The sequence below is a fragment of the Acinonyx jubatus genome, chromosome C2 (genome assembly GCF_027475565.1).
Source record: "Acinonyx jubatus isolate Ajub_Pintada_27869175 chromosome C2, VMU_Ajub_asm_v1.0, whole genome shotgun sequence".
NCBI classification, from domain to species: Eukaryota; Metazoa; Chordata; class Mammalia; order Carnivora; family Felidae; genus Acinonyx; species Acinonyx jubatus.
Window position 1 is genome coordinate 109,525,857 of NC_069384.1, and position 121,896 is coordinate 109,647,752.

The 121,896-nt window shown below is 37.8% G+C and overlaps 2 long non-coding RNA genes across 2 annotated transcripts; one reads left to right on the forward strand and one right to left on the reverse strand.

Moving 5' to 3' along the window:
• The first annotated feature begins 36,846 nt into the window (after positions 1-36,846).
• On the forward strand, positions 36,847-60,593 carry LOC128315268 (uncharacterized). The gene is made up of 3 exons (XR_008297923.1): positions 36,847-37,449; positions 46,587-46,729; positions 60,543-60,593. It is a non-coding gene; the product is annotated as an uncharacterized LOC128315268 (long non-coding RNA).
• Positions 60,594-71,452: 10,859 nt separating this feature from the next.
• LOC128315269 (uncharacterized) lies at positions 71,453-121,087 on the reverse strand. The gene is made up of 4 exons (XR_008297924.1): positions 120,716-121,087; positions 75,667-75,864; positions 73,235-73,403; positions 71,453-72,648 (listed from the first exon to the last, which is right to left on the reverse strand). It is a non-coding gene; the product is annotated as an uncharacterized LOC128315269 (long non-coding RNA).
• Positions 121,088-121,896: the final 809 nt, after the last annotated feature.

Genomic DNA, 121,896 nt, shown 5'->3' on the forward strand with positions numbered 1-121,896 from the left:
ATAAAAACTGAGCAAAAAGAAAATAATTTATATTTTATAACTTGCATCTTAAATGTAAAAAAGAAACAAAAGTTATAAAATATTCTTTCTAGCACATTTCAATAACTTTGTTAAATTGTAATAATGCAGATGTCTTTGTTATCATGCAATCTCAGGAAATTATATGTGAGACAGAAAAAATAGTAAAGAACTTTTCAGTGCTGCCTGCAATCACAGGAAAGCTAGAGCTCGGGTACAACTGAAATAAAATGGTTTGCTCCGTTTTAACTATGTTACAGCTTTATGTCTGCTAAAATTCACCAGTGATGTCACAGGACAAACACAGGCTGGTCCAGCCCTGAGGCTCTATTTCTGAACTGTGATTGGGCCTGGAGGTCTCTCTTGGTTCCTTCCCTTATCAGTCTAGGGAACCAAATGAATTTTTCAAGCATTTATTAGCTACAGTTTGGTGCCCCCCAGGACTGTGCAATGGGAACTGCTAAAAAGGAAGTCAAAGCAATGTAAGTCACAACCGCAAGAAGCTTACAGGCAAGGCAAAGACCCCAGGTGCGGAACTAGAAACTTGGCTTCTTGTAACTTCCTTGTAATTGAGGTTTGGGGGAAGCCTCCAAAAAATTTGGTGGGTACTCATTTTGAGGTACACAGCTGTTCCTTATCAAAGAGGCAGAATATACTGTGCCCCCATTTACAGCATACTCCCATTGAAGGTACTAATAGAGAGCTAGGTCATAAGAAGATTGTGAAATCCTGGACTGACACCCATGGTCTAACAAGAGGAGAGCAAACCTTGTCATTCCCAAAGCTTTTTTAACAAAACATTTTTTTGCATGTGTCGAAAGAGTCCAAACTTTTCTTCAGAAAACAAAAAATCTAGAGGTCTTCAAAATAAATTGACTATATTTCAGTTGGGCCTGAGGAAGTATTCATTTTAAGACTTTAAGAACAGGCGAGCTTGTTAGAGTTGTTTCCACCCAAACTTCCCAGTGGGAAAATAAAATCGAATCAAGAGCTCCTTATAAACAGGCATTTAACTTTATATAAATGTTTTAAAGGAAGTCTATGACCTAAACTAAATTTTTAGCCCAGACATTTCAATAACTTGTTAAAAAAATTTTCCATCGTTCAACAGCACATCATTTCTTGACACTGAACCCTTGAAAGAATGCTATGTTGGCTGGGTGATCTTATTGTTTTTATACAAACACATGAATATTCTACTTGTGTATGATCTATACATGAGATTTATATAATAAACAGTACATTGATATGATAAATATTTTATCTACAAAAGAAATATATTTGTATATTACATAAGCATATATATTTATAACATAAATATAAGTTTTAGAAAGTTCCACAGAGACTGAAGCTCAACACTCAGAAGGTTGAAGTGACTTGGTGAGGCTTTTTTGATTCAAATTTTTTAGATTCTCTTTTGGAATTGAACACACCATCTCCTAACTAGTGGGTAATTTCAGCTGGAATCTTGTCTACTGTATTTCTAAGATTAGAAAGAAAGCTGTCTCATTCACAGGAATTCAATGATTGAAGACCATACCAAATAAATACTGTGAAAATAGAAATGGTATTCTGGTTCAGGAAGTAAGAAGATAGTAAGTTCTTTGACTAAATACAGAGTAATGGAGCTTCACCTACCATGCTGGTGGTTTGTTACTCTGAACTAGGGTGTGACCAGATAGTCTTGCTAACGAAAAGTCAATATTTGACCAACATTTTGGCTCAATGCCCTGGTAAATTAGCGTGAGTCGCACTTCAGGGAAGGAACATGGCAGAAGACAGGCTGCTGATAACGTTTCCTCCAGCTCCTTTTCTTTATCCACTTCCAGCGTCACTCTATACCACTCCTTAATTATCCATTTTAGGCTCACCAACTACATGCCCTTTATTTCCTCTGGACATGTTTTCTAGCCATTGATTTTCAAATAGGGCAACTGATTATAATAGTCAAGAAGCTAATCCATTTAATGTAAAAACCCTGGCTGAAACTGGAAACAATCAACAGCAAAGGAAGAAAGCTGATGAACTGAGTAATTACTCATATCCTGTGGTTAAAAAGTTACACACAGCTCTTGGAAATGACAGCATCGTATCAATACATATTACAACATCATGGTGTGTTGTGAGGGAGTCAAGGTGCATAGTAAATTGATCTTCTCAGATTGGTGTGGACAAATGAGATATAATACACATCCTATCTCCCATTGGGTTTGATTAAAACTACCCATATTATTTATACTCAAAGTCTGTGGTCTTTTCTGGGCATTTCTTTAACTGCTTTTCATGTTTCCTGGGCTGAAGTAAAGTACATTAAACACTAAGGCCATGTTGCCTAGAGAAAAGAATCTGAGCCAGATTCCTGTAGTTTTGACTTTGCAACTAACTAACTCGGGCAAGTTAAAATCCCTCAGTATCTCATTTTATCAGTCAAATGAGGATAATAGTGCCTACCCTGCCCACTGCCTCACAGGGTGATGATGAAAACCAAGAGAGATAAGAGATACCAAAAGATTTTGAAGTTAAAAGTGCTGTGTAAATGCAAGTGATTATTATGAAAAAAAAAAAAAAAGCTGTGGTAGGTAACTCAGCTGGAAAAACCGTAGGCTGGTAAGGCTGTAAGGAACCTGAGAAATTGAGTCCAGCCCCCTAATTCTGCAAATGGAAAACTTTGACCCAAAGAGTAGTGAAATACACAGATAATTTCCATTATTTTTTATTTTACTTTAATATTTACTTGTTTTTGAGAGAGAGCAAGCAGGGGAGGGGCAGAGAGAGGGGGACAGAGGATCCAAAGCAGGCTCTGTTCTGACAGGCTGACAGCAGCAAGCCGGATGTGTGGCTGGAACTCACGAACCATGAGATCATGACCTGAGCTGAAGTTCAATGCTCAACCGACTGAGCCATCCAGGTGTCCCTCCATAATTTTATGTAATAAAAATAATAATTAGGGCTTACTCTGGACCAGCCAGTGTGCTAAATGCTTTACATACATTATTTCATTTCATCTTTTCCATTTCCCCATTAGTGAGGTACATGATTAGTAACTGGTAGGTCCGTGATTCCAAGTTTTTGCTGCCAAAAGCAATGCTCTTAACCAGCTTGCCATAGTGTCATAGCTGTGAGCTTTTTCTTCCCGGTGGCTAATAAGCATGATAAAGGAACTTCTCTCAAGAAGCTGTTCAGCCAATAGACAGAAAGCTAGCAGTGCCCATGTATGGTAAATTACACATATAGGACAAGGGATATATTCTATTAATTAAGCATTGGTTATCCTTCCTTTTGGTATTCTAAAACTACTGCGTAGGTATCATTAACAGATGCTGTAGCACACAAGCCACACTAGTTTACTTAGTTACAATCTATAAGTCTCTTAACATAAAACATAAGCAACTGAAAATGGTAAGCTTTCATAAGAGTTTTCTATGCTTTGCCATTTGCCGAGGTAGTGGCCAACATCCCACACCAAATAGGTCAAACCTCTGTAACCAATAGGATATTGCAGAAATAATGGAGTGTTCAATGTGTATGGAAATTTCAAATTCAATGTATATGGAAATTTCCAGTTCCAATATTGGCCTCTTTTCAGAACTATAATGGACCAGTTATCCCTTTTGTGCCTCCAGTTTTCCCCCTTTTCCAAGGGGAGTGTTCTTTGTTCTACCATTGTTTGCTAGGTATGGGAGGGAGGGGGCAGATAACTTGTTTCAGGGCCTTCAGATCGTGGACTTTAACTTTCGACATTAGATCATGAAAGTCATTGTAGTTTCCGCTTTGCTTCCTATTGGTTTACTTGCTCAGAGGGAAGCCAGCAGTCATGTCAGGAAGACACTTCATCTACTCTCTGTGGAGGTCCATATGGGGAGGCACTAAGGCTTCCCACCAACCATAAGCCTTTAATTTGCCAGCAGCCATCTTTGAGAAGGATACTGTAGGTACAGGCAAACCTTCAGATGACCACAGCCTCAGCCAACATTTTATTACAACCTTATGACAAACACTGAGCCAGAACCATCCAGTTAAGCAATTCCTGAATTCCTGACTCTATATGAGATAACAACTTTTTACTGTTGTTTTAAGCAGCTGAGTTTTGGAGGTTACAGAGAAATAGGTCAGAATATTCAAACATGCTTACCTCAACCATTTAACTCATCTTAGAGATTATTTTTCAGCCGTAATTTTAGGACTGAGGAAGTTAAAAGGGCAGGTTGAAATATTCATTTCAAGTGTAGTTGTGTGTGTGTGTGTGTGTGTGTGTGTGTGTGTGTGTACGTGTGTATGTAAACTACTATAAATCATTATGGGCCCAGATGCCCTTAGGTTTGCCTTTTTTAAAAAATATATATGAAATTTATTGTCAAATTGCTTTTCCATACAACACCCAGTGCTCATCCCAAAAGATGCCCTCTTCAATACCCATCACCCACCCTTCCCTCCCTCCCACCCCCCATCAGCCCTCAGTTTGTTCTCAGTTTTTAAAAGTCCCTTATACTTTGAGGTTTGCCTTTATTTTATTGTTACCAATTTTTTCTGAGGTGGCCTTGAGGATGACCAGTTACCTAACTATAAAAACTCACCAATGGTAATTGTAACAAATAGGACCATAACAGTGATGAGATTAAAAGTAATTTCTGTAACTAAATTCATTCAGAGGTTTCTGAACAAAAATTACCTCTTTTTACTCTTCTTGATAGAGGTGATTAAGGGAATGTCATCTTCCCTCAGAATTTTTAGAGGCAAAATTAAATGTGTTAAGGTATAGCCAGCCAATAATTAAAATGTAGCATGGGCTTTTTCTCTCAGGGCTTGCCTCTCTCCCATCCCTTAATTTTATAAAACTTTGGAGCATTATCCTCTCCCTAGAAATCACAAATTTAAAAAATCTCTTGTTTTTGTTTTTTGCTATTCCTTTTTTAAAAGGCCTTATTGTCTCTGTGAACAAGATTCTAAAATCTTTTAGAGAAGATTGTTGACATTGGCATGGCAGGATTCATTTTGTTTTGGGTTAGAAGATCACTCAATTCATAAAATATGCTCAACACATTTCTGAAACTGTAAATTCCCCCAATCCATGTGGAAAAAAAGGAACAAGGCCTATGAATCAAAATAAGAGGTGATGAGAATTGTTTTAAACAACCAGAAATACTTAAAGGGGATTTATGATGATTTTTTTTCTCAGACATTTCAAAAAATTTCCCATAGGTGATAACTTTTTTCCTAGCTTATGCCTAATTTACTTTCTATATTAAAAAAAAATAAACAGAAAAGCAAAAAGAAAACAACAACTCATTGGGCTCTTTTAAGCCCCAAACCTTTTGATTTACACACAGCCTAGATTCTCCTAATACTCCTAGCTCAGAAAGCAGAGTTAGAGTCCTGAAGGTTTTGCTCTGTGGTTCAGCTTCAGCTTTGTCCTTTTTAAAGAAAGGGCAAATGACCGCCCTTACTGAGAAAAGAGAATAGCTTTTCTGTTGCTGAAGAGTGAGTGTGGACAACAAAAAGGTGGGTAGAAGAGGCTAAGAAATGCAGGCTATGATACTGTACAGAATAAATATCTAATTTGTCCCCAAATGGGAGTTGAACAAAAAAAGAAAATTGATTTCACTTTAACAGATATTACTTTACTATCGGTTAATAAATTTCTATCCAAACATAACATAGACTTTCCGTCAAATATTATTTATTGGTACTAAGTAAGAACTGACTATTGAGTCAGAATAATATGTCCCTGTAATACACTTGTGTCTGATTTTCATCAAAGCCTAAAGTTTTTTTGTTAAATTTTGGCCATGATACATCATGACTCACACGTGTGCACACACACACACTCACACACACTCACACACACACACACACACACACACACACACAAAGCCTTAGGCAAAACACTAAGCTGTTACTGAGCTGTATTTTATTTTTAACTTTTCTCATCCCTGGGAATAACACAAAATGGACCTCTTTTGGAAATGTGATAAGGATATAGCTGGTGCATTTTTCTTCTGCAATATTCAAAATAGATTTCCTGCATCAGCAGTGACAGTGTTCTCCACACCAAGCAAGTATATATATATAAAGGGCACTGGCCCTACCTGTATAGCTAGATGAATTGTACATAGGATTCCACCTATGCAACTACCACCCTGAAGATAATAAGAAGCTCCCTCAGCTCCTTTCCTGTCAGCAACTAGCCACCTTCACCCCCAGGTAATAACTATTCTTGCTATAATCACCAAAGATTGGGTTTCTGTGGTGATTTTTTAAGATACAATAAATATTAACACCTCATAAATAATGTATTTGTTGTTTCATGGCTTATATTATTGGAAGAGATCACTATAAAGCTTCTGAAGAAACATTTACTGTAACATCTCCTTGTAGGATGCTGCTTCCTTGTCATTCTGAGGTTACAGGGAGAGCAATGGAAACTATTCAAAGTTCATACTTGTCTGTGGGGAGAAATGAAAATGCACATTTTGTATGGCGTACAAGAAACTTTACCCTTGTCCTGTAGGTGATACTTGGACCTTGTAAGTAGGTAGAATCTTGTTGTTCAAGGTCATGATGAGTAAAAGTAGAGCCACACTGCACATTACCAAGTGGTTGTGCATTTCTTTTTAACAACAACAAGAAATCTAAAACCCAGACATGCACACTTTCCAGAGAAACAGACAGAGACAGAGAGAGACCAACATTTTTCAAAAAATCTAAACACTATTAAGAATTTTTTGTTGTTTTGAAATCACTTCACATAGCTTACCCTTTATATATTGAGGTTGATTAACCCTGCGTGCGTTATGTTCAGAGTGAACTTTGGCTGATACTTGCTTGGTTGAGAGAACACTGTCATTGCTGATGCAGGAAATCTATTTTGAATATTGCAGAAGAAAAATGCACCAGCTATATCCTTATCACATTTCCAAAAGAGGTCCATTTTGTGTTATTCCTAGGGAAGAGAAAAGTTAAAAATAAAATACCCAGTAAAAGCATAGTGTTTCACCTAAGCCTTTGTAAATAGCCTGCAATTTAGAGACAGTGAATTAAGAATTCCATGTTGAATTAGAAGTTAAAAATAGATGCAGTAGTGAGAAATGTATTTAAGGCCCTGCCTACACTGCAGTAAAAATTGTGTTTGCAAAAATTAGGATGATTCTTGCTAGCATGCTGTTAACACAATTTCTCTGGCCAGGGAAGATAAAAATATAAGAGATTTTTTTGGTATATTATTTAAAAACCTTATCGATTTTCTTACTGTTGTAAATGCTAATGCATGTATTTTTCTTTTATCATGCACTTATCTTTTTGTCTGTTTTATAATGAATTAGATTGAAGGGAGTATGAATTAGTGACATTTAAAATACATGTGATATTTCATAGAGTGTGGCCTTATATCAATAGGTTCGAGTTCAATTCTCATGATCAGTTTTACATGTAGAGTCCTGAAGTGCAACTCCAGTGAAATCATAAATAGAGGCGTGTTGAAATTATGATACCATTGTCCAGAAAGAACGTGGCATGATCCTTCTGCTCATACACACACATATAAGCAGGTATAAACTTTGTAATATATTATCAAATAATAAAGGAGACTACTTCTATAAGAACACATAACTGAGAATTATATACCCCCTAATATCCTATTTCATAAGAGTAAACAGTGCTCACAAATTAAAGCATGACAGTGTTTTGCCAATAGATCTCAGAAAACTATCACTTGCCTGAATAGATGTAGTTAATATCTCAATATATTCTAGAGTGGGAAATTCCTTGACACCATTGAAAGAAGTTTAAGTAAACACATTTATAATTTTTGTCCCCTAAATTTCAGGAAGGATCTTTTAGTCTTTATTAGCTCCAAGGGCAATCTCTTGATAATTAATTCACAGCATAAGGTTTTTCTACATTAACAACCCTATCTTCTAAACTTACCATTTATATATTTTATTGGATGGGTCCCCCACCTCTCATCCCCCAAACTGTGAGATGCTCATCGTCCAGTCATTTGAAAAGTTGTTGTTTTGTTCTGTTTTGTTTTCACACTGATTCTTTCTTCCCACTTAGGTGGGCCAGGCACATTTTGTGGTCTCCCTCTTTCCTATCTCCCACCTTTCAGAGCTCAGTTAACTCCACTTTAGCTGGTGTTTGCTATGTACACAACATCCTCTTTAATTGCATTCCTCTCTCAGCTTTATTCCAGCTCTTTCTCTTTTACCTCAGGAAAAAACCTCTTACCATGTTTTTCTCTCTCAGATTCTCCCCTTCCCTTTGTAATATCAAAGACTATGTTCATCATGGACAGTAAACCCCACACTCTTACAGGGGAAAGTCATGAGTTTTAAAGTAAGAGTAAATATGACTAAGAACTATTCCTTTGCCCTCTCAAGCTCTTGAAAGTATTCACAAGTTCCCAACAACCATTTTATAAATCTCTACCTAATTCCAAATCTATTAATAAAGCCAGCTTTTAATAATAAACCATATTAAGTGGTATTATTTTCTGTTTTATTTCATACTTCATTACCATTATAGAAATAGTGCTTCTTTATTTTTCACTGTAAGTAAATAGCTCCATATATATACTATATATATTAATATTATATCATATAATATATTATATATTGTATTATATCATATATTATATATTATATAATATTATCATATAATATTATAGTATTATATATTTAATATATATTTATATTATATAATAATATTATATATAATATATATTATACAACATATATAATATATATTATAGAACATATATAATATAATATTATATAATATAATATATATTTATTATATATTATATTATATGCTATTATATATTATTGTAATATTATTATATAATATTATATTATATATTATTGTAATATTATTATATATTAATATAATGTTATATATTATAATATATAATATCATATTTATATATTATATATAATATGTATTATATTATTATATATTAATATAATATATATTACAATATATAATATTATATTGGTATATATTATATATTATATATTGTATATATAATATATAATATATGCTATATATTATATAATATATTATATATAATATATAATTATTATATATAATATATATTTATATACATTGTATTATATATAATATATAATATTATATATGTAATATATATAGTATATATGTATATACATTATATATATTATATACATAATATAAATATATATATATATACACACTTTTTTTTGAGAGAGAGAGAGAGAGAGTGCACACAGGTGCACGAGTGGGGGAGGGGCAGAAGGTGAGGAAAAGATAGAATCTTAGGCAGCCTCCATGCCCAGTGGGGAGCCCAGATGACAGGCTCCATCTCATGACCTTGAGATCATGACCTTGAAATCAAGACTCAGGCACTCAACAGACTGAGCCACCCAGGTTCCCCATATTATGGTTTAAGAAGGCATTCGTGGGCTGGCCTTGACTCTTACTATGCATTCATTTCTAATCTTTTACCTGGAAGTGTACAATGGCATACAACTTAGCTGTTCTGCCTATACCTGTCTTTGCTTTTCCTGCTATTTTTTTTTTACCCAGCAGTCAAAGTGATTATTTAAAAGTGTCAACAGAATCTGCTGCTCCCATGACCTCAAACTTCCAAAGGTATCGTATTTTGAATAAAATCCAAAGGCTTCATAAAATATATAGCCCATCAGATGCCAAATAATGTGGCCCTGTATTACTGCTCCAATCTTATGCCTTTCCATTCTCCTTTCTCACCACACTTACAACAAACGGAACTATTTGCTATTCTTCCAAAAACACCAATTTTGTTCACTTTCTCTAGAAGTCTGCCTCCAGATTTCCTATAGATTGCTCATATGTCACTTGAGACTGGCTAAAATTTCAGGTAATTCTTGAATAGCCAGGTAGTGAAGGACTGGATGATGTGATAGGGGCCTGATCAAAGAAAGAAAAATCTGGAAATAACACATAGATAGCTCCAAGACAGAGTTTGTCTCACTGTCTAAGAGAAATCATGTGAGAGAGTGCAGACAGGGAAACTGTCTTGGGAATGGCCTACAGTTAAGAGACTTGGGAGACAGTGAAGGAAAGAAGGAAGCAGGAAGTAGGAAGTAAAAGAATCCAAAATTGCTATGTCATTGAATATCTATGATGTGGGAATTGGAAAAAAAAAAACAAGGAAGAAGAATAGTAGATAATAAGTCAAGTATAACAAAGTTTAGGAAGTGTGGAGATCAAGGAAAAAGCTATTGAATTTACTGATTTATTGCATTGTTTGAGTTTGGAAAGTATCTTTTGTACTTAAAATATTTGTCTTAACTAGTGAATTTTTTGGCAACTTTTTGAAATGTTCTGTATATTTTTGGAGCAAACTTTCTATATGCCTAACACTAATCTTATTTTGAGGATGCTTATTTGTTTTTGATCATATGCACAGTAGTAAGAAAGTCTGTCCACAATCCCATTGTCCCTTGAAGGTTTTATGAAATTGTTGCTTGTAAAAGATAGGAGCCAAGATATGTAAAGGATTTGGGGTTATCAACAGATAGTCACAGAATAAGACTCAAATCAGAAAGAAAATATAGTTGTTTATTTTAAGTTCAAAATATCTTGTATGTGTTGGTTGACAAGTCTATAGAGCTAGGATAAAGTCATCTAAAACATTACCACAAAACCCCTCCTGGGATGTCGTAGACTAAATCAGCACACCTATTAGTAAAAGAATCATTTTTTATCTGCTGTATTATGGAAGTCCTATACTCAAGCAAAGTTATAATTATATGTAATTAACTTTTCCATTTTCAACTAATTAAATTTAAAAAAGACCTGAAAACCCATCATCCCTGTGTAACAGAGTGTACTGAAGCTTGAATGTTTGAACATTTCATCAAAAAAAGCATATCAATTTTGGCTTCTTCTTATCCCTCTTGTTAACAAAAATACTCCACTGGCTCTAGAATAGAAATGCCATGCTTTGAAATTAGCTGGTGTTAGGCTGAGTATAAATTTGCTGTCATACTTTTGACATGCATTTTTAAATTCAGATCTCAAAAGAACTAAGACGGTGTAATTTGTAAATTGAAAACAACATAATTAATACAAAACTATTCAAAGAATCAAAACAAAACAGAAGATAAATCCTCTGTATAATAACATCTAAACAAAGACACGTGAAGAGATATCACATCCTTACTAGTTGACAAATGTACTCTCGTGCGTATACTCATTTAATTTACTCATTCTTATGTCTACTAAGAACCAGATTGCCTATCAAATGTTACTAATGTTAGAATTTTAGACAACAAATTCTGTGTTACAGATAGGGAAACATGAGAATACCTTATATTTTAACATGATACAACCCCAAATATATAGAAAGAGCATGACTTTCCCATCAAGATGGACTTTATTTACAAAATATAAATTAAAGTTAATCATGAAAGAATACCTAATATTGTAGAAGGGAAGAATTATTGTTGCAGAAAAGGACTTTTTGATATGGAAATATTCTAAGTGAAAAAGTCTACAAATATAATAAAGAATGATATTTTGTGTGTATGGATGCAAAAAAGGGCATATGTTTATTAAAGAATGAAATGATGCATACCAAAACGCAATATATTGGGATTGCAGATTAATTTTTTTCTTATTTGCATTTTATGAATATTATGCAATGTACCTGTATTACTCTGGCATTCATTTTATAATCTTTTATGAAACTATGTGCCTGGCACTGTGTAAGACAGTGTATTGAAAAGTAAACCCAACAGACACAATCCCTGCCTATATAGTGTTGATATTTACAGCATATGGTTTATTTTAGAATTCTTACTTCCTACTGATTAAGAGCATAGACTTCAGAGACCAATTTCTTGTATTCAAATCCCAGCTTTGCCACTTACTTGGTAGTGACTTCGGACAAGTTTTAACCCATTCCATGCTTCAGAGACCTCATAAGTAATAGAGGAATAATAATACTGATGTGACAGAATGTGTTGAGAAATAAGTGAGTTGATACCTGCAAAGCACTTAAATCAGTGCTAGCATCTGGTAAACCTTTTGCAAGTGTAAGCTGTTATTATTATTACTATTACTATTATTACTATTAATTGTACTCTTAAATCTCTGATAATACACAGATGAAGAGTTTCATTGCTCCTTTATTTAAAAGGAGAAAGATGCGCAGGCAAAATCAAAGCATTCATTCTACAAAATCTATAAAGTACAATGGAATATAAGGTGTGGTAGTTTTATTGAGAAAAGAGAACTTTAACCTAATCCAAACCTTATTATGAGGAGTGTGTTAAAGTTTTACTGTTAATCATTGCAGATACGTTATTGCATTGATGTTTCCATTTCTGGTTTACACCATAGTCAGCACAAATCTGGCCTATCGGGAAAATAAGGAAAAATTTTCCTGCCCATATTCAATAGGGGAGGAATAATTTTACTTAATGGACTTTATATGAAAAGTCCATTGAACAAATGGACAAAATGTGAGGAAGTTACAAAATGTGAGGAAGAAAGGATGCTTTGAAGATATAATGTAATTATTATTTTAAAAATAGGTATAAATTCTGTGTCCCTATTATCAGGTTTAATTGATTACTGTGCTTACCATACTCTCTGATATGCAGTTTAGAGCCGTGAAAATTGCCTGTTACTTTTTTCAAATTGCTTCTTGGAGTTTTCAAATTTTATCCCAGTGGGAATAAACAGGGTTGGTGGAATGGTATGAAGGATGGGATAATAACCCTAGTGAGTATTTTGCCTTTAAGTTCAAAATAGCACATTTTATTTTTTGAATTAAAAAAAAAAGAAAAGGGGGAAAAAGAGGACAATATCTCAGTCATGTGTTTGCAAATGAAAACTAACCTGAAAAACTGAGCCTGAGGGTTACGTACTATTTCTTATGGTTATTTATTATTCAATCATTTATCATTAACTACCTATGCTAGAGTGTACATGAGAGTATTATCCAGTGCTTTGTTCGGCCACTCCTTTTTTTTTTTTTTTAATGTTTATTCATTTTTGATAGACACAGAGAGAAACAGGACCTGAGGGGGGAGGAGCAGAGAGGGAGGGAGACACAGAATCCAAAGCAGGCTTCAGGCTCTGAGCTGTCAGCCCAGAGCCCGATGTGGGGCTTGAACTCACAAACCGTGAGATCATGACCTGAGCTGAAGTCAAATGCTTAACCTACTGAGCCACCCAGGTGCCCCTTGTTCAGCCATTCTTATTGGGAACTTCTTTTTGTGCAAGCAGTGTACTAAAGCTAGCTTCTCTGTCAACAAAGATCAATACAGTCTAGCTCCTGCCCTCAAGAAGTTTACAGTCTAGAAGCAAAGCAGACATGTAAAGAAGTCATTCCTGTTCAGTACATAATTACCAGAGAAGAGTTTAAAAGAAGCCATGCATTTCTTCCTGGCAATGAATATGTGAGAGATATTCATGGCACCATTTGTTATCATAAAACTTCTGGAGAACCTCCACATTTCTATGCATATTAGCACTGGTTTCTATAATGCATGTGTGATCCAGACAAGTAATCAAGGTCTAACACCAGGATTGAATGGGAGGATCATATAATGGGGTCTGTAGAAAGACAGTTATTCCTAGGCAGGGCATTTGTTTGGTAAAACATATAGTACCGGTACTCATATCTTCATGTGCTGTGCTCATTTCTTGATGGATTTTTACAGCCTTCTCCCCTACTTCCACTGTCCTCTGTGTGACCCCCTCCTACCACAGGGTGTAAAACTTACTCTTACTGCAAATGAATCAGTCAAAACAGAAACATTAATTTTTTTAAGCAAAACTGTATCAATAAAGATGTAAAGTTGTTGGAACTTCAAAACAGGGTATAAGACCTCTACAAAAAGAGACCGTTGTGAATAGGGTAATGATCTCTCTTTAAGCCAGTATATGGGGCACAAACTTCCTAATTACGTCATTGATCAAAGTTTTATCCCACTAAAAATATGATAAACATAGTCTTTCATTGTTCACAGTCTAATCACCTCTTCTATACTTAAAAACTGAGTGTTAGCTTTGTGATAAACTATTTCGTATAAACTGACACATGTACAAATTATCTTTTATCCAAATTATCTTATTCAAAAAATCCCACCAGAATATGTAAAAGAACAGTCTATGATAATTTTATTTTGAGCGTAACGTCAATTCTCATTCTTGATTTAAAGAGAAGTAAGAGAGTCAATACTTTTGATCTGTATTTTGATGTCAACTTGGCCATTTCTCCCACTTTATGCAAGTTTAAAGATTAAATACTTTTTAATTAGCAAAATCACAAGCAAAATGAATACAGAGCAACAAATGGACCACCCAGAGTTAAGCAAAAATGTCTCACAAATTTCTTCACATGGAAGGAATAAGAAATTGTTAGGAGTTCAATATGTAAATATAAATACAAAAAGAGAATGAGTGCTTCTGTTCAAGGATTCTGCTTTATGGTTTTATTACATGAAATGTGAGTTTAAAGAGTTTTTAAATGTTTCTAGTAATTCTAGAGTGAAGACTGCCCAGAAAGAAACTGGAATAAAATCCTTTAATTATATAATGGAAGGAATAAATATCTATTAATCTTTCCCCAAATGACTGTATTACCTATCTTTCTCCATCATCCCCCCACACACTTCCCACTCATAAAGCTGATAATTCCTGGTTGTATGGGCACAAATAGTGGGATCTAGGTAGAACAGTCACATTGAAGAAAATGTTCAAGTCACTATGGTCAGATCAGTCCTGAGAAACATTAGGATATTTGTTATGCATGAGGATGTTTTTCCATAGTATTTTTAATAGAACATGATTGTTTTTGACATTTGCTCCTGTTGTGATGGTAAGTTTTATGTGTCAGCTTGGTTGGGCCAAGGAACCCAGATATGTGGTCAAACATTCTAGATGTTTCTGTGAGGGTGTTTTTGAATGAAATTAACTTTTAAATTGATGGGCTTCAAGTAGAGCTTTTTGCCCTCCATAATCTAGATAGGTCCCATTCAATCAGTTGGAGGCCTAAATACAACAAAAAACTGACCTTCCTTGCTCAAAAGGGACTTCTGCCTATAGATGATCTTCCAACCTGAGCTACCACACTGGCTCTTCCCTTGTTTTCCAGCCTCATGGCCCACCCTCCAGATGGTGGACTCGCCAGCCTCCATAATCATGTTAGCCACTTTCTTAAAATAAAATCTCTCTCTGTATACGTATACATCCTATTGTACATATCCTCATCTGTTTCTCTGGAGAATCTTAATACCGTTGTCTAGATAAAATTCTGATATTGAATGCTGGAAAATGAGAGACTTGACGTATATAGTGGCACCAGAGTGAGACAATGTCAGAAATTCCTTTAAAACGTATCAGAGAAGTGGGTGAACAAATTACTGTTTGGTCAATCCCCTTTTAGTATGGAGTATAGTTAGTGCAGAGGCTGGGAAACTCAAACACCTTCAGGTGGCATGACCAGCATGGAGCAGGTAGAAGGTCCCCACTTAAGATAATAGTGTGTCCTGTGGTGTGTGGTAAGCATCTACTGGATCTAGTCTCGTTTCCCTTTTCTTCCTCTTCCTTCTCATTTTTGTTCTTCATAAGTTAATACTGTACTAGTCAAATATACAAAAAAGACATTTGGAGACCACATTAGGTTATTAAATTTTTGACTCCAAATAAATTTGAACTTGAAATGTCAAAGGAGCTGGATCTCACAGATATTGACATAAGACTGATACAGGACAGGGGTGCCTGGGTGGCTCAGTCGGTTAAGCGTCCAACTTTGGCTCAGGTCATGATCTCACGGTCTGTGAGTTTGAGCCCCGCGATGGGCTCTGTGCTGACAGCTCAAAGCCTGGAGCCTGCTTTGGATTCTGTGTCTCCCTCTCCCTCTGACCTCCCCCGTTCATGCTCTGTCTCTCTCTGTCTCAAAAATAAACGTTAAAAAAAAAAAAAAAAGACTGATACAGGACAATATAAGGGCATACTTTGTGAAGAAGTAGCAAATCTAATAAACTGCAGGGAAAATAGCATTGTAGATGGGTCTGTGAGGGCAGAGGCATTAGAAAGACCAGAAAGAATGAGGGGGAGACACAAAAAAAGTTACACAGAAGGGATATTAGAACTCCAGTGCTTGAATTGGAAGGTTCTATAAATCCAAATCCTCCAAAAGCTAGTGACTTTCCAAAGTTCACAGCCAGCTCTGTGTAAGGATATTAGGAAATAGGAGAGTCAACAAGGACAGATGCAGAGTTTAGTTTGCTCTAAGGAAAAAATTAGGTAAAAGTTCAGCCCTATTAAACTATAAGTCCCCTGAGAGCTTATGTATGTACAAGTAACAGCTTTATCGCAGTGCCTTGTACAAAGTAGATGCTTGATAAACACCAGTTGTTTAAAATAGAGCTTAATAATAAATAAGTAGTCAGCTTGCTTGCAAAGGCCTTGTCAGTCTAAGAGTAGAGGAAGGGAACTTCCTGGAAGACACAGGGATAGCTTTGGGGCAGTGAGCCCTGAGGCATATGACTGCACATGGCTCCAGGCCAGGACTTGTCTCAAAAATATCCCTCCTTTAGCACTCTGAGCTTTTTGTTTTTTTTTATTTTTATACAACATTCCAAATTGCCCCACCCGGAGCCTCCACTTTGTTAGGGCACCCCCCCCCCACTTAAAAATCAATCCACATTTTTAGGGGTAATGTGACATGAGTCAGATGAAGATAAAGAGATTGAAATTAGGTAGCTATCTCTTACACATTAGCTGAAATCTTTATTTGTAGAGATGGGGGATTTTTGGTTAATTTGGGAGTAGTAAATATTTTAAGAGGAGAGACAACAGGATGTCACAGTAAATTGGGAGAACGATCAATAAAGGGGGGGTTGGGCAGAGGGATTGCAAGTACAGATGTCTCATGACTCATTATGGTAATCTAAGATCTTGTCATTCAAAGTATGGTTTGAGGACCCCACTCTGGCATCACCCAGAAGCTTGTTAGAAAAGCCGAATCTCAGGCTCCACCCTGGGCCTCCTAAAGCAGAGGGTGTGTTTTAACAAAACCCTCAGGTGCTTTTATGCTCATTAAAGTTGGAGAACCCCTGCTCTAAAAAACTGTTTTTTATTATTTCCAAATATTACCTAAGGGAGTCTCTGTGACTAGGAAAGTCAGGATTTGCTTCTAATCTTCTTTCTGTTCCAAATGACTTCCTTCCAGAAGCCAGGACTCATGCCTGTGCTTTTACTAATGTATTTGAATTACCTTGTGGGTTAGGTAGGTTTTGAAACTGGCCTAAGAGTGACACTAAGGCATGCAATATAGCACCCCTAGGGAAATGTGTTCTGATTTGGATACTACAGTAGGCTATCAGAACATGACTCCTTTATACACTTGAGTTGCCTTTGTCACCCACAGGAAAGTCATATTAGTTCAGGGACAAAACTAAATTTTCATGCACCAGTTCATAAATAGCAGAAGTAGCAACATTAAAATTTCCATATTCAGATGTCTGTGACAGTGAGACAAAATCAAATATCTAAACAAAAAAAAAAAATCCCTCAATAGCATAAATTTATGTATGATATGTATCATAAATCATGCTAAAAAACTTAAAAATCTCCATTGAATGAAGAAATAAAAGAAAGAAAACAACAACCAAGGAGTGAGGAGGTAAGATTTTTTTTCTAGATGGCTCCTGTCTTAGAGACAGAGCGAAATCTTATCTATCCCTAATATCCAGAAATGTGCATGGAACAAAGAAAAGTCTCATTAGTTGTGAATGAATTAATAAATGAGTAAACCAATACCTAGTACAAAGCCATATTCAAGTAGATTCTGGGGCGCCTGGATGGCTCAGTGGGTTAAGCGTCTGACTCTTGATTTCTGCTCAGGTCATGATCTCATGGTTTGTGAGTTTGAACCCTGCATAGGGCTCTCTACTGTCAGCACCGAAGGCTTAGGATCCTCTGTTTCCCTCCCTCTCTGCCCCTCCCCTGTTTGCACTCCATCTCTCTAAATAAATAAATAAAAATAAATATTTTAAAAAATAAAGTAGATTCTAAGAAAATGTTTGTGAAATCAACAAAAATGTACAAGAGCACACTAAATCAAAAGAATTTTCCAGTAAAGAGAAGAAGGTGAGTCAGGGTGACTAGCACATATATACTAAATCAGAATGGCATGTTTTATGCCAGGAGGATAGAAAGTGGAAAAATAAGATTTTTTTTTAAACTGCACATTTTTGTTTAGATGTAATGAAATAGTCTCTCAGCAATGGAGGCAAAATTTGTAAAGGATTACCAAATGCATTAATTTTCTTTGCAGATAATCTCTCTTGTGGAGTGCTGCCATCCATGTTCATTGTCAAATTTTTAACATCTAAAAATATAGAAGAATAAAAACCAACTTGCTGATTAATGTGCATTTTGAATATTTTGTTCTAAGTTGTATCTTCCAATATGTAAGTGTGGAATTAAATAATTATAACAAAGTTAACCCAGGAGTTCTAGATCCTAACCTAGTCTTTTTAAGACTTCTAGCACATTAGTCTCCCATGGCAAATCAATTAAATACCTGAAATGTGAAAATTTTCATAAGCCTTTACCTTTAATCCAATTCAGATCAACTCAGAAATTTGACAAGCTAGTCAGTTTTATGAATGGAGTGAAAACTTAATAGACTTCACTGTCACCAGTAGCCAAGGACGAGGCTGCTCTTCATGTTGATTTTTCCCAAAACTGAATTCAGGATTGGAGTTTGCCTCTCACTGGTCTGTGTACAGTAAGCATTTCTTTCCAAACAGGAATCCAGCACCTAAATCATTCTGGTGTTTACCCTCAACAGGAGCACAGTTGATCACAAGGGCTATATCTCCAAGAAACTAAGCACTTGAATCTATGTACTCGGACTGTCTTTTGAGTAGAAGTAGTCATCGCTTTTGTTTATTGGTCGTTATTTTTGTCTTAAAACTACCTCTGTTAAGAAGTGCCCCTCTTAAGCCTAATGCACTGCAATTGTGTGAACATTGTCCAGAGTCCATGTTCACACTAAGCACACTTTATTTTTTTATTATTATTTTTTTGTTTATTTATTCTTGAGGGAAAGAGAGAGAGAGACAGAGTGTGAGTGGGGGAGGGGCAGAGAGAGAGGGAGCCACAGAATCTGAAGCAGACTCCAGGCTCTGAGCTGTCAGCGCAGAGCCTGACTCGGGTCTCGAACTCACAAACCGCGAGATCATGACCTGAGCTGAAGTTGGACACTTAACCGACTAAGCCACCCAGGCTGCCCCTCACACTAAGCACACTTTAAATATGCAAAGTGTCCTTTCTGCCACTGAAGGCCTTTTACCTTTCCAGAATAGATTGCCATACATTTGTGTCTACATCAATACCCTGACTAAAAGATGTTGGCTGAGTGCCCACTGTGAGGTGGTCACTTTGGGACCTGGGATATAGCCATGAACAAGACAGGCTAGGTCCTGGCTCTCAGGGAACACACCTTCTAGAGGGGCTAGAGTGGGCAGAAAAGAGACACAAGAAAACCCAAGCAAATAAACTCTTCAGCAAAACCAAAACAAAACACAAATAAGGAAATACTAGTTAAAGAGAAGTGCTATGATAACAATAAAATAGACTGATATATGGTACCAGGTGGGTAACTTTAGACTGTGTCCTCAGAAGAGGTTCATCTCAGGAGATTACATTTAAACTGAAATGCAGAGAAGATGTCAGGCAGGCAAGCCTCTGGGGAAAGGAAGTTCCAGGCAGAGGGAGAATATCTAATGAAAAAGCCTTACAATGAAGGGAGAGAAGCTGGTCTTGCTTACGAAAGAGAAGGAAGTGGGTGTGGAAGACAGTGATTGGAAAATGAGGTCTGCGGGGTAGGCAGGAGTGAGATCACAGGGGGCTTTACAGACAAGGTAAAGGACCTGAATTTTTTTTTTTTTTTTTCTAATTGAAAATAGGAAATCTTTGCTCTAGTTTAAATACAGGAATGATATGATCAGATTTAGGACTTAAAAAGATGACCCCGCTATTCTGTGAAGGATGGACTGTAGAAGGGCAAGGTTGTCCAGACAGGAGACAATAGGGCTTTGGACAGGGTGGTGGGAGTAGACAGGGGGTGACGTGGGTGTATTTTAAAAAAGGATTTGGAGGTAGAGGCAATAGAGGCCTCTACAAAATGCAAAGATTTTGTAGCTTTTCACAAGAGTATGTTGTTCTATTCCTAATACCACGATTAATATTATTAGAATTCTGTTGACATTTGTGGACCAGGCTGGTTCATAGCATCAATGCCTTCATAGAAAAGTCTATGTAGACTTCTAAGTTTCCTTCCCCTTATACCTCTGGGCAATGAGAAACCTCATAACTCACCACCTTTTTGAGCAGTTTGGGATAATTTTACAAAAATGCATTATTTACTGTTTACCTCTGAGCTCTTTGAGAGCAGGGACTGTGAAAAGTTTATTTATCACCTAGGCTCAGCACAGAATGCACTATAGATGCCTCATAAATACATATGCAGTAAATGAATAAATGCTGACGTATTAAATTTCATTCAAAATTTCATTTCATTTCTACTTACATAAACTTTACATGGGCTCCTTAAAATGTATCCCATTTGCTGTTCTGTCACTCAGGTAAGATTCCTTTTTTTTTTTTTTTTCCCAGGAGAATTCATGTTTATGTCTACTTTGGGATTGTTTGATAATGCAGTATTTTATTTTTAAAATATTGAATTAAATTGATGTCCAATATATGGATAACTGTGTTTATAGTTTCTATCTCGTTGCTAGAGCTGCCATAACAAATACTACAAACTGAGTGGCCCAAACAACAGAAATTTATTTCCTCACACTTCTGGAGGCTGGAAGTTGAAGATCGGTGTCGGCAGGTTGGGTTTCCACTGAGGCCTCTCTTTTTGGCTTGTGGGTGGCCACATTCTCACTGTGTCCTCACACGGCCTTTCCTCTGTGTGCACGTATGGCCCTGGTATCTCTCTGTGGGTCCAGATTTCCTCTTTGTTTAAGGACACCAATCAGATTGGATTAGGGTCCACCCCAAAGGCCTCACTTTAATCTAATCACCTCTTTAAAGGCCCTATCTCTAAACTCAGTCACCTTCTGGGGTCCTGGGGTTAAAGCTTCTACACAATTTGGGAGGAACACAACCTAACCTATATTTCTTTGTTACAAATGCTAATTCATTAACAGTAAGAAACTAGACACATTTTTCAGTAATGACTATATGCCTGTCATTAGAATACACACGTGTGTGCCTACACATATGTGTGTGCACTAGCCCCATAAGGTAAATAGTATTATTTACTAATGAAGAATCTGAGGCCCAGAGAAAACAAATTGGTAAAGATCCCAGAGAGATAATATGGGGGCTGGGATTTAAACCCAGATCTTCGTGATTCCAAGGCCTGTTTTTTTAACAACTGTAGAGTGCTGCCATCCCTAATAGAATGATTGGGAATGTATCCAATAAAATAGTGCATGTAAAGTACTTGGCACATGGCCTGACACATAATGACTGGACGAATGTCAGGTTACTGCCCCTAACACTACAGGCTTAAAGCACAATAGCATTTAAGTCGCCTCTTTCTGGCTCTCCTAGCTTTTCTGGAATGCGAATTTGGAATACACTTTTTTAAAAAGACTGGCCATAATGGTTATTTCTCTCGACTCAGTGTCAAAGCCTGTTCGCTATTTCAGTAGATGCCTCTGTGTACATAGGAATTCATAGGAGCTAGATAATGAAAATGCTTTTAAATATAAAAATAGTTTTCACAATTCTAATGCTTAGCAACTGGCATTAAAAAGGGAAAGAAAAGCACAGTAACATTCCTTTTCCTTTAAAGACCATTCTGTTTATAAAACCATCTCTAGCTGTGAGTGCTTTAAATCAGCAGGAATTAAGGCAAAATATAATAAACTCCAAGTTTAACACATAAGTAAATTAACTATTCCAGCCCCTACCATGCATATATACACCAATTTATAGAGGTAAAGGTTGATGGTAAAATGAAATGTATATGCTGAAAAGAAAATCAACTCAGAACTAGAAAACACCCAACAGCTTTAGAAATGCAAAGAGAATTCGAAACAGAATTTCTCCTTTTGTGATTTCACTGGTTACTGCTTTCCCTGCGATCTCAAAATGCCTAATAATAATAATAATCAAGGCTTGTTTATGAAATCTGTAATCTATTTTAAAATGTTCCAGCATAGATGCTATAATAGCATATATGTGTCCATTGGTTTCAGCTTTAACCCGAAGGGCAGTCAGTTGCCTTCATAGAGATTCCAGAGACAGGAGGCAAGCAATTTATCAGAAAATGCCACTTTTCAGAGCGAACTGGTACAAGTGCTTTAGCTATCTGCATCTCAACACCTGAGACTTGGCTAATTAGCATACTAAATGTCAGAAGTGGTTTTTATCTGGGAAATTCATGGTTTATTTATAGGTATCATGAATGTTAGAAATGGGCCATCATTGGTGATGTTAAAGGTATTTATGGATCGCTGAGGAATTTTAGAAACACTTTTCTACTTTTGTATGAATCTGGTGAATCCCCAAAATTGTTCCAGAATGAAGGGGCCCAAGGCTGGACTCCTAGATGATCTTGTGTCCATTCAGGGTTCTGCAGTTTACTGGCTGTCCCTAGCTAGGACAGAATCCTGCCCGTGCGTTTTTGGTATTGTTTTTGTTTTTTATCTATCCAGAGTAAACTTCCAAGCCGAATACCTAAAGAATTCCGCTGGCACATCCTCAAGCTTTAGAAGCTGCTAGTTATTAAGTATTTGTTAAATGATTGTCTACATGTATGGTAAAACTGGGTCTGAGATTTATTTTTCATTATAACGTGGTAGCCAGTTTGTTGGGGACTTTCCCACTCAAAGTCTTTTGGGGTCAAATAGAATTCAAGATATATATGGGTATAATCCAAATGGCTTGGGTCACTCAGAGCAGCATGTTAGGTGGTACTTTTTATTTCATTAAAAAAAAAAGTTTACTTTGGTGTTATTTATTTTTGAGAGAGAGAGAGAGACAGAGCACAAACAAGGGAGTGGGGTCAGAGAGAGAGGGGGACATAGAATCTGAAGTAGGCTCTGTGAGCACAGAGCCTGATGTGGGGTTCAAACCCATGAACTGCTAGATCATGACCTGAGCCAAAATCAGACACTTAACTGACTGAGTCACCCAGGCGCCCCTTTTTATTTGATTTTAATCTTTAATTTTCTCTGGGAATGTTGAGATGACTCATAAAAAATAAACTATATTAATCTTATTAAGTATGTGATTCTAAATAGACCCTTAATGATACTAAACATGAAACCACTTGAATGAATATTTTCCTTATTTCTTAGTTTTCAATTAACATTCTTTTACATCTTTCCAGATAACAGGGAAAAAAACAACAAAAAGTTGCTTTGAGAATTTAGATATTATACACCAAGAAAAGCTTTGTCCTCAAGGCAAAGAATTCAGAGAGAAAAAAGCAGGAACTAGTGCTTTAACCTTAGTTAAATTTCATAAACCATTTTGTCCTGGATTTGGCAGAACACAAAATGCTTTTGCCAAAATTTTCCCTCATTATTTAAAGCCACATGTTCTACGAAGGGAATTTAATGCATATGTTACAAATGTTTTTATAAATATGTTTTACTAGTAGAGATTACTAAGCTAAGGTAACCATGCCTAAACATTAGCCCATTATAACACAAGCCATGGGATTGTTTTAATTAATCAATCCCTTTCCTAAAGTATGATGGAATGGAGTTTACATACAGAGGAAATGGGTTTTAGTTGAACCATGAGGAACTGAGGTTGCATATACTTATCACCAGTGAGATTTATTAAGCCTTACAATATATAGAAGGCTTAGGAATGTAGATTCACTAGACAAAAATTCAGAGTTGGAAGGGGATTTTGGCAACTTGCAACCTCATTTGGCCTCAGTTTCTGCTTCTGTAAAATTTAAGAGTTGCTGTATGCTGTTGAATCCCAACCTATTGATATTAAGAACCACCTTTATTATTCACTCGCTCGCCATGGGCCCTATATTTTGAAAATTTTGCTAACCAAGTTGTATCTAATGACTAATAAATCCTTTCTCAGATTTTTATTAATGAAACATATTAATCACTGGTTCTGATCAGTAGAAGATATCCAGGATTACCACACTGGGTGGGTATACTGTTGGCCAAAGGCAAAGAAATTTGATACTTTAGTTAACCTGTGCAGGTTGACTGTGGTAAAATTTATTGTTTCCATCAGACATTTTAAAACATAGGCAGTGCTGATTATACAAGGATAATTGATTCCAGAAAAAGGCCATTTACAGTGAGTTCATGTAAATCAGAGGTCATTCTGCCTTGAAATTTGAAGTTTATAATTATGAAAATGAGTTTATTTATTTCAGTTATACTTGTAGTTAAGGGTATATGTGTACTTGCATACATCAAAGAATAATAGAGTGACAAGAATGTTTTATTTTGATGTTCCGACAAGCCTTCACCTCACATTTAATTTTGAAGTTTGCAAGAAGGGTCATTTTGAATGGGGGAGGGGTGGTGTGAGGCATAGTGGGTGCAAAATAATCAAGGCCCAAAGACTTCCTTAATCCTTTGGTCCTTAATCAAATTGTATATATATAATCAAATATATATATATATATATACATATATTTTTTTTTAAGGTGTTCATTATGAGTGATGTTTTCCATGTTACATCTACTTTCTTTCTTTTGCAAATTTGTAACCTTGTACCCCTTCCAGGGGTCTCTGGAGGAACTCCTATAAGGGAAATATCTCATTGTCATCTATTGAAAAGCATCATTCACCTGGCTGGCCCAGGAACCCTAGATTGGGGATCAATCGATCTTTATTGTAGTCCTCTGGTCTCTGATATTCTACACATTTGGTTATACATTCTTTTTTCCTGATGTGGAAATTGAGAGGCTGAGGGGTTATTATTTGCTATAGGTCACATGGCTACCAGTGGCCAAAGCAGGTCTAGAATCTGGGCTCCTGACTTTTTTTTTTTTTGGACACTTAAACATAATAGTTGTGGTTGCAAGTGTTTGTGATTTTATTAATTCAAATCATGCCTTGTCTTTAAACTCTAAGATATTATAATTTAGTTAACTAGAAATGCTTAATGTCAAGAACACTAACTATCTCTTCTTCAAGAAACCTCATGGGTTGTAAAAGAATATCTCTAAAAAATACATTATATTATGTTAATTTTAATCTTTTAATCACATTTTTCTTGTCTGGAGATCAAAATTAAGCTACAATTTCAGACATTGGCACTCCAGCACAGCATATTTGATACAACTCAGCCAAGGGAATTTCATTTGTTAAAATGTTTTGAAGAGATAGTGTCATGTGGTCTAAGTGGTAACAACACCCTACATGCTGAACCTTCAAGATGGGTACCTGGAGTGGGAGGGAAGGAGTCAGTCTTCAGGCTCCCACAGTGGAACCAGGGGAAAAGGGATGAGTTTGAGTATTAAAATCTGGGGTGAAATTCAGTATTATTGGTCTTCAACCTTTTAAAACTTACCCAGAGTTTGGATTCACCTTAAATTAAATTATGGAACATTTCCTGTATAAGTTGATTGATGTGACATGTTTTTTTCATGGATATCTTCAATGGAAACTCCCAAATAGCAAACACATTATTATTTTTACTAATCTTCCCCTCTGAGGAACTATATTTATTTATTTATTTTTAGAGAGGAAGAGAGAACGTGTGGTAGGGAGAGAGGCGGAGAGAGAGAGAGAGAGAGGGAGAGAGAGAGAGAGAAAGAGAGAATCTTAAGCAGGTTCCCCACACTCAGTGTGGAGCCCAACACGGGACTTGATCCCATGACCCTGGGATCATGATCTGAGCCTAAATCAAGAGTCAGATGCTCAATCAATTGAGACACCCAGGTGCCCCACAGCTTTTTTTTTTTTTTAACAGGAAAATGGAAGAACAAAACCTTATTCTGCCATAAGTCATATCTGAATAATATCACAGGAGAGTTGTATACATGTTCTAATTAGCCTTGGTCAAGTTTTGATAACCTCACTTGAAGAGTATTAGGATTTTTTTCTTTCCTTTTGTTTCCCTAAATTCATGGAGAGCTTAGCTTTCCACTAGCCATTAATCCATCTATCTATCATATGATAAATGGAAGTGGAGCCCTTCTTGATTTACAGTGGTGGAATGGGTAGTCAGGAAGAGTCAGGAGATTTAAAAATATTTGAGTTACTTCTTGCTTCATGGTGAGACTGTTTAAATTTAGAATATACCTATAGTGTAATTGTTGAATATCTGTGGAAATTCAGAAAGGTTTTAAAATTTAAAAATATCACTAATAGGTACACTAAGAGCTTCAACCTTTCCAGGTCACAGTAGAAAAGAGAGTGGTTAGGTGCCTGGATTTGAAACTGGACAGGCTGGGCCCCATCACTCACCAGCTGGGTGACCTGAGGCAAGCTTCTTAACCTCGGTGGGCCTCAGTTTCTCTCTTTTTAGGATGGGGATGATAATAGTACTTACTTCATTGGGTTGTTGAGAGGATATAAATGAGCTAACATATATGGAGCTCTTAGAACCATGTAAACATGGCATATGTTAACTTCCATAGTAGTGTTCATGATACTGTTACCATTTTCTCCGCCTAAATCCCTGATAGACACATAGATGAATAACTTCACAGATGCTATTTTAGAATTACACTAAGAAATAACTAATAGTATGTAAAGGATCAAGGCTAATCTGTAGCTTTGTATCTGCAGAAACTGGTGTCAAAAAAAAAAAAAAAAAAAAAAAAGAAGAAGAAAAGACATGACCAGACTTTTCATGTGAGAAATATAAACACCAAATGTGAAAAAGGATTTGGTGAGATTGGTGGAGAAAAGTTCAGAGTTGATTAGTGGTTAAGAAATGAGTGTCACAGTAATTTGGGAGATTTCATAAAATGCAACCACTTTCTTGATAGTCTAATGGGAAAGAGCAGTGGTTCTCAAAGCTGGGTCTCCAGTCCAGCAGCATCAGCATCACTGGGAACTAGTTCGGAATGCATTTTCTTAGGCCCGACCCCAAACCTAGTGAATCAGAAACTCTGGGGAGTGGGCCCAGCAATCTATCTTTTTAGAGAGAGCACACTGAAGTCAGTGAGCACTGGAATAGAGAGATCACATAAAGATTGAAAAACCGCCTCTTGTGATTCTCATTCTGACATATATTTGCATCAACTGTCCTAAGTCAAGAACCACTGCATGGATGGAAATCACCTGTAAATTAAAGAAAAAGAAAATTCATTTTGAAAAGAAATTTTATCAGTGAGGCAAGAGGGTTTTAAAATTATTTATGTACTTATTTATGTATGGACAAAAGGCCCTTATTGTACTAATAAATTAAATCTGAATTCAAAGGCACCCAGTTCTGCCTTAGAAGAGACCAAAGTGGTTGAAAAATCTCTGAAGGGTTTTTGTCTCTATAGTTCTACTTTCTGAGCTGAATTGGATATGTTTGCCTAACTACCAGCCTGCAAGGTCCATAGCAGTTTCCATGTCTTAGACATCTCTCTCTATATATTTTTAAAGTATTTATTTTTGAGAGAGAGAGAGAGACGAAGATGGGGAGGGGTAGAGAGAGAGGGAGACACAGTATCTGAAGTAGGCTCCAGGCTCTGAGCTGTTAACGCAGAGCCTGATGCAGGGCTTGAACTCATGAACCGTGAGATCATGACCTGAGCCAAAGTTGGACGCTTAACTGACTAAGCCACCCAGGCACCCCAGACATCTCTATACTTTTGATGCTGACCTAATGTAAGCACTGATAAATGTTTCTCAAAATAACTAATCAATTAATTGAACCAGATGCCTGTTACTTAAGGAAGAATAGTGGCTGAATTAATAAAGAGATGGCAGAAATGGCATTTTAATTTTCATGTACAATTTAAAAAGCAATTGTATAAAGCTACAAAAGGAATTATGTTTTTTTTAGCAGGCACATTGTTTTAAAATAGGTGAAGAAATTAAAGTGTCTGATTAAAGCAATATTATCAGATTTTTGTTTTTAAAGTGACAGTTGAAATTGACTACTTTCCAAGTATAAATATCATAATTCTTAGCAGAACTTGTTGATATTTCCATGATGTGACATAGCAAATCACATGGAAAAAATATGTATGTATATATATTTTACCTTCAATCTGCTGGTAAGACAAATTGAAAATGTTTTCTATAATTAAAAGGAAATTTTGTGTTTTTATTGATAGGTGGAACTATAATTGTAAAGGCTAGGTGAAAGAACAGTGAGGAAAAAATAAGTTTAGATTCAGTTGAGTCACTGGGCAAGAATCTGGGAGATATGCTGAGCTCACAGCCTTCCAGGGAAAAGACTGGTGCGCGCATGTGCATGCGTGGGTTCTCAGCCGTGCGCACAGCCGATGGCCAGATGGTGACAGTTTGGGGAGAGGCAGGGCTGTCAGCACTCAGAACGTTCAGGTTGCATACAGATGTTCTATGTGGGCTGTGACAGAGGGAAGCCTTGCCTGAACAAAGATAGACCCTTGGTTAAATAATTGTTTAGGAGCAAGCAATTCAACCTAAATTATGGAGAAAATAGAAAAAATGTTTTCTAATATTTAATGTATTAGTAGCTATAATATACAGGAAACCACATCTGAGATCTTTGAGGTCATAATTCTTGAATTTGAGTCAATGAAATAAGGAAGATGTTGCTTTTAGTCAGCTGACTGGAATGTAGCAGAGTGCCTGGGGAATCTTACAGGTTAAAACACAACAAAACAAAACACCGGATCTATATACTGTATTCCCAGCTTCACTGGATTCCAGCCTATAAGTTTGCCAATAGGCTTTTCATGCACCAGCTAATGATATAATCACTCTGAGGAACGAGTACACTTGGTGCCATGGCAGTTTCCAGAGTCCAGAGAATCCTGTTTGGTGCTACATGGTTAACTTTGCCCTTGTCCTTAAACCTTGCTCTTGGCACAGAGGCTAAAACATCTATTACCAAGTTGAAGTGTGCTGAAGAAAAGAAGGGAGCTGAGTGAGAGAAAGAGGGCGATGAGAGCAAATGGCAGGGTACTGGTAATTGAATCATAAAAAAATAAAGCTAGAAGGAACCACTGGCTGGAAGGAAATTCCAGGAAAATCTCTGTTAAGTTGGCTTGTCTTGGCTCTTTGGAATGATTTTCCCTTTAGATAGTTAAATGAGTAGGAACTCTGTGGGCCTAAAATGGTCGTGAATTCCATCATGATGTGTATGTGTGGATGTCAATTCTAGCCAAATTACATTGCAGAATAAGGTCTATGCTATCAAGACTATGTTGAGCACCCTGACTACAGCCACCAAACTTCAAAACAGAGGGTGACTTTCAGTCTTCTTTTGAGGTAGACTCAGAGATCTGGTCTTTGTAATTCTGCAGCCGTTGACAACATGGCTTCATTCATTGGACCAATCTTGAAAGTGCTATGTCCCTTCAGAGGGCTGTGAGATGGTGAGATTGTGGGACATGCCCTTTAGCTAGCAATACCCCCTTTCCTCCCTGTCATGCCTGAGGATGGTGATTGGAAAATGTGGTTGCCTGAAAGTATGTCCACGTTCTCCTTGTTTTTGGACACAACCTACATGTAAACAACATTATATAGACCTGTAATTTTGTTGACTCTTGGCCATCAATGAAACAGAAACTTGGGGGGGCTGCTCTAGTTGAGAAAGCTGAGGCCAAGCAGCTGTCTCATGACAGACTTCAGGAGGCAAAGCAAAGGCTTCTGATTGTAGTGTTTTCTAAGGCTAGGCATTTCCAAGACTTTGGAGTTTGGAGGGTGTTGGGATTTGACTTTGGCTCGCCACTACTTTTGGCCCAAAACAGGTGTATAACCAGCTTTCAGTATGTTCATGCTTGGAGGCAAGAGTAGAACCATTCCTACCTAATGTACGGAGAGACAGAGTGTAAAGGAAAGAAATGAACATGCTCTTTATCCAAGGAAGGGGAAGGACTGCTAAGTAAACAAGCAGGACACTACAGATGTTAGCTGATTTCCTCCAACAGAGTTTTGGATTTAAAAGTCTTTAAAAATTACACTTTTTGGGGGCCCCTGGGTGGCTCCGTCGGTTTAGCATCCAGCTTCAGCTCAAGTCATGATCTCAAAGTTCATGAGTTCAAGCCCCACGTAAGGCTCTGTGCTGACAGCTCAGAGCCTAGAGCCTGCTTCAGATTCTGTATCTCCCTCTCTCTCTGTCCCTCCCCCACTCGCGCTCTGTCTCTCTCTCAAAAATAAACATTAAAAAAGGTTTGTTTTTAATTACACTTTTTCTTTCATATGCTTAAACTTTTTAAAACCCTTTCCCATATATATTCTCATTTTAACCTTACTGTTAGCACTCTGAAGAGGCTGTATATATCACTGATTAAGATCACAGATGCTGTGGCCAGTGTTCAAAACTTGTCAAGCTGTATGATCTTTGGTGAATTATTTAGCCTATTGGTACCACAATTTTCTCATCTGTAAAATAAGGATTATATTAGCAAGCTCTTCATGGGTTGGTTGTGCAGGCTGTATAAATTAATACATGTAAAACACATAAGGTACCTAACTCATACTAAACCATCAGTAAGTGTGAGCTCTTATGAAGAAACTGGGGCCCTGAGAAGTGAAATGGTTTAGAGGCTAAATTCCACCAAAATCTCAAGGTCACAAGACCAGGAAGTGGTGGTGTCAGGACTTGAATGCTAGTTTAATCATATCAGCTCTAGCATTACATTTCAACAATAGAACACAGTATGAAAATTTAAATGCACACGAGAGAGAGAGAGAAGGGAGAGGCCCAATGCATTTATAGAAAACCATAATGTATGTCATTGTCTTATAATTATGTGTGAACATTTTGTCTGTGATTCTGAGCTTTTGAGGAGATAGGAACTCTGTCATTTTCTTTCATTTTACTGGAACCAAGTACATAAAGTGCCTACCTGTATGTATAGATGTTATAGAACAAAAGAATGGAAGAATGAATGAATGAATGAATGAACATACATGATTAGCTAGTAAAGTAACACTCTGTGTCATAAATTGAAGCAAATTGTTTGGAGAGATTGGTGTAATAACAAACCCCAAACCATGTCACCAGGAAAGCACTTGATGCAAGAAATGTCTACCATCAACACAGCCTCAAGTGGTGTTCTAAGAGCACTTAGTCTTAGAAAATGATAATGAAGGGGACTAAAATGATCAGGTGCCTTAAAACATTGGGCTTCAGTGTTTCTTCAGCATAGCACCCCCACCCACCTCATAGCTGTAAAGACTCAGATTTCTTTTTCTCAGCTAAGATTTTCCTTTTAGTCTGAAGTCTTCAGTGGGAGGATGAAGGGCTGTAACACTATTCTTTAGTGGTCATCTAGCTCTGCAGCCTGTTTTCGGTCTCCTTGGTCACTCAGATCCCTGTTGCAGCCTGCTAACACACAATGAAGGCTTCTATGATCTGTCCTCTCACTGCCCCCCCCTCAAATGAAACCATTATTTCCTATCTTTCCATGGCTGGCTACTTGGTGAGCAAATAACTAGCAGCAAATAATGATCTGAATTCTGTAAATGAACAATCTAAAAATAAAAGTCTAGGGGCACCTGGGTGGCTCAGTCGGCTGAGCGTCTGACTTCAGCTCAGGTCATGATCTTACAGTTTGTGAGTTCAAGCCCCACCTCGGCTTCCTGCTGTCAGCACAGCGCCCACTTCAGATCCTCTGTTTCCCTCTCTCTCTGCCTCTCCCTCGCTTGCCCTCTCTCAAAATAAAAATTTTAAAAATAAAAAAAAATAAATAAAAATACATAAAAGTCTATAAGCACCTTCTGGAATTCCCTAAGCCATCCATCCTTTATTTCAACTTTTTGTTGAAATTATACCCTATCCTAAATGGCATTTCATTATCAGAGCGATAGATGGCATGGAGCCCTGCCGCATCCCACTTGTTAAGATGTATGTTACTTTACTATGATTTGTGGATCTGCCTGATTTCTCCCAATTTTACTTTTCCAAATTAAGTTCATTAGTTCTCCCTATAAAACCATGATAACTAAATTTCTGCAGCAATCTGCTTCAGAGACACATAGTAAATTTCCCCGCCACTCTCTGCTTCTTTCCCAAATCCTCAGGGGCTTAATTTTTGCCCCCTGCTTCAGTGTTTAACAATTGAGAAAGTCAGATTTTAAGTTATTGTCAGGATCTTCATTTTCACTCCCATATTTAAGTAGTTTAGTCTATAGGATACATTTGCAAGATTTATAGTGATGAGCATGTGAGTGAACTTCTTAAGGCTAAATGTAAAAACTTGGGTCAAAATATGCCACCAACAGTCTGGAGTTATTTATTTATCATAGGTACGAGAAGCTATTCATTATAGGTACAGCTATTTATTATAGGACAACTCCAGCATGGACCTACTGAAGATCTTCGGATTTCCTCTGGTTTACAATAATTCCAAAAATCAACCTGCTTTTTTTTTCATTGTAAATATTATTTAGGAGGGTGCATGAATTAGTTTGATGGCAAGAACTCAGGATAAAGAGTTGGGAGATATAACTTTAATTTCTCGTCTTATTGTTGACTCATATTTTGGCTTAAGGCAACAAGGTCATCACGATTTGTACAGAGAAGGTAGATGTTTACAAAATGTAATTTGGGAGGGTACTAGTTCTGTTTTCATACAAGTGCCAAAGTGCCTGTTCTATTTTGAAAGGTCAATTTACTTGTGTTGTCTTTCTTTCTCTTTTAAAAAGAGAAAGGAAGTAATGCATTAAGACCCTGATAACATGCTATGATTTACTATACAATATATTCTATTGCTGGGCTTTTAGCCATATACATCCAGGGGAGGGAGTGTTAGGGTTAGGTGTCTAAGAGGGCAAAAGGGGAAAAAAGATTGTTTTACAACATTAAGGGCAAATCACCTTTTTCAGTTTCTTAAACTATAAAACAGAGAAGAGCCCTGAATCTATATAGTCATTTGAAGATTTGTCTGCTAATGGTTGATCATGTATTTAGAAATGAATGGGAGACATAGAGAACATCTGACATTCGCAGTGACTCTTGACCTTTCATGCCTGATAGTGAAGAGAGCTGTTAGTGCCGTCAGGAAGCACACACACGAGCACACACACGCACACAGGCACACACATGCACACACCTAATGCTGTTATATAATACCTTTCATAGCGAGCCATTTAAACTACCAGGTAATCATGGCAGTTAAAATAACATATTTTTTTAAAAGACCAGAAGTCGTGTCTCCTCCTTAGATTTATAGTTTTGATAAAATGCTATTTTGTTTTTTAGTCCTTCCAGTACAACTTGTGGAAGCTAATGATAGGCTGCAGTTTTGAATCCATTTAGTTTTCTTTCCTCTGAATAATCCTATTTGACAGGCTCCCCTCTGCCCCTTTTTCTTGTCATTAAGAATAGCCTCAGTGTGGTCTGAGTAAAAAGTAGATTAATTGTATAGCTGTAGGAACATGACTGCTGTGTTCTGAGAGGTAATTTCGGAAAGGGATCTGTCTTTAGCAGGAGTAAGTACACCTAAAACACGTCTGAGCTATAAGGTAAGAGTCATCCATTTGTATCATATTAGTGGAATATTACATGCCATGACTTCGTTTGTAGTTTGAAATACAGACAGATATTGTTCAAACCTTTTGGTCAGGATCTCAGTCTTCCTAGAATTCTGTTTTGCCTTATCTTTTGGAAAGCGACAAGAGCAGTAAATACTTATCATCTTGATAAGTTGTCATTCTTTTAATGTTTGTTTGTTTATTTATTTATTTAATTCAAGCAGGGGAGGGGCAGAGAGAGAGAGAGAGAGAGAGAGAATTTTAACCAGGCTTAGCGCTGTCAGCACAGAGCTGGACCCTGGGCTCGATCTCATGAACCGTGAGATCATGACCTGAGCCAAAATCAAGAATCTGATGCTTAACCAACTGAGCCACCCAGGCACCGCCCCAAAATTGCCATTTTTAATGCAGTTTTTAATTTGGAATTGGCAAATATTTTAACACCTTACACAATTATGGTGTATTCCTTCCCAAAAGTTATCCAAAAAGACCATTTCTCATAGGAAATATATGTTTTTTCCATTTCAAAAGAAAATTTAAAAGAACAATTTTGAGATGAATTCGTTGATTACAACGGGTGTATGTATTTTCACTATTTTCTCCACAAAGCTCCATTTGGGTTTATCTAACATTTCAGAGGGTTTGGAAGAGGCATGTGTTACTCCTGGTGAAAAAAAGCTATTATGGCATCTAGACGTTAAGTGGCTTGCCAAGATCACTAAGTCAAGCAGCGGGACTGAGGCTAAAATGAGAGGTTTCCTGCCTTCCAGATGGAAACAGAATGAGATGAAACCTATATATCAGGTGTTTCTACACAGGAGGAGGGGAGAGACAATCCTTCAAGAGCAAGGGCCTCACCCTCTTTCCACAAGGCAGCTGAAGTTTGACGTTCTTATTTGAGCCCAAGAAGGCAGGGAAAATTGCACTTTAAACAATAAGACTGCCTGTGAGAGAATAGCCTGGGATTTACGTCTTGAACAGGTGTTGCCCTCAGCAGCTTCTACCACCACTTCAGCATTGTCTGCAAAAGAGGAACTATCTCCAGGTGGAGGAACTTGAGACCTGTTGCTTTCCTCCCTCTTCCTTGAGGGTTGAATACTACTAGCACACCGGAACATGTCACCAACTTTTTTTTTTTTTTGAGGGGGTGGGTGGGTAGTGGTACTTTAGGGTGCAACAGAGTTTAACACAAATGTACAGAGTCAGTTTTCCCAAGGAAGCCCTGGAGGGGGGTGGAGGGAGTGGTCCCAGTGATTTGAAAAGTGCTTACAGCTTGCCTGGCCCTCACTTACCCCCCCCCCCCCCTGAGTCCCTGAGTCGGGAGGGAGCCATCACTCTGAAACCAGTAGTAAGAGACCACCCAGGGCAAGTGGTTGTTCAACAACTGAAAGAGAATAGAGAAGGATGAGGAGGGAGGGAGGTGCTGAAAGGGTCAAACAACAGAATCCCAGTGCTTGTGTAGCTGATCCCATCCCCCCCCCCTTGCTGAAATTGCGTATCTACCTAGAAGGGCAATGACTAGATTCCTTTTGACCACACCTGGTTTCCAAAGATTAGAAAGGTAATTCAGGAGATAGGAAGTGTCTCTCTAAGGTTTGCTGGAAAATTCGATTCTGGTTAAGCAGCTTTCATTCAGTAGCTTCCTGTTGCCCATGCTGTAAGAGATTGGAGGAGGAAGCTACCGGGAGAAAGTGTAAAGCCTTTAACTCCATTTATAAAGCCCATCCCCCTCCTTACTTAGGTATTTCTCTAATTAACTCTGTCACCCTCAGTCATCCTTCCTTGCACGCTCAGACACACTCACCGCTCCAAATTATTTGCAGTTTCCCAAACCTACTACGCTCCCTTACTTACACCCCCCCCTTCCTGGGGGTTATCTTCCCCAATCTGTCCTTGTTGGCCTGCAAATATCAACAAGTTTATCTTTCAAGATTTAGCTCAAGCTTCACCTCCTCTGCAAAGCTGAAGCTGGTCCCCACCACACCAATAAGACTAACCATTTTACTTTTACACCCCCATGTAGCTCAATTGATTATGCCTATTTCTTTACAAGTCCATCTTCCCTGGCTAGCTTGAGAGTGCCCCTGGGGTGGAGCCTAAGTCTTATCTTTCAGTCTCTTGAAACAACACTAGTGTCCCAGTACGTAAATATGTTTGTTGAATGAGTGGTGGTCAATATTCTCTGCTGTGTTCTGTCTTCCTAGAGAGAATAATTCATAGTTGCAGATTTTTAAGGAGTGGAGAATTTGGCAGAATGGCATGGAAGGATTGTGGAAACTCCCAAGTCCAACTCTGATTTTCAGGCAAGTTTTTGTCAGGGTGGAACAAATTCACTGCGCGAGAAACACTCTGCTGATTATAATGAACTACATTTAAGTCAAGTCCTAGCTGTTTGGACTTGTTAGCTGAGTACTAACTGTTTGGAAGCAATTTATTCTTTCTTTTTCTCCCTCTTTTTTTTTTTTTTTTTTTATAATTCAGGGAAGTTTTAAGACAATATTGATGCCCGGATCCTACACTGTATATTCTGGTTAAATTGGCCTGGAGTAGGGCCTGGATTTGGGATTTTTAAGTTTACCAGGTGATTCTAATGTACAAACAGGCTTGAGAACCACTACTTTAAGAGAACTTATCCAGGACTAGGGCTTACATAGCCTATGCATATTGACAATTACCAACTTTTTAGGTCCAACTTAAACCTAATGGATATCTTCACCTCTACATGTCCAAAAGCAAACACTTTCATGCATTAAAATAAATGGCATCTCCATTCTTCCAATGGCTCACACCAAAATCCTTGCAGCTGAGAAGATGAAAGAGTAAATTGAATGGTGGGGGAGGAAGCCAGATACATTTTAATGAGGACGAGGAAATCGCTGATGTAGTAGAATAAGGTAAATGCCGTAAGAATTATACAAAGACCTAAAAGTGTTCAAAGAATGAGAATTGTTCACGTGAGATAAGAGTCAGCAAAGACTTCAAGGAAGAGGTGATGTTTGAGGTTAGTTCTTAAGAACTAATAGCATCCCTACAGCCAGTAGGACTGAGGAAAACATTCCAGATAGAAAAACTATCTTGGCAACAGCACAGAACTGTGACAGGACCAGGAATGTTCACCAGTCCAGCACTGTAGGCTCATGGTAACATGGTAACATAGGCTATGTGTGTCCCAGGGGTCGGAAACAAATCTAGAAAGTCTGGTCTTTGTAGTTAGACAGGCCTGAGTTTGGACACTGGTGCTACGCCTCAATCACTGTCCAATTTAGGGTGAGTTACCTGACCACTCTCAGCCTCAGTTTACCCATTTCTAAACTTGATCTAATCATGCATTTCCTGGGATTGTTTTGAGATTATCTGTTCTGTAATAGTTGTTTAATAAATGGTAGGTATTATTATTTTGCAGAGATCTTGAATAACAGGATAAAAAGTTTGTGTGTTTTTTGTTTTTTGGGTTTTTTTAGTGAGCTAAAGGAAGATTTGCAAAAGGTAACTACAATTGGAACAATCTGCCAGCCATATAAAGTTGGGAGAGAATGGGGAGAGGGAAGAAGCAGGAGAGGTTAGGAAGCTGTTTTGTAGTTAGTTGGGCAATCTGCAAACCTCAGGGTGATGCTACTTCATGGTCAGTTAATGATTTCAAAGTTTTATCTTTGAGTGTTCAGAATATACAGATCTTGTTTATTTTATTCCCATTGGGTTTTTCTACCAGCAGGTAAAAGGAAAATCAGCTGGAACTTCAATCAACCAATGTTACCATAAACAAAAGAAGAACTTACATATTTGGGGTTAATATGTGAAGGTAAGCATCTTTGAAAGATTTGGATGTACCAGGCTAAAACTAACAACTTGAATTTAATATTTTACAGAGAGTATATGTTCCAATAATTCTTAACTTCCTTGCGTTCCAAACAATACAGCTGAGTCATTACAGTGTTCTAAGAACTTCTATGTAAACACTTTTCTATCAGTTAATTTAAAAAGTCAGTAGGGCAGGGCTCATTTAGAATCAGACAATTTGCCACTGACTTGCCCCATTGGACCTTGGGCAAGTCATGTGATTTCCCTGAATAACAGACTCCACATCTGTCATTTTGGAAAGGTAATTTATTTCCTGCCTCGTTCTCAGTGTTGTTGGAAGGATGAAATGAAGTAAGTGATATATGAATGCTTATGTTTTATAAGCCACAAGTGCAAAGAATTATTATTAAGACAAATCTGCATCCATTTCAATTAGACACAATCATCGTAAACTTCATTTGAAATGTTCCCGCTTTGTTTTCTTCCCTGTCCTTTGAAGATCTGCTTAGTTTGTCTTTAGGTTGGTGAACATTTTTACTTCCCTATGTTGACCACAGTTAATGTCACATTTTTGGTGAAATGTCCAAAGTATAATTTCAAACTAAGTAGCCATTTCATCCTTTTGAATTTGTGTTGTCTGTCCTCCCCTGTGTTTTGGGATAAGTATGGGAGGGTTTGGTTTCAGACTTTGGTTATTTCGCTAAGGGCAATTTTGGAAGAGGAGAGGTTATTTTTCAGTCATTTAATAAAATAACTTCTTGTACGGCAAAATCTCTCTCATTAGGGGCTATGCTGTAGACTCCAGGGATGATTTAAGAGGCTGAGTCAGCATCTTTATCTTGTGATGCATTGGAAGATGTGTTAGTTCCCCTCGGGAGAAAGAAGGGAAATTGAAAATGAAATCTTATTGCCCCCTTTTTGGTTAATTTCCTGTTTTTGCCAACAAAATGAAGCAGTTACTTCTGAAATATAGACACACAGATGAGAAAATGTGCGTAATTACTTAATAAGAGGGGAGACTTGCATAATTAAATGGAAATTCAATGCATTTTAAGGAAAGAGAAAGCATTCCAACTAAGTTTCTGGCAGATAATAATGAGGGAGAAAAATTAAAAACATTTGAGGCTCTGAAGTCACACTTCTGTTGATACATATGGCGTTAATGGATTTTGAGCTCCTCTGCCTCCTGGTAAGCAGATGGTTTGATACTTGTTCTAAAACTAGAGGTTACATGGCTTGGTGGAAAAAAGCAATGACCTTTCAGCTCAAGTTTAGTTTTGGACCTAATGATTTGTGGATTTAACTGAGCCAAAGGATGAAGACAACAAACTTTTCAAACACATATTCTCATGTTTAGTACTCTTTGAGATACCTAAACACAGACTGGGCTTGGTAAATAAGTCACACACAGTTGATCCTCTCCTCCTGGGTGAAGCTAAGTTTTGTAACAGTTACTTTTCTTATCTTATCCTGGGCAAAAGGTTAAATCAGGGAATTGTTATCTCTCCTGGGATTACCTGCTCAAGTGTGTAAGATGCAAACAATAATAAGACCCTAAAAATATACACTGGTTCCTTGATAGGTTAACTAGAAAGGAATATTCCTGTAAGTAATTATGCTGCCATGGAAGTATAGTAATAGGCTTCCCCCTTGCCTCCCACCACGCACACATATTTTATTAGAACATTACTGGGCTTATTCCAAATCCTAACTAACTTAATTTAAAACTGTATGTTCTATACAGTGATCACATATATACATATATATATATATTTAAGTTAACTAACATCGGACCATCAGCTCATACGTTTTATGAATGGAAACAGCACTTCTCATTGATAAGCATAGCATGCTTGTAATAGAAGCTTAAACAACATTGACCCTCTGGGAAACAAATGTAGCCATTTTACTACTTTCCAGAAGTAGCCTGTTTAGAAAAGATCTAAGAAAATTACATATCTCTGCATTCAAGACTGGTGGCTGGAAGCTGAAATGTACATGGAAGACCAGAAAAGAAGGAGGAGCTGATCCTTTCCTTTTGGTCTGGCAGTGGCGCTAGGAGCCAACTAAGGGGACAGGATGCCCTAGATAGAGCCTAGAGAATTACGTCAGGAAACACATTCTCACTCGGGCTCCCTGGGTGCCCCAGGTGACTCTTTCAACACCAAACACAATAACTAAGAGACAACTCCATCTAAAGAAGGAGCTCTCACCTTCTTTACTGTTTGGTGTTTACAGAACACCCTGGAGAAAATATATAATACCCTAATTGATTGAATAAAATTATTTGAGTCAAGAGAAGATCGGATAGATAAAATGTATTATGAGGGAAACAGCATGTGCAGTAAGTGTAATTCATTTTTTTGTGTGTGTGAACAATAGTTCTCTAAGTGTACATAAGAAAGACTACAACGAGGCATTCAAACAAACAAACAATAAGGAGGAGGGAATACAGACGATTTTCATTTTCTTTTGAATTAATATGCATTTTCAAACAATCATACATTACTTTTAGAATAAGAAAAAAGTTCTTAAAAATGACTTATGGGAAGAAAACTTCAAGTTATGAAAGCATGGGACAATAATTATTACTTAGACTAGTAAATAAATCTCTAGATTTAAGGGAATAGAAAGCAATTAAAATGTAGACATAAAGAACACAGTATTTATATTTCCTTTCATACCCTGGAGCAATACATATTTGACAAATGAAATATTTAGCTAGGTTAGGCTGTATATATTCAAAGAATCCTGTAATATAGAATGATTAACTGAAGAGTATTGCACTAAACAAAAAACCCAATTCATATGCATATCATTGTATATAAGAATAAGTTAGTTTTGAAAAATAAAAACTGGTCCTTATCTCTCTGAAATAACTCAGAACTTGAACTGAGAAGTATTGTCATTAATAGCTAGAATATGCTGAGACCAAAAACCCTCAGAAACCACAAGGATGAAAGAAAATTGTAATGTGCAGTGATGGAGAGGATATTGGGAAACAGGCTCTCACACATGTTACTGTTGGAAATATATTTTTACCACACTAAAGGGCTGCCTGGCAGTACTCTTCAAAAATCTTAACATTGTGATATCTTTACAACCAGCATTTCTGTTTCTAGGAACTTATCCCACAGATTGTATAAGAATATGAACAAGCCAATAGGGATGCTGATAACAACCTTGTCTATGACAGTGAGGAGTTAGAATTAGCTTAAATGTCTCATAGATGACTTTTTTTTTTTTTTTTTGCTTTCATCCTTGGTCAAGTCATAGTAAGCCATCCGATAGTATACCATACAGCCATTAATAAGAGTTGGTGCACGATTGTATCTAATAAACACAATGCTAGACAAAATAAGCCAGATGCAAAAGAGCATATATATCATTTATATCTAGCTCAAATGAGGCAAAAATAACTACTGCTTAACTTTTACAGTGCGTTATGACTGCAGGTGAGCGCAGGAGTTCTATCAATGCTGGTTTCTTGGTCTCAGACTGATACATAAGGATGTTCACTTCGTGAATGTTCATCAAACCTCATGATTGTTTAATTTTATGCATGTCTTTCAGTCTTATCGGAAGAAAGTTCATAAGAAGTACTAATCACATAGAAAGAAGTTCAGCTTATAGGACTGATATAAAAAATATTAGAAAAATCCTTTTCTGTCGTAAAGGATTTTATAGACAAATAAATGGATGGATGTTTACCAGGTAGCATTGGTGGATATCTCTGAGTGATGGGTTTAAGAGATGATTTTAATTTCAATGTTTTAAGTTTTAATATATTCTTAAATTGTTAAATTACATGCCTATTTTGTACAAGAGAAAAGTCATAAAAATATCATTATAAAAACCAGGAAAGTATGTGTAAGTTTGTTGAAACAGAGAACAGAATTAACAAAAATATGTGGATAGTAGGACCTAGAGAAAGAGTTGCTATAGATCAGTTACAATTTAGTAACCTGGCATTTTACAAAGCCTTTATTCAGAAAGAGAATACTTTCATTCTGAAAACACATAACATGTAGCTTCAAACTGAAGGTAGGATATTAAAATTCTAACACAAGTATATAATAACTAACTCTGCCCCACTAATTTGTTAGGTGATACAAAGCAGTCTGGACTTCAGTTGTCCTCTCTGTAAAACGGGTTTAATGATACCTTGTCTGCATCCTCCCAAGGGTATTTTCAGAATAAGTGATATAAAGATATATCAAGAGCTTTGAACTTTTCAGAGATGTTGGTTCAAGGCATTATTACAAGGGGAGTTTATGAAAAAATATGGGGTTTGATGCACTTGAAAACTTTGTGAACTGTGTGAAACTATATATTAGAAAGATCTTAGGATAACACCATATTGAGACTTCTTTTTTTTTTTTTAACATTTATTTATTTATGAGAGACAGAGAGAGACAGAGCATGAGCAGGGGAGGGGCAGACAGAGAGGAAGACACAGAATCTGAAGCAGGCGCCAGGCTCTGAGCTGTCAGCACAGAGTCTGGCACAGGGCTTGAACCCACGAGCCATGTGATCATGACCTGAGCCAAAGTCAGGTCACTTAATGGACTGAGCCACCCAGGCACCCCACCATATTGAGGCTTCTGTACAAGAACATTTTTATAAAGAAAAAAAATGAACATAAATTAACCTATTTTCAGGTTGAGAAAAGTAGAGCCCTTTTACAGATCCAAATTATTTAAAAAATTGGATGATAACACTAATTCTATGATTCTTGTAATCAACTGACTGTTTCCTACTAGACAGAGATAAAGACGAATCCTTTACCCCAGAAACACATTTGCCTCAGTTCCTGTTGGAATCTTATACATCTCTTTACTGCCTGTTGTCTTTAATTTCAGACGCATGGTCTTCTAGGATTGATTAGATAAATACTAAAGAGCTGACAAATAAAATAGTCTGAAGCCTAGAAACTTCCCTCTCTACCCTGACTCCTAACCCACCTCCATTCGATGGTCTTTATTTCATTACCTAAGGGGCTTGGTGTTGATATGCACTTAATATTTTACAATGAAATCTCTTTTGAGCTGCCACTTTTATTTAGCAAATAGTGTCTCTATTGTTTGCCCATATCCACTTTGTGCAGAGGGCAAAGCCATGTCTATGGCATTCATTCAATCTAGTGGCTCATTGAAATGGATTTCGTCAAATGGTTGTAATAACCCCAGCAAATATATCTCTGCAGCATTCTCTAGAGTAGTGACTCCAAAGTGTGGTCCTTGGACCAGCGGCAGCCGCATCTGGGAACTTGGTAGAAATGGAAGTTATTGGGCCCCGCTTCAGACCTACTGAGTCATAACCTTGAGAGGTGCTGTCCAGCAATCTGTACTTTAACAAACTCTCCAAGGTAATTTTGATGCATGAAAAGTTTGAGAACAGCTGCCCTACAGGAATTATAGGTGCCTATAATTATATATAATCATATAATTATAATAGAGGCGCCTAGAGGCAAAGTATGCTCCCTCCAGGGATGTGATGAAAATTACCAGTATACACCGGCTTACTTTGAAAACAACATTGAAATTTCAAGATAGCTTTTTATCATAAAAACACATGGTAGTACCAGCAGACTCACTTTGCAGCCGTTTGACCATTTTTCAGCTCACCACTATGGTAGATCAGAGCTATTCCCAATTTACAGACAAAATAAAATCAGGGCAGGGAAAAGACTCTTAGAAGTTTGGCACAGCTTAGCATCCTCTGAGTTTTTCTGTGAATTGCAAGAGATGGCTGTTACATCGCCTTTTCAAACCCTTCTCCATGGCAAAACAGAGACTGAAAGCCTGAATACTGGCCTTATTTCCACCAGTAAGTCATCCTGGTCTTTGAAGTGTGATTCAAATATATGAAATTCCTGAAGAATGGAAGATCTGTACTACGAAATTGTCTGTCCCCCGTTCAGTGTCTTAACCTAACCACCTCCATCTGTATCAATGAGATTTGGTTTGCCTAGAACTTCCTGGAAACCAGTCACAGAAAAAGGCCTCTTCTCTCTAAAGTAAACTCAGTTTACACATTATATGATTGCTCCTTGTCTTACAAAGGATGTATAAGGTAAAACCAGAAGAGACATGACATGAGAAACACTACTATTCCTACTGAAAAAACGTTTGCATTGAAAGAATACCATCTAACTGACTCATCTCTTTACTAACTTTAACTTACTTTTCCTGCCATATAAAGATTTTGATGTACTAGAGGCCCTACCCAATACCCTGGATTTGATCATCTGCCTCTTATTTAAATAGAATTGTGTAAACTGAATAACAGTGGGGGATATAAAAGGATTAATCTACTGCTCTGAATCTGTAAACAACTTCTAAACGAAATCTCTATCTTGACTCTGGTGAAGAATCAGAATAGTAACTGTTTTCCTAACAAAGATATACCTAGATAATAGCTTAAAATTTTTAATAATGAATTAATTCTAGAAAGCCATAAAAACAGTGGTAAGACTCTGCAACAGTTATTTAATTGTCTGAGCCTTGGTTGTCTCATCTGTAAAAGGGAATAACAGGATAGTTGTTAGCATAAATGAGATAATTCACGTAAATTGCTTAGGACAGTGCCTATCACGTAGTAAGTGCTCGAAACATTAGCTGCAATTGTTATTGCTGTAACTGTCAATGCTATTCTATTCTGATTTCAGATTAAATTAACTAAAAAATGCTGGAGTCAGTACAAACAGATCAACTAAGATTAGGCAGTTAGTAATCGAAAATTTTTCATAATAACAGATAGGGTTGCCTTATCCCAAGGTACTACCATTTACCTAAAGAATTCATATAATAAAATACATTTTCTCTTAATAAGCATACTTTGAAAACATCTAGCTAAGTTTCTGATACACAGTATCTTATTGAAATTTGATTTATCTATTTTAAAAACAAAAACTATTCTTAAGCCCTTGGAATAATCACTTTTAAATTCATGGACATATATAGGTCATATTTAAAACAGAAAAGCTGGGAGAGGGTTACTCCATAAGGTATTTGGCATTTATCCAGTTGGCCCCTGATGTGAAGAACTCTTATTTGGTCTGGGAAATCTATAGCAAGAGGACAATGGTCCTAGGATAGAGTAGCATGACAAAATCTCTTTTTCCTAATTCAGTATCATTCTGTAATGAGGTCCCTGTTATCAAAATAATGCACAGATACATTTTAGTTTTTAAAAAAAAATTTTTTTTAACGTTTATTTATTTTTGAGACAGAGAGAGACAGAATGAATGGGGGAGGGTCAGAGAGAGGGAGACACATAATCCGAAACAGGCTCCAGGCTCTGAGCTGCCAGCACAGAGCCCAACACGGGGCTCGAACTCACAGACCGCGAGATCATGACCTGAGCCGAAGTTGGCTGCTTAACCGACTGAGCCACCCAGGCCCCCCATTTTAGTTTGAATAGAATTAAAATGCACACATTAGAAAGGAAACTAAAGGAAGAAAAGAAGCCCCTTTTTATAGCTTGTCTCAGTTAATCCATATAAGAATATTGAAATATGTTTTGTGTGTGGGTGTGCACGTGTATGTATGCACACACACACATACAGTTTTATAGATGAGAAAACTGGAGCGCTGAGAGATTAAGGACAGGAGGGGCAGAAACCATACAGAAAACTCACTAGACATCTGGGAAACAAGCATGCCTTTTATTTATTTATTTATTTTTAATTTTTTTTCAACGTTTTTTATTTATTTTTGGGACAGAGAGAGACAGAGCATGAACGGGGGAGGGGCAGAGAGAGAGGGAGACACAGAATCGGAAACAGGCTCCAGGCTCCGAGCCATCAGCCCAGAGCCTGACGCGGGGCTCGAACTCACGGACCGCGAGATCGTTACCTGGCTAAAGTCGGGCGCTTAACCGACTGCGCCACCCAGGCGCCCCTAAGCATGCCTTTTAGAAGGAAACTTGTCCTGTGCTTGGAACAATTTCACATTTCACAACCAAAGAAAAGCTCTTTTTTTTTCCCTTTCTTTCCTTCTTTCTTCTACCCACCCCCTACCTCTCTCTTTCTTTCCTTAATTTTTTGTGATGTTTATTTATTTGAGAGAGAGAGAGAGAGAGAGAGAGAGAGAGAGAGAGAGAGAGAGAGAATGAGTGGGGGAGGGGCAGAGAGAGAGGGAAGCACAGAATCTGAAGCAGGCTCCAGGCTCTGAGCCGTCAGCACAGAGCCTGGCATGGGGCTTGAACTCGAGAACCATGAGATCATAACCGGAGCCCAAGTCAGATGCTTAACCGAATGAGCCACCCAGGTGCCCCTCTTTCTTTTTTAAATAGATGATAAGTTGGGAGGCTGGGGGGCTCAGTCAGTTAAGCATGGGACCCTTGATTTCCTTCGGGTCATATCATGATTCGTGGGTTTGAGCCCCTTGTTGGGGCTCTGTGCTGACAGTGCAGAACCTGTTTGGGATTCTCTCCTTCTCTGTCCCTGCCCCGTACAAAATAAATAAACATTAAAGAAATAGGTGGTAAGTAAAACTTTAAAACCTACCATTCAGACCTCCCTGCCAGCATATCACAAACTGATCTCCAGGATTTACTGATCTTGAATTCTAGAAAGGTTTTAAGGCAATGCACATTTCCTAACTTTGAAGTCTGAGGATAAACAGCTTGGCTCAGGCATATTCTAATTTGGCACTCAGAGTGCACATTCCTGGGTCCAAGTCTTGGCTTTTCTCTACTCCTGACTGGGCACTGAAATATTTAACGTATTAACGTAGGATGCAGATAATTGGGTGGGTAGGAAAACACGCCGAATTAGAAGGTATTACCTAACTGGTATTTCTTGTTATGTTTTACAACCTGAAAATCTTAGTAAGTGATACTGGTTGATTTCTGAAAGAGGAATCTTCGAAAGATGTTATTGTATAGACCTTTGGTACGTCCGATGTTACAGTTTTAGTGATCTCTGTTTTTCAGACAATAAGCATTCAGTAAGAGTACCACATGTATATCCTATAGTCTAAGTACCAAACAAATATGTACTCAGCCAGTCAGAAGCCTAATACAGAGTTTTAGCCTTAGTTATGGGCTAAAATTAATGGTAGTAACTATAAACAGTGACAGATTGGATGGCAAACCATCTACAGTCTCAATTTGCAATTTTATTTTTGGCAGAACTCATAGGTTTTATGACCAACAATATATTGCAATCCAAGGGAAAAAATGGAAGCATTATGAGCCATTTTCAAAGGCTGTCTCACAAAATGCACGCTGTAATTACTGGACTGAAGAGAATGATTCCTTCCTGATATGAAAAGGTAGGGGCTGTTTACAATGTTGCTGTTATTATTTGAAGGACAGGAAATATATATAATATTGCATCTTCCAAAAGGGAGCAATGTGAAAGCTGTGTGTTTGGATATAGCCAAAAGTTTGCCTAGTACCATTCAGAATTAACAACAGACACCCCAAAAAGGAAATTCTGTTTCAGGGAGTGGCTCAAACATCAAATGTTTAACAAAGGTGTAGTTTTGATTCATAAACACGGTTTGAAGGAATACTGATATAAAATAACTGAAGATAAGACAGATCACAGCAGATTTATTTTCAATTCTTCAAGTTTAAACTCCGGGATAGTACATTTAAAATTTTACATTGAGCTACAGACACGTACAAATTTACTCTTCCATATTTTAATCATATAAGCTGTGAATTCATGAGTTATTGAAATGAAACACCACTGGTTTCACTCTTATTTACTGTCTTCTGGTAGGATTACAGTGATATTCAAGGATTAGCTCAGATCTGTAAATAAAATTAAGCAATATCTACACACAGATCCCCATTCTCTTGTTTTACTTCACTTGATTATTCTTAGGTCCCAGTTAGATTGGCAATGTGGGAAGTACTTCTATTCAGAAACATTTCCATGAAAAACTCACAGACAGCAAATATCTCAGAGATAAATTTCCCACAAATTGCAAATCTGATTGTATTTGGAAGGTAAAAACAAAAACAAAACAAAATAAAAAAAAGTCTGATTGACATTTTTGTATGACAAGTGTAGAATATGAAAAGCAGAAAGAATTTTCAAGTTTGGTGAAAAGTTAATTTCATGTAAAACTTAAAAGGCAACACAGAAAGTGAGATATGCTTTTATTTGTAACCAAACCCTTAACTAATCTCTACTCCAAATGATTCATTTCACATCTCACTTTTTTTTACTGTCTATCAAATCACCTTGTTTTATTTTCTTCTCAGCACTTATCACCATCTAAAATTATCTCTGTGATATCTTTACTTGTTAATTAGCAATTGACCTTGCCAGCTTTATTCACAAATGAATCCCTAGCATCCCGCACAGTAACTGATACACAGGGCCTCAAAAATATCATAACATTAAACTTATAATTAAAGGAAACATCAGTGGGGCATTCTCTTTAAATGTCTAGTCTCCGAAAGTTTTACAGATTCCATTCTAAACTTTTTTTTTTCTTTTTTTAACTTCTTTCTTTTTCTCACTCTTTCTGGCTAGGAAGAAGAAGAAACATTTTGTTGTGAATGTTGAATGAAAAGTGTTCCTTGATCTGAAAATTTAAGAATAGGCCACAGAAACATGGGCTTTTATTTACAGATCATAGAGCCTATGAAAAGTTACATATTGTTACATTATTTCCACAAAACAAAACCAAAACAGACAATAGCCAGGCTTCTATTTAGGTAAGCCAGTGAAAAGTTTGACTTCTTCAAAAATCTGAAATCCAACTGCAGGTATGGATTCTGATTAAATACACATGTTATAAAATAAGCAGATTGTAACCGTACTTCTGTCTTTTGAATAGCAGTCCAGGAGAGGGGCTAAAACATGGGCTCATTTGACTCCTGGCCTTTCTGTTCGGTAGCTATGTAATTTTAGGGAAGTTAAACAACCTCTTTGTGCTTCGGTTTCCTTATCTGTGTTATGGAGATAATAATGGAAGTTTCTTTTTAGGGTTATAAAGATTAAAGGCGTTAATACATGTTGAATCTTTGGAAAAGTGTATGGCATACGGAGTGTGCTTAAAGTTTTCTGTTATTATCTATTCCAAGATAAAGTATCCAGAGTGGTATCAGTAGTACAACATTATTTACCCTAACAAATATCAAATTGTCTTCTTAGAGAAACTTCAGACCAAGAGTAGTTAAGAGCTTTTAACACGCATTACCTGGTCACCATCTACAGACCAAGCAGACCCACATTTCTCAGACTGAGACTCATTTCAGGGAATAACTAATATTGGATAACTAATGTTAGTTGGGTGACAAATGACAGTATTACTAACTTTTTCAGTTGCTAGGAAGATTTAATAGCGTCTTCCAAGGCAAAGTCATAGAAAGATAGTAAAAAGGGAGGTTTGAACACTAAACCAAGATTTGTGGAGTCTCCCTTTCTGGCTACTGTCTTCTAAGGTAGACCTGAGCAAACAGAAAAAAATCGCATCTACCCTATCAAGTCTCCATGTCGTGGTATCATATGAGGTATCATGTGTCCTTCCTAGTAAAGGATCGTTAAACTCTGGTGTCATCTGAATATGCTAACATGCAGATCTGAATCCTTGCTTATTCAACAAAGACTTATTAAGTGGCTACTTAATGTGCCAGGTTTAGTGCCCAGCTCTGGTTCTAGCCCTGGAAACAAAACAAACCCCAAATATCAAGCCTCTCTACTACTGTTTAACAGCTTAGAATGCAGTCAGATAGAGATGAGCAGTGGGCACATATGAGGCAAAACGAACCCAGTTCTGGGAGGAGTAGGGGATTTTGATTTCAGAAATAAGAAATGGCAGTTAAGTAAGCTTAGTAAGGAGGCAGGAGGGGAAAACTTGTCAGCAGAAGGAAGAACACAGAAAAAGCTCAGAGGCCAGATGCAGCAAGGTGGATTCTGGAACTGCAAGTAATTCAGTAATTCAGATATTCAGGACTCCAGTAGAGACTCATGATTCTCGTTGCATAACTGAGTCTCCTGAGGAGTTGGGTTTTTCTCCCTCTGGTCTTTCTTTCTTTCCCTTTCTTCCTCCCTCCCTCCCCACTTGCTTGCTTGCTTGCTTTCTCTCTCTCTCTCTCTTTCCCTTCTCTCTCTCCCTTCCTCCCTCCCTCCTCCCTTCCTTCCTTTCTTTCTTCCTTCCTATCTTTCTCTCCCTCCCTCTCTGCCTTCCTCCCTCACTTCTTTACTTTTCTCTCTTTTTCCTTCCTTCCTTCCTTCCTTCCTTCCTTCCTTCCTTCCTTCCTTCCTTCTTTCCTTCCTTCCCTCCTTTCATACTAAAACCCTCTTTGGATTCTTTCCCCTTTGCTCTCAAAGATTTTAAAGTAATGGGTCAAGGGGTAGTGCACATTCATTGGTATTTTTAAATGCATCCTAGGTGATGCTGCAGTACAAGCAAATGAAAACAACAGAAGGTGGTATCAGGCAGAAGGCTGACTTTGACTAGTACAGAGTGTACCTTGAACCATCTCTAGAGCAATAGGATGACCTTGAAGAGTGTCATGCATGGGCGGGATATACTCAGAAATTCACTTTGACAAAATTACTCCTGCAGACCTGTGGGCTGAAGAGGAATGAAGCAGAGGCAGAGGCCACTTAAGAGGCTCATGTGGTAATCCAGATTACTGCCTATGGCTTTCCTGGTTATTTCTTAACCCTGGCCTCAGAAGTGGAGCAGCGTCCTTTCAAAAAACACATAGGCTATCCTTAAGTGCTCAAACGTGAGCGGAAGCCACTGAACTATGAACCCTCACAAATCACAGGGGCAATCATTCAAACAGGGGTTCGTAGCTCTAATGGGTTTCAGCCGTCTACCGACTCCCAAAAATTGTGTGCAAACTTTTGACTTTTCTGGGCATGTGTGTTTTTCTAAGAGTACCGGTCCACACTGTTCCTCAGCTCTGCACAGGCTTATATGATCCCACAAGTCAACAGCACATGAGGAAGGAGGATGTAGGGCCCTGCTGTGGATGATATGGGCTTATTTAGAAATTAGAAATTCTCTTCCCAATACAGCCGATCTAATATATGGGTATTTTAAAAACGGTCTCTTAACTTGAATTCTCCTGTGGTTTCTAAACTGAAAAAGCATCAGAATCATCCAGAAAGATCATGAGAAGTATAGAGTTACAAAATTCATCTAAGAATTATTGAATAAGGACCTATAGGGGAGGACTGGAGTGATTTGAATAGGTAGCCAGGTTTGGGAACCGCTGAGATGCTTTTGTACTTACAGAAATAGTTACTTATGGTCTCTATTATCTTGCCTTTATTGTTATACATCTTCATTATTTATGCACACAAACTGAACCAGGAGCTTTTTAAAAAAATAATACAACCTCAGTAGTAATAGTAATAATAAATAAATAAATAAATAAATAAATAAATAAATAAATAAAAATACTATCACATTACTAATTCTATAACTCTCCATATATGGGAGCATATTGATAACCCACTTTATAATTCTGAAGAATTTTTTGAGTTGGAAGGTTTTTATTATTTTGTCTGCATCTCTGTCCCCCCTCTCTCTAGCAAGAATTGTCATCCAATCCTTTTCTATTAGTACTGTTTTCTACTTAAGATTTTGGTGCCAAGGTGAAAATCATTCTAAATTGCCTTATCTCAGCACTTGAAATAAATGGATACTGTTTTTAAGAAAGAGGCTTCCTGGTTTGAGGAAATTATTTTTGCTCTCCTATGAATCTGGCCCTCCCATGAATAGCCTTCTTATTTTCCTCTCCTTATGCTAACTGCTCCACATCTGGTATCCAGTACAAGGCAGAAACAGCATGTTATCAACCACAAGAAGAAAGAAACATAAGGCTCTTAGAAATCTTGGATCTCATTTATGGCACTATTGAAGGCGGACTCTGGAGTCTCTGAAAAGCTTTAGATGATTAAAAATGAAATGTAAGAATGCGTTGTCCTGGACAATTATGAAGGCAGAAAGGAAACCTTTTGTATGTGGTGGGGCTACTGCTATCTCCAAGGACAGCTTGGAATAGCAGCAGGAACGTTATGATATTCAGAAGGGCTGATTATGTAGGATTGATACAGTTTGTGGTATTATTTCTTGTTCTACCAGATTTACTAATATAAATTTGACATAGTTAAGTATTCTAAATCACAGCAACACACTTGCTGTTTTGACGCACAACTTTCTAAAAGAAATACTTTGAATAAGTTCCACAAAAATCATCCAATCTGGAAAAATCTACGTTTTTGAAAATTGGGTTTTTTTTTAAAAAAAGATGTCTAAATTTTTAAGTCATCTCTACAGCCAGTGTGAGGCTCCACATAACAACCCTGAGATCAAGAGTTGCTCACTCTTCTGCCCGAGCCAGCTGGGCGCCCCTAACGATGGTTTTATTGGGACTTGGGTTAGAAACTTCTGGCAAGTTTTGCTTTATACCTACTTCCCATTTTGTATTTTTTCTCCTGCTTCCTCTCAGGTTGCTTTTCCCCATATTTCTATATCTCGCTGTAATGCTTCTTCTCCTCTGTGGCTTATCCCACTTTCTGTCTGAGTTCAGCACCCATAGCTCTATGGAGCTTGGCAGAGGCTCTCGGGAGAAAGAATGCTGTGTGCTCCTTCTGTAAGAACAGCCACGAGAAAGGAAGGACTAGGACTTTGAAGGGAGATAGTCTGTATGTGCACTTTTCAATGTTTTACTTCCTGTGCACTCCCTATTGTCATTCCCTTGCATTATAGGACTTATCTTCCTATTATTTTTTTTTCTTATTTAATGTGTAATTTCTTATTGTTGTGGTAGTCACAAAGTATCAGACTCTTTTAGGTTTAGTCTTTGCTCTCAACCTAAAATACTATCAGGTAAGGAAATAAAGTCTGGCTCTAGAAGCCTGACAATTTAGTAATTTGCCTGAAAAAAATGTATTCCACATCCCAAGTGTACTTCACGTCTGTGTGCAAATCCTTCCTCTTCCTGCATTTAGGATCACCCTGCGAGAGAAGGACCCAAACCCTGTGGTTTAAGGACTGCCCAGTGCAAAAAGGCTTTTCTCATATCAGTGGTTCTCAGTGGGTTGATTTTGTCCTTACCTCTTGCCCTGAGACATTTGACAATATCTGGAGACATGTTTAGCCGTCAAAACTGAAGGAGTGCTACTGGCAGGAAACAGGTGGAAGCCAGGAATGCTGCTGAACACCCCACAACACACCCCAGGAGCTCCCCCCCTAACCCTCTGCCACTGAACAAAAAACGGCCAAGCCAAAATGTCAATAGCAATGAGGTTGAGAAACCAACTCTGTTCTCAACTTTGACCAAGAACAGGCCCTGTTAACAAGCCTTGCTTGATCCATGGGCAGCAATAGGAAAATGTGTTCATGAGACCTGATGCTGAGTCATTGGTGATACTTGTGTGAACTTTGGGAAAACTGGCTGCGCTTGTTAGACTTGATGAGTGTGTATGTGTCTGCCAGACACTTGGTTTGTGTGTAATGGAAAGTGAAATGGAGGCTCTTAAGCAGGGGTTGGGGCGGTTGGAGCACAATCTATTTAAAGACAGTAGACATGTCTACGGCCATGCCACCCTGAACGCACCCAATCTCGTCTAAAGACAGTAGACATACTGCCCTTCCATTGGTCTGCTTTCAGTTGGTCGGGGGCTTGAGCAAATCACCCCTTGGGGCCTCCATTCTCTTATCTATCAACTAAGGATTTGAACTAGCTTGTTGCTGTCTGTTCCACAATTGTAGAATGAATGAAAAAATTACCTCACAATTAAATGGAACTATTTAATATAATTTAGACTGGACATCTCCTTAATCTGTAGTTCCCTAATTTTTTTTGTCATCAAAAATGAGGGTCATCTTTAAATATCTGTACTCAAGATTTATTGTGTCAAATCTGTACTCAAGATTTATTTTATATTCTAGGAAGACAGAGTATCCATTGGTGTTTAAAGGTTGCCCATCTATGATGTGCTTCTTATAGAAAAATCTAGTTTGTCTAGCTACTTGTTCTACCACTTACCTTGAAGAACTGTCAGTGTTGCTCCACCAGAACTACACCGACCTGGCTGACCACTAAAGCTCCCTGGAAAAGATAGTACCGTAGAATCAGGCCCGAGGAGAGAGCTGTTGGGAATTGTGGCCTGTAATGACCTCAGTCTTTATGCAGTACCACACCCTTTTCTGAAAACTCCCTGGATCAATGGAGCATTGGTCTGACTCATCAGTGCCCAGAAGTATGTAAGATGGGAAGAGGAAATGAAAAGGAAACGGGCTCAAATAGTTGCTGCATGGTCAGCACATAGCATACTTTACAAAAGTTATCTGATTTAATCACCACAAATACCTGACAAAGGGGATATTAACATCCCTTTACCTGATACGAAACTAAAGCTCAAGAAAAGCTGATCTATTTACAAGCTATAGAAAACTGACTCAAGGGGACATAAGTAATAAAATTAATTCATTGGGTCGTGTAGCCAAGAAGTCTAGAGGTAGAAGTGGAACTTGTTCCAAAGCCTTAAGATACATCACCGTTGTCCCAGTTTCTATTTCTCCTTTGTGTTTTCTCAAGTCTTGGTTTTGGCTTTAGGCAATTCTGTGCCTCCCAGATGCCCTAGGTTCTCCCAGCAGGACCTCATACCTCATTGCTGGAGTAGACTGGAGTGCCTGCACAAGCCCTGGATTCACTCTTTCTCAATGGCTCTTGTCAAGTCACACATTTTTCCCAGAACTAAACACTCGGTTGAGGAGGGTGAGTTGGTACTGGGAAATGATGCCTGGAGTTTCTCATACAAAAATTATTTTATTTTATTTTATTTTATTTTATTTTATTTTATTTTATTTATTATTTTCAGAGACAGGAGAGTCAGGAAAGGGCAGAGAGAGAGAGAGAGAGAGAGAGAGAGAGAGAGAGAGAATCTCAAGCAGGCTCCACACTGTCAGCACAAAGCCCTATGTGGGGCTCAAACTCATGAACCATGAAATCATGACATGACGTAAGCCAAAATCAAGAGTTGGATGCTTAACTGACTGAGCCACCCAGGTGCCCTACAAAAATAATTTTTAAAACAAATCTAAAATCCAAGTTGGAACTCAAGTATCAAACAAAAAAATTATTGTCAGAATCTGGGCAGCTAAGCTTTAATTCCCAATCAAGCTCTAGAACCTCTTGACATTTTTATTAGTAATTTAGAGTTTATTATTTAGTGATATTTTGAAGTTGGTCTAGGTAAGGTATAGAGACTAAACAACCTTTCCACTAGTTGTAATTTTTGTTTACTGCTTATATTACTGGATATATTTCTCTCCCTGATTGGTGGAAGTCCTCATGAAAAGATAAGCAAGACAGATTAATTCCCTGTATCCCACACTCTGATCATCTTGGAAAGGGATTATAAGAAAGAATCGGAAAGATCTCTAGATCCATCCTGGTATCTTTTGCTACTACACATCTTCCCAGTTTCCAAAGATGACTCCCTTTGTTTTCAGCTATGAGTTATTTCATCATTATTCATATGACGATTTCTAAAGCAGTTTGAGTCAATTGCATATGATTTAAAAATAATGAAGCTAACAATTTTAACAGGAAGACTACATTACTCTTCCTATTGCAGAGATTTTTCTCTCCATAATATAAAATGTAAACATCTTCAATTAAGAGAATTCATATGGGCTGAGGAAAATTGTCTGAGCAGCAGCCACTTATTCTGTAGAAACAAAGACCATGGAATGTGGATGTGAAACTTGTTTGTCCTCAAGAAAGGAAGAGAAATCAATAAAATTTATTCTGAAGTGGAAGGAATTATATTAGTTGGATGTTTCAGCCTTTACTTGTGCAGATGCATATCAGGCAAAAACAGGTTTCTCATCCGTCACATAACTATCTATATGCCAAAACCATCTTTGATTATCCACAGCCCACCCGGATGGAAAATGCATTCCCCCTTTTTAAAAATTACTTGTTTTGCTAGGTCAGAAAACTAACGTTGAACAAAACAGTGCTTGTGAAGAAATTAGCTCAAAAATGTCAAATATTAATTTTTTGGTTTACCTCAGGCTACCTTTAGACCACAGGGTAGAAATGATTTAAAAAACAAAACAAGACCTCCTTTAGATTTGAAAACAGAAAACAGACCACAATACTGAAACCATGGTGAATTCTCTTCATGGACTTATTTAGAATCACTTATTGTCTCTGGACAGAAGTCAGAGTTGGCCTCCTGCGCATCCGTCTTTTCTTGGGCGCAGCTCAGGACATCACAGCTTGAGTGACCAAGAGGTGGATGGCATATTCAGAGAAGAGGGACTTTGGTAGCGAAAGGCCTCAAAATGAGGTCATGACCAGTCTGGATTTGTTGAAGGAACTTGAATGGTTAACCTAGGAAATGGCAAGACGTTGTTTCTTTCTCCAAATAACCCAGAGGTTTAACTTGACATAGAGAACTAAGTGCCCTATTCTGTGGATCCTTAGGGAAAACCAGAAGCAGTGAAAGGAGGCTCAAGAAAGTGGCTAAGTACACAAAGTCCAAAGTCAGGGTTCAAATACCTGTTCCACCACATACCAATTATCTAAGCTTGGCAAGATATTTGCCACTCTGAGCCTCAATTTCCCTGTCTGATAAGTAGGGAAAATAACAACTAACTTGGGGGGTTGTTATGATAATCAAATGAGTCAACAGTGTATGCATAGTGTGACGTGTAGCAACTGGTATTACTAAGGGTTTAACAAATGGTGGCTGAATAGTTGCTTCATAAATCATCATCACACTGTTACTATTACTTGTCAGAAGTATCCAATGATAAAAATTCTTGCCTTTGGAAGCAGTAATTTCAGCTATCACTAGAAATATTCCTTACCTGGCAAATGGGCTTCAAGACTTGAAGTCACCTGATCTGGATTTATTTTATTTTTTATTTTTTCAATATATGAAATTTATTGTCAAATTGGTTTCCATACAACACCCAGTGCTCATCCCAAAAGGTGCGCTCCTCAATACCCATCACCCACCCTCCCCTCCCTCCCACCCCCCATCAAGCCTCAGTTTGTTCTCAGTTTTTAAGAGTCTCTTATGCTTTGGCTCTCCCCCACTCTAACCTCTTTTTTTTTTTTTTTTCCTTCCCCTCTCCCATGGGTTTCTGTTAAGTTTCTCAGGATCCACATAAGAGTCAAAACATATGGTGTCTGTCTTTCTCTGTATGGCTTATTTCACTTAGCATCACACTCTCCAATGGAGTACTACATGGCAATGAGAAAGAACAAAATATGGCCCTTTGTAGCAATGTGAATGGACCTGATCTGGATTTAAATTGCAGTTCTAACATTTACTAGCTCTGTTACCTTGGATAAGATATTTAATTTGCATGAGCCTCAGTTTTCTTGTCTTATAGGATGATAATAACACCTCTTTCACAAATTGGCTTTTTTCCTGAGCGATAACTATAATAGTCAAAACAAGAGTATAATTTTTAGCATGTTCTTAGTTCCAGACACCATTCTGAATGCCTTATATGCATTCATTTAGGTAATCCTTTCAACAAAACTGGAGGAGCTTATGACTGTTATTCCCATTGTATAGATGAGGAAACTGAGGCACACAAAACTAAATCATTTCCCCAAGGTCACACAGCTAATAATAAAGGGTAGAACAGGAATCATGAGTCCAAGATGTCTGGCTCCTGGGACCATGTTCATGAGCATACCCAACACAGTGCTTTACACTGAACATGTTTGTTAATTCCTTCCCCATGCACTGGAAGATCACTTAGCTGCCATAGCCATACAAAGGGTCAAACTTCCCAAGGGTGGTAATTCAAGAATCCAGACCTACCTTTCTTGAATGCCAATACATGAACTAGGGTCTGATTGCCAGTTCGTGAAAGATCACTTTGAACAGTACTAACGGGAAGATTAAATCTAATGAATATGTTCAAAACCCGAGTGTAAGCCAATCCCACAGTCTCCAGATATTTTGGATAGCATAAATAAACAAACAGAAGCAGTGGCGTGTGGGTGGCTCAGTCAGTTAAGTATCTGACTTCAGCTCAGAGCATGAGCTCATGGTCCGTGAGTTTGAGCCCCTCATTGGGCACTCTGATGTGCCACACAGAGTCCACTTCAGATCCTCTGACCCCTTCTGTCTTTCCCCCTCCCCTGCTCGCTCTCTCTCTCAAAAACAAATAAACATTTAAAAGAAGCAAAGATGTTGGGCATATTGAGTGTAAAATAAATGGGTATGGAAACTCTACCTCTGCCTCAGGCATGCAAGGCTGCGCAATTTAGAAGGAGTAGGAGAATCAACATCTGGGTCCAGGGCAGATTTTGTCTGTGAAGAACATCCTTAATTACAGCATGTATACGATAGGAAAAAGGTGAGCTTTCAGCTCAGGGCATAATACTTAGGAAAGAAAAATAACTGGTTAGGAATAGGGATCAAAGACCCTGATTCAAGTCCTGTAAAGGTGGGCCCCCTGAAGGGCTCTTTTCCTATAGTTGAGTGACTGTGACACTGTGTGGAATTGACAAAGAGCAACATTGTGTGTGTGTGTGTGTGTGTGTGTGTGTGTGTGTGTACTCTCACACACACATATAAATGCACATTAATTCATGCACATACATATATATTTCAAGATCATACCCATAGAAATAATTTTAATAGATCATCTGTCAGTTATTCCTTAACTAATTATTTAGGCAAAAGATTTTCCTCCAAGTTTTAGTACAGAATACAGAAGGGGAAAAAAAAAACTTTTGTGATCCTTCAGTTGGAATTTGATTCACAGCCAAATTAATTTCTCTTTCCAGTGTTTTGTTTTCCCCCCTTCCCTGAACAGTGCTTGGGAAATGATGAATATTTTTTCGTGAGAGCAAACACACATATTTTGGTTCCCTAGATTCCAGCATGGCGTAAATACCTAAAGGAGATATCAGTATTGTGAAAACTCCAAAGTAGCTGGAAGGCAGACGTGCAATGGGGAATTTTCCAGAATGCTCTTTGACAGCAAGTTGTGGTGTAATGTTCAGCAGGGAGTAGAAGATGACATTTGGTAATTCTTTAATTCCCGAGAGAAGAGAATGACTCAAGTGTTTCTAAAGAAGCAGAACAGTGTATGTATCAGAATAAGAGAAGGGCAAAATAAATAACTGCTGTTGTATAAGATAAAGGAATAGAAATGACTTATTGTGAAGGAAAGGCCTTTACAAAATTGTAGTGGACTTGAAAGACTATTTTTAAAATTTACTGTGAGTGCCAGATAATAATGAAAAACATCTGTGCATCTTTCCCCAAATAACAGATAAATAAAATAAAAAGTGAGCAAAGAGCAGAGATTTTGTCCCTTTTACACTGGGAAGAGTTACTGTTTTACTTGTGCATTTTCTCCTGCCAATTGGAAGGAAATAGATTCTTTGGGTGCCATCTAGTGGCTAAGTGAAGGAAGGCAACTAAAAGAGTTGGAATTTGTTTTATTTCCCACACAGGAAAAAAGAAATGAGTATAATGAAACAGGGATAAGGCATTAATTTGAAACTTATTAAAGAAATCAACACTCATTCGTATAATCAAGAATTTGGAGGTGATTTGGAGAAGGCAGGGACTTTTGTCTCTCAGTTTTTGCTCAATTCCCAGCACCTAGAAAGACATCCAGCACCCTGTATAAACATTATGTTAGCCTGTTTGAAACAAAATGAATAAATGGAGACAAACATTATAGGATTTGAAAGACCATGTATATCTTGTTCTGCGTAGATATTTCACCTCCCCAGATTTTTTAAAGGTATGGTGCAACTTTTACAAATGATTTTAAATAACAAAATTAGAATTCTTTGCATTAAAGCATTGTTATTGTAGATTCTTCAAAATCATGTCAGGAATTCTTTGCAGAGTTTGAAATGGGATACAGCAAATCTAGACTATTAATCCCTAAAATTCATATTACTTGGCATTATCTGCTAATTTCTTTCTTTCTTTCTTTCTGCACATTTTCAGGAATAGAAGGAGATTAATACACATTGTATCTCTCTGATGAGCTAGTTGTCTTGTTTATACATTAATTTATGTAATCTTCACAAAGAAGACAATTGGGTAGCTTAAAAACCTGAGGCTCAGAGGTTCAGTCAGAGTCCACCCAAGGTTTTTGGCTTGAAAGCTTGTCATTTTTGTACCATTGCCTGCATCCAAGAAGTTGGTTTAGAGTTGGACATGTAACCAGTTTATGGCCAATGACACAGAGAAGAGGTCTTCCAGAAAAGTTTCTCATCCATCCATCCATCCATCCATCCATCCAGAAAAATGCTTTCTTTTCTGCTTTTTGACATTGGTTTCTGAAAATGTGATGTATGGAGCTGCTGCAGTCATCTTGTGGCCATGAGGGGAATGGCTTCACATATCAAGGGTAACAAAGTAAATAGATGAAAAAATGGGCATTTTTGACATTACAGGAGCAACTAAGCTAACCAACTCAGAGGCTGCTCTACCTTGAACTTCTTGTTACATGGATAATAAAGAACCTCCTTTCAAAAGCCATTGAGAGGTTATTTTTCTGTTACTTGCAGGTGAAAACATCTTCATTCAAACAGGCAAATGGAATAGAAGAGATAAATAATCAGAAATTGTTTAAACACTGTTAGAAAGGAGAATTAATACAAGTCTTGTCTTAATAAATCAGAGAGATAATCCTGCATTTAAAAAAAGTCAACAAATGACACATGGAAAAAAGTCCAACAGAATGTACTTGGTGAACTTTGAATTGTGGAGGAGCTACATTCCATACAGAGAACAATAAAAAGACAAGAAAACAGAAACCCTGAAACGGGCTCCAGGCTCTGAGCTGTCAGCACAGAGCCCGGGTGGGGCTCGATCTCACAAACTGCAAGATCATGACCTGAGCCGAAGTCGGACGCTTAACCGACTGAGCCATCCAGGTGCCCCAAGAATGCCCCTAATAGACTGTTCAAAACTAAGCTTTAATAACTTTCTCAGATGCTCTTTCATGCAAACAGAAAAATAAGTAAGCCAAACGTCAGCACACAGGATCCATATTGCAATAAGCATGCGGTTAATTGTAAGTGGTGCTCACATATTTTATACAGTGATATAAATGTTAATCCAAATTCACTTTGTTTTTCCCATCTCAGGTTCCTGATTCCAGGAGATGATTCCAAAAGTGAATTTTCCACACTGAATGGTGAGTTCCAATTACTACGTGTATTTCCCACATAATTAAATGAAACTACTTTTTAGCTGTCTACCTTCATTTTCTGGAAAACAAATCTAAGTATGAAACCACCCCCACCCCCGCCAAAAAAATAAAAACAAACACTTCTAATTGAAGTGAAAATTAAAAATAGAGGCACCTGGGTGGCTCAGTCAGTTGAGTGTTCGACTGGTAAATTCGGGTCAGGTCATGATCCCAGGGTTGTGGGATCGAGCCCCATGTCAGGCTCTGCACTGAGCATGGAGCCTGCTTAAGATTCTCTCTCTCTCTCTCTCTCTCTCTCTCTCTTTCTCTCTCCCCCTCACTCTCTCCCTCTGCCCCTCTCCCCCATTGGTGTGTGGTCTCTTGGAATTAAAAAAAAAAGTTTATTAAAAGAAATACAGATAAAAGATGAAAATAAGTGAAATAGGGGGCACCTGGATGACTCAGTCAGTTAAGCCTCAGACTCTTGATTTCAGCTCAGGTCATGATCTCCCAGTTTTGTGAGATCGAGCCCCATATCATTCTCTTCCCACTGCTTGGGCTTCTCCCCGCCTCTCTTTTTCTGTCCCTCCCCCACTCCACTATCTCTGTCTCTCTGAAAATAAATAAACTTTTAAGAAAGAAAATAAGATAAATATTTTCAAAGTTAGCTGAGGTGTTGATTTTAGTAAATATACAATTACTTGGATTACATCTAAATAGCAAGACTTGAAAGTCATAGCTGTTTGTACTGTGTTGTGTCTCAGCAAACACACACACTCACACACACAGACACGAAAACAAAAGCAGCACAAAACAAACTGAAATGATCATCTCTTTTAGGATAAGATCTGAATCATTTCCTTTGAAATGACTTTTTTGGGGTAAAAGATTAAAAAGTAAACACTTTAGGGACACCTGGGTGGCTTGGTTGGTTAAGCATCCAACTCTTGGTTTCAGCTCAGGCCATGATCTCATGGTTCGTGGGTTCAAGCTCCACATCGAGCTCTGTGCTGACAGCACAGAGCCCGCTTGGGATTCTGTCTCCTGATCTCTCTCTGCCCCTCCCCTGCTTGCTCTCTATCTCTCTCAAAATTAAACAAATAAACATTAAAAATTTTTAAAAAGTAAACACTTTATTCTTCTCTTTGCCTTTCTCAAGAAGTAGTTAACTGGAAAGGGTTAGCAGGGGGAAACGGAGGCACCTCAGTCATCCTGTTCCTTTTCTTGCTTCCATTGGGTCAGTAGAGCCATCTTATCCATCCAATCAACTTTCAATAAAATTTAATTTCTTCTTACTTCGGGCTTAGGAAAGTATGGTTTACAGTTTGGTATGACTTTGAAGAGGTTATTCTGTTACCATCCTACATTTCAAAACATGTTTTGCCATTATTTCACTGTGATCAGTAATGTAATAAATTCCAAGTCTGAAAGAATTTATGTGTAAAACCATCATTAAATCACAGCTTAGAGACATTCTCAGAATATTTTTCTTATACATTGTTAGACTATCACAATAAAGTGTGTGGTATCTTTCATTGACCTCATATATACGTCTTTGCAATTATGTCATAAATAATAATAAATCAAACAATAATTGTACCTTCAGAACAAGCCTATGAGATAGGTATATTATTATTCCCATTCTACAGATAGAGAAACTGAGGCTGAGTGGAAGAATAACTCATTTGAGATCACACAGCTATCAAGGGGCAGAGCCAGGATTTGAACCCAGGCAGACTGAACATAAAACCTCTGGCAATAGCAAACAGTCTTAATTCCCTTGCTCTGGTGAGACGATAGTTATTTTAATTAGCTTGTTAAAATTATGTCAGAAAGGATCACTCATGCATGCATGGCTGGTGGGAATGTAAAATGGCAAACCCTCTTGCCAACAGTTTAGTCATTTCTTATAAAACTCAACATGCAACGACCATATGGCCTGGCAATTGCACTCTTGGGCATTTAGCCCAGAGAAATGAAAACTTGTATTGATGCAAAAATCTGTGTACAAGTGTTCATAGTGGTTTTATTTCTAATAGCCCCAGCCTGGGAACAACCCAGATATCCTTCAGCGGGTAAATGGTAAACAATTCAGCCATACCCTGGAATACTACTCAGCAGTAAAAATGAATGAACTGTTGATACACACAGCCACTTGCATGCATCTCCAGGGAATGATGCTGAGTGGAGATACGCCAACCCTAAAAGGTTAGATATGGATTTTACTTGCATAACATCTTTCAAGTGGCAAAAATCATGGAGAGCTGACTTGTGGTTGTCAGTGGTGAGGGATAGGGTGACAGGTAGGAAGACCGTAGATGTGGTCACAAATGGGCAATGCCAGGGATCTTTGTGGTGATAGAATTCATTTGTGTCCCTACGACACTGGTAGACCCAAGGATCTACACAAGTGATAAAATTACATAAAACTAAATATACACACATACACACAATGTAAGTGAAACTGGGGAGATTTGGATAAGATCTGTGGATTGCATCACTGTCCATGTCCAGTTTTGATATTGTAATATGTTTTTGTAGGTTATCATTGGAGGAAAACTGAGTCAAAGGTACATGGGATCTCTGTGTTATTTCTTTACATCTACATGTGAATATATAATTATCTCAAAATAAAAAGTATACTTAAAAAGTATTGTAGATAATCCTATTATCTTCATTCAAATTATTTTGCCACGTCCCTAAGGAAAGTGAACTAAAAATTTTATAGTACCTATTTTTAGCCACAAAGTAAGCTGAGCTGTAAAAATAAGGTTCCATTCATCAAGCAAAGCAGCCATCCTTCACTGATGCACTGCCTTTATTGTTAGTAATGCATCCACTAACAAGTGATTCAGTAATACCACATCTTTGTGCTCCACGGACATGCATTATACAGTGTGTTTGTGTGTGTGTGTGTGTGTGTGTTTAAGTGTGAAAAGAAATCCCTTAACAGTACAGCTTTCCTCTTGCATTAATTCATTATCTGAGCTTGGGCATAGATGTCTGGTTTTCGTTTTCTTTGTGTGTGGCCAATGTCAAAGTCATCAATTTTTAAATTTAAATCCACTTTATTTGTCAATGCCCACTGATTTTAAAAATATACAGAATTTGAACCACTTATTTTTCTTTAAAAAAATGGCATGATAGTTTCTTTCACCTTTGATTTGAACGGGATGGAGGAGGGGAAGTATCTTTGAAAAAAAATAGCTTTTAAAGTCTGCTTTCTTCAAGCACAGTACTAATGAATCAAGGCGGTCTGAAGTTACAAGCTTCTGGTTTTGAGCTGTCATTTTCTTCACTCACTCTGGCTCCAAATTCCCCAGCTTCTGCTCCCCTGCCACTTTTGTTCAACCTGTGCCTGTTGTTATTGGTGTTGATATAATATACACAAAGCAAGATTTGCCTTTATGGTTGCCATGGAAACACTGCTTATTAATAAAAGTCTTTCTTCTGAAAGGAATTGTGATGTGATGCATTCACCCAGGTCTGTAAGCAAGTTTTCTACATTCTGAAATTACATATTTAATAAAGACCTAGCTCTGAAAAATTGACCTCTGGCATTTACTGTCCCCTTTAGTGACCTTGTACTATTTCACAAGATACGCACTATTTTTCCAAAGTTGTGACCACATCCTTCTGGCCACAGGGAACTAAATATAATAAGTAAAGCAGGGAATAATTCTCTTCTTCCCTACACCACCCTCCTTCCAATTTGAAAACTTGTGACAATTATTTACATGTCTCCCTGCTCTATGCTCCAATCAAAATTATGGCTGAAAATACTTTGTAAATTTATCCAATAGCATGGTGCTTACAGCTGGCATGATCCAGTTGAGAAATTTATTGCAGATTGTCTTATATCGTGTGTTGTGTCCTATATATTTACATTGTCACTTTCACTGACTATGAGTCAAAGGCAACAGCACCCTGTCCTGTGCTAATTATATATTCCTCTCTTTCTTCCCTCTTGCTTGCCTTACTAGCTTAGGGATGAACAGTAAATCACTCAGTTGACAAATGTTTATTAAGCTCCTACTGTGTGCCTAGCACATTCTAAGAGCTAGAGATACAGCAGTGAATAAGATATGTTTCTAGATTTTCATTATATCTGGAGAAAACTTGATTTGCTTTGGGTATAAATAATCTTTTCCTTTTGCCCCTTTTGATTAAAAAAAAAAATGCCACCCAAACTGTTTTGTTGGTGCTGTTCATCACTGAGACCCTTTTGTTCCTCATTTAAACACATAAAAGTGACAGTTGTAAATGGAAAAGTTAAAAAGATGCAGCATTGCTCAAAAGCAGTATCAGTAACTTTGATGGAAAAGTAGTGGGGCAGAAGCTCTGGAAATAACTAGAGAATGGCTGGAATTTTAACTCCTGCAGTGTGAGATGATCAGGAGACCAGAGTCTGCCCATTGCTTGAATTAGAGGCCTGGGGTAAGGAGCACCCCAGCCCATGAAAGGAAGAGAAAAACAGCTTTTGACCAACATCTGGGGTTACAGCTTATGTAAAGTTACTTAACCAAGATGATCCGGCACCCAGGTCTTATGCTCACCTGCCTACTGACATAGTGCATTCATCTATATTTGTTCCAATACAAATACAGATGAGCTCAGAGTAAGCTCAGAGTCTGGACTGGGGTTCCCAGTCATCTAGGCGGTGTGTTAGTGGGAAAAGTAAATATACAGAGAGCATATGGGATGCCTGGGTGGCTCAGTGGATTAAGAACCCGACTTCAGCTCAGGTCATGATCTCATAGTTCATGAGTTCGAGCTCCACATCAGGCTTTGTGCTGACAGCTCAGAGCTGGAGGCTGCTTCAGATTCTGTGTCTCCCTCTCTGCTTCCCCCCCCCGCCCCCCAGTTGCACTCTGGCTATCTCTCACAAAAATAAATAAACATTAAAAAAATTGTTAAAATATACAGACAGCATAAGAAAACAAGTAAAGAACATGGGAGGAAAAAAAAACTTCCCTAAAAATGAGCTTGAAAACCAAAATTCCAAAGTACACCAGAAATATAACTGAAAAGATAACCAAGAAAGTTAAAGATTGGGGTAAATAATCACTCTGAATAAAGTGAAAATAAGAGAGCAATCTGAAAAATTAAAGCAAGTATGTTTAAGATTTTAACAAGATATTTCAGAGAGAGAAAATATAACAGTCTTAATATAAAGATTATGAAACCAAAAGCAATAACATATGTAAAGGAATCAAGTAAAAACTTTGGAAAGGAAAAATATTATTATAGACAAAATAACAAACAGAATGAACTCAAGACTAAATGCAGTTGGAAAGAAAATTTTAAGACATTAGGAAAGGGGCACCTGGGTGGCTCCATTGGTTAAGTGTCTGACTCTTGATTTCAGCTCAGGTCATGATCTTATGGTCCATAAGATCTAACCCCTCCCATTGGGCTCCATGCTGACAGTGCAGAGCCTGCTTGGGATTCTCTCTCTCTCCCTCTCTTCCTCTCTCTCTCTCTGTCTCAAAATAAATATAAACATTTTAAAAATTAAAAAAATAAAACATTAGGAAAAGTGTGCTTAGAAATATACACAGAATGCAGCCCCAGGAGGAGGTAAGACATTGAAAATACGTATATTAAATAGCAGTCATGGTATTATACAGAACTGAAAAGAATAAAATTTCATTTTGAAATACCACATAATACATAGCAGGATGTATTTAAAAATAGACAATTATTTATTTCAGTGAGAAGATTCCCCCAAATAAGCCTTTGTCCATTGTGACAATGTAAACTTCAAAGGATGTTGGTGAAACAGTGAATTGTCTACTTACAGAATTTATTACTTTATTCACACATGTATTTAAATTACATATTATTAAAATATAGTAATTTAGAAATGTTGTTTTTTCTTCCCCACTCACACTTTAAAAAGATTCAACCTTTTCAAATGCATCTTTGGCATCAGCATCTTTGTTAGTAGAGTCTTTTTTTAAAGTTTTTAAAATGTTTGCTTATTTGTGTGTGTGTGTGAGAGAAAGAGAGAGAGAGAGAGAGCAAGTGGGGGAGGAACAGAGAGAAAGGGAGACACAGAATCTGAAGCAGGCTCTAGGCTGTCAGCACAGAGCCCCATGTGGGCTCAAACTTACCGACCAGCAGACCATGACCTACCTGAAGTCAGACGCTTAGCCAGTTGAGCCACCCAGGTGCCCCTGTCAGTAGAATACTTTTCAAGCATCATAGCAGCATCACCTGTGCCTCAGTTGTTCTGAGTCTTTTATGACTGTATGTGCAATGTTGGCACTAGACGTTCCCATTCACATACATTAGTATAGTTTTATTTTAATTTTTATTCTTCTTCTGGGTTTATATTCCTCATCCTCATAATGCAAGAAGCACTTCTGATTTTTTTTTAAAGATGTATTTATTTATTTTCAGAGAGAGAGGGAGAAAGGGTGTGTGTGCATGTGCGTGTGTGGGGGAGGGGCAGAGCGCGAGGGAGACAGAGGATCCAAAGCAGGGCTCTGCACTGTCAGCACAGACCCCGATGCTGGGCTCCAATTCAAGGTGCGAGATTGTGACCTGAGTTGAAACCGAGTTGGACCCTTAACCAACTGGGCCACCCACGTGCCCCGAACTACTCTTGCTTTTTAAAGTAATCTTTAACAGCCTTATATCTGATGGCCTGTAAACCTTGCGAACATAAACTCAATTCCAGAAATAAATATTGAAATTGCTCATCCTCCTTGCCTTTTTAAATACTAATTTTAGCATGTGATCTTTGTAAACATCAAAACTGACATTAATTGTAGAAAAGACACCGTAGGGTAGTTTCTGGATGACATGTTGTCCTAGGCAGTATTTTATGGCTTATGGAAGTGATCCATAACATTAGAGATTGTGTAGGGACCCATATCTATACGGTCATTCCTTTTCTATAATTGTTGGGGGAAGTTTTACCTTATATTTGAGTTTCGTCATCACAAGCCTGGCAGGCATGTCTCTCATATACACCACACACACACTTACACTCACCCCCTCATGCTCGCACACACACACACACCTGTTGTGTGCTGCCTGGAACAGGTCCCAGCAGCTGCTGGGGTGGGTGGAATAAGACAGCTGAAGTTGCCTTTCTGTCTCGTAGAACAGCTGGTGGTGGAAGGAGACATGTTGGCAAAGATGCAGGTGAAGAGTCCAGTTTTTCCTGCCAAGCTTTTGCCTGAAAACAGTGGCAACAACACCAAATAGGCCCCACTTGAACTTCATGAAAAAGGCAAATGTGTGGAGAGAACCTATAAAGCTCAAACTAGGACAAGTCAGGTGAGGCAAATGCAACATTTAAGGTGGCCCTCAGTGAAGGCGCTGACTCTGCCCCTGCAGGACCTTGAGGGTGAGTGCCACCTTAAATTTTGTGCAGCTCCTCTCATCCTATCCCTGCCAACTTTGCTCTTTGATGTGTAGCATCTCTAGGCTATAAGCCACCCATGACCAAGAATAACGTGACAAGAAAATCTCAGTGAGGTAGCAAGTGTAGTTTTCTCCCATTGATGCATCTGGGAGGTATTTGATAATAGACTTAAAAGAAGGACTGCGTTGAGAATTCTGAATATCAGTGTTCTTCTAGGTTAATTAAGGTGTGTTTTAGGGGCACCTGGGTAGGTCAGTTGGTTAAGCGCCTGACTTCAGCTCAGGTCATTATTTCACGGTTCCTGAGTTCTAGCCTGCGTTGGGCTCTGTGCTGACAGCTCAGAGCCTGCAGCCTGCTTCAGACTCTGTGTCTCCCTCTCTCTGCCCCTCCCCTACTCACACTCTATTTTTCTCAAATATGAATAAATGTTAAAAAAATTTTTAAAAGTATGTTTTAAAACTGTATTTTATCTGCACACATACTCACCCGCGTGAACAACAGAGAAAACGTTTAAGTTGATCAAACTATTCTAGCCTCCTGTTTGTTCTTTGTTCTGGGTTGGTATCCTTAACTGATCCCAACTAGGTTGCTTTTTTTTATATCATTGACTTAATCTCCAGTTACAGAGAATGTTCTCTTCATCAGCAATTACTACGAGTTAGTGTCTAAGTAATGTTTGTCTATGGCTACAGTTACCTGTACTCAGAATTACACAGGGCTTAATGACATTCTTTTGCTCCCAGCTATATTAACAAAATGCTTGCCCTAACTATTTATTCTCCAGGAATGATATCTCTGTATTTGTGCAGCATTCCACATCTCTGATTGGTCCCCCATTGAGAAAGTCTCATCCATTTCTGGATTTTAGCCCAACAACTTCCAGGTTTGTTGTAACCTGAGCAACTCGTCCAGTGCATGAAAAAATTGACTCTCTGTTGCCCTCTGAGTTGTCCACAGAGAATACCATTGCTGGGTTCTAATATTTAACCATTTCATGTTCATTATCATGCTGGTTTTCCATATGACATATGCCTGTTTCTGTTCTAAGTTCTGTGAAAAATGAGAGTCACCAAAGCACAGGTGGAAAGTCCTTTAGCTCATTTATGCTTTTGACCATGAGATCCTAAAGTCCTATTTAATGCCCTTAGGGCCAAGCTGGCCTCCAATGTATGAATTAATCATCCATTCATAAGACAAACTCTTTCCTGTCTGCCTTTTCGCCTGTGTGCCCCTGTCCTTCCTGGCCTGATTCAGAATCCCTAAGGCAGGAATCACAACGTCAAATGCATGGGGTCTGGTCAGAATATATGGATGAATGAAGCTGACCGTTGGAAGAGAAGGGTTACAGCTGTGACAAACTGGCTTACAGGGCTTCTCTACAGGTCCTGCATGGACTCCAAGTTCAAACCCAGATGTAAATGAGATAGCACAATCCATAGATATAAAATAAAAACGTCACGTAAAAGGTGCTTATGCACGTAAGTGTGTACGCACACGTGTGTCTGTGTTGCATTCCGATCACCCCACTTGGAAGGGGGCATTTGTTAATGTAAAGTATTGTATATTATTAAATTTGTGGGCATAAGATACACTTCTTTTTTTAATGTTTATTTATATTTGAGATAATGCATGAGACAGAGTGCAAGCGGCAGAAGGGCAGACAGAGGGACACACAGAATCTGAAGCGGGCTCCAGGCTCTGAGCTGTCAGCACAGAGTCTGATGCAGGGCTGGAACCCATGAACTGTGAGATCATGACCTTAGTCGAAGTCGGATGCTTGACTGACTGAGCCACTCAGGTGCCCTTGATACACATCTCTTAATAGAGCCAAGTAAAAGTGAAAATTTGGGGTCAGAAACATTTCACAGTTGATCCAGAAGTCCTGGAGGTAATTAGCTTACTGGAGGTAAGCTAAGTATAAGCCAGTAGTGTCTCCAGGAAGGAGAAGCCACAAAACTCAATTTCTAGATGAAACAAAATGCTAAAAATAAACTCGGAGCGGTGAGCCTGCGAGGAGGATTTAACAGCAGTGTCAGTGTCTCACTCACGCTACCAGGGAGATCAATGAGAAAACATCTTTGCCTACAATTAATGGTTGTAGCATTTCAACTTGAAAAAAATTCCAGAGCAAGCAAAAGCACCCCTGAGGCAGTACTAAGAGCAAATACACTGATGATTCTGCTGCACTTGTAACTTTCCATACTAATTCTTAAATAAATATACCCTATTCACTTGGAATCTTGAACTATGAAGGCAAATACCACACACACAAAAACATTATTCAAAGCCCCATACATTTTATTTATTTTGAAAAGCAAAGCTCAAAAACTGGGGTGTCCTGAAATCAATCTTCTAAGTGAAAACTTAAAAAAAAAGTTACTTGTACTAATATTCCCTAATAATTAACTAAATTTTTGGTATTATTCATAAAAAAAATAGCATACAAGCTTAAATGACCAAGGACCAAAAATTTAATTTCAGACAGTAATATCAATATAGCAAGATGATTTGATTAAGTAAGCATCAACAATGATTAAATTATATGTAGGGCTGGGTCTGAACAACTATTCTTAAATTGAAAATGTATCTACCTTTAACGAGGACATGGGAAGAAAAACAGAAAATAATGAAAGAGAGTTTGTTTTATAATGCCATATTTCTTGGTAAAACAAACAAAAACACAGTTGTTCTCACAGTATTTCTTGAAAAACAACTCTTTCAGACAGGTGAATTAATACTTGGTACTTAACAGAAATGATCTGGAGCCACCTTGTGGTAGTCACCTGTAACTGGCTGTGGTGTTGAAAACCATCCTAGAACTGTATTCTAGAATAAAGGTTTTTTTACAGCTAAAAAATTATCTAATTTCTTTCAGAATGCTAGTGTTTCAAACGTAGACAACATATTTATATGGCATAAGTGCCAAACAAAAATATTTTTGTAATGGAAAGTGGTAATAGTAATTACAGTAGCTGTCAATCATTTATTCAGTGCCTTCTGAGTGCCAGGCACTGAGCTGTGGGTCTTGTGTATCTTCACGTGCCGGATGGAAAGAAGTTTTTAGGGAAAAGCAAGGTAGACTAAATCACTCTCTTACCCATGGCCCCACAGGTTTAGTAACAGGCGTAGCTGAGATTTGGAGGTCAAGTCCTTAGTAACTACCAGCCCTTTAAAAATGCCTGCTGTATATCAGCCATCATGTTAAGCATTTTCTATTTGTTATATAATCATGATAATATTCTTATGGGATAAATATTATTACATACATTATATAAATGAAGAGATTCAGGCAGATTATATAAACCTGCCTTAAGTTTTAGCCCAAAACTGACAAAGCTGGAATTTGAACCCAGGAAAGTTTAATCCTAAAAATCGTTCTCTTATACTGTTCTATGTTCGTCTACATCATCTACATCATAATTCTTTAATTAATTGTTTATATGTGGATTTATTCATTCATCACTCAGTCACTCATACACACACACACACACACACACACGCACACGCACACACACACACAAATGGAGGGTGTGGGGTAAGGAGAAAGAGAGAAATATTAAGACACAAGCTGCTGGGTTTGAGGCTCCAGGGTCCATCTGACAAGGTCTAGGAAGGATCTATTTTCTGCAAAGCTGGTAAATATGTTTAATGTGGCTTCATTTATGAAGGAGAAAGGTTGAGGGAAAAAACACGCAGATATAGATACATCTGGTTATTATGGAGGACATGTTGAGTTGTTCTCGCTCATTTACGCACAGACACACACACACACGCACGCACGCACACACATGCTATGGTGCATCTTTCTTTAGCTGGCATACTCTCTCCTCCTTCCCTTGGGTAAATATTCCTTTCCAAGTTGATACTTAGACATTGGTTCCCAGAGAAGCTTCCCTGGCCTGCTTCCCCAGTCTACGTGTCTCTGTAGCTTCCACACACCCTACCTTCTGCTTTTCCTAGCACTTTGCACACTTCACTGTGATTGTATTTTCCTATCCACCATCAGACTCCAAACTCCGGGGGTCTTCATGCCATTTCCTCCCTTGGTGGACCACCAGCGTTCAATAAAAGCTTGTTGGCAACTGAATTAAGATGCTCAAGGAAATCAAAGTATAGGTCACAAAAATAAAAGCCATAAGTACCAGAAAATGCTGGGTACAAGTATAACTAGGGTAAAGCAGAGGCACGGAAGGGGCAAAGGGTACATTTTATTTGAGGAAAGAGAAGGTTAAAAAGATTTTTCTTAAGGAGATGATATTTGATCCGTGGAAGGGGCAGATGGAAAGGACATAGGTGTCACCATAAGGATTGAGATGTGGCTTGCAAATATTAATGTACGTGAAAAATAAATTGCCTGGAGAATTTGTTAAAATGTAGATTCCTTGGCTAAATGCCCAGGAATTAGATTTCAGTAGAACCTCGGAGTCAACATTTCTAAAAATACCCCCAACTGATTGTAGTGCTGATGATCTTTGGACCTCATTATGAGGAAACCAGAGGCATGAAAAGCATGATGTGTCTGAGGCCATATGCAAGAAGTTCATTGTGGCTGGGGTTTGTGATACAAGGGAAGAATGTCGGAAGGTGTGGTTAGGAAATAGTTGAGGCCAGATTATGAAGAACCTTGTGGGTCATGCCAAGGAATTTAAGTTTTATTCTGTGGTACTATGGAGCCATTAGTCACCTAAAAGAAGAGAGTAGATAAGAGCGAATTACATTTGAGTTCACTGTAGAGTGTGGAATTCATGGGAGAGACCTTAGATGCTGTGCTCACCAGACACCCCCCCCCCCCACCCATTGCCTCAATGGGTGTTTTTTCTTTTTTTATTATTTATTTATTTTTTAAATTTACATTCAAGTTAGCGTATAGTGCAATAATGATTTCAGGAGTAGAATCCAGTGATTCATCCCCTATGTCTAACACCCAGTGCTCATCCCAATGTGTCTTCCCTAATGCCTCTTGCCCATTTAACCCATCCCCCCACCCACAAACCCTCTAGCAACCCTCAGTTTGTTCTCTATATTTAAGAGTCTCTTATGTGTTGTCCCCCTCTCTGTTTTAATATTATTTTTGCTTCCCTTCCCTTATGTTCATCTGTTTTGTATCTTAAATTCTACATATGAGTGAAGTCATATGATATTGGTCTTTCTCTAATTTCGCTTAGCATAATACCCTCTAGTTCCATTCACGTTATTGCAAATGGCAAGATTTCATTCATCTTGGAGTAATACTCCTTTGTGTATGTATGTGTGTGTGTGTGTGTACATACCACATCTTCTTTATCCATTCATGTGTTGATAGACATCTGGGCTCTTTCCATACTTTGGCCATTGTCAATAGCACCGCTATAAACATTGCCAATGGGTGTTTTTTCAAAAGCCTCCAACTTCCCAGGCATATTCTTGGGGTCCATAAAGTTTCTATGATCATCTCTTTTGCTGTGTCAATAATAGTTTAAAAAATATTTTTATGTTTATTGTTGACAGAGGGAGAGAGAGAAAGAGAGACAGAGTGTGAGCGGGGGAAGGGCAGAGAGCGAAAGGGAGACACGGTATTGGAAGAAGGCTCCAGGCTCTGAGCTGTCAGCGCAGAGACCAACATGAGGCTTGAACTCACAAACCACGAACTCATGACCTGAGCCAAAGTTGGACACTTAAATGACGGAGCCACCCAGGCGCCCGAGTAATTTTCGATGAAGGTAATCTTCCCCCAAGTCATCTCACTAGTTGTTTTATGACTGATACCTGTAGAAAATTCTAGTGGCTGTTTGCATTTGTGTTTCTCTCTGCATCAGGCCTGTGAACCAGTAAGACAGTTCAGTGTGGCAGATATGAGTGTGCACAGTAGTTCCAGGCTACATAGGTTTAAATCCTGACTTGGTCACACTCACTGGTCGTGTGCCCTTGAGCACGTTATACACCTCCTGTACCTCAGTTTCCTCACCTGTATAATGGCAATAATAATAGTGCTACCACACAGAAGTGTTGAGATGATTAAATGTGTCAATAGCACACATGTGAAGTGTTAGAATAATGCCTGGGACAGACTAAGGACTACTTGAGTTTTCACTGTTTTTGTTACTGCTTTTTGTTAGAAACCTCTACTAAGCTGTGGGACTTTGTTTTACTGCCATAATTGCAGTTACTTCGGCAGCTGCCTGACACAGCCACAAACCCCTTCCAAAGCCTGAGAGATATGTTCCGACTTGGCCTTACTCACATTTACTTTATTATTACCTCACTGTTAGGGAAGGAGCCTCTTGACTTTGTAGCTGAGATCCCTATGCAGAGAACATGCATCTCTATCGTGACCTCGCTTACATGATTAATTACCCAGGGTCATAGTGTCAAGCTTGAGATAGTAGGGAGCTTGTTTGGGCACTAAATTTTATTGTCTTCTTTCTGATATCTGAGGACTCCAAATGGTTACTGTACATGTCCCTTATTGCTTCTCCTCTATCTGGATTGGCGGAAGTTTATAGGAATAAGGCATTTGGGAATGTGGGATTTTATAAGGTTGAGCATGTGAGGGTAAGTATCATGAACTCCAGACTCTCCTCCTAAAAGAAGTTCTTACCCTGGGGCACCTGGGTGGCTCAGTTGGTTATACGTCTGACTCTCGATCTTCACTCAGGTTATGATCTCATAGTTCGTGAGTTCAAGCCCTGCATCGAGCTCTCCACTGACAGTGCAGAGCCTGCTTGGGATTCTCTCTCTCTCCCTTTCTCTCTCCCTGTCTCTCAAAATAAATAAATAAAACATTTTTTTTAAAAGGCAGTTCTTATCGCTCCTGTCCACTCTATTGAGGCCAACACCTTAATGTTCATGGACTAATTAGAAAGCAACAGAAGCACATGTGTTATGTGTAACTTTCATACTTACGTGGAATGATAACAAAAGGGTCTTATCACTAACAAGTTACACACACACATAGAACCCTGGAGAAGGTTCTACTAGTGTGTTACTTCAGAATTAAGGGATCTACAATAACTCATCCAGGGTTCTCCAAAGAATTAGGACTGGTTTTTCTGTTCTATCCAGCTTGCCCTGGGCACTGGACTTTAGCCCTGGATTTTTGGCACATCTCTCTCTCTTTTTTTAATATTTATTTTGTTATCTTTGAGAGAGAGACAGACAGAAGGCAAGTGGGGGAGGGGCAGAGAGAGAGGGAGACACAGAATCTGAAACAGGCTCCAGGCTCTGAGCTGTCAGCACAGAGCCTGACATGGGGCTCCAACTGGGAAACAGTGAGATCATGACCTGAGCCGAAGTCAGATGCTTAACTGACTGTATCACCCAGGAGCCCTACTTAGCACATCTCTCTTGGACTACTTGTCACCTACAGTCCCCAGGCCCATCTCTGCTGGAAACCTCTCCCTCAACATTTGTTTCCCTTTTTTTATGCTGCCCTGACTCCGGCCCTTGGTTTTGTTGACTGCTTTCCCCATACCTAGAGTTGCCTCTCCTCATTCTGATTCTGCCTGGATTGAGCAGGGCTCACTAGGGCCCTACTTGAAGAGCCATTTGTTACTCAGACCTCTGCGTATTGGTGTCAGTGTCCAGGAGTCGGGTATACTGCTTCACACAAATAACGCTTCTCTCAGGCCACACTTCACACACAAGAAAGTGGCTGAAATCTTCCTCGGTCCACCAGCAAACGCTGGCCCTCATCGCCCTTCTTATGACTTTGCATTATACTTACGTTCTGTAGGAAGGCCTAATGGCTGATCCTACATGTGTAGTTCATCACTGTTTTTCTGTGTCAAGGTATTATGCCAAAGGCATGTGGTAGCCAGAAGGAAAACCCACTCTGAGTTTCTTCTTCAACTTACATAAATGAAGGGAGGTGGCCATTTTTGCCCCTGTAACTGCAATGGAGAAAAGTAGTTGAAGCTCCTACCTAAATGACAAGAAATGGGAGTGAGGAGGGGGTTATCGATCGTAATGCAGTCTATCTGTTCTTTGGTGCCATTGTCTCTCACCTTGGGCATAGAGTTCCTAGAGAGTTCCACTCTTTGTTAGGAGGTCTCCTGGGAATAATAGGATATTTGATTCGCTAATTGAAACATACTTCAGAGAAAACCAGGTCCTAGAATTCCTCCCTTGGTGGGAATGGGCTCAAGCTGGGAGCCCTAGGATTTCTGGGCCACCAGGAACAGGCTTTGAAGTAGCACCTGAAGGGAGCCGTCACCGTAGACAAGTCATTTAGATCAAAGCTGCCTGTTTTTATTCTCCTTCAGGATAGAGTCAAAATCACATTAGAATCGAGTTTGCTGGTTTTTATCAACTTCTGCCAGTCCGCCACTGGAGGCAAGGTTTGCCCCTCAGCACCCTAGTCATAAGCAGATGATGTGGAAGGGGTGAGGGTGGGGAGTTCTCACTCCTTAGATTTGACCCTGAACCTATTGGCTGCTCTTTCCTAGGCCAAGACATCCTGACTTTAAATCACATGGACTGTTCAGTGTGTAATAATTTATATACTTGTAATTTTTCTAGATTTTTTTCTCTACCATCGTGATTAGTTATCTGAAATGCAAATGTATTGCCAACGACAAAAAATGCTTTATGGTCACTTGAATCATTAAGCTCTCTGAAAGTGCCATCCTTGTGGAATGCTTCTATAAAGGCCACAGTCCCTCAAACTCCATTCAGTACCACCCTTCTTTTTTTCCAGGCTTTGTCCCTTCTTTTGGAGGGAAGAACAAGCACTTCCAAACTTGCAGCTTTTGGTTTTGTCTTTCCTTCCACACCCACATGCTCCAGCTAAGGTAAGTCTGCCACCACCCCATTTTCACTATGGGATCTGTCCTGAGAGCCTGCAGTGGACCAGGACCTTAGAAGGGACTGAGGTGATACCGACTGATATTGCTACTTTGGCTCAGATCTGGGGTCTGGGCCAATTCCCTGCACGGTGCCCACAACCTCTTACCCCACAGCTCCCTCCAAAAATCCCAGATTGATATAATGCATTGCACCTTCAGGGCACTCCCAGCAGCTCAAGACCAAGAGGCCTAAGATCTGAGGCCTTGCAAAGGGCGTATGGCCAAATGTCTTTCATAGATTTGAAAATAAGTGACCTTTTGCCCCCTCCTGGCCTGGCCCTCCATCTATCTGTACTCATATCTTTGCCTGTGGAATTAGTGGCTTCAGAAGAAGTAACCCGGTGCTAAAGAGTGGCAATTCTGAGGGAGAGGGAATCTGATGAGGTTATGGAAGATTTAGCCTAATAACAGGCCCAGGCCTATAGCCCAGAGGACTTTCTTTCTCTGACATTCAGCATGTTTTGTCCTACAATAAGAATATTAATAACTAACGGCTTATAGTGCTTGCCCTGTGCCAGGCGATCTTCTAAATTCTTCACATACATTAACTCAGTCCTGTTAACCCCGACACTACTGAGAGATTTATGAGGGAGCAAAACCCCAATTCTGTAATCTCACCCATGAGTCACTTCGCAAGCAATCCAACTGTTTCTAATTCTGTGTCGAAGTATAAGACCACTGTAACAATCTCTACTGGTTGTTCTCCTTGGCCTTTCTGTAGGACAACTCCCATCCAAACTGGCCCCAGAGTTAGCCTGGTCCTGACTCTGTATTGAATGTTGACTCAGCTACAGCCCTGAATGCCCCCCTGCCACTGCCCTCCCCACTTAGAGGGCACCCTATACACCTTTAGTGTTTACATCATGCCCACACTCAGCTATGTTTGGCCATTAGAGTAGAATGTCCATTACCTCTGATCTATATGATGATGCATTTCTGATAAAGCAGAACACTATAAAAAATTTCTGACAATTCCACACAGTAACTTTTCAAAATGTAACTTCAGCATATTGCCCCTGTACTTCATTGCTAGAAAAAATAAATACATTAAAAACATCTATTTCCTTTATTATCCTTGACAGATATTTCAAAAGTCCTCTTCTATTGCTTTAGAACTCCTCTTTGGAGCCCTTCTTCATTCAATTCAAATAAAGTCATGACAGTATACCCCAGGAGGTCATCTGTCTCACGTAACTAGCAACCTGGATGTAATTTTAAGCTCAGCTGGGAATCTCCATGTACAGAAATATTTATTAGTTGGCTGACTGGAAATAGTGATGTGTTACATAAATGAAGTGTCCATTTCTTTCCTCTGAGTGGACAGCCTATAGCTTACTTAAACATAGCACTTCTGTTCTGTCTCCTTTGTCCTTTCTAACATAAGCTGCTTCTCTGTTATGCATACAGTTTTAGTTTTCCACACACAGAGATACATTCCCTCTTCATAAACAGTACTTATTTGCCTCTGTTTCTTTTGAGGAGACAATACTATTACATTATTGTATTAGGATGCTTTTGGTACCAACTACAGAGACCCTAACTCAAATTAGGTTAAGCATTAAAAACAACTTATTGGTTTATGTAAAATAAAATCAAGAATTAGTCTAGGTTCTAGAAAAGGCTTGATCCAGTAGCTTAGCAAATAATAACTTAGCAAGTGACTGGACTGCTTAGTTATCCTAAAGTGTTACAAATGGCTTTCAACTGGTTCCAGTGGCCATATTCACACCTAACAGTAAGGATTCTTCTGTGGATTTCTAGTAAAAGCAAAAAAGTTATTTTTTTCAAAATCCCCAGTGCACGTTTTCTTGTGTCTCAGTGTCCGAGTGGGTCACATGCCCAACTCTAGGCAATCGGTTTTAGCTGGCAAATGGCACATGCTGACGGGCTTAAACTATGCAGTGCTCACCTTTGATAATGAAAGTGGGATCAGCTTTTGCCAGGCACAGAGGCTGTATTGAGGAATGTATTTTCATAGGAGGAAGTAGAGCTTGGATAGAGCAAACTACCCTACCATAACCACAATTGTACCATAAATCTAATCCCGCTAATCTTCAAGGAAGCCTATGAAGTGTTACTTATCAACTCTTGATAGCGTGTGTTCCAAACGTGCTTTGTGTATTTCCCATGTTCTTTGCTTTGGTATGTGCAGATATCTGAGGCCGTAAGCACTCTTAGTGGAACCCTTCTCAACTATTCTCTTTGTGAATGGCTAGGTCCTGAGCCAAGTGCTTTATATGTTTACACATTAGAATTTCACAAAAGCCTTGTGCAACAGATGCCATCAACTTCTTTTTACAGATGAGGAAACAAAGTTAATTAATTTGCTCAGTGTCACATAATTAGTAAGTGAGGGACGCAGGATTCAAATGGAGGTGGACTCCAAAACCTATAGGCTTAATTCAGGACAGTCCATGCCAACTACCGTGTCTCTAATGACCTGATATTACCAAAAGTGCTAGAAGAACAACATGCACTATTTAGTTATATTCAGAAAAAATCAAGAGAATAAGTAAGTTATAATCTGTTAGTTGGGGCTAAAAAATTATTAATTTTAATGAAAATGACAAAGAGTAAGTAGAGCTCTTTTATTTCTACATTGCTTTTCATCTTTTCTGTTAGGGGAGTGATTTTTGGTCTGAAATAGTAGCTCAGTGGAGTGCCAGCGTGGCTCAGTGGGTTAAGCATCCACTTGGGCTCCAGTCATGGTCTCACAGTTCCTGAGTTCCAGCCCCGCGTTGGGCTCTGTGCTGACAGCTCAGAGCCTGGAGCCTGGTTCACTTTCTGTGTCTCCCTCTCTCTCTGCCCCTCTGTGCTCTCTCTCTCAAAAATAAATAAACATTAAAAAAATGGAAATAGCAGCTCAAATATTGGCAATAGGGAATAGATTTTGAAGCTGGGTGGAGACATTACAGGAGAATATGCAGCCACTTCTGTGAGTTCTTGTCCTCATGCCTAGACAAATTCAATCCCAGGACCTGAGAGAAGCTGTGCCTGAGGCAGACTGCTGAATCAATGGCTGATCTATGGCAATGGAACCTACTCCTGAAGGCTAGAGACTGACAAATGTAAAAAAAAAAATCCTAAATAAATAAACAAATGAACAACAAACGAACAAATAAAATTTTATACTAAAGATTGAAGAGGTGTTGATTGTGGCCAAGTGCTAAAGTAGCTACCAAAAACATAATTTATTAGCACTTAGAAAAGAACCGGCTCTTCTAAATAAAAATGGCAGACTGATGATGGATGTTTACTTCCACTTCTTTCTTAAGGCTTAAAAATCACCATAAAAAATTTAAAATGCATACATCTGAGTATATGTAGTAGCAGATGAGAGGGCCTCATGTTTTTGAAGCAAAAAATGAAATACATGCACTATTACTAACCTAGACGTCTATAGAAAATGAAACCTAAGGTTCTGATAAGGCCGAAAAATCAATGAGAAGTAGGTCTGTCCACTACAGACCTAAAATGACTTGCGGAAAGGAGACAGAAGTGGGGATAGCCATCGTGCATAAATGGGGGATTAATTATAAGTTATGAGGACTCCTTTTTCCTGCTTGGATCATATAGTCTGGGGTCCAACTATACGCCATGGGAACCTCTACCATGCCCACAGTTGGAATATTTCTCTCTAGGAAATATGACATATTCAAAAGAAAACCCTAATAGTTGCATAATGAAACCACATTGCTTTCATTATTTGGATTCAGGTGTGTCCCCCTTCTCATTAGGCCATGGGTTTCTCAAAGATAGAGACCATATTCTCTTCCAGTCTGTATTCCCGCCTCTAGCCCGATATCTAGAAAAAAGAAGAAATGTATCATAAAATATTTTTATTGTTAGTTGGATACAATGGGAATTTATACCAGCTGACTCAAAAGAGTTCTCTTTTGAATCCTGAGATACAATGACTATAAAACAAAATTAGTCTCCCAGGAAATTATCAAGATTGTGTGTAAATGGAATGTGACATTTAAACTGTATAATTGAGAAAGTGGGAATCCATTGTAAATACATGGTATAATATTTCACACAGGAAGTAGTGAAGAAAATTCAATCATTTCCTCAAAATATTGGTGTTTTTCATTCTCCATTCTCCATATATAGGTTACTTTTTCCCTTCTCTTCAATCTGTTCACTACTCTCTTCACATTTAGAGAGCATGTAATTTTGTTCTGTGTGTATGGTGGATATCATGTATATCAGTGACTCTCAGTCTTTCAGAAACCAGATAGTGCCTGGTGTCCCCTGGTTAGTCATTCCTTGTGTTTAGAGTTGAGGACTTTGAGGACACAGTCTTAGGAACCAGTTTCTATTGGAAAGCTTTTGTGATTAACTCTGGGGAGATTTTGGGATTTATGAGCCATGAGCCATGTGTCTATAGCATGTTTTCTTACAGATAGGCCTCATGGAGTTGTAGGAATAGAGTTAATGGGCTTTTATTTTCTTATTATGACTGGCAAGGCTACAAAATGTCTCTTCCTAGCTACATAACCCCACTGATTTATCTGGATCATCATTCTTGTTTTGGAGATAATTCAGTTCCATAAAATTACATAGACATATTAGAAAAAAGTAGGTATAATACAAGCAAATGAGCCATATTTCATGTAACTGAAAGGTTCATGAGGGCAGGAATCATATGTGTTGTGTTTCCCACTGTATCTCTAACATCTAATACAATACAGAATACATATAATACAAAGTAATAAAGAGTAGACACTCAGTAAAATTTGGTAAATAAATGAAACACATAATTATAGTGAGCCTTTAAATTATCTCCTTAGATATAAATTTACAATGCTGTTATAAATTCTGAACCAATTCGATGTTTTTGATTATTGTATGCATATAAACAAAAATCTCTTCCATAATCAAGACAGTGTGCTATTGGCACAGATTAAGCAAAATGATCAATGAAACAGAACAGAGAGTTCAGAAACAGACCCACATAAATAGAGTCAACTGATTTTTAAGAAAGCAACAGAAACAATACAATAAAGATAGTATTTTCAACAAATGGTGCTAGAACATCTACATGCAAATATATATATCTCATTCAAAAATCATCAAGAATTAAAAGGTATACACACAAAAAAATCTTCCTTCCTTTCATTGACTCCATACACTTCTTATGCATCCTTCTAGAGAGCTTCTATATTTATATATATAAATATTCCTTTATTCCCAATTTTACACAAAAAGGAACACGCCATGTATAATGATTTGCACCTTGCTTTTCGGTTTGTTTGTTTATTGCTGTAATAATATACCTTGGAGCCCCTTCCCTCCAGTGTATAGAATGTCTTCATTCTTTTTACAGCTGCCTAGAGTTCTTTGTGTGAATATGTAGTTTATGTAACTGTAGGAGCGCTGACGACACCAACTCCGTCTTTGGCTCTCCATCTGTTCCCCCCTCTGACCAAAAGGTGGAGCCAGTTGAGATTACTAGTAGAGATCCTTTCCTGCCAGATGGTGCTACTTTAGATAACTAACTACCCCGTGACCTCATTACCATACCTCTCCCTATATAAAAGCTGTGGGTTGAGGTCCAGGCTTTGTAGAGACTATGGGGGCAGAGGATAGGCGTGGAGAATGTCCAAGTACTGCCTTGATCATCTACCTGCCCACTCACCCGCTGGATACCTTCTGTGAGTAAGTTACTCTGTATAAACCTGTGTAAATGGTATGGAGTGGCTTGCTTTGTTTTTTAAAGTGTCTTTTCTTTCTGGAGGATACATTACTGACCCTCCTCCATTTTCTAACATTAACGAGCCTCCTATTGGCGGGCGCTTGTTTATAGCCTTCCTGACTTTACAAACAATACCGCAATAAAGAACTTGGCATGTATGTGGTTTTACAAATACTTGAGTATTTAGAATCTTATGAAACTATCTGACTTTTGCCAAACTAATGGATAAAAATGGTTATCTCAGTGAGTTTCAATTTGCATTTATTTTATTATCATTGAGTTTAAGAGCCAGTTGTACTTTCTTTCCTATGGTTTTCAATCTTCCCTTAATAGTTTGCATTTTATATGCTGGAAAAGTCATCTTTTAAAATGTAATAAATGTTTTTTGACTAATGCATAACACCAGGGTCAAATTTTAATGAATTAATTTTACCTAAGGTTATATTAATTTTACCTGTGGCTATATTAATGAGGTTCCATTGTGCTAAGTGGCTTAGGGTCACAAATATAAAATGTAGCATGCCTTCATTCTTAATCTCATAATTTACTAGGGATGATAAACATATTTAGAGATAACTTGGATAAAAGGTGGAGGTGGGTAAGGGAGAAGTTAACCCTGACTAGGGAATCAGAGAAGACTTGTGTTGGAAATGTGGACAGGGGTGGGTAGATTTTGTAGAGCAGACTTAAAGGAGGAAAGATCTTAAGTGACCCTTGAATTGGGGGTCTACTGGGGGTTATGTGAGCACAAATTGGTGGAGAACAGGTCTTGAGGTGATGTTCTGTAGCATGAAAGACAGCTTGATAAGGAAACTCAGTTTTTGAACTTTAAAGGATCATAATGCTCATTAAAATCATTTTGCAAATGAAGAAACTGAGGCCAGAGAAATCAATGGCTTCTCCTAATATCTGAGTTATGAAGAGACTGTGCTGGGATTCAAAGTATGGATTCCTGCCCCATATTTTTTCTCTACTTATACTCCCTCTAGAAGACGGTGGTCACATGGAAGGAGGCTCTGAATGCCCTCAAGGAATATGGAAAGGACCTGGGTTGATTAGATTTATAGTTAGGGTATATTAGAGGGAAGAGAAGGTAAATGTAGGAATTAGGTGAAATCTGCATTATCAGAAAAGCCAACCTCCGTTCCATTTTGAGGTCTCACAATGTCCTGCATAGGAAGCATTTTGTTACATTGCTTTCTACCCTTCTGGTTGGAGGAATTGTATGGGCATGCAGGAAAATCTAAGTGTCTGTGTCTGTATTTCCTGTGCGGGGTCATTAGCATGAATAACAGAACGAAGACTATTTAATATGAATGTCCAGCTTTGCCCTTTTGAGTCACCCTGGCCATGTCCCATGTATTACCATCACTCTAAGGACACTCATCCAAAAGTTCACTCCTCCCCAAGATTGCCCCACAGGAAGGAAATAGTAATCTAAAGCAAATGAGTACTTCATGCAGGCATAAAGTCAACACATGTAATTTAATACTAAGTCTGAAACTCATTTCTATGAGCTTCATTCAATATCAGCACATAAGTACAGGCTTTCATACTTTATCACTTTTTTCTCCATCAACAGCCAAATGTTTCAAGTTCATCTTTTGTACAAGCAATCAATTCTCAGGAAAACTGGCCGTCAAGCCTAGAGCTTGAAGGAAATAAAAAGGGAAGAATATCAATAAGCTTCCTGCTGCTTTGTCCTTTATAAATGGTCAGATTTATGCCTTGTATGCTACCTATTTTCTGAAGCTAAAGCAGTTGGCTTCCAAAGGTGGAAAAAAAAGCCCATGAACTATCCACTTGAAAGATCTTGCCATTTACCTCTGGGACTAGTTAATTAGCTTTTTGGCTCTTTGCATTTAGATGAAAGACAAATTAGAATCAAGAGGAATAATTACATTCACTGGCATTATAGATCTGATTTTATTATTACTTTAGGCTTGCTCATTGTTGTGGTTGGCTGTTAGGTCTAACAGCCAGAAAACAGGATTCACAGTTGAGACGATTGAGTGACCATAGGAGGTATAATTACTTCATAATTGGGTTTTTATATTCATGACTAATGACCATAATTGTTCAGTTTAAAAGTAAGGAAAATAATGTCCATAGTTGGGAGCTTTACGATGAAATACATAAGTAATTTGCTAATAGTGGGAGCTCTGTGGTGATTTCAGCCACAGAGAATTTAGCAATAATTAAAATAACCTTGCATTACAATCAAACAATTACCTCTGGGGACTGATGCAAGCCCATAATCCATTTGATTGTTGCCACAATCACGCTCTAAGAAAAAGCTTTTCAGATGGTACCAAGAAATTTACTCTCATTGAGAGCTCAAAATTTGGAGGCTTATAGAACATTCAGTTTAGTCAGCACCCAATCTGAAAGTAAATGGAATCCTTTCAACTTCAAAGTTTGATAAGCTTGCAGACGGGAACTCCACTAAGCTATTGATTTGCCAGTAAATTGAATAAAGGAAAAACAAGAGATGTTGTGACTGCATTATCTTCATCCAGACAGATTAGGCTTCAGTACATAAATCAGATTGTTCTCTAGCAGCTGCTTACTTAGTGGATCAATCCTTGAAAAAAGTTTCGGAAATATGCGTCATAATAAGTTGAAAGTTCAAGAAAATGTGATCTTGGAAATCTTTAGAAAATAAAACACGCTTTTCCCAAATATTCATATTTACTAGGAAAGTGATATACAACTCTAAGAAGGTAGGTTCTGAGTTAGGAAACATAGAAAGGCCATATGATTATGTCTTTTTAGTTCTCTAATGTATTACCCATTTGCTTAAAATGTATCTCACCTTGAGTAAGTAGCTTAATTTTCCAAGTCTGAATCTATCTTTATGCGTAACAGGAGAATACTGTTTATGTATAGGTGTAAATCCAGGCAAGAGTGGATGATTCACAAGAGCAGCTGCTATGTTTGCACTGGGATGTGAGTTAAAGGGGTCCAGTATTGCACCCCAATAATGCAGAAGGAAACCTTCTTTTGGAGCCCTTCATGTCAATATTATGGTTCATATATTATCTTTACCACTTGGGAGTTAGATGGAAGTTTAGTTTTCTTCTCAACCTCCTCTCCACTAAAGCATTTGATTTTTTTGCAGTGACTTTGAATGCAAGAATAATTACTTCTCTATGCAGGAATTGGCAGATTACAGCCAAGGGGGGTCTGTATGGCCTGAATCTGTTTTATATTTTTATATAGTGCAAATAAAACAAACAAAAAAACAAAAAACAAAAACAGAATATGTGCATGGTCAAAACTGTACAGGCCTACAAACTCCAAAATACATACTATCTGGCACTTCACAAATATAGTGTGTTAACCCCTGCTCTATGGGCTTATATAACTTGCCAGGATCCTTAAATGAGAAATACTAGATAATGTATTTTTATTCTTGATTGTTTCAAGCCCCTGTGGTAAAAGTGCTTTCTTCTCTTTCAACCTGTCAATATTTGCATTCAGGGTTGTGGTCACTCACATCAAAGATGCTGTGTTTGTTACATGAGTTCATTGCATATCAAATGTTTTAAGACTTCGGACATTCATATTTTATTTTATAGTTTGAATCTATTAGGTTTATATGTGTATCTCTTCTTCAGATGCTCAACATTAGAATCAGTCAATTATTGGAGTGGCAGTTTGGCCAAGGGCTAAAAAAGTACATGATGTCAGGGAGTCTGATTTGAATTTGAGCTTTACTACTTGTCCAATGTGTGACCTTGGCCAATGTAGCCAAGTTCTCAGCTGTATTTCTACACTAGCTACACAGTCTAATAGCACCTTCCAGAGTTGTCTGCCTTAAAAAAATTTTTTTTTGTTTATTTTTGAGAGAGAGAGACAGAATGGGAGCAAGGGAGGTAGGGCAGAGAAAGGGAGACACAGAATCCAAAGCAGACTCCAGGCTCTGAGCTGTCAGCATAGACCCCGATGTGGGGCTCAAACCCACAAACTGTGAGATCATGACCTGAGCTGAAGTCAGACGCTTAACTGACTGAGCCAACCAGATGCCCCAAGAATTGTGTGACTTTTAATGAGAAATCATAATTGAAAGCATCTTGCTCAGTTTCTAATGCATAGATTCCCCTAAAATATTAGTGAACTCTGAATTTGAGGTCAGAACAATGAATGAACATTCACAGATTTAACTCCATCTTGGACCAAAAAAATAATACAATTTCTTACAAGTAAGAAATTGATTCATGATTTTTTTATCTGGTTGATCTTTATCATTTTTCTTTTAGTCTGAATTTATTATGCGTGACAAGTTTTATGACCTATGTGGTTTTCTATATTCTTTACTATGAGAATCTACCTTAAAATGTTGTTTAATACATAAAATGATTTTATTATCAGGCACATTATTTTTAACTGGGAAATAAATTTATAAAGTGAATATTTAAGGGGCATATCCATGAATATTTGTGTAAATGTAATGAGTGATGCAGGGTCACTGAGTGCCTTCAGGGAGATCTATTTCTTCCCACATGTGTGTTTATTTTTTAACATCGATTCGTTTGGAAACATGCTTAAAAGCACAGTATCGGCAATTGCTAGTGACTTCCCAATATCTATTCTCTCTGTTTCTTTTTAGTAAAAGAGCCCTTATTTTTAACTTTACATATTAGTACCTAGGAAAAGTCTACAGTATTTGATCATGGATGATTGCTGAAAAGTTGGTGGTAACTTCTAGCTAATTTCCTACAAGAGAATGGTTATACCTTTCTCTCTCCTCCATCTTGCTGTCTGGAATGAAAATATAGATGGCTGGAGCTCTAGCAGTTAAACGGGAACAGGAACATGAGGACAAGCATCGCCCTTGTAGGGAGGGCAAAGTAGGAAGGGCAGAGAATGGCAAAGTGCCTGGATTTCTGAATTTTTCAAAGTCTTCATAAAATCTGTATTGTCTTCCTCCAGAGGTACTTTATGTGAGATGGAAAATAATCTCTATCTTGTTTCAGTTACTAGTTTCTTTTCTGCCATAGGTGGTAAAATCCAGTTCTATCTGGTATAGATATCAACAAATTTAATTTATTCATAGTAAAAATGAAACATCAATGTATTTAAAAAGTGGGACCACACTGATGCTATAGCAAGGGTCATGAAAAGAAAATGTATTTAAATTTGCATTTTGACATTGTCTTTAAACCCATCATTCATACCACTTAATAATTGTGTGTGTGTGTGTGTGTGTGTGTAATGACTAGAATACAAAAAACTTCTATAGACCACTGTATTAAGTTACTTGAAGTTCTGTTGTTGTACCTGTTCTTGGGAAGAACGGATTAGTCAGTCAGAGACCTTACATCCATGAAGCAAGAATAAATGTTATCCAGGTACATTTCTTTAGCACTAGTCAACTTTATCATAGAAAGAGTTAAGTAATTCTGCCAAAAATGTGTGGGTTACATTACTTTGAAAGAAAAGTTATGCTTTCCATTTTACTTGCATTTTGTTCCTTCATTTACAACACTTGTCAGGTGATACTAATTCATTAATTGTTACCAGTGAATAAAACTGCTATTTTTGTGAATAAAACTGCTAACAATCACATAAGATGTCTCCAACAAATAGATGGTATAGTTGTACCTCCGCAAATAATACACACTGACCATATCATAATTTTAAGTATTTGTTATCTATGAATTTTAATAACCAGGCAGTGTGGAAAAGTGTTAGATCCAATTGTGAAATAAGAAAAAATACACATGTGTAATAATTCCCAGAAATTTATTTTTGAATTTTTATTAAGAATAATGGATTCAAAGATGAAGTACAAATGATTTATAAAATACTAAAATAACCAACTGCCTTGTAATTCACTCAAAGTATAAGCATGAATCTCCTAACAATAGGAAGCATCTCCTTTTTAAATATCAGAAAACTGAAGCATAGTAAGACTTAAAAGTCAAATTAAGTAAACACTAAAAGTAGATGAGAATTCATATTTCTTCATTTCCAAACCGGTGCTCTCTTGGATATGTTACACAAAGTTTTAGAAATGAATTATTGATAGATGTCACACTGTTGTTGACTCTTCTGAGCACGAGATTTAAAATTCAATTCTAGCTTGTACAAAAGCTTTGGAATTAATTGTAGACACCTGACAATTTCTTTGCTCTGTCCTTTACCTGAGGAGATTATCACTAGACCTCTGCCATTCCTGTCATCACATTCTGCCCCCAGCTGGGTTCCACTACTTGCTCATCAGAGAAGCCACAGAATCCCCCTACAACTCAGAGGCTGAAAATGATAGGGAATCAAACCATACTCAGGGAAATAGGAACCCTGAAGTTTTAATGAAATAACTAGTTTTGGTGTTTCAAATTCTCTGCTTCATTAATAAAAACCTTACATTTGCTGCTACTATCCCAAAGCCTATAAATATTGTAAAAGATCAAATGCTTCTCAAAAATATCAACATTACTAAATTATTTACAAAGTAACCAATGATATTAAACTACAGAAAATGGAAAGAAGGAAGCTACCGGACAAAAGTAAGTCACATGGGAAATATTCTGGCCAGTTGGCTTGGGACAAACTCAGAGAAAAGCACTAAGGAGGTAGTTTCATAAAGAGGAATGAGGGTCTAGATAATTCCTGGATGTTTGTTGTTACCAGTAGTACCTTCTAGAATAAAGTCACAGATAGATGGGTGCCCAATGGGAGACTGTAGGCATAAAGAGGGAGGGGCAGAAGGCCACGTTCCGGATCTCTCTTGACAGCCTTCCCCTACATTACTTGATGACAGCCTTCTAGTCCTTCCTTGACTCCACTGTCATTATTTCTGTGTCTCTAGGCAATAAATTTTCTTTTCACAATGAGAAATAAAACCATATTAGCTGCTTTGTTATCAGATGGTCAAGGTTGTTAACCACTTATTTCTCTTCACTGACTATTTAAGGCAAAGATGTTGTGTGGGTTATTGTTTAGTGAAGGAAATAGATAAAATGAGCTAACTGGATGATACTGAGGAAGTCTGCTGGCATCTGCCTCCATGCAGTGGTACAAAAGGCCAAAGGCTGGTAAAAGTTCTAGAGCAGGGGCACCTGGGGGGCTTAGTCAGTTGAGCATCAGACTCTTGACTTCAGCTTAGGTTGTGATCTCACGGTTTGTGACATCAGATGGATCCCCAGAGGGGCTCTGTGTTGACAGTGCTGAGCCTGGTTGGGATTCTCTCTCTCCTTCTCTCTCTCTCTCTCTCTCTCTCTCTCTCTCTCTCTCTCTCCCTGCCCCTCCCCCACTCACTCTTGCATGCATGCATGCTCTCTATCTCTCAAAAACATATTTTTAAAAAAGTTTATAAGTAAACACAAGTCCAGGAATAATTTGACATACATGATGTCAGTGGGTGGAAGAGAGAGAAACAAAAAGACTAAGCCAAGTGGAAAAGTAATGTTACTGTTCTATATTGATCATACACAGAAAACTGTTGACAATAACTATATATCATGCACAGGAAGAACTGTTTACCTGTACAGTCCCTAGTTACTTCAAGTATGTCTTTGTGCATTCACATCATTCTTAGGAAGAATGGATGTGCCTACTGTCAGAGGGGGAATATGAGCCAAGTTTTGTGACAGGGTTCCAGAAAAGGAAACTTGTTAATGCCTTTGCGGAAGGTGGAGGGTGGAATGGAAAGTGTTTCTTACAGGAGAAAGGGGAGAACAACAGAAGGAATTGAGTGACAATTCCACCTCTCTGGTCTACAGAATGACTTGCAGCTGTGACCTCAGGATATCCAGTAATCAAGACTCAGAAATGGGAGGAACAAGTGTGAGGCTCAGAATGTTTAGAAGGAGAGTTACTGGCCAAAGAGTCTGGATACCTGAGAGAATAAGGATGTTGGCACTGTGTGCAGGTTGCATAGAGTAAAGCCTGGCCCCAGCACTCAAATATTTCAGAGTTAAAGCGAGTTTCTGGTTTTCTGTGCCATTCACATAACTAATACTTGTTGCATCTTTAGTCTCCATTACTCCAGTTAAATGTCTAATGCACAGAAGTGTCAAGTAGTCCCTGTAACACCTCTTTGGAGATTGCTTGCAAGTGAAGGTTCTCCAAATTCCGTGAAGCACTTGACTTTCCACCACATAACTCAGACTTGAGCAATTTCAACACAGTGGTGTCTATTAGGTATGAATAACTCTTACTCTTAAGGGAATGGTCTTAAATTCTCAAATAGAGAATGGTCTTAGATTCTCAAATTGAGAGGTGGGGGCTGTGTCTCTGTCTTTGACCCTGGGCTCTGTGGCTAATAACATGCAGCATAGGTGACATAGTGCCAGTGTCAGTCTCCAAGATGAAGAAACTGGCAGCTCCCTCTACCTGTCTCTTGGGCTAGTGGGTCTTGATACCCAGCCATTGTTCGATGAAGAAGCCAGTCAGTCACAGGGGAGATGACATGTGCATACATTCTAGCCAACAACCCCAGCGGAAGTCCTGGCCAAGAGCTAGCATCAACCCCCAGATACTGAATGGATGAGACTTCAGATAATCTTACCCCAGCCCTTGAGTCACTCTGGTCTTCCAGCCATTAGAGCTGGCAATGCATGAGCTCTGTCCAAAAGGCAGATTCATAAGCAGCATAAATAACTGTATTTTGATCCAATAAGTTTGGTGTGCTCTGTCCTACAGCAGTAAATAATAAACACTAACTATCCTAGATTCTTAGTGGCTAAAGAAATCTATCTAGGTACATCTCTCACTGTGGATACTGGATTTTTCTGAGAGAAAAATTTTGGTCTGTGTCTTTCAGGAAACAAGGTGGGAGACATTGTAGATTTCTTCTTAGATTATTAAAATTTAGGTTTGGCTAATGGATGCATTTTGTGAATCAACATGCTTCATATAAAATGAGAGCAAACTTATGTAAAATGTATTCCTAGAGCATTGAATAGGTCTGAGAAGAAATCTAAGGATTTTTTAGTCCAGATTTTCAACCATCTTATAATTGTCTACCTCTGTCCTTCTCAGAAACTTTATGCTCTCTCATCAGCTCCCTTCACACCCACCGTGGTCTATTGCCTGTATCACTATGTTAGACAGACTACTACTTTGGTAAGCCTTCTGTTTTCCTTCAAGTAGCACTACCACATTTTCCCTATCCTTCATGTCCCACCTCTGTTTTGTTAGCTTCCAAATAGTACTTAATTCTGGCTGGATGTCAAAGTTGACATGCTAAAATTGCGAATTTAGTAAAAATTGCACATTATCAGGAAGATTTAGGGCTTATCAGCATCTGGAACTCTAGAATATTGGGTATTTATTTGGATTAAGTATTCCCTATCCAGCTTTTACGGATTTACTTCATTTTCTTCTTTGTTTATAGTTTTCCTGGACTTCTAGAAACCAAAGAAATTAAAATAGGGGCCTAATTAACGGAAGCAGATTAAACCACTGAGCTATATAATTTGTAGTAACAAGTTCAAAACTGTGCAAAAACTTCTAAAAAAAAAAAACAAACTGTCAGACATTTCAGTTTTCAGATAAATACTTATTGTGACTGGAAGAAAAAAATAAATGTGATTCCATGCAGAGTTATTTTTATTCTTGGCATTTATATTTTTAAATGTTTGTAACATTACTTAATTTAAAAACATTTATGTAAGTATTGTGTGAATAATTTACATGCTATATTCTTTGTTAAAATTTGTTTCTCTTTTGAAAATTACAAAATACATATTGTAGAGAGTCCAAGCAATATATAAAAATATGATATTAACAGAAAAAATCTGTTGTAATAACTCCGACCTTCCCTATGAAATCTTTTCTAATTTGTTATTCCTATTCCTACCTGGTGCCCAAACACACCTGCCAAATTAAGTCTTCACTGTGGGAAAATTCATGAATCCTTTTTACATCATGCCTTTGACATTCACTAACAATGTAAACATGACAAACCATTAGAATCAATTTGAAAAAGTTTATTTTAGAATGACATACTTTGTAATCCATAAAGTTAACTGTCATGTCTGAAGATGGAACTGAATCTTGTCTCTTTCCTAATCTAAATGTCAACAGATGAACTTTTCAGATTTGTTTTGCAGTAAGCATGAGAATATTTTAAAATACGTTGTGCCTTTATATTCATTATCTTAAATTGTCTGAGGAATTTATTTCAAAGGAATGAGCACTGTCACTTTGCATGATAAATTGGGGGCTCAAAAAGTTAAGCAAATCTTCCACATATATAAATAAAAAGCAGAAATGGCAGTAACCCAGAGTTTCCTTGCTCTCCCAAGTCTGCATTGCTGAGCTGACAGCAATTAAGTAGAAGTTATCATTGGAGAATTCAGGTAACTGCAGTATAAATAACGTTGTTCCCATTCTGTCTGTTGTCATTAAATGCTGCTTGTTATTCATAGAGTAAAACCTGTCCCCTATTGAACTTTTTTCCCAAAGAGATGGGACAAATTGAAGGAACACCTAAATTCACACTTTGTCACAAAAAACTTCTGTTGTAATTTAAGCCATGGACTTATATTTCAGGATTTCCCATAGGTGATACAGAAAAAAATTACCAGGATGACATTTTTATCACAACTGAAACTTGATGATATTGCCATAATCTTATCAGATATTAGAGCATCTCTTAAGGGAACAGTGGCCTTATGCTAGTTAAGAATGTATGTCATCTGGAGAAGGAAAACACCTGATCACAGTGTATTGTACTTCATTCAGCAAACTTTTACTGAGTACTTATTACGTGCCAGACACTGTTACAGGCAAGGAGGATAGAGCATGGAACAAATCAGATTTAGTCTTAGCTCTCATGGGGCTTATAACCTAGCGAAGGGAAGCAACAGACAACCAAACAACAAACATGATAATTATGGATCTGAATAAATTCAGTCAACAAATAAAGTGGTGAAATGGGGAGAGGAGGACTAGAATGCAGATGGATTGGGGAAGGCCTCTTGGAGGTAAGAACAGAGCAATGTCCTTGAGGAGGATGAGTTTCAGCCCTGACAAGCGTAGCAGGGGACACTGAGGCAGAGCTAATCCAGGTCTGATACTGGACACATGAATGTTTCATAATCATCACATGCCTAAATTTCAACACATTGTTTTCTATTTTCCAGAAACTAGCTTTCTTTACCAACTATCTCATTTTCTGTCGCTGATCCTATAATGCATTTATCATGAGCAGAAATGGCTGCTTTATAAATCTGTGGCAGCTAAGTTGCCCTCTCTTGCTGGTTGGTTCAGGAGTAAATTTGGTTATTGAACATTAATGTTCCCTAGTGAAAAAGCAGAAAATCTAATGCAGGATAGACAGTTCTGGCTCCTGTTAAAGAAGGAACAAATCAGATTGAGACTCAAAAGAAAAATAATCTAAATCAGAGAAAGAATTAGGATGTCAAAAGAAGATTATCTAGCCCATTAACAGACAAAGACCATGCCCTAAAATAGGTTTAGAATAAGTTAGATCCATAATATAAGTTAAGCTATCCTATATCCCATTTATAGTGATAGTTATATGTACCATGTGAAATAATTGTTGAATTAGTATACAAATTATCCATTTAAAAACCTGTGGACAGTTCATACATGGTGTTGATTTAGGTTTTCCCCCCTTTTCACAAGTAATCTTTTTCATGATCTGTTTCCAGAATTATAAAGCAGCATTATTCCTTCCAACCACCAATTGGGCTAAATATTCCATATCTGAGCTCTTAAAGTTCTCTGCACAAAGCCCTTTGCGTCTTGCCAAAGCAGAGCAAGATGAGGCTATAGCTACTTCAAAGACTGGGCCAGAGTCTTACCAGTCATTGTATGTAAATGGTGCTTGATACCTTCTCTGTAAGTGCTCAGTGCATATTAATTGGAAATGATGACTCTGACTCAACTGGCATTGCAATCGCTATTTCTATGTTCTGAAAAGGACTCGTAGTTAATCGAGACTTTTCATAAGAAAACATGGGAGAATTCGTTTAAATTGATCGAGTAAGGAAGACCTGTCTCAATTATGGCTCAAAATTTATAAACCACAAAAGAAAAGATTGGACACACATGCATGCACACACACACTTTCATGTTGCAAGAAAACCTTACAAGCAAAAGCAATATTCCAAGCAAAAGCAAAATGTATATTCCAAGCAAAAGCAAAATGTATATTCCAAGCAAAAGCAAAATGTATATTCCAAGCAAAAGCAAAATGTATATTCCAAGCAAAAGCAAAATATATATTACAAGCAAAAGCAAAATATATATTAAAACCCCAGGGAAGATATTTGCATCTTGTACTCTGGATGTAAAGACAAATTTCCCTAATTTATGAAGCAATCCTAGAAAGTGAGAAGAAAGCGACCATTGAATACAATAGAAAAGAGGTAAGAGGCAAGGATGGCCAATTCACAGAAGTAAATGAAAAAAACAGAACACTTAACTAATAAGAGAAATAGGAAGTCCACACTGAAATCTCACTTCTCAGATTGCCAAAAATTTACAAGGTTGAGAACATACTCCATTATCAAGGTTTTGGAGAAAGAGGCCCTAAGGAAGAGAACCTGGCAATGTCCTCTAGGTCTGAAGATGTATTTACCTTTGACCCAGACATACCACTTCTGGAATTCTATTCCACAATTATGCCTATACTTGTATGAAATCATATATTTATAAGGTTGCTTATTGTGACATAATTTTTAATAGCCAAAGATCAGAACAAAACCCAACTGTATATTGAGGGAGCACCAGTTACGGGAGTTATAGCCTATCCACACAGTGAACTATTAGGCAAATGTAAGAATGCAGAGGACATCTAGTTACTATACAGGCTGAGCTCCAGCATAGATTGCCAACAAAAAGACCAAGATGCAGACCAGGATAGAGAGCGTAAGAGGGAAGAAAAGGCTACATATTCATATTCTCTTGTGTTAAAGAATCATGGAGGCCAAACAGCAAACTAATAAAATCATTACCTAGAATGGGTAGAGGAAAGAATGAGGAGAAAAGGCAGGGGTGGGGATAAGACTCTGCTTTCTAGAAGCTCCCTTCCTTGCATATAATCACATACTATGACAATTCTGACAGTAGGCATAGTATTTTCTTGCTTTCTGGTCATCCTAACAACTCTAAAAATGTAGCTGAAATCCTACTTCCAGCATGAAGACTTCTTTCATAGGGATTCGATTCCATTTATATTTAGGTATACAAAATTTATGAGGTTTTTAATTTTACATACTATTTGTCTCTTAAAAACCATAAGATTTTTTTCTTTTCCACATTAAAAAAATAAGCACATAAAAATGCTCAAAAAATTTTTGTTGTCTATTTTTTGTGTCTATATAAGACAGCCTAAATATTAAGTAGTGAAGCCTAACTTAAGTCTACACCACCAATTATTTTATTTTTTGATCTGTGCATCCTTTAAATAACGACTCTTTGCAGTCTGCTAAATGTAAATTTTTCTCTGTATCTAATACTTGCAATTATTAAGATGGCTTTCAATGAAAAAGTAGTGTGCCCAGGAATTACTAAAAAGCTTATATTTTGGGCATAATAGCATTCAAATATTTCCCATGCTAGTGTTTTATATCATTATAAGTAAGGTTTTAGCACCATAGAAACTGGCATTTAATTGTAAAAATGGCTGGGACCCTGGGTGACTCAGTCAGTTAAGCATCCAACCTCAGTTCAGGTCATGATCTTATGGTCCATGAGTTTGAGCCTGGCTTTACGCTCTGTGCCTATAGCTCTGAACCTGGAGTTCTACCTCTCCATCTCCCTCTGCCCCTCCCCTACCCGCATTCTGTCTCTCTATCAAAAATAAACAGGAATTGTAAAAATGGCAATCATCATAATTTTTTACTTGGCGACTTTTTAAACATTTATTTTTCCTTGTATTTTTGAATAAACTTTATTTTTTTAGAGTAGTTGTAGATTCATAGCAAAATTGGGCAGAAGGTAGAGTTGCCATTTATCCCCTGCCCCATTCATTCACAGCCTCCCAACATCCACCACAAAGTCATCCATTTGTTATAACTGATGAAACTACATTGATACAATCACCCATAGTCTATAGTTTACATAAGGATTCGTTTTTGGTTTTGTACACTTTATGGATTTGGACAAATTTATAATGACCTGTATCTACCTTGATAGCATCGTACAGGGTATTTTCATGGTCCTAATTCACGGTCATAAAAATCTTGTGCTCTTTTTATTGATCTTTCCCATTCCCTGAATCTTTGGAAACCACTGGTATTTTTGTTGTCCCCTAGTTTGGCTCCTCCAGAATGTCCTCTATTTGAAATCATATAGTATGTAATCTTTTCATCTTGGTTTCTTTCAGTTAGTAATCTGCATTTAAGTTTGCTCTCTGCATGACAGCTTGTTTATTTTTAGGGCTGAATAATGTTCTACTGCCTGGATGTACCACAGCTTTTTTTTTTTTTTTTACCCACTTATCTACTGAAGTACATCTTGGTTGCCTCCAAATATTGGCAATTATGAATAAAGCTGCTATAAACATCCATGTGCAGATTTTTGTGTGAACTTAAGCTTTCACTTCATTTGGCTAGGTCCCAAGAAGTGCAATTGCTGGATCATATGGTAAGAGTATGTTTAGTTTTGTAAGAAAGCATCAAACTGCTTTCTAAAGCAGCTTTCTCATTTTGCATTGCCACCAGCAATGAATGAGAGTTCTTCTTATGCCATGCTCCTTCCTCTCGTTCTCCTCGCCACCATTTGGTGGTGTTAATGTCCGAATTTTGATCATTCTAGTAGGTGTGTATCTCGTTCTAATTTGCAATTCTTTGATGACACATAATGCAGAACATCTTTTCAAATGCTTATTTGCCATCTGTGTGTCTTCTTTGGTGAGGTGTCCAAGTCTTTGGCCCATTTTTTAATTGGACTGTTTGCTTTCTTACTGTTGAATTTTAAGAGTTCTTTCCATATTTTGGATAAAAGTCCTTGATCAGATGTGTCTTTTGCAAAAAAATTTTTTCCAGTCTGTGGCTTGTCTTTTCATTCTCCTGACATTTTTTTTTTCCCCACAGAGCAGAGTTTTTAAATTTTAATTAAGTCCAGCTCATCAATTCTTTCTTTATCAGATTGTAACTTTGGTGTTCAATCTAAAAAGTCACTGCTAAACCTGGGATCCTCTAGGTTTTCTCCTAGAAAACATCTTCTGAAGTTTTATAGTTTTGCGTTTTATATTTAGGCTTGTGACCCATTTTGAGTTAATTTTGTGAAGGGCGTTAGACCTGTGTCTCTGTTGGTTTATTTTGCCTGTGAATTTTGTTCCAGCACCATTTGCTGAAAGGACTATCTACTCCATTGTATTGCATTTGCTCCCTTGTCAAAGATGAGTTGATTGTATTTATGTGGGTCTATTTCTGGACTCTGTATCTGTTCCATTGGTTTGTCTGTTCTTTTGCCAATACCACCCTGTCTTGATAATGGCATTTGATTACCATTTAACATGCACTTACTATGTTTTAGCATTTGTCATTCTAAGTTACCTACACAAATATTTAGCAATCCTGCAGAAAATGGCATATTATTAAAACTAAGTCAGAGGAGTGGGCCTATCCCTTCTTAAGAAATTTTCACATCTTACATGTAGTTCTCAGTTTCACTGTTTCATATTTCTTGAATGTCAATTCAGTGTTATTTTTTGTTCCTTTTTGTTTTTTATTTAAGCGTTTATTTTGAGAGAAAGAAAGAAAAAGTGCATGAGCTGGGGGAGGGGCAGAGAGAGAAAGAGAGAGAGAGAATCCCCAGCAGAGTTTGTGCTGAAAGCACAGCTGAGATGGACAGGAGCTTTGAGATAGTGACCTGAGCTGAAATCGAGTTGGACGCTTAACTGACTGAGCCACCCAGTTTCTCTGGCAGTTCAGTATTATTATAAATTTTTCCATCTTAACTTGGCAAAATTGAATTTTTGTTTTTGTTTCTGATAGCATAAAATTATAGTTGAATTGAAAGAACACCCAAGAAACAACTTAAAACATAAAATTAATACCGATTTTATATAGACGGGCATGTATTTATTTCTGCTTGATAGAGTACAAATTGGGGTGAAAATTGACAAATGACCATGGGATACAGACTTAATGCTACTCCTCAAAAACCCTTTATTTTCTTCTTTTTAATCATACTGTCATATTGCAGGCATACAAGTGTGTGCCCTTAGACACTGAGAACTGACAAAATCTAGTTTGTCTTTGATGTTAGAAGCTACTTCTTTATATATACTTCTTTGGGTTAAAGAACTTGGTGAGGTTGGAAGGTCAGGAAAGAGCACACGTGGGGGAAAATCAAGAGTTTGCTTTGCTATGTTACTTTCTTTTTTGTTTGTTTGTTTTGTTTTTTGTTTTTGTTTGTTTTTGCCATGTTACTTTTGGAGATAACAGACAGCTAGAAATATGAGCCTGAATTTGTGGAGTGTTTCAGGGCTGGTGGTAAGAAGCTGATAGTCATTGGTACAGAGATAGTACTTGGAGCCTGAGGATTGAATGAACTCACCCGGTGATGGTACATAATGGAGAAGAGAAAATGTCTTGTCTCTCTCACCAGGGGGCAGTCATCTGGAATGGTCACTGTGGATAAAACTCAGTATAGGCTTAGTATATTTTTTCAAAATAAATGGTGCAGTTTGGGCTTGTGTGAACAGCAAGTCTGATTGAGGTAGAAGGTGAGTGTCTGGTACAGGATGATCTACTCCCAGAACCCTCACTGAGATAGAGCAAAACACCATTAAAAAAATCAACTTCGGATACTTCTTGCTTCTCTTCATACATATTTTTGTTCCAAACCCACTTAATAAACTCCGAATGTTCTCCTTAATGCTTTCCTGTTACTTCTTGTGCCCATTACTCCTATGAAATTTGAAGAGACCTTTGAGGAAAATAAAAATCAGACCTTTTAAGTTAACAAATTACATACTGCCTCTTGCCAGTATCAAGTAGCTCAGTCCAGCCTCCTCCCTTCTGGAAGAGGATAAACAAGGGCTGATATAAAGTGGAGTTAGTTATAATGACCCACTGAATTGAGACAGAAAAAAAATGATTTATGATTCACATTAGCCCTTTGAAAGTGTGACAAAATCAAATGCAATTCAGAATGTGGTCTTGGCAACTAGAAGTGGCTCAAGCAGAAGATATTTTTATGATTACAAATCCAATAACTTCATGCATTCACTCATTCAATATTTCTTTTTTTCTATTTCTTTTTGTAAACAGCTTTATCGAGATAGAACAGCTTTATTGAGATAGAGCTTTATTCATATACCATACAATTTACCCATTTAAAGGGTACAATACAATGTCTTTTAGTATAATCACAGAATTGTATATCCATCATCACAGCCAAATTTATCATATTTTTATTATCTCAGAAACTCCCCACGTTAGCTCCCACCCACCAATCCATCACTGCCCAAGTCCTAGGCAACTAGTAGTCTACCTCCTGTCTCTAAAGATGTGTCTATTTTGGATATGTCATAGAAAGAGAATCATAAAATATGTGACTTTTTTTTTCACTTAGTATAATGTTTTCAAGGTTTATCTATGTTTTTATTATTTTTTTACTTTTTAATTTACATCCAAGTTAGCATATAGTGCAATAATGATTTCAGGAGTAGATTCCAGTAATTCATCCCCTATGTATAATACCCAGTGTTCATCCCAACAAGTGTCTTCCTTAATGCTCATCCTTAGCCCATCCCCCTACCCACAACCACTCCAGCAACCCTCAGTTTGTTCTCTGTATTTATGTCTCTTATGCTTTGTCCGCCTCCCTATTTTTATATTATTTTTGCTTCCCTTCCCTTACATTCATCTGTTTTGTATCTTAAATTCCACATAACTAATTCAACATTTATTAAGAAGCAACTATGTTTTAAGCATTTCCCTGCCATCCAAAGTGATAAGGGAACATGACAAGCTGACGTCTAATCAAATGTTTCTACCTGGAACATCGAATCTGGAGCATATGAAGCTTGTAGCTTCCTGTTAAGACAGTTCCAACAAACAGACGGTATTTTACTTGTTCTTTGTGATTCTCTGATACTATCCTAGTTCTTACTTAGTTCCCAAACTTTGGTCTCCAGCTTTCCATTAACTCTGTGAAATTTTGTTAAAAGTCTTATAAAAATCTTTTCTGCTTAAGAGAGCAGGGTCCCTTTCTGTCATTTGAAAACATGAGTTCCGGTTGCCAAATGTCAGAATTGGAGAACTACAAGGGGTTAAATGAGATTTTCAAGGACTAAATGTATAGACACAGCAAATGGCTTTATATCAAGAATTAACTATCCAAGACTCAAAATTTTCTCCAGGAAACCATTTACTGATTCAAGAATAGGCAGAAGACAAACTCTGCTTACTACCCAATTATTTCTTGCGTTAGCTCTCTTTTACTGAATCCTAACAGAAAATGATTTCTTGATGTTCGTCTTGCCATAGTTGAAGACTGGAAATTTGGGCTAAAGGACGGAGACAAGTATAACTAATTGCTAAGTCAAGCAATGTAAATTAGATGCAATGTCTAAGGGCTATTAATAGAAACTCTCCCCAGAACCTTGGGGTTATAGAGCTAAGTGCCACAGAGAATAAAACATTGAATTGGTCTAGCCAATCATTTCCAATTTGATGATCAAGAAATGAAAACACTTGGGGGAGTCTATTCACAAGCTCAAAATATTTCTAGTTCTCTTTGTCAGATCTTTAGGGTAGACTTCGGGCTTTAAAAGCCAGGAGTGATAGCAAGTCATTCTAAAATGTGCAGAAATGGAAGCATGATGAAGCATGAGCACCCAGTTTTCTCGTTAGCCTTCTGGGTGGAAAAGATAAAGAAAACCAGAAAAAAAATGACCGTATCTTTTTTCCGGCAGCCATAGGCACCTTCGTTTTTTTGCTCTTAAAAGAAATGCCACCAGAAGGCATTTATTTAAAAGGGGAAAAAGTGTTCTTTGTAACTTTGGGAAGTTAGAAATAAAAGGAAAGAGGTCTACTTGCCAACTTGACCTGCATGTTAGAAATAATTCTGTTGCACACATTTAAACCAATAGAAACCATATATTTATGCATCATTTTACAGCTTTTAACACTTTTTTACATCCATAATCAAATCTGAAATATGAGGTAATTCTCCAGGGATTTCAGTAAAGTTAATATCTCCATTTTGTAGATAAAAACTCTCAGCTCAGAAAAATCAACTTACCCTAAATAATACAACTAAGGAATTCTGGAGTCCAGATCAGAAGATGAGTCAGGATCATAATGATTTCATAAAGCAGTATCTTTAGTTTGCATTAGCATAGAAAAACATTTTTATTACATATATAAATTTATAGTAGTAACTCCAGAAGAGACACATGCAACATTGTCAACATCAAGTCACCATTTCTGGCCTAATTGACCACATGGGTTTATTACTATGCATAACACAGAGTCATGATAAAATAGGATGCCATAGTCAAAATAGTTGTGGTGCCTAACAACAATTCCTCAAAGGCCTATTGTTAGGAGATAATTAGAATGAAGATTCTAGAAAGAGAGATTTGACAAAATTGGACATATCCTTACTGGGCTGCCACTATGCGTTTGGTTTCAAAATATGAAATTGCCTGTTTGTTTTATAGGGATAGATGATTTTTTTAATTAACTAAAATTTTAAAATGGACTTGTAAATTATTGTATTCTATATTATAGGTTAATATACATCAGTTAAATTATCAATGGACTCTACTTGACATTGTCATGGGGTTGGATCTACCAAGAGACTTACATATTGAGTGCTAATTTTTCGAGAAAGCTTACAGAAGATATACTACCAGCTCTTGCAATAATAACAATGACAGCTAGTATTATTATTTAATATGAATCATATCATTTAATCCCTAGAGCAGTCTGTGAGACTGGTGCTATTGTTCCCATTTTACAGTTGAGATAACCAAGTCCCAGAAAAGATAATTGTCTAAATTATCCAAAGTTATGCAGCTGGGAAGTAGATGAGTGGAGAATTTGAACCCAGGTAGCTTGGTTCCATCATCTCTCCTCTTGATAATTACTGCCTTCATCAGATACAACAGAGGTCAATAAAGGTGGATTCCATTTACTAGACAAGAGATGGATTTTAATGCATTACCTTATATTTGAGATAGTGTGACCCGAGAGATGTATAAATAGCTAGCGCACCACCATGTGCTATTGGAGTGAAAATAATCCCAAGCTCTCATCTTAAAAGGTTGGGATTTCATTTCTTAACCCGCTACTTAGGTGGACTGCCAAGGGCAAGTCATACAGGTTCACAAGTTGCTGCTGTGGGAAATAGATGTAGTTAATTATTGTCATTGTCTTCACCATCATCATCCATATCTCTTAGGAGATAATATATGAGAAAATATTTTCAAAACTATAAAATACCATATGATTTAGAAATTATTTACTTAAATGATAAGAAAAACTTAGCCCAAGAAAAATAATGTGGGAAGTAATATGGCTCAAAAATATGTTTAGGACTATTTGTTCTTAGGGATTCCAACTTGCCTTCTGACAACCTTATTTTCTCACTGTCAGTAAGATTAACAAGGGTTATTTACAGTAGAGTTGGCATTCATTGAGCCATTTGTTATCTGTGCCCTGAAACCAGCCAAAATATGTCAGATGGGGAGGGTACCGGGACTTACAGTCTGGTCAGTGGTCTCTTTAAAGAATGGTTACCCAGTTGCATTATTCTGATAATGCATATCTTCAAGAGAATGAACTGCCATTTTCATATTAGGCATTGGAAAATCTGGAGATAAAAACAGAAGAAGAGATGAGAAAGATGAGAAGTGATTTTATAGCAATTAGGAGTAGAGAGCCAATGAAAAGGGTTGATGATACAGATAGAAAAGGAGCTCCATGTGGTTTAGAAACAGAGAAAGGGGCAAATGAGATGGCAGATGAAGAGAAGTGGTAAGGTAGAGCTGACATTTAAATCTGAAAACTCAAATAGCAATTATATGATGAGTGAAGAACCTGAAACTGACATACCATCCTAAATTATGGTAGTGGTGCTTCAACTAGTAGGTCCTTCTCATAAAGAAATGAAATCCAAGCCTTCTAAGATGAGAGCTTGAGGTTACTTTCACTCCAATATCACATGGTTACTTACACATCATTAACTATTGTGCTGAGAGCAAGTGTTGGGTTTCCGGTTTGAGAGGCTTGGGGAGGGGGATGGAATTTCGAGGTGGGGGGAAACTATAGTGACTCAGTAACTTTTATTGCCGCTGTAAATCCCTAAGGGAATATTTTCTATATGTGAGAACTGATAACCCCCTTCTCCCCTCCCACTTTATCCTAAAATACACTTGATCTCAGCTTCAGAAAGCATAGAATACATTTATGTATGCACACATACATTCGTATATTTGTATACACACATAAATACACACCTACTCATCCAAGGCTTCAGAGAGTTCATTTGGTTACATATTCATTTGGGATTATATTTTTTATAGTGGAGAATGTAAGCTCTGTGAATACATTCATTGATACATGCCCAGTGTCAGGCAAAGAATCCTATAAATAAAGATGCTCTGTAGATAATAGCTGAGTGAGTGAATGCCATTCATTCTTGGTCTTGTAACAAATCCTCTAACTTTCTGAGGTGGACATTAAAATCCCAATGTTACCATGGAATTACTATGGAAGACCCAATTTCAAATGGTAACCTTCTTTGGAAATAGTTAAAAATAAATGCACACTTTATGAAGAAAATCTTAATACTTAATAGTACTCTTTAGTCCTATAAGTAGGGCGTGGTATTATTAGGATCCATATGATAAAATATCCAAGAATTCAACAATTAGGAAAATGTTTACATCTGTCCAGAATATACAGAAATTGATGTGTTAATTTGCAAACATATTTCTTTGTGAGCTAAAGTATTACTGAAAGCCATTGTCTTTTACAAATTGGAAGTATGCAAAGCTCAGTTAAATAAAGATATAAATGAAAACTAACTTTTAGGAACTAATATTGAAATGTCATTGATGTCAGTTGAGCAGTGGTGGAAGATATTAAAAGCTTCTCAAAACTGACATTTTTAATCAAAGTAATATTTTTCATAATAGCTCCTCCGTGATCATGGCAATCACTTGTGTTATTCAAAGTCTATTTTTTGACACACGTACATAGGTGTAGCTCTAAATGTGGGTGGTGTAGGCAGCACATAGACAGTGTGATGTGAAGGTCACCAAAAGGGCTGCACCCTCAAATCCATCAATACAGTCAATAATATGGTGTTAGGTTTGTAAAGAACTCTATAATATTATTTGAATATATTATTATATTAGTCTCAACTCCAGCACATCAAATAGCGTAAATAGTAACAGATGCTTGAACAGTTGAAGTGACTTGCTGAGGCCACATGGCTAATAAGTAATGGCACTGGGACTGGAGCCCAGGTCTTCTTACTCCTAATCTAATGTTCCTTTCACTGTAACACATCAATTCTTGGCACCTAAATCCCCTGTGCTAGGATTCTTCCTTTAGGTTAGGCCCAGTTGTGTCTCCAGAAGATCCTTGTCAAAGTTCAAGTGGATTGACAGATGTAATGCACCGAACCAAAAAAAAAGCATTCTTTCTAACCCCTAGCAAGAAAAATGAGTAGTTAAACCAGATTAGATGCCAAAAAAAAAAAAAAAGTCAGTTTGGAAAAATTTGAAGCTTCACAAATGGAGCACTGCTGTTGCTGGAGACTCTGGACCACCCAGGTAACACCACGGGAGGCCGTGCATCCTGGGATGTAGGTCTGGAAAGCATACACGTTCTGGAGATTCCCACAGGAGCACAAGGAACCAGCGTATTTGGGAAGTGGGTCTGAGGAAGGTCTGAAGCCAGAGAGCAACACTTACTTGTTTTCAATGAGAAGTTACCCACATGTATTTTTATCAAAACAAGTAATTTGCTTTGAAGAGATACCCTTTTTTTCCCCCAAAAAGAAAAGTTTTCTACAGGTCTAATTTTCAAATGTTAGACATTTTAAACTCAAATCATTATGATTTTCTAGATGTTTGGACACTTTCACCAAAGTTATTCCACAGGGAATAAAAAGGAAGACCACCATAAATATGTATATCATCGCCACCCAGCTGTCCCCCACTCAGCAAGGCACACACATATCTAGACACTAAGGGTGAATATATTCCTTGGGAAAAACCTGGACTCTATTCATCAACTCTATTCATCCCCTAGGACTTCCAGAACCCCACAGGGATTTCCATGCTGAAATGCCATGTTTACTGATCTAGACATCCATGGGAAGTATTGTAGTCCATGTGCAGGGGTGCCTGAAAAAGAGATTTGAGCCCCAAAGTTGGCACATGAAGTCTTCAGGTCCAGTCACTGTAGGTGACCAAGTATTTGTTCAGAAAAGCCAAATAAAGAGCTAACATTTAGTGCCTTCTGCAGAGCCTTTTAACCTTCATTTCATGGCCTGATATTAAAACATCTTCCGTTAAGATACTGACAGTTGATAAAAAAAAAAAAAAAAACTCAGATTAGGTTTTGCTAAGAGAAAATCTAAGTTAATGTCAAACTCTGTTTGTCTTTTTTCTTTATTTTCTTTCTTCTTCTTCTTTTTTTTTTTTTTTTTTTTTTTTTTTTTTTGCATTATCATTTTGAGGAAACTCTCCTGAGACAGAAAGTGTAAGGCTGTGAATAGGCTGTTTCCTGAGGAGAGGCCAGGACTGTTAATGGAATGGCTTTACGTATGTAAAGTATTTTGAAGGCTGATTTTAGAAGCAGCTTTTGTAGTTTAGTTTCCATTGTATATTTTATTCTTTTTCTTTTAAATCAGTTTTCAGTGTGGCTCACCAAATTTCCAGCAATAACTTGGCATTTTATAAGATGCTATAAAGACAGAGACTTATTTTCCTAAATCTGACCCTTTTTTTCCCCACATATTTTCTTGAGCAGCTAGTAGATAAATTTATGAGGGAAAAATGAGATCAAGAACTTTCATTAACATGGAATCACCATTCATTTAACAAGTATTTATTGAGCACCTGCAGTATGTCAGGTTGTTCTAAGAGGTAAGGATACATCAATGAAAAAAAAAAATCAAAACAGAAATCTCCACCTTTGGGGTTCTTTTTTTCTAGCTGGGGGAAGACAGAGAGTTAAAAAGGAAGTAATTTACACAGGATGCTAGAAGGTGGTAAATGCTATGGAGAAAAATAAAACTTGAAAAGGAATAGGGAGTGTCAAAATCTGGTGTGGGTTGCAGTTATGAACAGGACCACTGGGACAAGCCATGCTGAAAAAGGGATATTTGAGCAAAGACTTAAAAGAGGTAAGAGAGCAATTGCGTGGGTATCTAGGGGAGGAGGTTTCCAAAGAGAGAAAATAACAAGTGCCCAAGAAAGGAGGCAAGTGAATGCCTGGCAAGTCCCAGAAGAGCAAGGCAGCCTGTGCAGATGGAGTAGAATGATCCAGGGGGAGAGCAATAGGATATAAAATCAAAGAGGTAATGGATGGCCCAAACCACATTGGGTCGTGAATGCCAATGCAAGGTTTTAAGGCTGAAAACAGTGGGGAGCCATTATAAGGTTTTGGAAGAGAACTGACAGACTTACAGTTTAACCGCCTCCTCCTGGCTGCTGTGTGGAGAACAGACTGTAGAGGGAACAGGGTGGGAGCAGGAGACCAACTCCGAAGTCATTGGAATAATCCAGGGGAGCGATGATGCTGGTTTGAAAACAGCGTGAAGTGGTCAGATTCTGGATATATTCTGACCAAAGCGCCAACAAGATTTGCCCAGGATTTGAATGTGATGACTAGGGTAAAGAGAGCAATCCAGGAGGACCCTGAGGTTTGGGTCTGAGCAACTAGAAATATATTGTTGCCATTTATTGACATGGGAAGGACAGTTTGGTAGAGAGACCCAAGTTCTCACTCAATTTGGACACAGGAGGTTGAGATGCGTGTTAGCTGTCCGAATGCAGATCTCAAGTAGGAGGTGGTTAAGAGTCTGAAGTTCCAGGGAGAGGTCAGTGCTAGAGATTGGGGATACGTTTGGGGATTGCCAGTCTGTGGGAAAGTATTTAGGGCAACAGAACTGGATAAGATAACAGAGAATGAGCGAGAGAAGACACAGGACCAAGCGCTGAGCCCTAAGACACATGGATATTAAGAAATTCAGGACAAGAGCAGAAATCAGCACTTTCTCCTGAGATAAAACAGCCAGGGACCAATGAAAGAGAAAAAAAAAATAAGAGGGAGGGTTATCTTCCAGGCCAAGTGGAGAAAGTGTTCCAAGGAGGATGGACGGATCGGCTTTGGAAATATTGCCCATAGGTTCAGTAAAATGGCCATTGGCCATTGTATTTAGCACTGTGAACTTACTTTTGGGGTTAGATTTAAAGTTTCTTCTACTTTGGCTTTTGCTTGGCATACTTTGTGACAGGTAGCCTTGTTTTCTGAAGCTAGGTTTGACTCATCCTGGAAATAGAGCTTGCAAATTCTGGCCTGGTGCGAGGTCATGTGCCAATTTTCTCTGCCTCTTCAACTTCTAAAGCAGCCGATCTCTCTGACAGGGTTAGGCCAAAACCTCTCCTATGTCTGGTGGGCGGTAGCACAGAAAAGGCCAAGAAGAATTGTATCCCATTCTCCTGGTGTTTTTCTATTGTGGCTTACTTAGGTGCAAGCTCTGGAAGATATAAAGGACGTGAGTCATTACACTTCAAGAGCGACAGGGTAGGTGATCCTATGATGTTGTATTAAAAAATATGGAAAACTGAAAAATATGGGGGAAATACAGGTGTTACAAACTCAGAATTTAAACAGTAATGTTGTACATCATTTATTATGTCATAAGTTGGTCAACATCTAGTCTAGTCACCCAGCTCGTAAATCGGGCGTTGTAAACTATATAAAACTATATATAAATTATACACAAAATATGAGCAAAAAGCACTTAATATGAAGGAATTTAGAACTTCTTTATAAGTAAAATTTCCTCAGGAAAATAAATTTTTGTTTTCAGCACAGTGCAAACAACGGATAACTAAATTCTAATAGTTTGTAGGCTGGTGTAAAGAGAGCTTATATATATTTTGACTGCAGAATGAAGTTAGGGAGATGCAGGTCACAAGTAATTTTATTATATGATTTTATTATATTTGTACTTTTATGCTAATTTTTATAATTATGGTTTTGCTTTGCATAGGATTTTAATAATGGAAAATGAATACATAGGTCTCAATAAACATGTTTGAATTTTGCAAATCTATTATAGACTAAAGATCCAATTTCAGAATACAATTTCTTTTTCATTTATCTATTGTTACGTAATAAATCACCCTAACACTTAAGGCCTAAAGCTACAATTTTTAAAAAATTTATTTATTTATTCTAAGAGAGAGAGAGAGAGAAAGAGAGATGCAGGAAGGGCAGAGAGAGAGGGAGAGAGAGAGAATCTCAAGCAGGTTCCGCACCATCTGCACAGAGCCCAGTGTGGGGCCTGAACCCAGGAACCGTGAAATCATGACCTGAGCTGAAACCGAGTCGGTTGCTTAACCGACTGAGCCACCCGAGTACCCCTAATTTTTTTTGTTTAATCTTTGGGATTCTTTTGTTTAACTGGGTTCAGCTTAATTGTTCTTCTGTTTCATGGAATGGTGTCTAGGGCCACAGCCCTGGGATACTTGGTTGAGTTAGAACATAAGTCTGCTCACTCACATGGCTGGCAGCAGTGCAGGCTCTTCTGAGGAACTCAGCTGAGGCCATAGAATACCTTCTTTCTTCTGCATGACCTCTCCATGTGTTGGGGGATTCCAAGAGGCAGAAAGTAAAAGCTGTCAGTGATCTTAAGGACTGGGCTTAGAAGGTTAAGAATGGCATTTCTGCTTCATGCTCTTGGTCAAAACCTGATACAGGATTAGCCCAGATTTAAGGGGATAGAAAATTAGCTCTACCTCTTGTTATGGTACATGCATTCAAAAAGGGAAGAAATGGTTGAGGACCATCTTTGGAAAGTAGCTGCCACAGTTTGTCCTCTGACCCCAACAGTTCATGACCCTACATGAAAAATACCCTCTTCCGTAAAACCCCTAAAGCCTCATACCGTTATGACAGAGCTCAAAGTCCAGGATGATGTAGTCTGGTCATCTAAATCTGGTGCATGTGTGGATGGGGCTCTTCAGGTACAGATCCTGGGTTGCAGAGACCTTTAATAGACAAAGTATCTGTGGTCCACACTCCTAACTTAAAAATGATAGTAAGCACAGAACAACTGCAATAGATACCCCAGTTGAAAAAGGGAGATAGCTAGGTGGCCCTTAGAAGTCACCAGTCCATAGCAATTTTCAAATCCAGCTGGGCACATGTTGCCATTTCCTCTGACTCCAGGGAGGTTCTGCTCCCTACAAGTGAGTTCTATTGTTCTATGGTTCTTGGGTTCCCCCTGGTCCTTGGACTCTTCACTCTATCCTCTGAAGCATCCTTCTCTTTCCATAATAAATTGCCTACATTTACAGTGGAGTAGCTTCTCAGTCTGCTTCCAGTCCATAGGAGGGTATTGGTGGGGGTTCCAGAGACCCCTCAATTTTCAATTCTGTACCATTTGACTCAAGTTTGTATAATTCTTTTAAGAAACGTAGGTCTTCTGTGCATCAAATTAAATCTTCATTAGACAAAAACAATACCTGTATACTCCTTTCAGCAGGCTCTTCTATCCCTTAAGCTATGGGAAAGCACCTTCAAGAGTCTTAAAAGCCCCCCTCCCCGCTTTTTTTGTAACAGAAAGAATATAAGAATCGCGTCTTTATGATTCCCGAAGGGCCAATTTTTTAACTGAAAGGGTCTGTAAGACATGTTCTTAGCTTCTTAGAAGTTCTGTAGTCTAGCTCAGATGGTATACAGAGTACTCCATTACATTTTTCTGAAGTCCCAACAAAGGGTCTTACAACCATACCCCAAACTGATCTTGACCCTGGGGCCATGTTTTACTGGCTGGGCTCTGGCATTCCCTTCAGGTTTTAATTTTCTTTGAGTATATTTTGTGAACTGGGATTTGGAGAATGACAACAAATTTTATTTTCTAAACTAGTAATTCTGGGATGGGAAATTTTTCTTCCATATTCTACTTGAAAACCTAACAAGTCTTTCTTCAGTTCATCTATTTTTATCTTACCAAACACAGTTAAAAGGAAAACATTTGGCACTTTAAAAATAGTGCCTAGAAATGTTCCTAGCCACATTTGCAGTTTTATGAACAATATACTCCTATTCAGGGCGCCTGGGTGACTCAGTTGGTTGAACATCTGACTCTTGATTTCGGCTCAGGTCATGATCTCAGGTTTTGTGAGATTGAGCCCCACATTAGGCTCTGTGCTGACAGTGAGGAGCCTGCTTGGGATTCTCTCTCTCTCCTTCTCTCTCTGCCCCTCCTCCTCTCTGTCTTTCAAAATAACCATTAAAAAAAGAATATACTCATCTTCTTTATTATAGGTAAGAATGTTGCCGAACTTTGTCATTACATAATGTGGGCAATGCTTTCATCAGTCTTTAATAATAGTGTCCTTTGTCTTCCCGGGGAACAATTTGCAATCTCCTTGAGGCCGTTCTGGCCTATGCTAGCTACTAGTCATAAAGCCAATGTCACATGTTTAAGGATTTTGTTACAGCAACCTACTTTTAGGTATCCATTTTAATTTCAGTTTTAATGGTACTGCTAAAAAAAATTAAGGGTATTTAGAAAAAAAAAAACTTATCCTTAGGAATAGTAATGCTAAGAGAATGAAAATTCACAAATTTGCTAATCATTTTCCATGCCTCTTGATATCAGAGTTAGTCTTTTACCAATAATATACACATGAGTTACATAGCCCAGCTGTGAATTTTTGTCCAGTGATGAATTGGCCTGTAAAAATTATTAAGCCAAAATCAGGGCATCAAAATTATGGTTTTAGGGACTTGTCTAAGATTATTTTCTGTTAAAGATACTATATTCTCCTCTATTCTCTGAGTTACCTTTAGGCTCAAAAATGTGAAACTTTCTTGACTTTTTCTGTCCTCAAGCTAATCATCTATTAGGTTCTCTAGATGCAACCTTTACAGTATCTCTCATAGCTATCCCATCCACGTCATCTTTCACCTCAGTTCAAATTCAGCCCTCCTTGTCTGTCTAGTTCAATAGGCTCCTCATTTCCAGCCCCTTGCTGTATCTATTTCCCTTTCTCACCATTCATTCAATAAATATTGAGAAGTGATATGAAACATGTGCACTCTAATGGGCTGTAGACATTAAGTGAACTATGGTCCTTTATCTTGAGGAACTCAACCCTATTGACAAAGGAATTTTCTTTAGTGGTGTCTGGGTGGCTCAATTGGTTAAGTGTATGACTCTTGATGTCCTCTCAGGTCACGATTTCACTGTTTGTGAGATTGAGCCCCATGTCAGGCTCTATGCCGACAGCGTAGAGCCTGCTTGGGATTCTCTCTCCCTCATTCTCTGCCCCTCCCCAACCATGCTTCCTCACTCTCAAAATAAATACATAATTTTTTAAAATGAATTTTCCTTAACCACAAATTGAATCTCTTTACTCACAATTCAAAAACAGTAGAAGAAAATCAGATTCTGTTCCAGGATCCACATTTCATTCACTTGAATAGCTCCTTAGTCTACTCCAATCTGTGACCATTCCTCAGTCTTTCCTTATCTTTCATCATCTTGACACTTTTGATCAGTACTCATCAGTTATTTCATAAAATTTCCCTCAATTTTTTCCATATAATGTTTTTTTCATGATAAAATTTTTGTATCTTTGGCAAGAATACCACAAATGCCATGTTGTGTCTTTTCCAATGCATCATATCAGGGGGTACATGATGTTGATATGTCTTAACTACAAGAGATGTCAACCTTGATCACTTAGAGTGGTGTCTTCAAGGTCCTCCAGTTACTATTTCTCCTTTTATTATATATCTTGGAAGAGACTATAATAGTATGCTATTTCTCCTCAAATCTTCACCCACTGATTTTAACATCCTCAGTGGATTTTGCTTACAACAGTTGTTACTGTGATGTTTTCTGATTTTATATATTCCCCATTCCCTCTATATTTATTAATCAGAATTAGTCTGTAAGGAAGAGCTACCTCATTTATTTATGTATTCAAATATATCTTGGCATAAGCATGGACTCCAGTATATTTATTTGTTGGGGAAAAAATCAAATGCTATATTTATTTTGTTGCTCATAGTTCAATAGTCGCCTTTTTAAAGGAAGGTTTTTTTCTTGAATTACTCCAATTGGATGTTACCGTGCTCTGCTCTGAACCTGAAGAGCATCTCATCTGCGGTGTTCTTATGTTTTCCCCTACGTTTAGCATTATATTGTAGAAATTTCTGCATATGGCCATTCTCCTAACCCCCCCTCCACTTCCTGCACTAGATTATTGAGGTTAGAGGTGACATATTACTAACTTTCTATTCCCTCCATGATTGATGCACATTGTAGGAAATCAGTAAATATGTGTTGAATTAAATTCAATTGGCTAAAATGTTCTTGGACAGAACATAATTTAGCAACACCCCTAAGAGCCTGACACTGATGTCTCACTCATTTTTACACCTGCTTTTATCTCAAGGTTTCATTGTCTTTGAATTCTTAAATGTTTTTACTTATGTCCCCATCTCTCAGTGTTCTATAATATTTGTGTTTAAAAAAGAAAAAAAAACCCTTTCTTTCAAATACTTAAAACTGTTAATAGAAAGATGGGAAGTTAAGCAGGAACATCACAATTCAAAACAAAGTAAACATAAGACATAATTAGGTCCAGATAAAGACAAGGGATGAGGGGAAAAAAGCAACTAAAACACAGACCCTAAAAAGAATCAGACACAGGCAGTAAAACAATAACTAGAGAGCTAACTTCTATTCAGCTAGAACAATGTGGGTCTGAAATGTGGAATTTGGATTTTCACAGTTTTGATCTGATTCTCCTGACTGATTTACTTATCTATTGGCTATATCACACAAAATGTGAGGATTGTGTCCAGGTAATATTATAGTGCAATGTGTGTGTGTGTGTGTGTGTGTGTGTGTGTGTGTGTATGTATATACACACATATGTATGCTGAGATTATTCTTTATATCTGTGTAATTAGTCTTATGGAACACTCTTAATTAATTTATTCAAAAGTATGTGCTAAATACTTATTAAGAGAATACTATGAGCTATTGATGTTCGGAAAATACAGATACCTTGCCTTCCACATAGCTCTCCAATTAATCATGTTTGTACCATTTTAAAAATACAGAGTGAAGTTACTACTGGTAATCTGGGATTTGAACACAGTCTGATCCCAAAGCCTAACCACTGATTCTAAACTGCCTCTTACTAGGTATTTATTAAAATGTTAGGAGCACCTGGGTGGCTCAGTGAGTTAAGCTTCTGACTTCGGCTCAGGTCATGATCTCAGGGTTGGTTCATTAGAGTCCCACATGGGGCTCTCTGTTGTCAGCACAGAGCCCACTTTGGATCCTCTGTCTCCCTCTCTCTGGCCCTCCCCCAGTTGCACTCTGTCTTTCCTGCTTTCTCTCTTTCACAACTAATTTACAAAAAATAAACAATAAAAAATAAAATGCTGTGTTCTTTGTGAACTACAAAAATAATTGTATGTGATATTAGGGGGCAATTCTATATTTTGTGATCTCCTAAAAGCTGGGTGAAGTACGTAAACAACTGTAACCCAGTGTAAGTGTGACCTACTGTGAGGATGGGCACTACAGTGAATTGCTACAGGAAATCAGAGAAGGGAGTATGTTCTGTTTGATAAAGTGTAAAGATTTTGTGGAGGAGTTGACATGAGAACATTTGATTTGTACATACAGAGGTGGGCATGAAAGAACATTGCTAGCTGGGGGTTGAGGGGGGCAGACTGAAAAGCAGCAGGTAGATAATTTTGCTGGAGCACGCATTGTGTGAATGAAAACAAGGGAAAATAAGGTTGGTTAATACTATACAAAAACATTAAAGGATCTTCCATGTGATAATGATTTACTGTGTTAAGGAAAGTAAATGAAACATCTGGAAATATGCTTAAAAAAATAGATCTCCCACAGCGTTTTGAGTTAGCAACACGTTTTAGATTTATAGATTGAGAGTTGAATTGATCAGGTGTTTATTTAAATACAGGAATATTACAGCTCGTATTTGGGTAAACTACCACCAGGTGGTAGCAGATAGGCTGATTTTTCAGTCCAGATGATTTAAGCTACAAACATATGTGCATGAGAGTCCGTTCAGAATTCTGTCATCCAGGCTCTTATGTGTTTGAAGGTTTGTGTGTATAGCATATAATTATATCAAGGCCCAGATTTGTATAAAATAATTTACTTTTAACAGTATAGTAGCAGCCCTATTTCAAGAAACAATGCATGTTTCTTTGCCAGACATTTTTATTCTTAGAAGTAGAATGTACAGGGATATACACTAATCCAATGGGGTGGTTGGAAATTACTATCCTAAATATCATTTCAAACAAATTAGAAAATATAATATGTTTATCTGGAAGTCTTGTGTTTAAAGGAGTGAGGCTGGAAACTGGGTTAAGATTGAGAGGGGGGGGGGGGGGCGGGTAGGAAAGGCCCTTGGCTTATTCACAGATGGTGGGTGGAATCTACAATGCTTCAGACTGTAGGCAGATCTGCCTTGAAGACACAGCTATCATCTTCTCCTTTTATCATCTAATTTAATCCTCCCAATAGCCCTATGAAGTAGAAAGTATTATCTTTATATGAACAGAAGGAGACTGTCGCCCAAAGAACTTAAGCAATTGCTTAATTTATTTATACAAGTGCATAACATCTGCAATTTGAGCCCCCATCTGCTTTCCCTTTCTGAGCCCTCTCTTCTCAGTACCCAAGACCTACATAGTCTACCTATTTCAGAAAACCACTGGTCTTTGTCTTCATCAAAGCAGGAGAGGAAGTGATAATATTTTATAGTGGGTAATTAATCTCTGCATTTGCTCCACATTTCATTAAGAGAAACTTCAAACAAAAAATGTTTAAAGAATTTTATATCGCACCCTTCATATATCCACAACCTAGATTCTACAATTTGCATTTTACCTTGCTTGATTTATTACATATCTATCCACCTTTTCATCACCCTGTCTAATCACTGACCCAATTTTCTATGCATTTTACAGTAAATTGAAGACATCAGTACACTTCACCCCTAATCACTTTGGCATGCATATCATTAACCAGCACTCAAAATTAACTTAGAGGCTTTTTAAATTTTTGAGATAAACTTTGCATATAATGAAATGCACCAATCTTAAGAGTATCATTCAATAAATTTCAGAAAAATGCATGCAGTTATACAACCCAGATTTCTCTCCAGATACACAACATTGCTCTCAGACTATACATTTGTTTTATGTCCCTTCTCAGTCAAGCTCCATTTCCTCCATCTCTCCCAGGACATGGCCATTCTGTTTTTTAGTTGGCTGTTTAATTATAGGTTAATATTTCCTGTTTTAGGATTTTTAATAAATTAAATGAAAGAGTATGACAGTATGTATTTTCTTTTCTATAAGGCTTTTGTCATTCAGCATGTTTTTTGAGAGTCATTCATTTTGTTCTATGTGTAAGTGGTTTATTTTTATTCCCGTTGATGGACAGCTGGACTGTTCTGGTTTTTGTCTACTGTGAAACAAAACAGATGTGAATATTCTGGTACCAATATTTTATTTCCTTTGGTAACTACTTGGAGGTGTAACTTCTGGGTTGTAGGCTAAGTATAGGTTTAGTTTTATAAGCAACTGCAAGAACTTTTTCCAGAATGTTGTACCACTTTACACTCCCGCTAACAGTGTATCAGAGTTATGGTTGCTCCATATTCTCATCAACACTTGATATTGTCAGTCTCCTTAATTTTGTTCTTCTGGAGAGTTTGTATTGTTTTCTCATTGGGGAAGAGAGCCATGCACACTCAGCTTTGGCTGGACCATTTATTCCATTTGAGTCACTTCCATTGTGAGCTTTTCCTACATTTTTTTGTCCTACCATGTAACTATTCCCCAACTTCCCATTCATATGTTTTCTGCTTCCTCACAGCATTTTGTTTTGGGGGAATTCTCTGACTTCAACATATTTTATTTCTAAAAACTAGCTCTGTTAATGCAATGCTCTTCTTTCAATGCAATAGCTTATTCCTTTTGTTTAATATGACTTGTAATTTTCATGTTTCTTATTGTTAGCAGTCAGGTGAAATAATTTATCTATGCAAGCTCTTTGTAGTCCAAGTTGTACAGTAGTTAAGTAAAGAATTCTGTTAGACATTTGAATAGGATTTCAGGCTCAACATTTTAAGTTATATAGGAAGGAACTGCTTTCATTTTCAATGAACTTCTAGGGCTTGAGTAGAAGTAGAATTGTTTTATGGCAAAGTTGTGATTGGAAGTTGCTTGATCAGCTCAATAACGGTTTATGTGAAAAACTGGTAAATGAAAGAGTAAAAGGTGATGAGCATCAGGTTTTGTTTGTTCTAGTTTGGCAAGACTCAAATGAGCAAAAAAGCAAAATCTAGGGATTGTCTATGTTAAACTTTGTTCATTTGATTGTATTGGTAACACGTTGTGAGTGACAGAGGTTCTTTGTTTCTTACCTGCTTCGGACTTAGAAAATCTACTGGAAGTGTTCTTGAGAGAGTATGCTGAAGTCTGAATATTACTTTTAAAAAAGTTGCTACTTTGTAATTTGTAGTATTGTGTACTTTATCAATAATTAAAATAGTTTTATCTGATTCCTAAAAGGCACATACCCCTGCTAGAATCCACATTTCAAAATGACATTTAAAAATTTCATGACAGTATGCTTTACATTGAGTAATGCTCAAAGAAGCTGGTAGCATAAATTTATATTTTCATTAGGGAAACGTTTCACAACAACTTATACATGTGTCTACATTCATCAAGAAAAAGTAAAAAGAAACATGAAAACTTCCTGGTCTGAAAACCTGGCTTGAAATCAAGAGAAAATCTTACTGGTAACAGAAAAAAGAAACAAACTTGAATTGGATGACTGGATAATATAAGTTACAAAGCATGGAGATAAAAGTAAATGGATTCACAAAATAATACTTTGGATATCAGAGCAATCTCTTCCACTTTTTAGCTGTGTGATCTTGGACAAGATTTTTAAATTCTCTGAACCTCGTAAGGACTTTTAAAATGAAATAAAATAACAACCTACTTTCAAATATGCAATACATAATGATTATAGTCACAATACTGTACATTATAACCTCATGACTTTTTTTATTTTATAACTGGAAGTTGTGCCTTTTGACCCCTCTCACCCATTTTGCTCATGCCCAGCTCCCCCTCTTCTCTGGCAATCACCAATCTGTTCTTGATATTTATCAGCTCAGTTTTTTGTTTGTTTGGTTTGGTTAGATTCCACATATAAGTGAAACCATATGATACTTATATTTCTCTGACTTGTTTCATTTAGCATAATGCCCTCAAGGTTCTACTGATGTTGCAAATGGAAAGTTTCCATTCTTTTTTTTCTTGCTAAGTAATACTCCATTGTATTTATATACTGCATTTTCTTTATCCATTCATCTATCAGTGAACACTTGGGTTGCTTCCATAGCTTAGCTATTGTAAATAATGCTGCAATAAACATAGGGGGGCATTTCTCCTTGAATTTGTGCTTTCATTTTTAGGGGCTAAATACTCAGTAGTGGAATTGCTGGATCATAGGGTAGTTTTATTTTTAATTTTTTGAGAAACCTCCATACTCTTTTCCATAGTGGATGCCCCAATTTGCATTGCCACCTTTTCTCCACATTCTCGCTGACACTTGTTATTTCTCCCCATTTTGATAATAGACATTCTTACAGGTGTGAGGTTATGTCTGATTATGGTTTTGATTTGCATGTCCCTGATGAGTGATGCTGAGCATCTTTGATATGTGTCTGTTGGACATCTGTATATCTTCTTTGGAAAAATGTCTATTCAGGTTCTCGGCCCATTTTTGAATTGGATTCTTTGTTTTTGTTTTGTGTTTTTTTTTTTGGTATTGAATTTATAAGTTCGTTATATGCTTTGGATATTAACCCCTTATTGGATATATCAGTTACAAATATCTTCTCCCATTCAATAACTTGCCTGTCATTTTGTGGAGGATTTCATTCACCGTATCGAAGCTTTTTATTGTGGTGTAACCCCAGTAGTTTAGTTTTTGCCTTTATTTCCCTTGCCTCGGGAGACATTCTAGATAAATGTTTCGGTGGCCAATGTCAAAGAAATTACTGCCCATGTTTTTTTCTAGGAGTTTTATGGTTTCAGGACTCACATTTAGGTTTTGAATCCATCTTGAGTTTATTTTTGTGGATGGTATCAGAATGTAATCCAGCTTCATTCTTGTGCTTAGGAAACTGTCTAGTTTTCCAGCACCATCTGTTAAAGAGACTGCATGTTCCCCTTTGTATATTCTTGCTCCTTTGAGGATGTGTACTTACAGTGAAATGCAATTGGCATAATCATGAATAGGAAATAATAAGGTGATACTGTGAAAAACAATGCAAAAGAAATGAAGAGTCAAATGTTTATTTTACCAAAAACAGAACTACCATGACATTTACATTTTCCCTCAAATAATGTATTTTGGAGTAATGTAAGTGATAACAGTCATCTATTTCTCAGGACACATTAAGTATGAATTGTGCATACATCAATAAGTTTTGTGAGAAGAGATCTTTTAGGTGCACTTTGACCAACTGTTTCATTGATGAAATAACTGGGCATAGTCTCCAAATACAGCTAGTGGTTCGTGATTTTAGAACTGAGATTTCAGGACTTCATTTTCCCTAATCACTTTTTTTTTCACTATTCTACATTTCCCCTCATATCATTTGCTCAGCTTTTTGTGTACTTTACATAAATTTTTAATTTAACCTGACCTATGCTTTAATCAGTTGTCAGAACTTCCTTCTACTAATACCAAAGATTCTTCCTAATTGTCCGTAATTGGAGATAAACCTACATTGGCTGCCATACTAAATTTTTCTCTATTCAGATTGAAAGCATTTTTCCACTGTTACAAAATACCCCAGATTGCTTATTTAGAATCAAGAGAGGCATGGTTCAGTGTAATAATGTGCTTCAACTCAATTAAATGTAATTACATTCCCCAACTGGAAATGACACTGTAGAAAGGCAGTCTGCACTATCATTAACTTTACTTAGTACATGTTTAGCTGTAGGCACTGAGGCATGAAATGGCTAACGATGTTCATTATTGTTTTGGGTTTTGTAGGATTCTGTTGACAATTTCCACCAAAGCTACGTTACCAGAATAAATAAAAAATGTACTACTAATCACCATCTTATTATATTCCCAATACAGTAAGGAATACCTCACAAAATACACATTTAGAGTTCGAAGTGTGTGTGTGTGTGTGTGTGTGTGTGTGTGTGTGTGTGTGTATTACATGAACTATAGGTTTATTTTAGTATACAAACTCTGACTATCTGAATATTCCTATACATTATAACAATACCACACCAAGCTACAAAACTTACAAACTACTCACGTGCAAACCAAACCCTGCTATAATGAGTTTGCTAATGCAAGCCAGCAAAAACATTTAAGTTGTGCTGGAGTTCAGTGAGGGAAGTGAGTGCCCGGTGTCTCCGTTTTTCTCCTGATGAGATCCAGTTCATTATCTTCATCAGCCTCTGTGCCCTTTCCTTGACAGATCTCCTAGGTGCTAGCTTGTTGCAACCAGTAATTCTAAAATGCATAGGGAGGGGCACCTGGGTGGCTCAGTCTTTTAAGCATCTGACTTCAGCTCAGGTCATGATCTCATGGTTTGTGAGTTTGAGCCCTGCTTCAGGCTCTGTGCGGACACCTCGGATCCTGGAGCCTGCTTCAGATTCGGGGTCTCCCTCTCTCTCACTGCCCTCCCCTGCTCACGTTCTGTCTCTCTCAGAAGTAAACGTTAAAAAAAATTAAAACAAAATGCATTGGGAGATGTAAAAAAAATGTTTAATAGCCAAGGTAATGTTGAAGTGTAAACCTGTACACTTAAACTGTCATAAATCAAGACCTATTGTAAAGCTAGATTCATGGAATGTAATATAACGCAGCAAAAATATGGTAATATATTACCAAGATGTGCTGCCAAGATCCAGGTTATAAAATGTTTCTTATATACAGAGGAACTTGAAAAAGAGACTTTCACTTACCCCAATGTAGTGTGATATTAATCCCACTTTCAGATAATTTGTTTTCAGGCTTTTTTTTTTTCTTTTTTACATCCTGCCCTAGGATTGACTGATGAGTCACAAACAATGCATTCTGCAGGCAGCTTCCACCTGTTCACCTCTTTCAGCATCTGCCTCAATTGCAAGTAGTTGCTTTGCCTGGGGCTTGCCCTTCGCACAGCCCCTATCTGGGAACTGAGTAAGGGAGAGGAGTAAATGCTTAGTCATTTCAGCTCAACGCAGGCCACTCTATGGGCAATTTTCACTTGAGCCTTTGTCAGGTCTGCTTCACAGTTCAACTGCTTTCTCTGCCCAATCTTCTTTCCTCCTTATGGAGCAGTAACTAGCATGTTGCAATCCGCATTGCAATTGCAATGCAAGCTTCTCCGCATTGGTCTTTGCAGAACCCAGCCTTCAATGGAAAAATAGTGAATGAATTGTTCATATCTAAATTTGCATAGGAGAGGGGCACCTGGGTGGCTCAGTCAGTTGAGTGACCAACTCTTGGTTTCAGCTCAGGTCCTGATCTCATGGTTTGTGGGTTTGAGCCCCATGCACTCTGTGCTGACAGTGCAGGAACTGCTTGGGATTCGCTCTCGCTCTCGCTCTCGCTCTCGCTCTCGCTCTCGCTCTCGCTCTCGCTCTCGCTCTCGCTCTCGCTCTCGCTCTCGCTCTCGCTCTCGCTCTCTGCCCCTCCCCCACTCACTCAAACTCTCTCAAAATAAACAATAAATAAATACATTGCACAAAAGAAACCAGACACTAAAAGGAATATATTATATAATGTATAAAAATTCATTTCAAAAACACATACATTAAAAGAATCATACAGCATGATTAAGTGGGATTTATTCCAGGGATGCAGGATGGCTCTACATCTGCAAACCAAGGTGAAATACAACATTAACAAAATGAAGGATAAAAATCATATGATCATCTCGATAGATGCAGAAAAAGCATTTGGCAAAATTCAACATCCATTTATGATAAAAACTCTCAACCTAGTGGGTATAGAAAGAATGTACCTCAACATAATAAAAGCCATATGTGACAATACCACAGCTTACATCATACTCAATGGTGAAAAGCTGAAAGCTTTTCTTTAAAGATCAGAACAAGACAAGGATACCCACTCTCACCACTTTTATTCAACATAGTATTAG